The following is a 144,179-nucleotide window of genomic DNA, read 5'->3' on the forward strand; positions in this document are numbered from 1 at the left end:
TTCAGAGAAGGCCATTTGTGAACCACAAGGTATTTATGGCTTCTAGGTATAAAGGAACTCCTAGTCTAACACCTGAAGCCCAGTGGGCAGCACTGGGGAGCACAAGGAGACTTTCTTGGTCCCACCTTGGAGAGCCCTTGAGGGTAGACTTTGGGGCTGAAGAGGGTCTTACCAAATTCAAAGGCCTAATGAGGGGTGGGTGGGGAGATGGCAGTGAAGCAATAGGGTCAAAAAGATCTGCCCACCATCCTGCTGCCCACCCCTCCTCTGCCTCTCCAAAGTTCTGTCACCCATCCATAAGGTTAGACAGCGTTCTGGACCTAAAGTCAGGAAACCAGGGTAATCATGCCACATCTGCCATTTACTTGCTTTGTGACCTTGAATAAGTCACAGTTTTGTCTTCTATAAAAGAACTTGGAAGAAGGGTCCCTTCTGGCTCTCACATACTATTTATGAGCTCTGAAATCTCTAAAAGGAAAGACAATAGGAGGGAGCAGAAGAAGGCCAGCCCAGAAATCAGGGAGGAGGACATGGTGGAGAAGACTTGTAGCTCACCTGGCCCAGCCTGGTGGTCCCCCACTTCTGCCTGAGGTGCTCAGACAGAAAGGCTGAATAGATTGCTCTTCTTCAGGTTGTTTGGGGGTGGGTGGTGTTTGTGGTGGTTTTAACCACAACTGGGGAAGTGGTTTGTATGTCTGCTACCAGTTCTTTGGAAACCTGGCTCACTAAGACCTTAGGGCCTCTCTCAGCTTAATGCAAGGGCTCAGATTGGACCAGGGAAAGGGCAGATCCCCAATGTCTGTGTCTGTGGCCCCCAGAAACTCCTTTCTCATGCATTTCTCCAAGCCATTATTTCAGTCCCTATTGTGTAGAGGAGATACAAAGATAATTAAGACTTGGGTTTTACTATCAATGAAGATTCAGGCTCAGGAGGAGACAAGATATGGATAAAGGTAAATGTAAAACAAATTAGAATGTAATAAATATTACTTAGGAAAGAATTCTTAGCTGACAAGAATTTCAGGGGAAAAGATGGAAAATAATCTGGCAGAAATTCGATTTAGACTAGCATCATATCCACAATAAACTCAAAATGGATATGTGACCTAAATGTTAAAGACCATATTGATGGGACTATAATGATGGACCACTAAAAGGAAAAGATCATGTCTTTGAGAGCTTGATCCAAGATCTCTGATATTCACCTGAGGCACCTGGCCCATCCTAGTCACTAATCCTTTTAACTGCCCTTTCACTGGAAACCTCCCACCACTTAACCCTCAATTGTCTGCATCTGACCCACCCCAGGCAACTTGCCATTCCTTAATCCTATCCAGATCTTCCCAGTCTTTCTGTATAAAATATCAATCTAACCCTCATCAAATGCATAGACTCGCTAGGAGTCTGATTCACTTGTTTTGGCATCACAAATAAACCAGCAACTTGGACTGGAAGGCTTGAGTGGTCGAATTCTTTCAAGGCAGACCCACATCCTGTACCCTTGAATTTCAGGGTTCCCAGCACGCCTAGATCACAACAGTATGATTAGGGGGAAAAATTAGAAGAGAACCAGATCAGGAATGTCACAGTTATGGGAAGGGGGCAAAATCCTAAACAAACACTCAAGGCAATTACAGAGAGTCAAAACAGATCATTTCTAGTATATGAAATTGAGAAGCTTTTATATGGAATAAATTAATGCAAATAAGTTAAGGAAAGTAGTTGATTAGAAAAAAATATTTTTATCAAATATTTCTGATAAGTATCTGTTATCTAATATGTAGGTATGCATGCATGTATACATGCACACACGTATAGATAAGTAAATAGATAAAGATATATAAGCACAAAAGTTGCTCCCCAATAGGTAAGTAGCCAAAATATGAACAGTTCTCAAAAGAATATGAAAGAATGCTCCAAGTCATTCATTACTGTTCTTGCAACTGTTCTTGGGGTTAGGAAAGCATTCTCAGTGGAGGGGGCAGCATGAACAGAGGTAAGAAACACAGATTATGTAGAGTATAAGATTCTATTTTGGCATGAGGAGTAGTGTAAAACAAGATTTAAAAATTTTTATTAGTATGTTTTGTTTTTATATAGCCTGTATTTCCCAATATATTCTTTCTTCTTCCCCCTCCTAGAGAGTCACCCCTAATAACAAAACAAATTTAAAAAGAGGAAAAAAAAGAATTTAGCAAAACTAACCAACACATCATCCAGGCCAACTTTATACGTATTATGGTGCTATAGAGGAGACTTTCTGCTACTTCTTCAACATGTCCCTGCTCTCTGATCACCTCCATCCACCTAAAACTTAGACTCCACTCCTGGCTCTCCCAGTTGCAATAAGTGAGCATTTTGTCTTGTCTTGCTGGCATACAAGTCTCCACACTACTTCCTGCAGTCTCCTCTTTCCCTACCATCTCCCCACGTTTTACAGCACTCTTTTCTATGTTATACAGCATTCTACCGTTGGAATGTAAGCTCTCTGAGAGCAGGAACTGTGTTGCTTGCATCTCTCTGTGTCCCCAGCACTCAGTGTAAGGCCTAGGCTGCAGGAGGCACTTAATAAATGCTATCTTTCCATCTGTGCTTCACACATGTAGTCTCTTACCTCTGCAAGAAAGGGAGGGAGATGTAGCCTCACATCTCTTTTTTGGAGCTTTATAATTTTGGTCCTAATAACTTCACACCATTTTCTTTTGATTGTTTTGTCTTTGTTATTTCTATTTATTTATTTCTATTGATTCTGTAGTCATGTTATAACAGTGAAGTCAAACTCAAATAGAAATATTTCTTCAGGTCACAAGCTTTGTTGTTGTCGGGTCGGGTTTTTTTCAGTCACGTCTGACTCTTTGGGACCCCATTTGGGTTTTTGGTTTTTCGTTTTGGCAAAAATACGGGAGAGGTTTGCCATTTCCTTCTCCTGCTCATTTTATAAATAAGAAAACTGAGACAGTTTTAAATGACTTGCCCAGGGTCATACAAGTAGTAAATGTCTTAGTCTAGCTTTGAACTCAGGAAGATGAATTTTTCTGACTCCAGGCCCAGAACTCTATCCACTGCCACCTAGTTGCTCACATATTGACATTATCTATGTTGCATTGAATTTTTACTTATTTTGTTAAGCATTTTCCAATTATATTTTAATCTGGTTCAGGTAGCCATGTTTTCCTGGCTCTGTTTATTTCACTTTGGATAGATTTACATAAGTCTTCTCACATTTCTCTGTAGTAGTCTATTATATTTATATACTATAATCTTTTATCCATTTTCTAATCAATAGACTTTTACTTTGTTTCTAGTTCTTTGGTACTACAAAATGTGTTGCTATGAATCTTTTGGCGTCTATGGGATCCTTCTTTTTATCACTGACTTCCTTGGGAGTAAATGCCTACTGGTGGAATCTCTGTGTCAAACAAAGGGTATGGACATTTCAGTCACTTTCATAGCATAATTCCAAATTGCTTTCCAGAACAGTGGAGCCAATTCCCAGCTCCACCAACAATGCATCAGTGTGTTTATCTTTCTAGAACTGCTCCAAAATTGACCATTCCCCGTCTTTTGTCATCTTGGCCAATTAGCTGAATATAAGGTTAAAAAAACCTCAGAATTGTTTTGAAACGTATATGCCTTATCATTAGTGACTTGGAACAGTTGCTAATAGTTTGCAATTCTTTGAAGAACTATTTGTTCATGATCACTTTTGGTTCTATAGGTGTGCCTTGGTTCCTAATATATCCTGATGATCAGACCCTTATCAGAGATACAGGATGAAAAGATTGTTCCCTTCTTATCCAAGTGGCCTAAAAAATAAGGCTTTATAATCAAGTCAGAGCCAGATTATTGAAGGTCCTTTGATGCCAAACTAAGGAACCTGCATTTTATCTAATAGGTAAAAGGGAGTTGCTAAGGATTTTCGAGTACACTGTTAGATCTGCACATTTGAAAGATATCTCAGGCTGCATGAGCAGAATTGATTGGAGAAGGGGGGACTAGAGATAGTGAGAACATTTCAGAGGCTATCATAGTAGTTGACTGGTCCCCAACCTCAGAAGGTAAGACACTTTGCTCCCTCCCCTATCCCCCAGACCTGTCATCCAGCCTCAGGGTTTCTAGGATCCTTCCCTTCCTTTCTGAGGAAGAGCAGGGAAGTTCTAAAATGCCTTTCCCCCTCCTAGATGCCTTTTGAAATCCTCCCCATCCTTCTCAGTCCAGCTCAGATTTTACTTCCTCTGGGAAATACACTTTCATCCATGAACAAGCACCTCTAACTTTGACCATCCCCTCTGTGTCCTGGTTTGGTTAGAGATGCACCATGGTGCAGTGGCAAGAATACCAGATTGGGATTCAGTGGTTTTGGATTCAAAACCTGCTGCTGCCATTTAATACCTGTGTGATCTTCAGCAAGTCATTTCCCCTTCTCTGGGCCTCAGTTTGGTTTTCTTATCTGTCAAAAAAAAAGGGCTGGACCAATGAGCCACATGACTGTTCATAAACTGTGAGAAAATGTGGAACTAAATGGGAGGCACTGTGATGTAGTAGAAAGAGTTCAGGTTCTGAAGTCAGAGGAGCTGAGTTAAAATGCTGGCTTTCCCACCTGGGCAAGTCCCTTCCCTTATAGGAGCTTTAATTTCCTCACAATTAGGTGGGACTGAATGATGTCTACACTCTAATGAGTCTAGACTCTAATATAATATAGATGATGTCTAATATAAATAAAATAATACAGATGGTGTCTAAACTAAACCCTCTTGTGATTGACTCACCTGGGCCCTGGGCTGTCTGCTGCCTGTGAAGAAGGGCTACTCTCAGCTCCCCTCTGTGCCCAGACTACAACATCTGGAGCAGATGAGCCCCACAGGTAGATGGAAGCGGGGAAGCAGGTCTAACAAAAAGCCTTATTTTCTATTCCCAGCTGGGCCAGCTTTCTCTGAGGAAAGTCAAGTCACACCAACAAACATTTGTTAAGCACCTAGGATGTGCAGTCACTGTGCTAAGGAAGAAGGAAACAAGCAGAGAAGAAGTAGGAGTGTGTGCCCCACAGATTGACTGTCTGAGGGGGGGCATGCTATAGCTGAAAGAGAAAGACGTGATGCACTAACCTCTCACGTGACTGTCTGATCACTCCAGGCAGGCACATTCTCCCCATGGAGAAACCAGGCCCATGTTGGTCTCACCATCAGAAACTTTCCTGGTTTCTTATGAGAAAAGGAACTGAATCTGGCTGAGTCTGTACAAACAACCTCCCTCTGGAGAGTGCAGAGCATCTAAGAGTTCCTCCTGTTAATCCAGGCCTCTGCCATCCTCCTCCTCCTCTCTACATCCTTGTAGGTGACACATTGATGGGATGCTACCAGTGGCGTGTCGGTAAATATATAACAACCAGCTCGGGGAAGGGAGCACGGCACAGGGGGAGTTCACAGTACCACACATTAAAACTCAACTGCACCATTAACATTTTCTCTATCACTTTCTTAAGTGTAGACAATCAAGAAAACAATAAATCAAGTGTTTGATTTGTAGTGTTTGCTGATTTTCAAGATGTAAGTGCCCATACTGAAAATTTAACAATCAGCACACCAGTTGGTGCTGGCTCTAGCACATTCCTGAATGCCAACACAAGAAGTGGATGGTCAGGACAGATTTAAAAGATAGAATGAATCCAATTCAACAAATAGTCACTGGGCACTGCTGTGGAGAGTAAGCTATTGAATTCACTTTAATACAATTAAGCAAATATCTATTAAATACACACTGTGAGAAAGGCGAGGTCTGTATAAAATCCATGCATGGACCCTCCCCTCACCCTCATGATATCATTGGTCCTCTTAGAAAACAGTGTCAAGTCCTGAAATAAATCAAAGCCATGAATTGAGGAATAAATCATCTTTAATTGGATAACAGGTAGTAAATCTGCCGCCCTTGGGGATGCCCAGTAGATTTCCCAACCAAAGAGACCTGTGAAAAAGTTTTTGTAGTTTTATGGAACAAGGCAAGAACACTAGAAGCTGAGATCCAGCTTGAGCTGGGCTCCCCACCTGGCAAAATCCCTACGTGGGGGGACCTAGGGTGTGGTTCAGCTCAACCTAATCCGGAGTGTAAATATCTTAGGAGTAGGAATGTAAGGACATCACTGGAAATTTGACATGGTTGTGATCAGGTTCAGGCAGTCCATGTTACAGCTGGTATTAACAATTTTGTGTCATTACATTAACAACTATATTAACAGTTTTGTCAGAAGGACAAACAACAACCACAATCAGGGCTCTGGGTGAGGTCTTTACACAGAGAGAAGGACTTACAGAGCAGGTGATATGAGTTAAACCAGGTCACCCCTATTCCTTACACCTGTGTCTCATTACTAGTATGGTCTAAGTTTACTCCTCCCACAGATGTGTGTATTTGTGGGAAGAAGTGAATCAGGTTCTTAGAAGGTTTTGTATTAACTGTCTTTACCACATTATCTGAGAGTAGTAATTAGTTGCCCTCTGGAGACCCAACCTCTTAATTAGAACAGAAGTTGGGAAATGCTGCTATTCCTATTTTTCTTCTTCTTTCTCTCCTTTTTATTTTTTTTTTCAAAAAGCTGGGACAATTTCCTTTTGTCCTGTAGAGTTTTCATTTTGATTTCTTGAAATATAGCTCTGAAACACAAGCTTTAAAAAAAAGCCCATTGTGATTCAAATGGACTTACTTGACTAGCCTTTAAACCCAAATCATTCTGGCTTTCATTGAATGTTCATTGATAATAGGCACAAGCCAGACATGACTCATTGTTTAGGTTGTAATAGCTTAGAATGAGTGTAAATAGCAATTGTTTTCTGTTGGGGCCAGAAACTCTGAGGGTCTTCCCCTCCTAAGTGATACCTTTGAGATGGAAAATTGGGTCATCTTTTGTCTAACTTCTAGCCTCAGAAATATTGAGGCCTGGGAAAGAGCCTAATTTAGAAGTGTTGAGGTATAGATGCTAGGGATGCTGGGTCCCCAAAATCACGACATGCGGGTCCTGTCTAAATGAATTCAACCCAAGTCTTCTTTCAGCCAAAGAAAAAGGTTTATTAGAGATGAACCATAGAAGTCAGACTCTTAAGGAATCTGAACATTTCTGATGCTCATAAAGATGAGCGGGCATGAGAAAGTCTCAGCTCTTAAACGGGGACTAGGATGGATCTTATATACAACCAAGTAATTTGGGGTGACTGGAGGAGGGACTGGGATCTGGACCCCAGAAAGGAAAAACCCTGGACTTTCCCACATGGCCAAATCTCTGGCTTTTGCCTGAGGCTATAAACCCATCAACTGGCCTTTCCTTGTGGCTATACCCAATCTCCCAATTCTGTTACCCTTAACCTAGCCTGGTCTTCCTTTGTCTTACCTCCCTATGGCCCCTGGCCATTTCCTACCCTTAATCCTAGCTAAGCTCAATTCTCCCTCCCCATGAGGTCCAGGTTCCAGGAGTTCTGTTCACCCCAGTTTACTGGCCACTCCTAGGTTCTTCCCACAGTCTTTCTGTACGTAAGGTCCATCTTGTCTCCTTTAAGGTGCTCAGATTCCTAAAATCTAGCCATTGCTCTGATTCTTAGAATCTAGCCAACACCTCACAGACTCTCAGATTCCTCAAGAGGCTGGCTCATATGGTAGATCTTTAATAAACGTCATCTTTGGCTGAAAGAAGGCTTGGGTCGAATTCTTTTGGACAGAACCCATGTGTTGTGATCTCAGGGTCGCAGTACCCCTAAACCTCTAGACCTTATCAGGAAGAGTATACTGAAGCTAGGGTGACTGAGGGAGGAGTTTAGGGAGAATCCCAATGAGAATGTCTGGAAGGTTGAATGGGGTCATCTGGGAATAGACAATGGAGGGCTAGGCTTTATTTAACAAAGAACTGGAAGATTGGGAAGGTAGAGGTTGAATGGGATCTGGATAAGATCAAAGATGGGAAATATTAGGGTATCAAAAGGAGATAGGGTCTAGGTGATAAGGACAGTTGTTAGGAATAATAATCAGGAGACTGCTAGACTTCCTTGACCAGGTAAGTGAGTTCAAAGAAAGTTTAAGGGTTTTCTGGGGCCCATAGACAAATGGGACCCAAATTCTTTTTGGGGTAAGGGGCAAAGGTTTCAGCTTGGACCTGTACCCCATCAGAAAGGCCAAGATGACCACTGCATCCTGGGCCATCACCAGCATCTTGACTTTTGTCTTGCCATTAGACTTCGGATGACTCTGGAGGAAAGAGTAAGGCTTGACTTCAAGTTTGTTATGTTGTCAGTCTTCTTGGAGAAGGAAGGACCAGTTACTACAACCCACCCCTCCGGCAGCTCACAGCCCAGCAGCAGAGGCAGGGCAGCTCACATGGAGACAGAGGGAAAGAATCCAGTAGGAGATTAAATGACAAAGTGAGTGGTCCAGAAGAGGTCAGGTGAGGAGAAATTTAGGGCTGTTTGGAGTAGTCAAGGAAGGCTTCCTAGAAGGGGATGGCTTGAGCTGACCCTAAAGATGAGTAGATTTGAAGAGGTAGAAGAGGGAGAGGAGGAGGAAGTTGCCTGATTGCTACCTTTGAAAATCCCTGGTTTCCTTCAAAACTCAGCTCAAATGCAGCCTTCTTCATGAGGCTTTTCCTGATTCCCTGAGTGGCCAGTGCCTCCTCCTCTAGGTTGCCTTGCAATTATTGTGTACATATATTTTTTCTTTAAAAAAAAAATTAATTCATTTTAACTTAAATTCAAAACACAGAAAGGAAAAAAGAAACCATTTCCATGTACACAGCAGAACATGAGAGGATTCAATATAAAACAACAAATATCTATTTCACGAAAACCTATATAATAAATTCTATACATTGTTTTCAAAGCAACCCAGCTTTCCTGTGCTTCCTTCTAGGTTTTCTTTTGTTCTCTGCTGTGTGCTTTTTATTTTTTTTTCTCCCCCCTCAATCAGAGAAGGCTATAATTAAACATGAATATGTAGACATACACATATCTGTATATATACATACCTTATGAACATATACCTATAGACACATATACACATATACATGTATGTAAGACCATACTATGAATATTTCTATTTGTCAGTTCTTTCTCTGGAAGTGGATAGCATCTTCCTTCACAGATCCAAGTCTTTCCATGTTTTTCTAAATCGACCAACTCATCATTTCTTATTATCACAGCAGTATTCCATTACAATCATATCCTATCTGAGAGATTGTCTATGAAAGTCCCGCCCCCCACCAATTTTCTGCTTTCTTTCTAATCTTGGCTACATTGGTTTTATTTATACAAGAAAATTTTAATTTAAAATAATCTAAATTATATACTTTATACTTCAGAAATACTCTCATCTTATAATTTAAGGTCTGATACTGTTGAATCTCCTTCCTTTACATTTTTTCCTTTAGTTCTTTGAAATTCTTGACTTTTTGTCCTTCTGAATGAATTTTGTTATTTTTTCTAGCCCAATAAAATAATTTTTTAAGTGACTTAATTGGGATGGCATTGAGGAAATGGATTAGTTAGGTAAAACTGTCTTTTTTTATTATATTGCCTTCACCCATGAATAATGAATATTTCTCCAATTATTTAAATCTGACTTTATTTATATAAAGAATGTTTTATATTTCTGATCAAGTAGCTCCTATGTCTGTTTTGGCAGGTATACTCTCAGGTATTTTATACTGTCTAGTTATTTTAAATGGTCTAAAACAATTTTGAATAATATTGGTAACATATAGTGTAGTTTCTCTAGTTTTCTCTTTCAACAAAACCTATTTTATTGTCTACGTACTTTGTAAACATTAATGTCTCCCCTTGAGAGCAGGGAAGTGTTTCATTTTTCCACTTTTTTGAGTCCCAAGTGCATGCATATAATAGGCACTTAATAAATGCTTTTTGAATGATTGATTGAAATAAGGGTGTTGGTTAATGGGTATTGATATTGGTGTATGTATGTATGTATGTATGAGGCCAACTGGAGACTTCAGGAACTCAGAGAAAGGGGGAGACATTCTTAGTTCTGTGTCTTCTGCTACTCCCTTCATCCAGGCTCTCATCACTTCTTTACTCTTTCTGCCTCTAATTTATCCTGCACATGCTACCAGAGTCACCTTCCTAATGTGTACCTACAAACCCTAGGATCTTAGATCTGGAAGAGGCCCTGGAACAAGGAATGAAAGAGCTGAAGGAGACATTACAATGTATCTACCTCAAACTCTTCTTTTTATAGGTGAGGAAACTAAGGTGGGAGTGGGGGGAGAGACATGATTTGCACAGAATCACGTGGTGAATTAGTAGCATAGCTGAGACTAGAACCCAGGCCACCTGACTCCCATCCAGAACTCCCAGACCCAGATACTTTTCTGAGAACAAATAGGAACTATAAGGACATTAAGAGTCTGGGTGGATGAGGAGTGAGTGACAAAGGGTTGGGTGGGATGATGCTGGATAATAGAGAAGAGGAATGATCCACTCTGCATTTTGCTTTTCTTCTGTCTTTATTGTTGTTCTCTGGTTTCAGTCACGTCCAACTTTCCATGACCCTGTTTGAGGTTTTCTTGGCAAAGATGCTAGAGTGATTTGCCATTTCCTTCTCCAGCTCATTTTACACGTGAGGAAAGTGCGGCAAACTGGGAAAAGTGACTTGCCTAAGGTCACACAGCTAGTGTCTTGAGACTGAATGTGAACTCAGGTCTTCCTGACTCCAGGCCCAGTGCTCTGTCCACTGTGCCACCTAGCTGTCCTTTGCTCTATCTAGGGCAATGGTTTTTCAGATTAAATAAAGTTGAGCCAAAATTTTTATGAAGCACTTGAGCCAGGTATGGTGGCACATATCTGTATGCCTGACACTGGGGAGGATGAGGCTGGTGGGGAGCAGGGACCACAAAGCTGCCTAAGGAGGGTTGAACTTTTTCTGGTTGGAAAACAGAAGAGATCAAAGCTCTTGAAGGAAAATTGTTAATATAATGACAGAAATTATTAATACCATGTGTACTATGGACTGCCACTCCCTTAAAGGATCCTTGTAATGTCAGAATCTCAGTAGTATACTTATACTACTACTCTTAAGATATTTACTCTTGATTAGGTTGAACTGAACCACACCCTAGGTCCCCCCATTCAGAGACATTGCCTTATAGGGAGCCCAGCTCAATCTGGATCTCAGCTTCTAGCATCCTTTCCCCCTTCCATTGGGATTCATGGCATTGATGGGGTATGGGCCCAAGCAGAGACCTTTACCCCTTACCCCAAAAGAATTTGGGTCCCATTTGTTTGAGGGGGGAATGATAGGGTATGGGCCCAAGCAGAGACCCTTGCCCCTTACCCCCAAAAGAATTTGGGTCCCATTTGTCTAAAGGATTCTCCTTGAATTCTCCCACTTGATCAAGGAGGTCTCTGTCATTCCCCTGAGGCTATAGTCTCATCAACTGGCCTTTTGTTATCTCTCAATCTTCTATTACCCTTAACCTAACCTAGCCCTCCAATGTCTTACCTCCTTATGGCCTCTGGCTACTTCCTACCCTTGACCCTATCTAGACCCTATTCTCTACCTCCTAGTCACTCCCATCAAGATCCTTCTCAGATCCCTCCCACAGTCTTTCTGTATAATAAGGTCCATCAAGTCTCCATTAAGGTGCTCAGATTCCTTAAGAACCTAGCCAATAGCTCATAGATGCTCAGCTTCCTTAAGAGTCTGGCCAATATGGTGGATCCTTAATTAACTTTATCTTTGGCTGAAAGAAGGCTTGGGTCACATTCTTTTGGGCAGGACCTGTGTGTTGTGATTTTGGGGTCCCAGCACCCCTAAACCTCTAGACTTCATCAGCATGAAGGGCAAAACAGCCAGACAGAAGTGGCTTTTCTTGGCTGGATTGCCAAGGATCACTGGGGTCTCATGACCAGGCCTTGCTACTTTATATTGCCTCCTCCTACTCTCCTACTAAAGGTATAAGAAGTTGGGAAATCTATTGGGCATCCCCTATGATGTCAGGTTTTCTACCCTGTTATCTCAATTAAAGAGGCTTTATTCCTCAATTCATGCTTGAATTTATTTCAGGACTTGACACTGCCAAGCCAATCATCAGTGCTGTTTAGTCTGTAAGTGGACTCTATACTTCCAGCTTGGGTAAGATAGAAGACCCAGAGAAGAATAAGAAGGAGGAGGAAAAGGAGAAATAGAAGGAAAAGGAGGAAGTTGAGGGGGAGAAAAATAAAAAGAGAAGGAGAAGAAAAGGAAGAGAAAGAGGACAGAAGGAGAAGAGAAAAAGGAGAGGATAAGAAAAGGAGAAAAAAGAGATGAAGAAGGACCACAGCCACCACTACAACCTCAACAACCTATGACAAGATAACAACTAACTACCTACAAACCCTAGAGGGGTTAAATGATAAGGAAGAAGACGAAGGTGTTAAAGAACTGAGTTTAACTCAAGCCTTGGATATTCAACATTTTCTCCATCAGCCTCCTCTCCCCTCTGAATGGAGGATGAAGGAGGACGAAGGAGGACTAGACTCCTCCCAAAACTTTCTTTTATAAAGTGCAGAAATTGGTAACTCTGCTTGGTTTCAACTCCACAGAACAAAATTTCTGGTGTCTCTCCATTCTCCATCACCTTTTCCAGCTTCCTTTTGTACATTGTCTTCCCCCCATTAGATTGTACATTCCTTGAGGGCAAGGACTGTCTTTTATTTATTTGTATCCCTAGTGTCATAGTAGGTGTTGTGGAAATGTGAAAAATGATTATTAATAACAAATATCTTGGGGAGGTTCAGAGCTCCCCCCCCACTTCCAAAGTTCAGTTTTTCTTCTGAAGGACATTACAGATCTCATAGACTCTCCTTATCCTGGTCAAACCCCACCCAAGCTTGCAAAGAATTGAATTTAAAGTGGGGAAACCCATTCTGTTCTACTCAAGCTTGGGTACAGAGAAATTCTTTTGTCTAGATGGCCCAAGGCTGGGAGTGGTATGGTGTATAGATATTTTCTCTGTCCTGGGGTGAAATGATGATAGGGTGACACCAGCCCTTGTTGAAAGGATATAAAAACTATGCAGCCCAACCCTGAAATGAGCTCAGTTACTGACTGCAGTTCCCATGCATGCATGTCCACCCATTTTGAGAAAAATAAACATACATACATCCTAATTCTGTTTGTCTTTCTTAGACCTAACTCTGGAGGTTGACAGTGCTTAATAAATGTTTGTTGAATTGAACTGAATTGAATATCACATTTTAGATTAACAAGAACATTCCCTAGAGTTGTTACTTTTGCGTTGCCTTGCATGCTCTTTGAATAATTGCTTCAAAGAAGAGAGATGTCATGTGGTTGGAGATAGGCAAATGCTCTTCTTCCAATTTTCAAAAAGCACAAAAAGGGTTAATTCCCCAAACTTCAAGCCAGAGAGTTCCCGGAACATTTTATCATGCCAATAGTTTTACAAACACCAAGAAAGGGAAACAGTGATGAGCCAGCATAAGTTCATTAAGAACAGGCCATATGTTGTAATCAACAAATGGAGGACTAGACATTTTGTCTGATCTTCAAGACTTCTCAAAACCCTCCAGTATAAGAATTAGGCACAAGAGGTAAATTAATTGTAGTTTTCTCCACAGGCTAAGACACCAAGAACCCTAAGGAGACCTGGTGAATTAACAGCCAACCCCCACCTAGGTTAATCTTTAACCCCCAACCCGCTCATTCAACATCCCCCTGCTCTGGTAGGTTGCAGAATGGGACCCCTAGGCTTGTGCTCCGGGATCCACCCAGCAATGCTGCTGCTGCTGCTGCTGCTGCTGCTGCTGCAGCCCTGGCCAGCACAAGCCTCCAACCCTGTCCCCACCCCACCACTCTGGGGCAAAGACAATAGAACTCAACTCTGCCCCTGCCTGGAGGAGGTGGAGATATAGGAAAACCCAGTGTGCCCTGCCCAGAGCAGTGACCCTGCAGCCTTATGTTCTGTGGTACGGCTCAGCCAGAAGGAACTGGGGCTGGCCTCCAACGTGGGTGGAGCTCTACCAGACGTCTATATATTTATGGCAATGGTAATAAACATAGAGGCAGCTAGGTAGTGCTGTGGATGGAGCCCCATGCCTGGCATCAGAAAGACCTGAGTTCAAATGTGGCCTCAGACACTTCCTAGACACCTCTACGCAAGTCACTTAACCTCTATTTGCCTCAGTTTCCTCATCTATAAAATGGGGATAATAATAGCACCTACCTCCCAGGGTTGTTGTGAGAATTAAATGAGATAATAAATTGTAATGTTAGCTACTAGCTACTACATAAGGAATATGCATGGAAAAGTATACATTTAGGGAGAACACGAGGCCAGGACACACAGAAGGCCAAGGGACACCTATGGGGAGAAGGAGAGGGACGGAGAACAAGCATTTATTAGGCACATATTACATACTAGTATACTGCTGAGTACTTTACAAATATTATCTCATTGGATAGAGGTTCTTAACCTGAAGTCCATGGATAGATTTCTGAGGATTCCTGTATTTGGGTGGGAAAAAAAAATCATACTTCTATTCCAATATAATTAGTGTGTAATTTTATGTATTTTATTTTAAACATTTAAAGATATTATTCTGAGTAGGGGTCTTTACCAGACTTGCAGAGAGGCCGAGGATACAAAAAAGGTAAAAGTCCCTGCTTTACAATATTGTAACTATGATCAAAGACTTAGTTACTCTGATCAATACAATGATCCACAACAATTCCAAGGGACTTATGATGAAAGCTACCTCCCCTTCCAGAGGGGGAGAACTGATAGACCCTGAGGGCATATTGAAGCATGTGTTTTTTTTCCATTATTTTCACTTTCTTTAATTTTCTTGCCTTTTTTCTTCAACGTGGCTAATATGGAAATACGTTTTGCATGACTTCACATATATAATAGGTATCATTACTTGCCGTCTCAATGGGTAGAGGAGGGACTAGAAGGAGTTTGGAACTCAAAAATTTTTTTAATGAATTTTGAAAGTAAATCAACATTTAAAAAATAAATAATAATCCCTCACCCCTAAAAAGCCCCTGCTTTAGACTATAAGGACAAACAACAACAAGGCCTCTTAATATCCAACAGAAATCCTTAGCCCCAAACACCAGACAGAGTCCTTCTACTTAACTAATGCCTGTAGCCTAGGCTTAATCTCTTTTTTTTTTTGAACTCAACTTCCTGGTACCTGGATTTGGGGTTTCTTTAGTTGCCTTTCTTTTGCTTTATTTTGATCTATTAAGAGAGACTTTAAGCCTTGTGAAGGCTTTTTGCCCAATAATTACCAAATGGCTCTTCCCCATTTTTCCAACTGTAAGCCTCCCACATTTTCCCAGATAGATGAGTGGGTTAGTAAAGGACACAGAGGCAAAGCCCTCTGATCTGTGTTTCAGAGTTTGTTTATTTTCAATGCAACTTTATACTTAAGCAAGAGATTCACCTCTGCAACATTTAAGTTATTAACTATAAACTCTAGCACAAGACTGCTTGCCTGGAATCTGAAAGTGTCAGTCTGATTCCACATCACATTCCAAGACTGTTTTCTTTTGTTTAGGGGGTGTTAACATGCCCTTTCTCTGGGAGGGCTATTCATAGGGGGAAAGTGGTCCTACAATCCAACCAGAAAGAATACAGTTAATCCCGAATTGCAAGGGGGAAGAGGGGGTGGGGCTCAGCACCTTCAGAATCTGGAAATCTGTATAAAATTTTTTGGCCCTCCCTTCACACCAGAGAAGAAGTCTTAATTATTATGCGATTAAAAGGTAAAATATGTTGATATTATACAATACCTTACACATATTTTACGCATTTTTGAGTTTCTAAATTTTTTCTGTGATGTCTGCTGACTTTCACTTGTCATCTGTGGCTTCCACAAAACTCCCTTAAAATTCCCATTTAATTTCTTTTGCTGACCTGGGATATATCGAAATTGCAATGGGGAAAGTCATGATGTAGAAGGAATAACTACCACTTTCTACGCAGCACAACAATTCCTCTATACTTCCTTAGGCTTGTTTTTCAGTCATTTAGTTGTGTTCAACTCTTTGTGGACCCCACCACCACCACCACCACCATGTACTTTATCCGTGAGGTTTTCTTGGCAAAGATACTGGAGTGGTTTGCCATTTCCTCCTCCAGCATGTCCTCTTTTTACAGATGAGGAACTGAGGCAAATAGGGGTTAAGTGACTTGCCCAGAGTCACACACCTAATAAGTGTCTGAGGCTGGATTTGAACTCAGATCTATCCTGACTCCAGGCCCAGTGTCCTACCTACAGTACCATTTAGCTGCCCCCAGGCTTGGGTCAATTTAAACTGGCCCTGGGTCAGATCAGACTTAGCTAGATCTTCAAACTCATTACTTAGAGAAAAGTTGATATGAAGCTCCTCCATGTTGGAACAGGGCTGTTGAGGCTTGTCTTGTTGGATGTAAGATATCCTAACCGCCTGTGCTCCCTAACCTAGACTAATGTCACAGCAATGAGAAGCTGCTACTTCTTGGGTCCTAGGGCCCCTGAGTGGAACCCAGACTACTCCTACCCAAAAACCATGAGTCCTCAAGAAGAGAAAGAATTAAATCCAGCCCATTTCTTCAAAAAGAGGACACCCTAGGTAAGTAGTAGCTGCCTAAAAACCTAGGGATACAGTAAGTAGAGCATGATATTAACAGCAGCCCAAAAGAGGAACTAGAAGAAACAAAGAAGAAAGGAAGAGTGAGCATTCTGTGATGGGCATGGAGGAGGTCTGGTTAGGAGAGAGGCCTTAGGGTTACTATGCCCAGAGAAGTAGATGGAGTTGTTAATTCCTTAGTGTCCCAACTAATAGGCCCAGCCCCAGCACCTAGGAGTTGGAAACTTCATACATTCTTATGTAGCTCTGTCATCTCAAACAGGGCTCTGAGGGGGACTGATGGTCCATCTGAACTGAAGGTCTCTTAAGCATCTCAACTTCAACACATCCAAAATGAAACTTATTTTATTTGTCCTGAATACCTACTTCCCTATCAAACTTCTCTATTTATCTAAGGCATCGACAGCCTTCCAATCATCCAGGGTTACAACTGAGGCATCATTTCTTCCATTCTACTCCCATCTAGACTTAGGCAGTCATTACCCTAGCTCAGGCTTTCATCAACTCTTGCCTAAAAGGAGGAGGTAGAGGTATAGGAAAGTAGAAATAAAACTGTCCTTAGTTGTTGATGACATGATAGGTTATTTTAAAAAACCTAGGGATTTTGCTAATCCCTAATAAGCAAAAATACTAATTGAGAGGATAGCTTCAGCAAAGTTACAGGCTACCAAATAAACCCTCAAAACCCAGAATTTTTATACAATAATAACAAAATCTAAGAAGCAACATGAGAAGGAGAAATCCTACTCAAGATAACAACAAAACACGTAAAATATTTTGGGATATGTAATCCAAAGCACATAAAATACTTATGTAGATTGAATGACATAATGCTCTTCAAAGAAATAAAGGGCAACTTGAGTAGTTGAAGGAATATTCAGTGCTCGTGGCTGGGTCATTCCACATAATAAAAATCAAAATACTACCAAAATTAACTTACAGTTTTCATGTTACACTAATCCAACTATTAGAGGGACCCTTTACAGAGCTCATTAACATAATAACAATTCATTTGGAAAAACAAAAAATCTAGAATATCATGGAAAATCATGAAAAATGTGGAGAGGAAAGAAAAATAGTATTTCTAGACCTCAAACAATATTATAAAGCAGTTAACATAAAAATCAAGTGCTGATCAAAAAATAGGAAATCAGAAACAATGGAACTCAATAACTTCTTGATAAAACAGAAAACATGTGACTTAGGAAGACTGACCTATTTTCAAAAAACTGTTAGGAAAATTGAGAAGCAATCTGGCAGACTGTTTTTTGCCTTTCTTTTTATCCCTAGCACTTAACACAATGCATGGTATGTAGTAGGATCTTAATAAATTCTTGTTGATTTGATTTGACGACATAGCCTTAATTTGAAATATCATACCATAAGAAGATTAGGAGAGAAGCAGATGATGTTCTTTTCACAGCTATCACTGGGAGATTCATTCTTAACCAAACAAGGGATAAAGGCAATTACGAAAGACAAAATAGATAACTTGGATTATGTGAATTTGAAAAGCTTCTACGCAAACAAAATTAATGCATCTAGGATAAAAAGGGAAGTACTTCAAATGGAAGGAAATCTTTGTATCAAATTTCTCAGGCAAAAGTTTACTTTTACATATATATCACATATATACACATATATGTATATATGTAGATGTATACATACATACATATATATATACATATATATACATGTGTGTATGTGTATATTATGACCAAAGCCATTCTCCAATTGATAAATGGTCAAAGGATATGAACAAAGAGTTTGCAAAAGAATTGTAAACATTAACATTCATATGAAAGGATGCTCCAAATGAATAATAAAAAAAGAAATTCAAATCCAAGTAACCCTGAGGTTTCACCTTATACCATGCAAATTGGCAAAAAACTAAAACTAAAACTAAAAAACTGACAAGAATCAATGTTAGAGAGAGAAGATAGGCACATTAGTTCATTGTTGATGGAGTTGTGAATTAGTGCAATCATTTCAGAAAGCAATTGGGAATTATGCAAATAAAGTGACTAAAATGTCCACACCTTTTGGTCCAGAAATTCCACCACTAGGCTCAAACTCCAAGGCAGCCATTGATAAGAAGAAAGTCTCCACATACACCAAAATATTGATAGCAGCACTTTTTGTAGGTACAAAGAATTAAAAGCAAAGTAAATGCACATTGGTTAGGAAAAGGCCAAACAAATTGCGGTGCTGAATGTAATGAAATAAATGCTGAGCTAAAAGAAATTATGATTATGATGAATACAGAGAAGCATTTAAAGTTTTATATGCAGTATGAAATAAGCAGAGCTAAGAAAACAGTATACACAATAAATACAACAGTGTAAATGGAGAGAATAACCATAAAGCAAACATAAGTGCACGTTGCAAAATTACAAAGAACAAGCCTGGCTCCAAAGAATTGATATGAGAAGCGACACCCATCCCACTCCTTTGAAAAAGAGGGAAGTCCACCAGCATGGCACATTGCATATATTTTCAGACTCTTTTTGATATATTGTTTTAACTGATTTTTTTTTTCCATCTCGCCCTCTCTCTTTTTTTAATTTCACATTTCCAATGGCTCTCTGGGAGAGGTAAGGGAAAAGATGCTAGGAGAATTTCTGATGATGTGGAAAAAAAACCCAACATATCATTGAAATTTACTTTTAAAAAAACCAGATAATATTAGACTCTGGAAAGAGACTCTGGATAGAGGCAGCATGATATAGTAGGTCCAGAGCTGGTCTCAGAGCCAGAAAAGCCTGTGTTCCAGTCCTGAGGTTGATATCTACTGTCTGCAGTGACCCTGAACAAGTCATTTTATCTCTCATCTCTCAATGCTCTGGGCAACTTTCTAAGACTGTAAGTTGCAGAGAAGGTGCTGACCTGAATAAGTAGGAGTTTCCTCACCCGGAAAATCCTTTATAACAACTGTCATATAGATCTGGTCCCTGTCGCTATCAGACTAGGTTACGTCAGCTCTGTGACAATGTTCTCAGCTTTACCCACACTGTTCTAGGACCACAGACAATGGGAGGACAGATGATCCTGAGCCCCACCACAGGAACAGCCCATGGTGAGTCCTGTAGTGCCAACCAGGGGAAGCCGCTGCCATCTACCCCCAGCTACATTTGAAAAAAGGGAAGACAGTTCCTTTGTCTCAAATAACCTACATCCTAATAAGAGGAAACAACAAATAGAGTAGAGTGGAGGCTGGGGAGGAGTATTTATAGGACTTGGAAATTTACATCAATGGCAAGTGGAACCACAGGGCAGTAGATGGACACATCCTTTCCAGTAACAATGAACGTACTGATTTAAATATAATTGCTCTGAAACTGGAAAGGGGGCTGGGGGTAGGGGGAAAGACCCTGTGACCTGTTGTTGACCCAGTTTTCTAGTCACCAAAGGCCACATACATTGGATGGGTTGAAAATGTGTGGGACTGCATTCTACAGATAAGCTGAAGCATTCATTGCCTCAGGAATTCCATGGTATCCACAGAAAGGCAGTGCAGTTGATTGGAATGAACAGAGAACTTGGAGGTACTGGACCAATTTCCAATCCCAGCTCTGCTACTTACTTGCTGTGTGACCTTAAGCAAGCTGCTTAACTTCTCTGGACCTCTGTTCCCTCCACTATAAAATAAGTGGGTTGGTCTACACAACCTATAAGGAGGTCTATTCTATCTCTAAATCTATGATTTTATGAACCTACATCCCTTGGTAATTGGATTAGGATGTGATAGAGGCCCCTGAGAAGCAGCTGGTCTGGGAGAACAATGAACATCTCCTGCACCAGGTGATACCATTGACCACAACCTCAAAGTTAGCACCTGGGGCTATTGTCATGGCTCCCCTAGGCTCTGTCCCATCTATCCCTTCAAGCTTCCTAAGGTGCCCTGTGGTGAGGGTAGGGAGCCACCTCTGTATGAATGCTCCTCTCTAAGTGTTAGACACCACACACACACACACACACACACCCCACACTCCCTTCCCACATGCTGATTTTACAGCTCTTGACTTTGGGTGGGGGTAACCAGAGTAATCCACACACCAGCCCAATAAGACAAATCCCATGAATGCACCCCCACACAGCAAAAGAGTAAGGAAATCTGAGGTAAGTGCCTGGCACCACCATTTTTGCCCCATCTGCCAGCTTCTCCTGCTTCCTCCTGACATTCACTAAATCCTTTAATGCTCTGAGAGATGCAGCAGTGTAGGATACTGGAAGGACTGCTTGCCTGATTTGGAGTCAAAGAACTTGAGTCTGCTACTTACTGCTGGTGTGACTTGGGATTGAAGCTACTTTACCTCTCCAGGCCTCAGTTTCCTCTTCTGTAAAATGAGGGGTAGGCCCAGAGACCCTCCCAGGTCCCTTCTGGCTCTAAGCTCTGGGACCTATGACTTAAGTAATACCTAGCTCCCATAGCAAGACTTCCCCACTAATGGTCTACATCAGAGCTGTTCTTATATCCACTGCCTTTCACCATACACCAATAAGCTACTTACTGTCCAGTGCCCCTAAATGGCATCTCATTCTTCAAAACTGCAGCATCGGCTGCTGCCCTCCTCAGCTTCTGCAGCAGCCTGCAGGACCTGGGTAGAGAATCTCTTCAGAGGAATGACTGCAACACCTGCACCTGACTCTTCCTCTATTGCAGCATCTCAGTCTCTGCGCAAACAGAAGCAGAGTGTCCAGAATAAGAAAGTGAAGGGACAGTGTCATTGTTCTCTGGACTAGTAGAACCACATCTCCGGCATTATGTCCACTTCAGGGATCACATTTTAGGAAGAACATTGATAAACTGGAGCACATCCAAAAGAAGGCATCTGGGATGTGAAAGGGACTAGAAACCACATCACATGAGGATCAGTTGGAGGAACTGGGGACTACAGCATGGAGAAGAGAAGACTGGGAGACAAGATCACTGTCTTCAAGAATGACAATTGTCATAAAAAAGAGGGATTCCATTTATTCAGCTTGGCCCCACAAGGAATAACTGGGCATGATGGGTGGAAGTTGCTTACAGGAAGAATTAGGCTTGTTGAAAGGCAGGGGAGGGAGGGTAGCAGGGATAGCCATAGGAGCACAGGACAGAAGTCAATAGAAGCTCTAGCCTCCTGTTTCAGTCTTGCTAAATGAAGTGTTCCGATAATCTGCATGATTTAGTGTTAGCCTCAAGGAACTTCCTTAGACCAACCTAAATATCAGAAGAGATTGCCCCTGAAGCACAAGCAAAATTGTAAAAAATACAAATTTGAGCTAAGGGTCTTCTGCTGTGCTAGCTGGAGGTTGCTGTGGGCTTGACTAACAGAAGAGATGTAGTAGTCCTGGAACTCTGGGATATCTTATAAAAGGGCTGGAAACACTCCCCTTTGATGAAAAGGTCCCCTCAAAATTGCATTTCAGCAGAGAAACAGCATATGGTAGTAACAACTCAGCCAAGAAATTCAGATGCAGTGGAGAAAGAAGTCCAGCAGGTAAAAGTAGCTCCATGGGGAAGAAACAGGTGGCAGCTTCAGAGGCAGAAGGTTTTCCAGCTGGAATGAAACCTTAAGAGTGTGAGCTTTCTAGTCTGTATTCCCTCTCCAACTGGCAGCATGAGATAACTGGGAGAGTGTATCCCTGAGTATTTGGGGAGGGGGGAGGAGGGGAAGGTGTCATTTTTTCCTTGTAATTTGTCTTGCCACTTGCTTTAATTAAATTTCTTTGTTTTGAGTTGATGTGCCCTCTGATTTTGTATGATCAAAAGAAGCATCTGATAGGAGCTCATGAGCTGTAGTTTTGAATAGGTGCTTACCCAAAGAGTTTCTTGAACCTGGGCGTAACTTTTATTGAGAGCAAGGTGGGGGACTGGACTATACTAATAATTAGAGCTATTCAACAGTAGATATTTTGTTGTTATTGGTTAGTCGTCTGTTAATCATGTCTGACTCTTCACGATGCTATTTGGGGTTTTCTTGGCAAAGATACCAGAGTGGTTTGCCATCTCCTTCTCCAGCTCATTTTACAGATGAGGAACTGAGGCAAAGAGGATTAAGTGACTTGCCCAGGGTCACAGAGCTAGTAAATGTCTGAGGCAGGATTTGAACTCAGGTTTTCCTGACTCCAGGCCTGGCACACTATCCACTGTGCCACTGAGGTGCTCCTAACAGTAGAATGGATTGCCTCAAAAGGTCAAGTCAAGAAGCATTTATTAGGCATTTGCTATACGTCAAATATGTGCTAAGAGCAGAGGATACAAATACAACAATAACAAAAAAAACACCCTTTAGCTTCAAGGAGCCTTCATTCCAATAAGGGAAGACAATGCCTAAAAAAGAATTTGAAAGGGAAGGCTGAAAGAGGAGATATGGAACTGACACAGGGCCCTGTCCAGAAGAGTCAGAAGCAGAGGCAGGACAGCAGATGAAGGATGGGCCCTTCTGATGAGAATGGGATCTGGAGCCCAGAAAGGAAAAACCCTGGGCTTTCTCACAAGGCCAAATCCCTGGCCTTTGCCTGAGGTTATAATCCCAATCAACTGGCCTTTCATTGTGGCTACACTCAATCTTCCAATTCTCTGTTACCCTTAACCTAGCCTAGTCCTCCATTGTCTTACCTCCCTATGCCCCCCCCACTTCCCACCCTTAATCCTAGCCAGGCTCCTTTCTGCCTTGGCCAACGCATTCTATTACCTCACAGTCCCAGCAGACTGCTTGACCACTTCTAGGTCCCTCCCACTGTCTTTCTGTATATAAAGTCCATCTTGTCTCCATTAAGGTACTCAGATTCTTAAAATCTAGCCACTGCTCAGATTCCTTAAGAGCCTGACCAATATGACGAATGTTCTAATACATCTTGTTTTTGTCTGAAAGAAGGCTTGGGTCGAATTCTTTCAGGCAGGGCCTGCTTGTGATTTTGGGGTCCCAGCACCCCTAAACCTCAACATTTCCACAAAATGGAGGTTCTGGGAAGAGCTCACCAATAGGAGAAGAGGGCTGCAGAGTGAAAGGGTGTTCCAAGGTGAAAAGGCACAAGAGACACAAAGACGTCTTGGGATGAGAAGGCCATGGGAATTGAGGAAACTTCCAGTATGGGAGGGCAGTTTAGGCATGGTAGTCAAGTATAGAAAATCAGAAGCAAAGGCAGGAGAGGAAATGAAGGGTGGCTAATTGCATGAGGTCTCAAAGCAGAATAAGTATAAATTATTGGGTGATATTGCTGAGGGGAATTCTGTTCTAGCAAAGGCTGGACTAGGTTCTAAATGAATCTGTGTGGGTTCCTAGGAAGGAACATAAATCTATAAATCATGTTAAGAAACAAAAAGGGATTAAATTAGTGGCTCCTCCCCCTCCAGCCTTCTGGGCAAAAGCCTCTTTTATTTCCCCATTAGTGTTAAAAGGTTGAGCCCTTTGAGACCAGCTCTTTTATCTCTCACTGAGACTGGGCAAAAGCAGTTTTTTATCTAGGTCCCCCTACACTACACAGGCCATATGCCCTGTGATTGTCATATTTTTGTCCTGAGCCTGTAATGAGCCTAGATTTTTTATTCCAATCCCTGTTTTTCCTCATGGACCCAGCCTGGGGACACTCTATCTCTGAAAGAACCCAGTGGGAAATTTCCAGCATAAATGAAAACATCACAAGAGGCAAAACCAGTACTAGAACCTGGATCTCATGACTGAGAGGTTAGAAGTCAATTTATGCCTGATCTCAGCTCTAACCAATAAGTCATATTAATTCCACTTCTGATGTTACCTTTGAGACCTTGGGCAAGTTACTTACTTCCCTAGGTCTCAGTTTTCCTATTTGTAAAATGGGAAATTAGATTAGATGGCCCCTGAGGTCTCAGCTATAGGGTCTATGAGTCTATGGTCATAACTTTGACATTCTCTGAGCCTCAGTTTCTTCATCTGTAAAACAAAGGCTATAGATTATATGATTTTTAAAGTCTCTTTTAGTTCAAACCCTGATTCTGCCAATGAAATCTATCTACTTCCCAATTTTCCCTAAGATGATCCCAATTCTTAAGGAAATCCTCCTGAAGGTTTTTATAGGTGGAATGTTGGAGCTGGAAGGAATCTGAGAACAGAGATGATAGAATAGTTAGAGCTTGGGGGAACTTTGGAAAGCAGCTAATCCAAACCCTTCAAGTGTGCAGAAAGATTAAGTGATTAGCCAGTCAGCTTTGTGGGAAGGAGAGAAAATGGAAGAACTTATCCCTTATCACCTGGGGGTCATGAAACCCTGAGCAGGGAAAGAGGGAAGTGACCTGGTGAGTCATTGGAAACTTAGCCTCCTGACATAGTGCCAAGGGGCTATCTCCTCCCTCCTGGAGATAACAACACTTAAAAGGGTTAATGTGAAGTTCAGCTCTTTCCCACTTCCTTTTCCTGTTTCTACGGAGCTTGTAGTTTCAAACAAGAAGGGAGAATCACAGCATGTTTTCTCTGAGTTTCTGGGCTTCAGCTCTGCTGACTGTACTGAACTGCTGGTCCTGGGTTGGTGAGTCCTGGGGGGCTAAACTGTGGCAGAGGCCAGGATCGGGCTGAAGTTCAGAAGGAGAAAGGGAAAGAAAGACGTGAGGAGGAGATGGGGCGGGGCCTGACTTCTCTCTTGGGCTGGGTCTGGCCAATTTACGTTTAATCCTTGAAAGCACTGAATAAAGAAATTAACTTAGGTAAAATTGTCATTATTATTACATTAGCTCAGCCTACCCATGAGCAATTGATATTTTTCCGATTGTTTAGATCTGACTTTATTTGTGTGTTTTGTAATTATATTCATATAGTTCCTGGGTTTCTCTTGGCTGATAGACTCCCAAATATTTTATATTGTCTACAGTTATTATTTTTTGGAGGAATATTTCTATTTAGTATTGTATTTTCCCCCCAGTTACATGTAAAAACAATTTTTAACATTCATTTTTAAAACTTTGAGTCCAAAATTCTTTTCCTTCCTTCCCCCACTTCCCCTCACTGAGAAGACAAGCAAGAAGACAATATAGGTTATACATGTGTAGTCATGCAAAAATGTTTCCGTATTAGTCATGTTGTAAAAGAAAAGAAACCAGAAAAAAAAACCCTCAAGAAAAATAAAGTAAAAAAGTATGCTTCAAACTGTATTCAGATACCATCAGTTCTTTCTCTGGGGATGATAGCATTTTTCATCATTAATCCTTCAGAGTTATCTTGGATTATTGTATTGCTGAGAATAGTTAAATCATTCACAGCTGATCATCTTACAATATTGCTGTTAGTTTGTACACAGTACATTTCATTTTGCGTCAACTCTGTAAGTTTTTCCAGGTTTTTCTGAGAGCATCGTGCTCATTATTTTTAATGCATCATAATCACACACTACAATTTGTTCAGCCATTCCCCAGTTGGTGGGGAATCCCCTCAATTTCTAATTCTTTGCCACCAGAAAAGAGCTGCTATAAATATTTTAAATTAATTAATTTATTTTTAGTTTTCAACATTCACTTCCATAAGATTTTGAGTTTTAAATTTTCTCCCCTTTTCTCCCCTTCCCTCTCCCCAATTTGGTATGCAGTCTGATATAGGCTCTACATATACATTCATATTAAACGTATTTTCACATTAGTCATGTTGTAAAGTAGAATTAGAACCAATGGGAGGAACCACCAGAAAGAAGAAATAAAACAACAACAACAACAACAACAAAAGAGAGTAAATAGTATGCTTCCATCTGCATTCAGACTCCAAAGTTCTTCGTCTGGATGTGGACAGTATTTTCCATCACAAGTCTTTTGGAGTTGTCTTAGATCCTTGCATTGCTGAGAAGAGCTAAGTCTATGAAAATTAGTCATTGTACAATGTGGCTGTTACTGTGTACAATGTTCTTCTGGTTCTGCTCACTTCATTCAGCATCAGTTCATATAAGTCTTTCCAGGTTTTTCTGAAGTCTGTCTACTCATCATTTCTTATAGCACAATAATATTCATTACATTAATATACCACAACTTGTTCATCCACATTCCCCAATTGATGGGCATCCCCTTAATTTCCAATTCTTTGCCACCACAAAAAGAGCTGCTATATTTTTGTACACATAGGTCCTTTTCCTTTTTGGGTTTTTTTTTTTATCTCTTTTGGAATACAGACCTTATAGTGGTATTGCTAGGTCAAAGAGTATGCATGTTTGTTTGTTTGTTTTTTATAGTCCTTTGGGCATAGTTCCAAATTGCTCTGCAGAACAGTTGAATCAGTTCACAACTCCACCAACAGTGCATTAATGTCTCATTTTTCCCACATCCTCTCCAACATTTGTCTTTTTCTTTTTCTGTCCTAGTAGCCAATCTAATACTATGAGGTAGCACCTCAGAATTATTTTAAATTGCATTTCTCCAATCAATGGTGAGTTAGAGAATTTTTTCATATGCCTATAGATGGCTTTACTTCCTCTGAAAACTGTTCACATCTTTTGATCATTTATCAGTTGGAGAATGGCTCTTATTTTTATAAATTTGACTCAGTTCTCTACATGTTTGAGAAATGAGGCCTTTATCAGAGAAACTTGTTTCATTTTTTTTCACAGTTACTACTGCTAACTGTATTTCCCTCCATCCTGTCCCCCCAACCCATTTATTCTATTCTCTCTCCTCTTTCACCCTGTCTCTCCTCAAGTGATTTGCTTCTGACTGCCCCCTCCCCCAATCTGCCCTCCCTTCTATCCCCCCCCCACCTCCTTCTCTTATCCCCTTCCCCTTCTACTTTCCTGTAGGGTAAGATAGATTTCTATACCCATTTCAGTGTATGTTTTATTCTCTCTTTGAGACAATTCTGATAAGAGTAAGGTTCACTCACTCCCCCTCACTTCCCTCCTCTTCCCCTCCACTGTAAAAGCTTTTTCTTGCCTCTTTTATGTGAGATAATTTATCCTATTCTATCTTCCCCTTCTCTCTTTTATGCCTTAATTTTCTTTTTTTAGATATCATCCCTTCATATTTAATTAACAACTATGCCCTCTGTTTATATATTCTCCTTCTAACTGCCCTAATAATGAGAAAGTTATGAGTTACAAGTATCATCTTCCCATGTAGGAATAAACAGTCTAAGCTTATTAAGACCCTTATGATTTCACTTTCCTCTTTACCTTTTTATGCCTCTCTTGAGTCTTGTATTTGAAAGTCAAATTTTCTATTCAGCTCTGGCCCTTTCATCAAGAATGCTTTCAAGTCCTCTATTTCATTGAATTTCTTTTTTTCCCCCTGAAGGCTTATACTCAGTTTTGCTGGGTAGGTGATTCTTGGTTGTAATCCTAACTCCTTTGCCCTCTGGAATATCATGTTCCAACCCTTCCTCCTTTAATGTAGAAGCTGCTAAATCTTGTGTTATCCTGACTGTGGTTCCACAATACTTGAATTGTTTCTTTTTGGCTGCCTGCAATATTTTCTCCTTGACCTGGGAGCTCTGGAATTTGGCTATAATATTCCTGGGAGTTTTCATTTTGGAATCTCTTTCAGGAGGTGATCAGTAGATTCTTTCAATTTCTATTTTACCTCTGTTTCTAGAATATCAAGGCAGTTTTCCTTGATAATTTCTTGAAAGATGATGTCTTTTTTGGATCATGGCTTTCAGAAAGTCCAATAATTTTAAAATTATCTTTCCTGGATCTATTTTCCAGGTCAGTTGTTTTTCCAATGAGATATTTCACATTGTCTTATATTTTTTCATTCCTTTGGTTTTGTTTTATTGTTTGTTGATTTCTTATAAAGTCATTAGCTTCCATTTGCTCAATTCTAATTTTTTAGGAATTATTTTCTTCAATGAGCTTTTGTACCTCCTTTTCCATTTGGACAATTTTACTTTTCAAGGAGTTTTTTTTTTCTTCAGTGGATTTTTCTGCCTCTTTTTCCATTTGGCCAATTCTGCTTTTTAAGGAATTCTTCTCCTCATTGGCTTTTTGTACTTCTTTTACCATTTGGCCTAGTCTGGTTTTTAAGGTGTTATTTTTTTCAGTATTTTGGGGGGGTCTCCTTTAGCAAGCTGTTGACTTGTTTTTCATGATTTTCTTGCATCACTCTCATTTTTCTTCCCAGTTTTTCCTCTATTTCTCTTACTTGCTTCTCAAAATCCTTTTTGGCCTGAGACCAATTCATATTTTTCCTTGGAGGCTTTGGATGTAGGAATTTTGACTTTGTTATCTTCTTCTGAGTGTGTATTTTGATCTTCCTTGTCACCATAGTAACTTTCTATGGTCAGAATTTTTTTCTGTTCTTCGCTCATTTTCCCAGCCTATTTCTTGACTTTTAACTCCTTGTTAAAGTAGGGCTGTGTTTCCAGGGTGAAGGGCACACTGTCCCAAGCTTCAGGGGTTTTGTGCAGCTGTTTTCAGAGATACCTCTAGGGACCTGTAAGTTTTTAGTTCTTCCAAGGTGGTGTGATCTAAGGAGAGGTGTGTTTACTATGCTCCTGACCTGTGCTCTGGTCTGTGAGTGACCACAAGCACTCTTTTCTGTCCTGGAACTGTGAGGAAGGTCCCCACTTCACTGCAGCCACAAGCTCTGATGTGCTAGTACTCCTTCTTGCCCTGACACTGCCACCCAGGACTGTGGCCCAGATCTGAGCATGGGCAAAGCAGCAGAGTACTGCCTCAGTGCTAGCAGAGACCCCTGTAATCTCCTTCTGACCAGTTGTTTGACCTCCTGTCTGTGGGATGAGAGCTCAGGAAGCAGTTGCTACCACTGCTGATTCAGTGACTCCCAAGATCTTCTCCTGGATTGCTGGGGTTGGGTCAGCGCTGATGTGGCCTATGCTGAACTGTGTTCCACTCTCACCCAGGTATGACAGACCTTTCCTGCTTACCTTCTAAGTTGTCTTTGGCTGGAAAGTTATTTCATCCTGTGCTTTTGTGGGTTCTGCTGCTCCAGGAATTGTTTTATGGCCTTATTTAAAGGCCATTTAAAGGCCAGAGAGGTTTTGGGGAGAGCTTAGCTAAGTCACTGCCTTTTCTCTGTCATCTTCTGTCTACAGTTATTTTTAATGGAATTAATTTCTCTTCCTGTTTTTTTCTAGGTTTTGTTGGTAATATACAGAAATGCTGATGATTATATCCTGCAAACTTGCTAAAGTTGTTAATTATTTCAAGTAGGTTTTTAGTTAACTTTCTAGGATTCTCTAACTATAACATCATATCATCTGCAAAGAGTGATAATTTTGTTTCCTCATTGCCTATTCTAATTCCTTCAATTTCTTTTTTTTCCTCTTATTGCTATAGCTGACATTTCTATTATAATATTGTATAATAGTGGCGATAATAAGCATCCTTGTTTCCCCCCGATCTTATTAGGAAAACTTCTAGCTTATCCCCATTGCATATAATACTTGCTGATGGTTTTAGATAGATATTACTTATCATTTTAAGGAAAATATCATTTATTCCTATGATCTCTAGTACTTTTAATAGGAATGGGTGCTGTATTTTGTCAAAAGCTTTTTCTGTATCTACTTAGATAATCATTTGATTTGTGTTAGTTTCATTGTTGATATGGTCAATTATGATGGTTGCTTTCCTAATATTGAACTAGCCCTGCATTCTTGGTATAAATCCCACCTGGTTATAGCGTATTTTCCTCATGATGAACTTCTATAATCTCTTTTCTAATATTTTATTTAAAATTTTGCATCAGAGGAAATTGATCTATAAGTTTTCTTTCTCTGTTTTTGCTCTTCCTGGTTTAAGTATCAGCACCATATTTGTGTCATAAAAGGAATTTGATAGAACTACTTCATTGTCTGTTCTTCCAAATAGTTTAGATAGTATTAGAATTAATTGTTCTTTAAATGTTTGGTAGAATTCACTTGTGAAATCATCTATCTGGTCATGGCGATTTTTTCTTAGCTCATCGATGGCTTGTTTGATTTCTTTTTCTAAGACAAGGTTTTGTTTAAGTATTCTATTTCCTCTTCTGTTAACCTGGAAAATTTATATTTTTGTAAATATTCATCCATTTTATTTAGATTGTTAAATTTAGTGGTATGTAATTGAACAAAATAGCTCCTAATAATTTCTTTAATTTCATCTTCATTAGTGGTGAGAGTTCTAAGTCTTTCAAAGTTGTTTTTCTTCACAATGTTGTGGTACATAAATTGTTCTCTGGATTCTGATTACTTGCATCAATTCATGCAAGTCTTCTCAGGGTACTCTGAATCTGTCCCTTTGGTCATTTCTTATATGCAATAATAGTCCATTACATTCACATACCAAGATTTATTCAGCCATTCTTCATCTGACAGGCACTCTCTTTGTTTCTAGTTCTTTGCTGCAATAAAAACTGCTATCTTTTCACTCTGTCTTTGATCTCTTTGGGGATATGTGCCTAGCAATCCTCTCTATGGGTCAAAAGGCATGTACAGCTTAGTGACTTTTGGGGAATAGTTCCAAATTGTTTTCCAGAATGATCAAACCATTTCACAGCTCCACCAACAGTGCATTAGTGTGCTTGTCCTCCCATAGCCCATCTAAAAATTGTCATTGTTAACCTGATGAGTGTGAGTTAGAATCTCAGTGATATTTTGGTGTGCATTTCTTTTATTATTAGTGATTGGTAATTTTGTATATGGTTGTTGATAGCTTAGATTTCTTCCCTAGAGAACTTCCTGTTCCTATCTATTGGGGAATGACTATTGTCCTTATATATTTATGCTACTTCCCTACACATCTTGAATATCAAACCATCATCAGAAAAATTTTCTGTAAAATCCTGTTACCACCCTCACAATTCTCCCTAAATTAATTTACTTACTCAGTTCTGTTTATGCAGAAAAAAATAACAAAAGTCATTTGGAGGAACATAAGATCAAGAAATAGCAATTTTTTAATAAGGTGGCCTAGCAGTACCATATCTCAAACTGTATTACAAAGTGAAAATCCTCAAAATAATCTGGTACTAAGAAATAGAGTGGTGGATCAGTGGAATAGATCAGATACCCAATATAAAGTAGTAAATGACCATAGTAATCTAGTATTTGACAAACCCAAAGATCCAAGCTTCGGGGGCAAGAACTCACTATTTGACAAAAACTGCTGAGAAAAGTGGAAAAGTTTAGCAGAAACTAGGCATCGACCATCATCTGACACCATATACCAAGTTAAAGTCAATATGAGTATATGATTTAGACATAAAGGGTGATACCATAAGCATATTAGAGGACCATGGAAAAATCTATGGATAAGAGAAGAGTTTATGACCAAAAAAGAGACAGAGATGATCATAGGACATAAAATGTATAATTTTGATTACATAAAATTGAAAAGTTTTTGCACAAAGAAAACCAATACAGCCAAAGTTAGAAGGAAAGCAGGAAACTGGGGAGAAATTTTTCACAGCAGGTTTTTTTTTTCTGATAAAGGGCTCATTTCTCAAATATATAGGGAATTGAGCCAAATTTATAAAAATAAGGACCATTTCCCAATTGATAAATGGTCAAAGGATATGAACAGATAGTTTTCAGATAGAGAAATCAAAGCTATCTATCATCATATGAAAAAAATGCTCTAAATCACTATTGATTAGAGAAATGGAACTTTCCAGTGCTACCTCACATATATCAGATCAGCTAATATTTCAGAAAAGGAAAATGATAAATGTTGGAGGGGATGTGGGAAAATTGGGACATTAATGCATTGTTGTTGGAGTTCTGAACTGATCCAATCATTCTGGGGAATAATTTGAAACTATGCCCAAAGGACTATAAAACGGTGTATATATTAAATATACCCTTTGATCCAGCAATAGGTTTGCATCCCAAAGAGATAACAAACAAAAAGGAAAAGAACTTATACGTACAAAAAAAAATTTTATAGTAGCTCTTTTAGTGGTGGTGAAGAATTAGAAATTGAGGGGATGACCATCACCTGGGGAATGGCATATAATTGTGATGGAACTCTATTGTGCTATAAAAAATGACAAGAAGGGTGGTTTCAGAAAAACCTGAGATTTACATGCAACTGATGCAGAAACTGATGGAGTGTCAGAACCAGAAGAACATTGTACACAGTAACAGCAATATTTTAACAATGATTAACTATGAAAGATCCAAGACAATTCCAAAAGACTCAGGATGAAAAATGCTATCCACCTCCAGAGAAAGAATTGATGAATTCTGAGTACAGATTGAAACATATTTTCTTTCACTTTCTTTTTCTTGTTTTTTTTTCCAGCATGGCTAATATGGAAGTATGGTTTTGCATGACTCCACATGTACAATGAGTATCATATAGCTTGCTTTCTCAATGAGTGGGGGAGAGGAAGGAGGAAGAGAATTTGAAACTCAAAATTTTTTAAAACGAAAGTTAAAAATAAAAAAAACTTGCTTACTTCCTTTTTTCATTTTATTATGATTTCAGTAATTGATTATAAGATAGTCTGGAGAATTACCTGGGAGCCATTCTAGGCCAACCTCTGATCCACCATTCAGCACAATGTCTGGCACATAGGCACTTAATAAATACTGATTGATTGGTTAATCCTTCTAGCTATAGTGTTCATGGATGAGTCACTTCCCTTCCCTGGGGCTTAGTTTTCTCATCTGTAAAGTGAAGATAAAAATAAACTCCCTACCTCATGCAACTGATGAGAGGAAAGCCCTTTGGTTTTTTTTGTTTGTTTGTTTTTCTTTTTCTTTTTTGGTGAGGCCATCAGGGTTAAGTGACTTGTCCAGGGTCACACAGCTAGTTAAGTGTCAAGTGTCTGGGGACGAATTTGAACTCAAGTCCTCCAGACTCCAAGGCCGGAGCTCTATCCACTGTGCCACCTAGCTGCCCCTAGAGAAAAGCCTTTTGTAAACTTGAAAGCAACACAGGAATGTGAGTTATAAATGTGAGCTAATTCCTACTCCTTATAAGCAATTTAGTGTAGTGAATAGAGCCTGCCTCTGATACTTATTAACACTGCAAACCAATGCTGGTTACTCTATCTTTGTGTGTTTCGGGCAATTCCTTAGAATTTATTAGATTACTAAGTAATAGTCTACTAAGTTGTAGGCTGATTGCTAGAAGGAGTTTACCTACAAGGAGTGCCTTATCCTGACACAGATTCTTCCTGTATTTTTGTTAGGAACCTTACAGTTACAAAATTCTATGCCTCCACGATGTTCTGTGCTATTAATGGAAGAAGTACTGGTTTGTAGGTGGAGAGGTCTAGTAGGAGTCTAGTCCAGCAGTTAACTCTATGTGACCTTGAGCAAGTCACTTTCTCTGTGGGCTTCAGTGGATTCCCTCCTCTGTAAAGTAAGGGAGTCAGATCTGTCTAGTGTCTTCCAGTTCTAACGTTATATTCTTGAGGAACTTGCAGGCCTGTTATTCCATTTCCTAAGGCCTCTTCCAGGCCAATGTTCCATATTCTAAGGCCTTATCCAGCTCTGATATTCTGTTCTAAGGCTCCTCCTCACTCTGACATTCTGTGTTCTATGGCCTCTTTCAGGCCTGACATTCTGTATTCTAAGGAACCTCCAAATCTCTGACATTCTGTGGCTTGAGTATTTTACCATTGTGAAGGATTAGTAAGTACCCTTAGTTTACTTAGCAGTGACTTGAGTTTCTAGACCATCAGAAGGCATCTTAGAAACCATATGGTCCAACTATAGAAAGAGACAGAAAAAAGGAGAAGCCAAGGGCTAGGCTGCCAGAGGTCATCCTAGTTTAAAGTTTAAAAAAATCATCTCTGTGGAAATCATTTCTCTCCTGCAGCTGCTCTATCTACAGACACAAATCAGGGCAAGTTTTTCAACTTTTCCTTGTTCGTCATAGCAGGGGAGCTTATGACCACCTCAGAGGCAGGTCCAAACCCAAGCCTCAAAGAATCACCAAATCCGTCTCTCCTTAAGGGGTTTAATATTAATAAAAATCTCTGAGACAGAATTGATAAGTCGGATGGGCCTGCCACAGAAGCATAGAATCTTAGGTTCATCTTAGGCTCTCAGAATTACTGTTATAACTAGAAAGCACATTGGAGTATAGAATGCCAGAGCTGGAAGGAACATTGGAACACAGGACACAGAAGGTCAGAGCTAGACAGGAACTTAAAGTGGTCTAATCCCAATGAATCCATTCTATAGATGAAAAAACAGAAGTCTAGAGAGGGTACTTCCCCAAAACATGAGAGCATAGATTTAGAGCTGGGAGGGACCTTAGAGCTCATCTGGTCCAATTCCCTCATTTTTGCAAATAAGGAAGATGGCCTAGAGGCCTAAATAGGTATTATGACTTGCCCCAGGTGACCCTGATAGTAAATAGCTGAGCCAAGACTTGAACCAGGGTCCTCTCACTTTAAAAATCCAATCCCCTTTCCACTGTGCCATACTGCTGCCCTGGTCAGTGGTAGTAGACCCAGAATCTATCCCAAGTCTTATGATTCCTCAGCCAAAGCTCTTGTCAATACACTAGAGCCACCTCTAAAATGGAATGGAAAATCTTGCCCCTCTTCTTCCCCTCCCTCTGCTCCCCAAGCTAATCTCTCTTGGATTATTTTCTTTCTCAGATAGTCAAGACGTGTCCGTAGAGCAGCCCTCAAGACAAGTGACAGCAACCATTGGAGGTTCAGCAATACTGCAATGCAGATCGAAAACCAACCTCATTGCTGGGCCAGTGAGATGGTATAAGGGAACTGAGCCTAACAGGGAGCTCATCTACAGTGACAAAGAGTCGTGCCCCCGGGTCCAACGGGTGGAGAACACAAATCGTGTCTTTGACATCCGCATAATCAACATCACCAGCCAGGATGAAGGAGTCTACTACTGTATCAAGTTCCAGAAGAACCCTGAAGATGAAGTCAGCTCTGGGGGTGGCACCCACCTCATTTGTAAGTACAAACCAAAGGAACGCAAAGGAGTACAGGAGAAAGAGCACCAGATTTGGACTAGGAGAGCCAACATCCCAAACCTAGCTCTGCTATTTCCTACCTGTATGACCTCAGGAAAGGAGGGACAAATATCTAAGAAGGGCCTACTCTATGCCAGACAATGTGCTAAGTGCTTTATAAATATGATCTCGTTTGATTCTCACAACAACCCTGGGAGATAGGTACTATCATTACCTTCATTTTAGAGATGAGGAAACTGAGGCAGACAAAGACTAAGAGACTTGCCCAGAGTCACACAGCTAGTAAGTAAATCTCAGACTGGATTTGAATTTAGGTCCTCTTGACTCCAGGCCCAACACTTTATCCAATGTGCCACCTAGCTGATGTAGTGGATAGAGAGTGTTACAGACGGAATCAAGAAGAGCTGAATTCATGATTGCATGTATATAACCTATAATCATATTGCTTAATGTCTTAGGGAGGGAGGAGGCGAGAGAGGAAGGGAGAAAATTTGGAACTCAAAATTTTTAAAAATGGAATGTTAAAAATTAACTTGACATGTTATTGGGGAAAAAATAAAATATTATTTTTTAAAAAGTGGATGCAAACTCAGGTTCCTGGCTCCACTGAGTCATGGACTTGAAAAGGAAAGACCAAACTTCAAATTCTTCCTCCAACCTTTATTAGCTGTTTAACTTTGGGCAAGTTACCTTTTTGAGTCTCAGTTTCCCCATCTGTAAAGTGAGTAGGACTTTAGGTGCCAAGACGGGAGAGTGAGGAAGGAACCCTCTAAAGCCCTTCCAAATTCCCCTCCAAACAACTTAAAAACCGCCTCAGAACAGATTTAGAAGCAGGGAAGCATCTTACCAGCCTAGCAGGAAAGCTCTGTCTTACTGGGGTGGGAGCAGAGCAAGGTCCTATACAGCAGCCAACCTCACAGCAGGGGGCCTACAGCAAGGCTCCAAGCCTGGAGCAATCCACCAGCAAGGCCCCCCACCCTCATCACAGGCCACCAGCAAGGCCTCGCCCCCACTGTTGACCAGTAGGGAGGCCCCACCTCTGGGGTCAGGCAGCAGCAAAATCCCTCCTTCAAGGCCAGCCAGCAGAGAGGCCCTATTTTTATGACAACCCAGCAGCAAGGCCCTGCCCCTGGGGTGGATAGCAGCAAAACCTTACAACTGGGGAAGGCCAACAAAGAGGCTTCCCCTACAGTGCAAGCCAGCAACTAGGCCCTGAGGCCCAGTGAAAGCCAGTATCAAGATCCTGAGCTCCAGAACAAGAAGCCTGGGACAGTGCAGGAACAGAGCCCAATTCTCACATAAAAATTTGAAGTCGCAAAATAGGCAGGAAAATGAGCAAAAAAAAATTTAAAAAGAGAACTCGACTACAGAAAGTTACTATGGTGACAGGGAGGATTGAGGCACAAACTTAGAATAGGACAAGTGTCCAAATGGCTACATGTGAAGCCTCAAAGCAAAATGTAATTTGGTCTCAGGCCCAAAAAGATTCCTGGAAGAGCTTGAAAAGGATCTTTAAAAGCAAATTAGAGAAGAATAAGAAAAATTGAGAAATGAATAGTGCAAGAGAATCATGAAAAAAAGTCAACAGCATGGGAAAAGATATACAAAAATTCACTGAAGAAAATAACTCCTTAAAAATAGAATTGGCCAAATGGAAAAGGAGGTACAAAAGCTCACCGAAGAAAATAATTCCTTAAAAATTAGAATTGGACAAGTGGAAATTAATGACTCCATGAGACATCAAGATATGATAAAACAAAATCAAAAGAATAAAAAAAAATAGGAGAAAAGTGAAAGTTCTCATTGGAAAAACAAGTGCCCTGGAAAATATATCCAGAAGAGATAATTTAAGAATTATTGGACTACCTGAAAGCCATGATAAAGGAGGAAAAAAATCCTAGACAACATCTTCCAAGAAATTATCAAGGAAAATTGCCCTGAAACAGAGGCAAAATAGAAATTAAAAGAATTCATTGATCACCTGAATTCAGATTCATCTGAAAGAGATCCCAGAATGAAAACTACTAGGAACATCATAGCCAAATTCTAGAGCTCCCAGGTCAAGGAGAAAGTACTGCAGCCAAAAAGAAACAATTCAAATATCATGGAGCTACAGTCAGGATTACACAGGATTTGGCAACTTTCACATTAAAGAAATGGAGGGCTTTGACTGTGATATTCCAGAAGGCAAAGGATTTAGGATTACAACCAAGAATCACATACCTAACAAAACTGAATATAATCCTTCAGGGGAAAAAATGGATAGTTAATGAAATAGAGGACTTTCTTTTTTTTTTTCTTACGATAGCCATTTATTTAAATCAAATAAATTTGTAACACACAGTTACAAATGGTTAGATAACCTTTGCACAATCATACTTATTAAAAAATATTTTGAAGACTTAACATATTGATAGATTCTTTTGACATGATTACTTCTTATCCCATTTTTCTCTCTCTTTTCTTTCATGTATAACCTCCTTCAGATATGGTTGAAGGTATAATTTGTCCTCTTCATATTTTGTCTACTGGTTTGTAGGCAAAATCTGCTGCCTCATGGTCAGGTCCAGAGCTCTCTTCATACAAAACATTCAATCATTATACAGATTCTCTGGAAGCCTCCTCATGGCCTCTTCATCTTCATAAAGTATGTCATCATGCATTAACCCAAGTTTGTTGAATTCTGCAGCATTGTAATAGCATTTTCAAAGACTCCGAAGCCATCAACTTGATGCTACAGTTACCCATATCGCCATCTTGATCTCAAAACAGAGGACTTTCTCAAGCATTACAGACCTGACTATTCCAGACCAGAGCTGAATAAAAAAAAAATTAATCTTCAAATACAAGAATCAAGGGAAACACAAAAAAGAAACAAGAAAGAGAAAGCAAAGAGATTCAATAAAATTAAACTGTTTGTATTCCTACATGGCAAGATATCTGTAACTCTTAAGAACTTTATTACTATAAAAGCAATCAGAAGGAGTAAATGTAGAGAGAGGGTATGGATATGAGGTGACTTTGATGGGATGACACCCAAAAAAGCAAAATAAAGAAGTGAGAAAGAAGATTGCACTGGAAGAAGAAGGAGGGGGAAGATAGAATGGGATAAATTATCTCACAAAAAAAGAGGAATGAAAGAGTTATTATAATGGAGGGTAAGATGGGGGAGGTAAAGCTTGAACCTTACTCTCATTAGAATTGGCTCAAAGAGGCAATAATATATACTCAGTTGGACAGAGAAATCTCTTACCTGATAAGGAAGTAAAAAGGGATGGGAATAAGAGGTTGAGGGAAAATTGATAAAAAAGGAGGGAGGATTGGGGGAGACAGTGATCAGAAGTAAAACACTTGTGAAGATGGACAGGGTGAAGGTAAGTGAGGGAAGAATAAACAAGGGGAAAATAGAATGGAGGGAAATAAAATGGAAGTGGATAGCAGAATGGATTAAAACCCAGAATCATATAATATGTTATTTATAAGAAACATATTTGAAGCACAGAAACACACCCAGAGTAAAGATAAGGAGCTGGAGCAGAATCTATTATGCTTCAGCTAAAGCAAAAAAAAAAAAAAAAGCAGGGGTAGCGATCATTATCTCAAACAAAGCAAAAACAAAAAATAGATCTAATTAAAAGAAATAAGGGAGAAAACTGAATCTTGCTGAAAGGTACCATGGACAATGAAGTAATAACAATACTAAACATATATGTACCAAATGGTATAACATCTAAATTATTGAAGGAGAAATTGAATGAGTTACAGGAGGAAATAGACAATAAGACTATACTAGTGGGGGACCTCAATTTTTCCCTCTCAGAACTAAATAAATCTAACCAAAAAAATAAATAAATAAACAAGAAAGAAGTTAAAGGGGTGAATAGAATTCTGGAAAAGATAGCTCTCTGGAAGAAATTGAATGGGAATAGAAAGGACTATGCCTTTTCTCAACAGTGCATGGCACCTACACAAAAATTAACCAGGTATTAGGCTCTAAAAACCTCACAAACAAATGCAGAAAAGCAGAAATAGTAAATGTATCCTTTTCAGATCTAAATGCAATAAAAATTATGTTCAATAATGGCAATGGAAAGATAGGTTAAAAATTTAATTGGAAACTAAATAATCTGATCCTAAAAAAATAAGTGGGTCAAAGAACAAATCATAGAAACAATCTATAATTTCATTAGAGAAAATGACAACAATGAGACAACATACCAAATTTTATGGAGTGAAGCCAAAGTGATACTTAGTGGGAAATTTATATCTTTAATTGCTTACATCAATAAAATAGAGAAACAGCAGATCAATAAATTGGGCATACACCCTAAAAAAACCTAGAAAAAGAACAAATTAAAAATCCCCAATTAAACACCAAATTGGAACCTGAAAATCAAAGGAGAGATTCATAAAACTGATAACAAGAAAAACATTGAACTAAAAAATAAAACGAAGCTGGTTTTATGAAAAAAAGACCCCAATAACAATAAAACAAACCATTGGTTAATTTGATTTTAAAAAAGGAAAGAAGAAAACCAAATTACCAGTATCAAAAATGAAAGAAGTGAATTCACCACCAATGAAGAGGAAATTAAAACAATTATTAGGAGCTATTTTGCCAAATTAAATGCCAACGAATTTGACAATTTAAATGAAATGGATGAATATCTACAAAAATATAAATTACCCAGATTAACAAAAGAAAAAATAGAACACTTAAATAAACCGATCTTAGAAAAAGAAATCTAACAAGTCATCAATAAATTTCCTAAGGAAAAAATCCCCAGGGCCAGATGGATTCACAAACAAATTAGACCAAACATTTGTAAAACAATTAATCCCAATATTACATAAACAATTTGGAAAAATAGCTGAAGAAGGAGTTCTACCAAAATCCTTTTATGAGACAGTTATGGAGCAAAAACAGAGAAAGAAAATTATAGGCCAATTTCCCTAATGAATATTAATGCAAAGATTTTAAATAAAATACTAGCAAGGAGATTACAGCAATATATAACAAGGATCATACACTATAGCCAGGTGGCATTTATACCAAGAATGCAGGGCTGGTTCGATATTAGGAAAGCTGTTGGCATAATTGACCATATCGGTAACAAAACCAACAGAAATCATATGATTATTTCAACAGTTGCAGAAAAAGGCTTTGACAAAATACAATACCCATTCCTATTAAAAACACTAGAAAGCATAGGAATAAATGGAGTTTACCTTAAAATGATAAGTAATATTTATCTAAAACCATCAACATGCACTATCTGTAATGGGGATAAGCTAGAAACCTTCCCAATACAATTAGGGGTGAAGCAAGGATGCCCATTATAACCACTATTATACAATATTGTACCGGAAATGTTAGCATTAGCTAATTGAAGAAATTAGAATAGATAATGAGGAAACAAAACTATCACTCTTTACAGATGATATGATGATACATTTAGAGAATCCTAAAGAATCAACTAAAAAACTAGTAGAAATAATTAACAACTTTAGCAAAGTTACAGGATACAAAATAAACCCATAAATCATCAGCATTTCTATATACTAACAACAAAGCCCAGCAGCAAGCGATAGAAAAAGAAATTCCATTTAAAATAACTGTAGACAATATAAAATGCTTGAGAGTCTACCTGCCAAGACAAACCCAGGAACCATATGAACACAATTACGAAGCACTTCTTACAAAAATAAAATATCTAAACAATTGGAAAAAGATTAATTGCTCATGGACAGGGTATGCCAATATAATAAAAAATACAGTTCTAGTTAACTAAACTACTTATTCAGTGCCATACCAATCAAATTACCCAAAAAAAAATTATTTTATACAGTTAGAAAAAATAATAACATTATTCATCTGAAAGAACAAAAGGTCAAGGATATCCACAGAATCAATGAAAAAAACAAATGTGAAGGAAGGTGGCGTAGCCATACCAGATCTCAAACTGTATTATGAAGTAGTAATTATCAAAACAAGCTGGTACTGACTAAGAAGTAGAATAGTTCTGGTGGATCAGTGGAATAGATTACATACATAATGCATTATAGTAAATAACCATAGTGATCTAGTGTATGATAAAACCAAAGAGCCAAACTTTTGGAACAAAAGTTCATTATTTGATTAAAAAAAAAACTTCTGGGAAAACTAGAAAATAGTATGGCAGAAACTAAGTGTAGACCAGCATCTCACACCATATGCCAACATAACATCAAAATGGGTACATGATTTACACATAAGGGGTGCTATTGTAAGCAAATTAGGAGAGCATGGAATAGTTTATCAGTCAGTTCTATGGATAAGGGAAGAATTTAGGACCAAATAAGACATAAAGAGCATTACAAAATGTAAAATAGATGATTTTGGTTGTTGAAAACTAAAAAGTGTTTGCACAAACAAAACCAGTGCAACCAAAAAAGAAAACTGGGGGGGGAAGGGGGTGGTTTGGAACAAGTATCTTTGATAAAGGCCTCATTTCTCAATATATAGAGAACTGAGTCAATTTTATAAGAGTATAAATCATTGGGGCAGCTAGGTGGCACAGTGGATAGAGCTCTGGTTTTGGAGTCAGGAGGACCTGAGTTCAAATCTGGTCTCAGACACATAGCACTCACTAGCTGTGTTACTCTGACCAAGTCACTTAACCCCAGTTGCCTTACAAAAAAAGAAGAAGAAGAAGAAGAAGAAGAAGAAGAAGAAGAAGAAGAAGAAGAATACAAATCATTCCCCAATTGATAAATGGTCAAAAGATATGAACAGGCAGTTTTCAGACAAAGAAACTAAAGCTATCTATAGTCATATGAAAAAAATGCTCTAAATCACTATTGATGAGAGAAATGCAAATTAAAACAACTCTGCCTCATGCCTATCAGATTGGCTAATATGACAAAAAATGAAAATGATAAATGTTGGGGGGGATGTGGGAAAACTGGGACACTACTGCATTGCTGATGGAATTGTAAACTGATCCAACCATTCTGGAGAATAATTTGGAACTATGTCCAAAGGGCTATAAAACTGTGCATCCCTTTGATCTAGCAATGTTACTGCTAGTTCTGTACCCCAAACATTTTTTAAAAGGGCAAGGGAAGGACCTATTTGTACAAAAACATTTATGGCAGCTATTTTTTGTGGTAGCTAAGAAGTGGAAGTTGAGGGGATGTCTATCAATTGAGGAATGGCTGAACAAACTGTGGTATATGATTGTGATGGAATATTGTTGTGCTATAAGAAATGACAAACAGGATGATTTTAGAAAAACCTGGAAAGACTTACATGAAGTGATGCAAAGTTAAGTGAGAAGAACCAGGAGAACACTGTACACAGTAACAGCAATGTTGTAAAATGATCAACTGTGAATGACTTAGCTATCCTCAGCAATACAATGATCTAAGACAATCCAAAAGACTCCTAATGAAACATGCTATTCACCTCCAGAGAAAAAACTGATGTTGTCTGAATACAGACAACCTTTTCACTCTTTTTTTTTGAGTCTTCTTGTACAAAATGAATAATATGGTAATGTTTTACATGATCGCACATGTATAATCTATGTCAGATTGCTTCCTATCCTGGTGGGGGGCAGGAAGGAAAGGAAGGATAGGATTTGGAACTCAAAACTTTTCGAAAATTGTTTAAAATTGTTTTAACATGTAATTTGGGAAAAAATAAAATGTCATTTTGTTTTAATGAAGGGGTTAAGACTTAATGGCCTTTTCAGCTCTAGATCTATGATCCCATTGTTCAGAAGTTATTCCTTATGTTTAGCGTTAGCCCAAATCTACCCCAAACTTGTTTCCATTGGTCCTAATCCTCCCTTTTATTTATTTATTTTTTTAGGCAATTGGGGTTAAGTGACTTGCCCAGGGTTACACAGCTAATAAGTATCGAGTGTTTGGTCTGAGGCGGGATTTGAACTCAGGTCCTCCTGACTTCAGGGCCAGTGGTCTATCTACTGCACCACCTAGCTGCCACCTACCTGCCCCCCCCACTTCTTTTATCAAATAGAATAAATCTGTTCCTTCTGTGCCATGACAGCTCTTCAGACATCTAAAAATAATGATATTGTCTCCTCCCCCATCTCAGTCTCCTTTTCTTAAAGTTAAACACCTTCTCTCTCTCTCTCTCTCTCTCTCTCTCTCTCTCTCTCTCTTCTCTCTCTCTCTCTCTCTCTCTCTCTCCCTCTCTCTCTCTCTCTTTTTAACCTAATCTTCATATAGTATGGTCTTGAGGCTTTTCAGAAGCCTGTAGTTCGCCTTCTCTGCAGATGTCCCAGCTTATGAATCTTCTTCCTAAAATGTGGTGCCCACAATTAAAGACAGAACCTCAGATCCGTTCTGAGTGGGACTGTTAGCTCCCTAGTCCTAGATACCAGACTATTCAAACAGCCTGACCTGATGATTTTCCCCCATTTATGACTTTCCATCTCTTACTTCTGGATCTTCGTATAGGCTGTTCCCTCCTTCCCTCCACTTCACGGAATCCACAGCTTCTTTCAAAGCTCAATTCAAGGGCCGCCTCTTCCAGGAAGCATGTTCTGAACTTTCTAGTTGCTACTGTCCTCCCCCTGAAATGCTTGAAATATATTCTGCACTTAATGGTCCATGTAAATGTTGTTGCCTCCTCTAATAGAATTTAGGCTTTTTGAAGGTAGGAACTGTTTTGGTTTTAATCTTTGAATTCTGAGGTAAGTGCCTGACAAAGGGTAGGCATTTATTAAATAAATGGATGAATGGATTCATGCAGCCTAAAATGGAATTTGGGCTGGGTTTCCAGAAGTACCCATAGTACACAACAGTTTATTTCATTTCACTTCTACCAGGCTGCATCAGGACTTACTGCACACAACACACACACACACACACACACACACACACACGGGCTTCTCAGCTTCCTTTTAAGCGTGATCTTCACTCACTAGAATGTAATCGCCTATCTTTCTCTTTTGCTTGTACTGGCATCCACAGTGCTTACTACAGTGCTGGACACGTAATCGGCACTTAATGAATGCTTGGTGACTGACTGTTTCCTGCCTCCCATTTCAGTACAAAGCCAAAGATCGTCGGGCGTCCTCATAGCTGCTACGGCCGGATCCGTGTTCCTCATCCTCGTCCTCTTAGTCCTCTGCTGCTACTTCAAGAGGCAGAAAGGTGACCACTGATTTTTCTGGGGTCCCAGAAGGTTCGATGTTGGGGATGAAACATTGTGAGTCGCGGTATAGATGAGGGGGAGAGCACAGCGCTGTTGGCGATAGAGGGACTCCTCTCACCTGGGCAGATCCCCTGTCTTTTGGGGGTGGAGGGATCAAACTTGCGGTTCTGTCCATGTAGGGAGCTCTGAGGCGGGGCTTTCTACTACCAACGCCCAGCGGCACCTTCTCTGCAATTTACAGCCCTGGGGCCCGATTTACCTGCCCAGGCTCACACCGGCAGGACGTGACAGAGGCAGGACGCCAACCCAGGCCTCCTAACACCCCGGGCAACTCTCTATCCACTACCTACCTGGACACATATCGTCTCATTGTTGTGCAGGAAAAGATGCCAGATTTGGAGTCAAAAGTCACGCGTTAGGAGGGGCGGAGAAAATTTTGCAATTCAAAAATCTTGTAAAAATGAACGCTAAAAATTACTTTTACACATAATTGGGGAGAGGGGAATATTATTTAGAATAAAAAAAAGACAACGGTACAAAGCGCAGCTCTGCCACTTGTCACTATGTGACCTTGAACAAATCTCTTAACCTATGTCTCCATAGCCTCATCTGTAAAATGAGAGGGTTGAGGTAAACAACCTTAAAGGTCCCTTCCAGCTCTAAAGCTATGATCTCATTTGACCTTCACAGTAGCAGAAGCTCACTCACAACACCTGTGAGATGAGAGTTGGGCAAGGATTATTATGCCCATTTTACAGATGAGAAAAGTGAGGCCCCTTGACAGGTTACCTTGACCATGATCTACTAGATAGTAAGTGTCCAAAATGGGATCTGAACCCAGGTCTTTTTGACTCCCAAGTGGCCAGCATTCTGTCTACTCTGCCATACTGTGTCTAGATAAAGAACAAAAGATTACCTAGAGCATAGAATGTCAACTTGCAAGGACACATAGAACACAAAATGGAAGAACTAGAAGCATTCTTATAGATCACTCAGTCAAACTTCCTCATTTTAAGAAAAAAAAAAGGGGGGGGAGCAAAGGCCCCACTAACAACCCTAAAACCTAACCCCAGTTCCTTTGATTCCCATCTATAGGGCTCTTTCTTTTCTCCTAATTGTCTCTCTAAAGGAAGGCAAGTGTCTATGAGGCAGCTAGGTGGTGTAGTGGATAGACCTCTGAATTTGGAGTCAGGAAGACCTGAGTGCAAATTCAGCATCAGACACTTGCTAGCTGTGTGACCCTGGGCAGGCCACTTAACACCTCTGGGCCTCAGTTTCCTCATCTGTAAAATGAGGATTATAAAATCACCTACTTGCCAGTCTATGTTGTGAGAATCAAAAGACATAATACTTGTAAAGTGCTTTGAGTCTTAAGATGCTATTATCCCATCAGTGTTGGGGGAAAATCCCATTGTGTGTTCTTCCTTAGTCTCCCTCCCCCGGGGTGTATCAGCATCCAAAAGTAGTTCTGAAGTGGAAAAGCAATTATGGAGAGTAGTATGGCCTCGGATGGGTGGGAAGGATGTATGAACACAGCCTTGTGTGGTGTAAAGAAACCAGTGAGTCTTTATCATAGTCAGAGAACTGGCCCTAGTCCTAGCTGTGGGGGATTACTAGGTGAATTGGGGTACATTTGGCTTTTTTTTTTAGTGCCAGCTGGGGGTGCGCATCTGCAGCCTCCCAGGGTCCCTGCCCAAGATTCTCTTTAGCAGTACCTAGAGCTGGGAGTGCTCCAGAGCATGGGCCCAGCAGCTACCATCACACTTTGCCATTCCCTAGAAGGGTTCTAAAGCCATTGGGACACTGGCCTGGGCCGAAAGCTAACATTGCCTATTTTCTTTTCCTCCATCTAGGTCCAAGACGATGTTTGGCCAGGTTTGTATGTCTCGGGTGCTGGGGTACCCCACCCTAACAAGGAGTTTGCTTTTTCCTTAACATGCCTGCCTTCTTCCCAGGAAAAAGTTTCTACCACTGGGCCCAATACATTTCCCAAAATCCTTGACCCAAGGCCTCAACACCCTAGCCTGGACACATGCTTCTCCAGGCTCCATCCTCAGGAGGCCCACCCCTGTCTGACAAAGGTGGAGAGGGAGAATTAACACCTTGTCACTGCACCTCCCCACTCTCAAGAAAAGAGAGCAAGATTTTACCTTTTACTTCAAACCATGGAGGGAGGTCATCTGCCCCTGGAAACAAAAGAACAAAGACAAAAAACTTTAAAATATGCAATATTCTGAGATGAAAGGAAATGACAAGTAGTACTCAAAGAATTATACTGGGTGTTATAAAGTATGTATTCTAACCAGTCACTGGCTGGTTGTGTGACCCCCTGAGCCTCGGTTTCTTCCTCTGTAAAATTAGAGTACTGTCCCAGATGGGGACATGCCCCATGTCTAAAGTTCTTTACAACTTTGACAGCCTATATCTACTTTCTAACCTTTTGTGTAGTGATGATTATGCCCCTATTATAGAGGAAGAAACTGTGATCTAGCAAAATTAAGTGACATGTCCAAGACACCAGAACAATTCAGTGTCAGAATTGGGATGAGACCCAGGTCTCTTGACTCTGAGGCTCTTGTCACTGTACTTTACTGCTTCACATACCCTAAGCTGGTGCAATACTCTTCCCTGGCACCCCCTCAAGTGTGGCAGGTCAGAAAAATAAAATAAATTTTATTTTGAACTTGACTGCATCTTCTTTCTTTTCTTCTTTAGGCCAGAAGCCTCAAAGAAGAACCAGTCACAGAGAGAGGTAAGGGCTTGATTGCTATTTCCCATGAAAGGCATGGGTGGAATCGGTCACTAAGCAACTATAGAGCACCTGCTTTGAACACAGCCTTGTGCTAAGTATTCTTAGGAGAGAGGATAGAGAGGAACTCGGAGACTTAGTCTCACCCCTCAGAGAGTTCCAAGTCTAATCAGGAAGAAAAAGAGGAACTTATATGCATACCCATCCGGTAAAGTTGAGAATATTTATTAAGCGACAGGCTCCAGAAGTTATGGAGTTTAACTCAAAAGGAAACTAGAGGTAGATAAAATGTAATCTGGGAAATCTTCCTGGAGGAGGCAGGATATCAGAGAAGAAAAATACAATTAGCCTGAAGAAACATGTTCTTGAGTCTACTATGAAGAAGAATGTATCATAGACCAATATGTCATAGACTAGTCTAAAATGTCATAGACTAGAATGTCACTCCTGGGAGGGACCTTAGTGATCACTTATTCCAACAATCTCATTTTTCAGATTAGAGAACTAAGTCCCAGAAAGAACTGATTTGCCCAAGGCCCCACCGCCAACTAGATGACCTCTATATATAGTCCCTTCTAGCCCTGTTTCTATGAGTCTAGGATATTACGTGGATACCCAATGAATTCATACATACATACATGTATAATGTATGTGTGTCTGTATCTCCTTCCCCACTTTTCTACCCACAAGTCTGTCTCCTGATCCATCCATATCCTTCCCCTCAAAAGCTCAATGCCTCCAGAAAATCTTCCCTGAAAATAATAATAGCTCACATTTAAGAACTAATTGATTCTGATCAAGTCTTGAGCACCCAGTTGCTCAAATGCATCTGACTATTTAGTAACTTCTCATTGTATACAGTGGCTGTCGATCCTACTGGAAATTCTGAGCACTGGATCGGGAGAAATCTGGGTTCTGCCACTGACTCCCTGTATGACTTTAGTTCAGTCCCTTTCCCTCTCTGGACATCCATTCACCTTTCTTCCTTCTTCCTCCCTGTTTCCTTGGGTAATTTGTTTGAGTACTCCTTGTATCCTCACTAGGCTCCCTTCAGGGCAGAGTCCACACAGAAATAGAGCCAACCTCAGTGACCCCAGTTGCTTCCATGACCCCAGTTAACACCCAGTAGGAATCCACAGGGATCTAATGTTTACCTTGCCATGAAAGCCCTACACAGCAGGACTGATGAGTAAATGCAGCCCAAGGCCAAACGTATTGGACTAGATGGTCCCTAAGGTTCCTTCCAGATATGGTATTCTATACGTTTCGGCCCTACGTGCTGTAATCCTATAAGACAGTAGCAGCTACTGGAGGATTCACAACAGGGCAGTCACTCCCTTTCCCATGCTCAGCCCATTGACTAGGATGGGACTGTTCCTCCCAACTGCTTTACCATCTTCAGAGATGGTAGGGGGAGGGTGACGCAATGCTCCCGGGAGGATAGAAGGGAATGGGGGAGGGGGAGTAGCAGCTTTGTCGGTAAGTGCCTTCCCCATCTCTTCCTCTGGACTGAAGGTACCATGGTGACGGGTGCCATGGAAACTGGCAAGCTGGAGGGAGGCCAGGGCATCCCACAGTGACAATCAGCATCAGCCCACGTGCAATGGTGCTGACCTCCCAGGGGTCCTGCCCAGAGCCCTTGGGCCTGCTCAGGGGCCAGACTGGTCACTATTGCTATAGACCTTGCCTAACAGGGGTCCTTTGACAACTGATCACATTTATTTCTCACTGGTCAGACTCCGCCATGAATGAAGCAAAGGGAAGAATCTTCCCCAGGGGGCTTACTGAGTTGGGAGCTAGAAGATTAGAGGTGGGAGGGCCCTGACAGCAAAGACTATCAGAGCCAGTGGTAACCTTGTTGTCTTGTCCATTGGTCCCATCAGACTCTCCGTGACCCCATTTGGGGTTTTCTTGGCAAAGATACTAGAGTGGTTTGCCATTTCCTTCTCCAGCTCATTTAACAGATGAGGAAACTGAGGCAAACAGAATCAAGTGACTTGCCCAGGGTCACATAGATAGTAAGTATCTGAGGTCACATTTGAACTCAGGTCTGGCACTCTATCCACTGTGCCGCCTAGCTGCCCTTAGAGGTGACTTTAAAGACCTTCTAGTCTAACTCTCCCTTTCATCTATTTATTTATTCATTCATTTATTTGTCTATTTATCTATCTATCCATAGATTAATTAATTTATTTTTACAGGTGAGGAAATTAGGTCCTAGAGAGGGAAAGTAACTGCCTAAATTCACTCTGCAGAGGCAGGACTGAAATCCAGATCTCCAGACTACCAATCCACATTTTATTGTACCTTGCCAAGGGCCCCAACTTCCCTTCTCCTACCCAATATGTCCCTTTCTCTCTTTCTTCCTCCTTCCTCCCTGTTTCCTTGGGTAACTTGTTTGAGTACTCCTTGTATCCCCACTAGGCTCCCTTCGGGGCAGAGTCCACACAGCAATAGAGCCAACATCAGTGACCCCAGTTGCAACACTCAATAGGAATCCACAGGAATCTAATGTTTACCTCGCCATGAGAGCCCTACACAGCAGGACTGTTGAGTAAATGCAGCCCAAAGGCCTAAAAAGTCACCCATCCTGGCCTCTGTAGCAATATAACTCATGGATTATTCCCTGATCTCTGATTCAGTGCCAGGATACCACGCCTGGCTGCAGAGAAATCTGGCTCCTTCCATTGAAATGGAGGCTTTCATGTTGTTTTCAGTGATATCCTCCAGTAACCTCAACAGGAGCTTCTAATAGTCTTCTGGGGAGCTTCGTGATTGGGAACGGCTTTTACACAGTCACTAGCATTTTACACAGTCACTAGAAAGCCTGGAGCATGATAGGTAGGTCATAAGATTTAGAACTGGAAGGGACCTTAGATCACCTAATTTCACTATCTCATTTTCCAAAGGAAGAAATTGAAGCTGGGAAAGAAGAAATTACTTTCTCAAGGTCATACGGGTGGTGGGTGAGCTTGTACAATCTTTAACAACCTGGCCCCTACTTAACCTTTTGGTCTCCTTAGAAGTGACTCTCTGTAGTTCTACATTCCACGGGCCAGCCAAACTGGCCTTCTTGCAGCTTGTCACATGCAGTGCTCCATCTGTCTTCATGCCCCTGCACTGACCATCCCACAGGGCTGGGGTGCACTGTCTCGTCATCCTCTAGTTTGTAGAAACTCTTCCTAGCTTTAAGAGATTCTGCTCAAGCACCATCTTCTACACTAAGCTTTTCTTGATCCCCTATGCCCTCCCTCCCTAGTTATCTTGAATTTATTTTGCATTTATCATGTATATGTGAGGGTGCCATGATACATTTCAGGTTGTTTTCCTTAATAGAATGTAAGCTCCTTGAGCGCAAGGACTACTTCCTTTTACTCTTTATATTCCCAACACCTAGCCTGCAGCTTGGCACAAAGCAAGCCCTTAACAATGGCTTGTTGATTCATTATATGGTGCCTCAAAGAATGAAGAGTAATTAATTCATCCTTGGAAGGGGAGCATGAGCCCTACCACGTCCTTTATTCCACAGAATGAGAGCCTAGAGAAGCTGTCACTTGGGACCTTGGGCAAAACAATCTACCTCCATGGGCCTCAATTTCTTCATCTGTAAGAAAAGGGGGTTGGACTATATGACTTTTAAGGCCCTTCCACTCTAATTCTTATGACCTGTGATCTTAGGTGATGACTAAGTCACACAAAAAGGCAGAGTCAGGGTCCTGGCCCTAGCTTTCCTAAGGACCAGACAGGAACCCGTCCTAATGTTTAATGCTTTGACATTGCCTGAAGGGGTCCACAGTAGTCTGTGTCTTCTAGTTAGAAATAGAAAAGCCTGGCTCCCCGATAGTGATAGGATAAGGGAGGGGGACGAAGGAGAGCAGCAAAGATGAAGAAGAAGCGGTCAAGAAGGAAAAGTTACAAGAGGAAGACGTGATTTGGCAAAAGGAATGGAGGAGATTCAAGGGATTTCCCATTTATCTGTGATCCCCCTCTGGCTGGCAGGGATATGGGCTGAGAGGCTATACAGAGCTTTATAACCATCCTTGTGTGAATGCAGATGGTGGAACAAAGAGTCAGGGAATTGAAGCAGTTTTCTTTTGTGATTCTTCTGAAACTGGGAATTCTTTGGCTCTTCCTTCCACCCTGGCCCACAGACTTATAGGACATAAAACCTAGAATGCCTAGAGCTAGAAGAGATCTAACAGAGTGGCAAAGAACACTGACTTTGGAGTCAATGGACCTGAGTTCAAAGCCTACCTTTGACATTCAATGTCTATGTGATCTTGGACAAGTCTTCTAAACTCCCTAGGTTGAGACCATCTCTTCCAATGCCCAAAGTCATCTAATGAGGCAGGCCTGAGAGGAAGGAATCATGTTTTGTTTTGGTTTTTTTTTAATATACACTTACATACCTTATCCATATAGATTTTGGCTTCACCAATAAGATGTTCCCAATTCCTCCTCCCCTCCCCCAAACCTCCTAACCAAGGCCTTTTTTCTTTATCTTTCCAGACAACCAGGAACAATGAGATTGTATATGCTGATCTCCAACCCATTGGGAAAAATCCTCAGTCCAAGAAACCAGCGGAGGAGAAGGGTCTCCATTCTGAGTATGCCACTATTCATGTCCAGTAATCGGGACTCTGCAGAAGTAGCTCCAATGAGAATAGAAGGACCACTTTCCAGGGAATCCTGAGGATTCTGCAGTTCCAGTCAGGAAGAGGAAAGTTGAAGATTCTTTCAGGGACCTGAAAATAGAGCCATGGCGATCAATGAGCAGTAGAACCTGTGCAGGAGGCCGAGGGCTGCCAGTTACTAGGCTATGTAGTATTAGGCAAATCCCTTCCCTTCTCTGGTCCTAATTTCTTCATCTGTAAAATGGGGATAACACCCTCTCAACTTCTTGTCTCATAAAGCTCAAATGAGATAGCAGAAGTAAAGCTCTTTGTAACTATAAAAGCCTATATCAATATTGCCTCTCCCTTTTGGAAAGAAAAATGTTATTAATGCTGACCTGGGAGCAGCTCCTCACCTTCCAGCAGGCTTTGAATCTATGCACCCCTAATTCTTTTGGAGTGCCAGGTCTCCTCAGATCTTTTGGCCTTGCCTAGAACACTAATTCCATACGTAAGGATCCCTGCTGGCTGCATATTGACTTAGTTTTAAAATGTAATGTTATCTTTGTTTTGTTGTACTTTTTATTTATTTTGTCAAATATTTCACAATTACATTTTTCATCTGGTTCAGGCCACACTTGGGAGGTGACACCTGTGGCCTGAGACCCTAAAACGACACAAAAAACTCTCTAGAGCTTATTCTAGGAAGAGAAGTACTTGATGGAGATCATCAGAATAGAGACGGACAGGGGAATTCTTAGCTCAATAATAAATTGGCCAGTCTAGCACCAGGTGAACTATTGAGCACAAGTGATCCATGCATGGGCCAACAGGGGAATTCCTAGACAACATACAAAACTATCAATAACAAATTCTACACGGTAACAATTGAGTCCTTAACAACAATCATAAATATATAAAACACACCAGAAGCAGCCTGGTATAGTGGATAGAGAGCTGGCTTCAAGTCCCATCTCCACCACATACCGGATGTGTGTCCCTGAGCAATTCGCCTAACCTCTGAGTGGCAATGGGCATTTCTCTAAAACTATTATCAGCTTTATTTATCACTATTATTTTCATCTGCTTTGTTCAAGGGAGTTCCTCACAGGAACAAAATCATATGGCTTGGTTAAAAAAGTAAATAAAGCACACAAGGAATCCTATAGACTGACACTGGGTAACCTTTCTTAGGCCCAGGTGGGCATTTCTAGGTGGCATCCACAGGGAATGTGAGGAGTGCAGGGAAGGAGTGCCAAGCCAGGTCTTGGCTATTCAGGACACTACCTGATCAGAGCAGCTATAGGTCAGCAAGCAAGGCCAGGAGGGCATCCCGAAGTGCCCTTGGGAAGGAAAAAATGTAGGAGTAGACTCATTCGGCCCCTTCTCCCTTCCCAGCTGCAAGGTCAAAGAAAAGCAATAGGAGGGAAGGCCAAACTTCAGCACAGCTGCCTGCTGCTTCCTGTTACACTAGGTTTCATCACTTTGGTCCATTGTCTTAGATGATATATAGTGCCATTGAAAGTTCTTCCAGCAGTCATCAGATCAGAAGGGAGAGGGACCCCATTAAATTAACAGAGCCATCTACCTCCTCATGGACCCCTGAGGTATCCATGGATAGATTCCAGGAGACCTGTGAACTTAGATAAGAAAAACAAAACAAAACAAAACAAGAGAACCCTACATCTTTATTTCAATATAACGGGTTTCCTTTGTAACCCTACATATTTTATTTCATATATTTTAAAACCATTATTCTAAGGAATCCTACATGCCTAAAATAAAATACATTAGGATTACAAAGCGAACCAGTATTCTGAGGAGTCCATAGGCTTCACCAGACTGTGCACAGTGTCTATAACACAAAAAAGATTAAGAATCCCAGGGCTACAGTCTTGAATCAAAATAATCCTGCCCTGTGTCTCTGCTAGAAAGGCATTCCCTGAATCTGTGACCCATGGAGAAATATTCCTGTGCTAACTAGGTAGGAGAGAGACAGGCTCTTTACTGCCACCCTGCCCATATACACAGCCAGATAGGATTTGCTGTTAATTATGACACTGTAAGGGATAGGGGAGCCATGGACTCCTGAGAACACTTTCCCCATTCATGAGTCATTGCTATTCATCATCATGCCCACCGTGTTACCAAGGACGAAAGGAACTGGGGCCACCCAGTAATACATGTGCCCTTACCCCAAGGGCAGGAACCTTCCCTGGAAGGGGAAGAGAGTAGCTGTGTTTCCCTCCCAAGGAAAGTGCTGTTTGAGAGAACTCAAGAAGAAGGCAATGAGGACTTCAAAGGAATCACTTAATAATAGTGCAATGAAGCACAGTAAAAATATAACTGATTTGGAGTCAAAAGACCTGGGTTCAAATCCCACTTCTGACACTACTTGAGTGACCTTGGGAAAATGATTCTCTGGACCTCAGTTTCTTCAACTGTAAAATGTGGTTCTGGTAGACTAGTTCTATGACCCTATAAGTTTTAGGCCCTGAAGCTTCAGTTCACCTTCCACGAAGGGCAAGAGACTTTGGGTGTTAAACATTTTTCTTTCCCCACTCATAGGCTATCTCAAAGAAGGGTTTAATTATTAGGTAACAATCTAATAGAAAGAAAAAGCCTTATTTTGATCTTCCCAGGATCTAGGCACACTTTTCACCAAAGGGTAATTTGCCAATACATGTGATTAATTTTTTTTTTTTTGCTCCAGATCTTTGATTTCATTAGCATGAGGAACTACTGGTATGAAAACTCCGTCTACTCATGTAAATCAGTTAATTAATAAACATTAGTTTTTGTGCCAGGCACTACTATGTGCAAGGCATTGTGCTAAGTGCTGGGGATACAAAAAGAGGCAAAAGACAGTCCCTGCCCCCAAGGAGCTTACAGTCTAACGGGGGAGACAACAGGCAAACAACTCTGTACAAACAAATAGAAAATAATTAAAAGAGAGAAGGCACTGGAATTAAGAGGGTTAGGAAAGACTTCCTGGAAAAGATGGGATTTTAGTTGGGACTTAAAGGGAGCCAGGGAGGTCAGCAGGACTTTGTTTTGGTCACAAGAAAGGCTGCGGATGACCCAAAACCCCCTGTTCCTACTAACTAAAAAACTGCACCTCCAAGTGCACATCTTACGAAGGTGGTGGGTCAGAAGCCCCATCCTAATTCTCTGCGGAAAACAGAATCGCTAACCGATCAATAAATCAGCATTTATCGAGTGCTTATTGTGGGTTCAGTCCTGTAGGGGATACAGAAAAGAAAAAGACGTGGGTTTTGCCCTCAAGAAGTTCACAGTCTAGCTGGGGAAATAATATCTCCACACTTGAACCAAAGATCAGAGAGAAAGACTGAATTGAAAGTCAAGCCTGTCCTGAACTTGACCTTGGAGTCCTTTCTCTTCTCTTGACCTTAAAAATCATCATCTATAAAAATGGAAGGGTTAGAATAAATGGCTCCTTCCAGCTCTAACAGGGAGACAATGTTGTGTAATGAAAAGAGCATAACCTAGTCCTAGAATTATAAGGGCCTAAGATAGAGTAACAGCTCTGACATGTACTAAATACAACTCTGGGCAAATCAACCTCCCTGAGTCTTGGTTTTTTCATCTGTAGAACAAGGAGTGAGAATTCCTGTATTCCCTGTCTCGAGGGGTTGTTACAAGGAAAACATTTTAGAAAAACCTTAATCAATCATTCAGTCCACCAGTAGTTATTAAGACCTACTGCGTGCCAGGCACTGTGCTAGACGCTAGGAATACAACTACAAAGAATGAAGTAATCCCCACTCAAAGTGAGCTCACATTCATAAGATGCTAAAGAAATGTGAGCTATGATGACGAAGATGATGATGATGATAGTGCGCTCGAGACGCCACAGTGAAAAGTGGCCCAGCCGAGACTAAAGTACAGGCTCCTTCCATTACATCTTATCCCCTCCCTTCCGAGGTTATCTACGTATGACCTTATCCATCCTTTTCACAATGGCCTTGCGGAGACAATAACTCCCAGAGGAATAATGCTTTTCAAAAAAATTTCACCAACATGTATTAAACACCTGCTGTGTGCAGAGCCCTGTATTGGGAATTAGAGGACATTCAGAGTTTAGGTAAGACACCAGTCTGGCCCGCATGGAGCTCATAACCTAGTAGGAGGGTACCATCGAAGATAACTATCATATATAGCATTATATGCTAACAACACCGAAGTGGTGCAAGAGAAATGCTCTGTGAGGTCTGATGAGGAAAGTCATCACTGAAATCGGGGTGGGGGGAGCAGTAACTCCAGTGGTGAGAGTTACAAAATAGGCCACAGGGGCCGATGTTCCTCAAATCACGCCATTTATCATGCTAAGCTTTTCTTCCATGCACAGAACCAGCCTTGCTAGGGAATAGCAATCTTGAGGGGGAGGAGGGGAGGGGAGGAAATCATTCCCGTTTCTCTAAAACTTTAAGTTGACCAAAGCACTTTACCCACAACAGATCTATGAGGCTGGTAGAAAAAGCATTATCCCCATTTTACAGATGAAATTACTGAGGCCAAGTGAATCTGAATGACTTGGTCAAGGGTATCAGATCAAAGGTTTGCTCCCAAGGCTCCTGTTTTCAAATTCATTGCTCTTTTCCTACCATATTTGATCAAACTCACTTTGCAGGGACACCGATGCCTAGAGAAAGCTAAGTGGCTAACTACTTAGCCAGTTGCAGCAGAGCTGAGATTATAATTTGTGGCCTCAGATTTAGTCCGGGTTACACAGAGAATGAGCCAAGTATGGAATCCAGGTGGCACAGTGGATAGAAGACTCATCTTCCTGAGTTCAAATCCAGACTCAGACACTTACTAGCTCTATGACTCTGAGCAAGTCACTTCAGCCTGTTTGCCTCAGTTTCCTCATCTGTAAAATGAGCTAGAGAAGGAAATGGCAAACCACTCTAGTATCTCTGCCAAGAAAACCCCAAATGGGCTCAGGAAGAGTCAGACATGACTGAACAGCATACTGGCTCCAGTATGACAATGACCTGGAGTGAAAGCCCCCAGCTATGTCTGCCCAACTTCTTCTAAGTCTCCTCCATATCAAAGCTCTCTATCTGACTACATCTGTGACACTAAGGCTGGGTCAGCACATCCTGGAGGAGGCAGAGTTTCCCTGAGTCTGCCTCCCTAAGCCCAGTCTAGGACTGGCCAAAAGCAGAAGTCTGGGCTGTCTCCTTTCTCCCTCCCACCCCCACCCCAGAGACAAGGCCTCCTTCCTGAGAGACATCCTTCCTGAAGGTCAGAGGAAAGGGACAGGTTGTCTCTCTGATGCATGAAGGATGGGAGGACCGGCTTCCTCCCTTGAAAAATCCCTTCCAGTTTCCATCAGGGCCCTTCCCAAGCCACTAAGCGGCGGTTGCCAGGTAAAGACTTCCCTAGAACAGATTGATTTCCAAGAGCAGCTGAGAAAAGTCGTATTAAATGTGCAAATTGCTGTAGCAGCCCCCTTGATGAGCCCACGTGAGGCAGCCTCCTGCTCAGTGAAGATGAAACACATCTATGTGCTCCCTGACAAAGAGAAAGCCGCTGGTTCTGAAGATGTCTGGGATGACCAGCCCAGAACTGCGCTCCATGGTCTGAGCATTCTCGGTGCCTCGGGAGTCCAGTCCACCGGTGGCACTCTCTGTTGGCTGCAGCAGAGCTGACTCCCCTTCCTCTTCCAGGATGTGGAAGCTCACTCCACCCCCACCACCCACCAAAACAGTTCCCTACCCCCCCACTACTCTTTTCCTCTTGCTGAAGCATTGCCTTCTCTAGTTCCTCTTCTAAACGACCAACCTTTCCAGGAAGCCCATGAAGTTCCTGATGCCTCAGAGTGGATCCCTTGCCCCCAGACAGTTCCCCAGAAAAGCTTCTCTATTTCTATTTGTCCCCCTACTTTTCTCCTTACTCCTCTTCCCCTATGCTACTACCCAGCAAATAAATTGGGAATGGAAGAATAAAAGCAGATGCCCTCTCCTGGTCTCCCAACTCATCCCTTAGCCATGTGACACTGACCAAGTCACTTCCCTGGTTTTATAAAATGCTCTAAATCTGTAGTTACTAAGTTTCCTTCACTGGTAGATGAGAGGGTTCCACAGGCTGTCTTCTGAGGCCCCTTCCAACTCTATGCTATGATCCTGTTTCCTCATCTGTGAAATGGGTGTAATCATTCTTGTACTACTTACCTTACAGGACTATCAGGAGGAAATGGATCACTTTGTAAGGAAGTGTGCTACGTGAGAATCAACTATTATGATTATTGATATTGCTGTGTCGCTACCTACCCTCAGCCTCCATTTTGGGAAGGTATCCATCCCTTGAGGACTAACAGATCTCGTAAAAGGGACAATAACACTAAGTCTCTGGACCTTCAACCCTATATCCGTTCCCCCAAAATGTCCCACTCCAGATCTACCTGCCTCTTTCACTGTGCTCTTTGGAATGCCAGCTCCATAATTAACAAATTCATTTTCATCTTACACCTTTTCTTTTCTCATACCTTCCATCTTTCAGAACTCATTGAGATCTGGTTATCTCAGAATGGTACCATATGTCTGGCCACCACCCCTTCCAGGACTGGTTACATGTTTACTCCTATCCACTGGTTCACTGGTCCTAGTGGAAGAGTTGGAATACTCCTTGCCACCCTATCATCGCCTCCAGACTTTTTCTCTATGACAATTACCCAGCAATTTTTCCTCCTTTGGCATTCACACTATTCAAATTTATCAACCAATACAGGTCCTACTGAGCATTATCTATTTTTTTAATTGTCTTTTTTTTTTTTTGGTGAGGCAATTGGGGTTAAGTGACTTGCCCAGGGTCACACAGCTACTAAGCGTCAAGTGTCTGGTCTGAGACCAAATTTGAACTCAGGTCCTCCTGACTCCAAAGCCGATACTCTATCCACTGCACCACCTAGCTGCCCCCTGAGCATTATCTATTGACCCCCCCAGACATTTTTTTTCTTTTCTTAATGAGTACGGTGCCTTGCTCACAGTCTTTCTTTCCACCAAAATTCCTACCTTTATATTAAGAGATTTGAACATATATACCTATATGTATGTGTGTATGCATATACTCCTTCAGATACCCTAACTTCTCAGTTCCCCAATTTATTCAATTTCCCTTAACCCTTCCTACATGCTGCTAGATCATTGTAACTTTGATCTTGTCATCCTCCATAAGTATTCCACTTCCACATTCATGAATTCTGAAATGCCTTTATCTGATCATAAGCTTTTTTAAAATTCCTCCTCTCCCTCTGCCTTACAACCTTTAACCTTATTCTTTCTCTTCACCATGACCACCAATCCTTCTATACCTAAGCTCTTTCCAAGGATGCTGTCACCCCTGCACTGTCTATATTCCCCTCTTTTCCCTATCTTTACTCTTTTGTGAACCAGTTCAGCTCTACACTTTTTTCCACACTTGAATCCTTTGCCTGATCAAGCCTTGCCAATCACCTCCTTGGATTATTCCCACCATCTTCACTCCTATTCTAATTAGCTTGTAAACTCTGTGAAGGAAGGCACTTTTTTCCTTTTCTTTTTTTTAAGTCTCTAGTATTTAGCACAGTGACAGGCACATAGTAGGTGCTTAATAAATGCTTGTTGACTTGGCTTATTAAATTGACTATTCACATGCTGAATGGTCACAAAATTGTTCTGACTTTGTCTATTGAAAATTTATATTACATAATCTTAACTGTCTTTCACTACAGCAAGGCAATCCTTTTATTTCTCCCTAATTAATTACCTATCCCCTCACCACAGTGGCTATTACAAACTTTTTCTTCCTTCTTCAATCCTCCCATGGAATCCTTTTTCCAATACTTTTGGCCAAGGACCTCACCTAATGCCTCAATGAAAAAAATTGAAGCCATTCACCAAGATTTCCTTCTTCTTTCCTCCTCATCTCATATCACTCAGATTTCTTCCCTTAATACCTCCTTCGATCCTGTTTCTTATGAAGAGGTAGCTCTTCTCCTTGCCAAAGCTAACCCTCTACATGAATCCTTGATCTCAAGCAATTCTGTCCTCTCCAACATATTCTCTTCCTATAACCCCCACTCTCCCTGTAATTGTCAATCTCTCCTTAATTCCTGGCTCTTTCTCTACTGCTATAAACATGCTCATGTCTCCTCCATCCTTAAAAAAAAAAATTTAAAACCTCACTTATTCTTACCATCCCTTCCTGCTTTCATCTTGTCTCCTCCCTGTCTCGACTAAGGTACTTGAGAAAGTCATCTACACTTCTTCTGTACACTTCTCCTTTCTAAACACGCCACAATCTGTCAGTCAGGTAGTCAACCAGAAAGAGACTACTATGTTCCAGTCACCATGCTAAATGCTGGCAATGAAAGCAAAAAATAATCTTGGCTGTCAAGGAGCTCACAGTCTAATGAGGAAGACAATGTACAAACAAGTACATACAAATAAGCTCTATACAGGAGAAATGAGAGATAATCAACACAGGGAAAGCACTAAGATTAGTACTGGGAAAGGCTTCTTGTAGAAGGTGGGATTTTAGCTGAGACTTGAAAAAACCCAGGGAGGCCATTCCTTCTGCTGGCTGCCATTGGGCTACAGTAGCGCCACAGTCATGGCCGTCTAATGCCCCATGGCCATAGGCCTCAACAAGGGCCACAAAGTTACCAAAGACATTTTGAAGCCCCGACACTGCCGCTGCCATGGGCGATTGACCAAACACACCAAGTTTGTAAGAGATATGATCAGTGAGGTATGTGGATTTGCCCCCTGTAAGAGGTGGGCCGTGGAATTGTTAAAGGTCTCCAAGGATAAGGGAGCCCTTAAGTTCATCAAAAAAAGGGTGGGAACTCACATCCCCGGCCAAGAGGAAGAGAGAGGAGCTCAGCAACATCCTAGCTGCCACGAAGAAGGCTGCTGCCAAGAAAGACTAAGCCGGACCCTACCAACCTGCCCCACTTACCCAATAAAGATTTGACAAAGGAAAAAAAAAAAGGAAAAAGCCAAGGAAGCCAGGAGTTAGAGATGAAGAGGGAAAGAATTCCAGGTATGAGGGATAACTGGTGAAAATGCTTCGAGTTGGGAGACTAAGTGTTGTGTTCAAGGAATAATAAGGAGACCAGTGTTCCTGGATTGGGGAATACATGGCTGGGAATAAAGTCTAAGATGACTGGCAAGGACAGAAGGAGACAGGGTATGCAGGGCTTTAAAAGCCAAAAAAGAAAAACTTATATTTGACCCTGGAGGCAACAGGGAGCTATTGGAGTTTACTGAATAGGGGAGTGAAATGGTCAGACTTTAGGTCAGACTCTATCACGTCCAACAGACATTCCATATTAGGAATATCAGTTTAACAACTAATGGATTAGAGTGGAGAAAGATTTGAGGCAGGGAGACCAGGTTATTTCAATACTCTAAGTCAGGCCCACACAACATAAGGCCCACAGGCCGCTTGTGGCAGGCCAAAGGATTTCAGGCGGCCTGCAAAAAATGTAGAGAATGTAAAAGAAAGTAAAGATATAATGAGCACTTTGTCCGTGTTACATGGCAAGTGACATGATGGACAGGCACACTAGTAACTAGTGGAAGGCCACTAATGGTGGATTTCCACTGCGCACTCTCTCCTGTTTGCCATGTGACCTGTGGCAACCAACCATAGTCAGTTTGTCTCTAGTCTGTGAGGAGTGAGAGTCGCATCTTTTCACTGTGTTTTCTGTCATTATTGGCACAGAACAGGGTACAGCCATGCGCTAACGCAGCTGATGCCTGCTATGCAATGAGCAGCAACAATGCAAGGGCTTCTTCCCTTCCCTCACTGCGTGGCTGCCCTCCAAGTTACAAGAGTGTCTGGCGCCCTCTCCAAGGTCAGACGTTCAGTTCAGTATTTCTTTGTATGTCAGCAGCTGTTGTTGAGGTTTTTTGGTTCTAACATTAAAGTTTTTGGGATGACTTTGCAAAATGAGTAATAAAAAGAAATGGAAGATCAATCAGAACCACACTGGACAAATAGATACTTGTTTACTTACACAAGAGACAAAATATTGTGCCTTGTTTGCAGAGAAGTAATAGCTGTTCTAAAGGAATACAATCTTCGTCACTGTTTTGCATCAAAACATCTTGACTTAAGCAAATTGGACACCAATGAAAAACAAATGGAATCATCAAATTGGTGAAAAATCTCAGTGGGGAATAATGGTTTTTCAAGGAAGTAAACTCTACTAAGGTTAGTTTTCAAATTTCTAAATAGATCAATTTTAAACATGATTCTGGAGTACGATAAACTGCTAACAAGAAATGTAATATGCCCCATTAACTAAATGTAAATTAAGAAAACCTGGGAAATGTATTAAAACTTGTTACTGCTTAGCAAAGTAATTTTTTTAATATTAATGTGATTTCATAATAAATAAAAGCTTAAGTAATAATTAATTGATACTAATTGAAATTTCTTTTTAAAAACATTTATTTGCAAAATAATTTAATAATTAATTATACCTTTACTTGGAAAGTAAGCTGCTAAAAACCTATCTGCACCTTGAAAACGTTTAGCTTATTTTAATTTATTTAGCCTACTGCCAAGTTGTTCAGGTCTGGTCTAAGTGTAAGATAATGAGGACCTGCATCAGTGTAGCAGCAATTATGGAGGAGAGAAGAAGGTATATACCAGAAATATTGGATAGGCAGAAAAGATCAGAGTTGACAGCTGATTGGCTACAGGGATTGAGAACTGAGGGAGGACTCAAGGATGACACCTAGGTTGGGAGCCATGGGGTGGGACCCTTGACAGTAATAGAGAAGTGAGGAAGAGGGGAGGGCTTGAAGGGAAAGATAATGAGTTCATCTTGGGATATGTTGAGTTTAAGACGTCTGTAGGATGTCTAGTCAGAGATAGCTAATAGAAAGTTGGAGATGAAAGACTGGGAGTCCTGAGAGAGGTTAGGATTGGACAAGTAGATCTGACTAGTGAGCTGATGAGATCAAGTAAAAGAGAGGAAGAAAAGATGGTGGACGAGGATAGAGCCTTGAGGTTACACCCATGGTTAGTGGGTGTGACCTGGATGAAATTCTAGCAGAGGAAACTGAGAATAAAGTAAGAAGAAAACCAAGAGAGAACAGGGTCATGAAAACTTAGAGAAATGAGAATATCAAAGAGGGTGTTTTACAGTTCTAAGAAGTCAAGACAGATGAGGATTAAAGAATGGCCATTGGATTTGAGAATTAAGAGATCATCAGCAACTTTGGAGAGAGCAGTTTCGATGGAATGATAAAATCAGAATCCAGACTGCAAAGAGTCAAGAAGAGAGTGAGAGGAAGAGAAGTGGAGGCCCCAGGTGTAGCCAGCCTTCTCAAGGAGTTTAGCCATAAAAGAGAGGAGAGATATAGGGATGAGCACTAGAAGGGAATGAACAGATCAAGCGGGCGTCTTTTGAGAATGGGGGAGATGTCACCATGTTTGTAGGCAGTAGAGTAGCAGCCAGTAGACAGAGACAATCTTCTGAAAGACAAGATGAAATGGGATCATTCATCCCACCTCTCTCTGTCTCCTTTGCTGGATCCCACCTTTCTGCAATCTGGCATCATCCACTGCCTTTTGGATATCTCAAACTGGTTGTCCCTTAAGCATATCAAACTCATCACGTCCAAAAAAGAACTCTTAACTTTCTCCCAAGCCCTCCTTTCTTCCAAATTTTCTTATTATTGTCAAAGACACCACCATCCTCCCAGTCACTTATGCTTACAACCTAGGTGTGATCCTAGAGTTGGTCATACTCACACCATATAGTCAATCTGCTGTCAGATCTTGTCATTTATACCTTCACAACATCGCTTGTATTCATTCCCTTCTCTATGCTCACATAGTCATGATGATGCTGGTGTAGGCTCTCGTCAACTCATGCCTAAGTTTGCAATAACTTTTAGTTGGTCTCCCTGCGTCCGATCCATTCTCCAATTCGAGACTGATGTGATTTTCCTAAAGTGCGGGTCTGATCATGTCATTCTTCCTACTCCATAAACTCTGGTGGCTCCCTCTTCCTCCAAGATCAAATAGAAATGCTCAGTATGATATTTAAAGCCTCTAACAACCTGGCCCTCTCCTCCCTTCCAGTCTTCTTACACTTCCCTCTATATACTGTACCTACCATCCAGAGTCACTGGACTTCTTGCTATTTGTTATAACACAATACTCCATCTTCCAGCTTTGTATCATTTCCGACTGTCCCCTATACTTGGAATGCTATCCCTTTCCACTTCTGTCTCCTGGCTTCCCAGCTTTCTTCAAGTCCCAGCTAATATCCTGCCTTCTACTATAAAATGGTATTTTATATTTTATATTTTATATTACCTTTCTTCCTACCTTATATCTACTTTTATATTACCAGTCATCTTAATGTGTATCTAGTCACTGGACCCAGATGGCTCCAGAGGAGAAAGTGAGGCTGGTAACTTTACACAGCCCTCCCTCACTTAAATCCAATTCACTTGCATGCTAAGGTATCACCTTCCTGGTGTCATAGTCCTCTTTGAGAACGAAGGACAAACAACAATCTTTCTTTTATGCTGTTTCTATCTTTTATGTGTGAGTTCATTTTTATGGAGAACTCACACAGGACAAGCACTTACATGGTGGTCAGAAGAAGCGATACAATGACACTCTCAAGGTTTCTCTTAAGAACTTTGGAATTGATTGTGTGACATCGGAGGCACTGGCACAGGCCTGCTCAGCATGGCGTGCCCACATCAGAAAAGGTGCTGCGCTCTAGGAGCAAAGCAGAACTGAAGTAGTTCAAAAGAAACTCGAGAAGTACAAATTTAGAGAATCCATGCCAAATACTCACAGGGACTACATGTGCCTGACCTATGGTAGAACATTCTGAGCTTGTATTGGTCAGATCAGCCACGGTCAAACACCCTGTACCCTGATCTAGCATAGTGATGTCATTTTGGTCCTCTTTGAGAATGAGGACAACAACCACATCTTTTATGCACATAATTGTTTGCATGTTTTCTTCCCCATTAGAATGTAAGCTCTTTGCAGGTAGATATTATGTATTTACCTTTCTTTGTATTCCCTGCACTTAGCACAGAGCCTGGAACATAAGAAGTGCTTAATAAATGCTTGCTGACCAAATAACTGACCAGATGAAATCACCTAAGGAAAGAAGACGATGCTAAAAGGCAGGCACTGGATCACAGCATAGCAAAGAAGGAGCATCATGGGACCTTAGGACTCTCAAGTCATGTAATCACCCACCCAGAATGTCAGCATCTTAGATTCACAAAATCGCAGGATATTAGAATCAAAGAATGTTAGAATGTTGGCACCATCCCTTTGAGACTATTTCCATTTGATCCTGTACATACCTTGTTTGTACATAGTTGTTTTCATGTTGGGTCCTCCACTAAATTGTGGCTCCATTCATTAGAAAGTGAGTTCCTTGAAGGCAAGAACTGTTTTTGACTTTCTTTGTGTCCCTAGCACTTAGCTTAGTACCCAGCATATAGTAGGCACTTAATAAGTGCTTGCTGGCTTGATGACTCATAGAATCATAGGATATTTGAATCCTAAAATCAAAGAATCACAGAATGTCAGAATCATGGAATCACAAAATCTGAGAAACACAAAAATCACAAAATCACAGAATTTAGAAACATAAAATCACAGAATGTTATACGAAAGATGTGCCCAGGAGGCAACCAGTTAACATTAAAGGATAAGGCCTTTGTTTTAGCATTGAAGATTTCTTCCCAAGGTGTGAACACTCCCTTTAATGTGACATTTGCAGAGGACTGTTTGAGTCACGGAGAATCATACCCCTGAGCTATGGGGTATATATGAGCTATACCCTTGAACTTGGCCTTTAAAAGGAAGAACAGAGGCAGACAGGCATGGAATAAACCTCAGTCAAGAGGGCCAGAGAAAAGCCAGTTGGACAATCAGCCTCTGGTTCCCTGGAGAGAAACTCATTCGGCCTAAAAGCTCCTCAACAGAATCACGGAGCCTCAGGAGAGAAGAGAATCGTATGGCCCAATATGTGGAGGGATTAGTGAAAGATTAAGGAGTTCCTGAGCCAAACTGGAAGCTACAGAGTCAACAGCTAGAGGCCATGGTGAACGAGGGATGGAGGAGTTTCCTAAAGAAACAGAGGGATTCTATGACCAAGTCTCCAGGATACAGCCAAGTCCCTGGACCAAGCATCTCAGGAAGATGAGACGTTGCCAGACAATGCTGAATTCCTGGACCAAGGGAAGGAGCTACAGGATCAGGCAGGAGCCCTGGCCAAGGAGCAGCAAGAGAGGGAACCACAACACGGAGGAACAAACCCAGACCGAGCCTTCATCAGCTCTGTGAGTTCTATGGACTGGGCTGAGGAAAAAGAAGTCGACTCTCTAGACGCTCTGAATGACCTTACTAGCACTCATTGCCATGGGAGGGGTGAGGACAAGGGGGAGCAAGAAAAGGGACAAGGAGGCAGGAGCCTCAAACAACGTCTGCAGGTGATAGTATAGGTCTCTGAGTGGAGAGGGACTCACCAGAGGAAAAGGGGTTGATTCTCAAGCAGCCAGGAGGGTTTGCCACTTGTTGGGGCACTCTCCCCTACAATAATATACTATAAGTCTAGAGAACTGTTTAGGTTCAAGGCTAGCAATGCCCACAGGAATAAGGTGGTTGCTTTGCTCTCTAGCAACACAAAGGGTTTTCCATTTGCCAGGGAATCTCAACCCTAGGGGAGAGTTGTAAGTCTGGAGGAGTACATGGGTCTCTAGGAGAGGTGAAGAAGAAAGAATAGTTTTGACTGTTCATGGGCATGGGTGTGAGTCCTTTCTGTTCAGCATGGAGGTAGGGGGGAGGGGAGAGGTAGGGTATAAATGAAGCCCATCCTTGAGGTTAAGGTATCCTTAGCCTGAGTACTTTTGTCATATAGACCTACACACAGACTCATGTTATTGGGAGAAACCCTGGACTGGAACATTTAGACCCACCTGATATTCCCAAGGGAGACCAAGGGTTGGGGTATGAGCCAGAGAGAGGGCAATTTGTGACAAATCTCCAAGACTGACCTTGGTCCAATGTAAGCCCAAGTCTATGTTTCTGGGCTACAGGTTACTGCTAGCCACAGACCATCTGAATCATAAAACCATAGAATTATCTCAGCATTAGAAGAGGTCTTAGAGGCCGTCGAGTCCAGCCTAAGCCTGAACAAGAAACCCTTCTACAGAATATCAGACAAGTGGTCAGCCAGCCTTTGCCCAAAGGCCTTCAGTGAGGAGGAGCCTTCTACTTCCCAAGGTAATCCTATCCACTTTTGAATAGCTCAGATTATGAGAATGTATTTCCTCACCTAAAGCCTGGATTTGCTTTGCAAATTTCACTCATCGCCCCTAGCCCTGAGCTCTGGGGTCAGGGGTCAGGAAGAACAAATTGTGACCAAGGCCTTCCAATACATGAATGCAATCGTCTCTCCTTGCTCCCACCCCACCCCCACATACACTTTTTGTTTCATCAGTTTCTTCAAGTGACTCTCATATGGCATGAAGTTGAGGCTCCTGACCATCTTAATTGTCCACCACTGGATAGTTTCCATCATATCAATGTGCTTCCTAAAGTGTGATTCCCAGAACTAAACACGACCAGGGCACAGGATAGCGCCACTGTCATCTCCCTGGCCCTATACATTATGCCACTCAGCACAGCCTACGATCACTTGAGATCGTGAGCTCCTTGGGAGCAAGGACTACCTTTTGTACTCAGCACAGTGCCTGGCACACAGTGAGTGCTTTATAAATGCTTTTTGACTTGATATTAGGTTCAAATGCTATGGCCCACTATCAACTCATTATGCTTGCTCACAGCCCATTTAAACCCCTAGACCTTTTTTCGGACAAATTCCATCTAACTAGGCCTTAATCATCTTATACTTGTAAAGCTGATGTTTTGAACCCAAGCAAAAAGCTTTACATTTATTCTCACCTATTCTCAATTTTGTGCATTTTCATGGGCTGTCTCCCATGCCTGGAATTCTTTACCTCTTCATACCTGTCTCCTGGCTGCCTTGACTTTCTTTAATTCACAGTTAAAATCTCACTTCCTATCCTTTTCCAATCCCTCCCAGTCCTAGTGCCTTCTCTCTAAGATGATCTCTGACTGATCCTATATGTATCTTGTTTGTACATAATTGCTCTCATGTTTTCTGCCCCCTTGACTGGGGACTCTTTGAGGGCAGGAACTATCTTCAGCCTCTCAGCACTCCCTAGCACTTAGCATAGTGGCTAGCACATAGTAAATGCTTAATAAATGCTTGTTGACTTGACTTAAAGTACATTTTATTAGATTCAGTCCAATGGTCAAATCTGTCAAGATGTTTTGGAATCATGACTCTATCGTCCTGTAATTTAACTATCCCTCCTGGTTTCATGTCATCTAAAAATTTGAAGTCATTCGTAAAATTCTTAAACATTATAGGGCCAAGCACAGAAACCTGAGACACTCCACTGGAGACTTCTTTTCAAGCTTTCCTCAAGCCATTGATGACTATTCTTTGATTCTGGCCATTCAGTAATTCCGAATCCATTTTATGCACTACTATTTGTCTAGTCCACATCCTTCCATCTTTTTCATAAGCACAGCCTGAGATTCCATCAAATGCTTTCTTAGCATCTTGATAAATGGGGCAGCTAGGTGGCTCAGTGGGCAGAGCTCCAGTCCTGGAGTCAGGTTCAGATTTGAACCTGAGTTCAAATCTAGTCTCAAATACTTACTAGTTGTGTGGCTCTGGGCAAGTCACTTAACCCTGATTACCTCCAAAAAAAAAAATCTCAATAGATTATGTCTCTAGGATTTCCTTGAGTAATTTTACCAAGAAAAGGAAATAGAATTAGTCTGGCAAGACTTGCTCTTGATAACATCATGCTAGCTTTTTGTGAGTGCTGCTTCCTTTTCTAAAAATCTACTAACTGTCTTTTTATGAAATGTTCTGGAATTTAGCCAAGGACCCAAATCAAGCTCACAGATCTATGGTTTCCAGATTCCATTCTTTTCCAGCTTTGGACAACTGGAGCACCATCGGCCCTCCTCCAGTCTTGCTGTATTGTTTCCATCCTCCACATCCTCCACATTGCAAATATCTTTGACAGTGGTCCATTAACCACATTAGCCAATTCTTTCAGGCCCCCAGATATTTAGTTCACCTAGGCCAGCCACATTAGTTAATTAAACTCATCAAAGGCAGCTAGCTAGAAGCTCTCTTACTATCCCCTTACTTATTTCCAATTCAATTTAAAAAGCACCTATTAAGCAGCTACCATATACAAAAAACACGTATTAAGCAGCTATTATATATAAAGCAAGATGCAGTTTGGAGTTCTGGACTTGGTATCAGGAAGAATTAGTTACCATATATATATATATATATATATATATATATATATATATATATATATATATATATATATATATATATATATACATATACACACAAAAATATTTGTAGCTGCCTATTTTATGGTTCCAAAGAACTGAAAACAAGAGATGCTCCCATCAATTGGCAATTGACTAAACAAAATTTGGTACTTGAATGTAATGAAATATTACCATACTATAAGAAACAATGAATATGCAGAATTCAAAGAAGCATGAGAAGGCACAAATTGTTGAAGAATGAAATAAGTAGAACTAGGAAAAAAGAATATACAATGACTATAACAATGAACGACAACCCCACCCCACTCCCTAAAACGAATGCTGAGTAATAATAATGACTAAGCTTCTCTCCAAAGAAGAGAAAATATCAGGAAATTCACCTGCCTCTCGTTTTCAAAGAGAAGGGGCACTATGGATGTGTAACAGTTCATATACTGTCAAAGTCCAATGCTGTATTAACCAGTTTTGCTGAACTGCTTTTTAAATATTCTCTTTATTTTTTCTTTGATTTTTGTTATACAGATAACTCATTGGGAAAGGGGAGGGATATATTCAAAAAATGAAAGAGATGTAAAAACAAAAGATATCAATAAAAATTAAATTTATTTTTAATTTAAAAGAAAATGTGGCCAGGCATGGTAGTACACACCTTTAATAATCCCTGCTGCTGGAGGAGCTGAGGTTGATGGATTGCTTGAACTTAAGAGTTCTGAGCTATAATATGGTTAAAACCAATTTGGGGCCTGTTCTAAGTGAGGCACCAATATGGTGAACCTCTGGGAGTGAGGGACTATGAGGATGCCTAAGGAATAGGGAACACAGCAAGTCAAAGCTTCCATGCTGTCAATGATGAGGTTGGTTCTCTGATAACCATTGCATTTCTAGCTTGGGCAAAATAGGGAGACCCAGTCTCAAAAAGAAAAAAAAAAGAGTTACCATGGCCAAGTCACTTCCCTACACCTCAGGCAAGTCTATAAGACTTTATAAATGGGTCGCAATATACATCAGTACACTGGTGAAATCCTTAATGTATTTCATATTAAGGAATTGTACTAAACACCAAGGATAAAAAGACAAAACAAAAACGATGCTTGCTTCCAAAGACTGCATTCTCCTGGGGAAGATACAACACTTATACAGATGAGTAAATATAAGACATTTTAATGAGGGAGAGAACATTAATAACTAAAGGGCTCAGGAAAGCCTTTCTGTACAAAGTGACAGGTGACTTGAGTCTTGAGTGAAACTAAGGATTCTAAGTGGAGATGAGTAGGGAATATGGTCTAGGCACAGAAGAGAACATATGTGCAGCACCTGGTGCAGTCTTTACCATTAAGCCCCTAGAAAAGGTATTCTAAGTTCAAGGCATTCCATGGGTCAGCACTCAATCAAAATTTTAACTCACAAGCCCCCACCAATGTATTTATGTTTACTAGTCCACCAGAGGACACAATTCAAAGCATAAGACATTTAATCAAACTATATAATAAATTAAGTGACAATAAAGATCACTCACATGTGATACATTCTTTCACAGTTTATCGTACCACCAGTGGGGAAAGGTTTAAATACAGGAAGGAAGGAAGGAAGGAAGGAAGGAAGGAAGGAAGGAAGGAAGGAAGGAATCTGCTTCTTCAAGAAGCCCATTAAACTTAACATTCAGGGATTTTTCATCTTTTTTCTGTCAAGGATCATTTGGACAGTTTGGTGAAGACCCTTTCTTGGAATGATGATTTTAAAGCACAGAATGAATGAGATTAAAAGGGGAACCAATTATGTTGAAAGTTACTAAAATATTAATAAACCAAGTTCATACACAAGCCTCCAAAGAGTAGGAGGCCACAGCTAGGTGGCATAGTGGATAGAGCACCAGCCGGGGAGTTAGGAGGACCTGAGTTCAAATTCAGCCTCAGACACTTACTAGCTGGCGTGGTCTTGCACAAGTCACTTTATCCCAATTGCCTCCAAAAATAAAAAATAAAATAAAAGGAAGGAAGGAAGGAATAAGCATTTATTTAGGGAATGCACTTTTATAAGCACTTTACAAATATTATCTCACGTGCTCCTCACAACAACTCTGGGAGGTAGGTGCTATTATTATCTTACAAAGGAAACTGAGGCAGACAGAGGTTAAGTGACTTGCCCAGGGTCAAACAGCTAGTAAGTGTCCGAGTCTGGATTTGAACTCAGGACTTCCTGACTCCAGGCTCAATGCTCTATCCACTGTGTCACTTAGCTGCCTCAATATATGTACAACTTACATGCGTGATGTAATGAGGGCAGACAAGTAAGGAGCAGAGGTGTCCAGGAAACATTATGGAGGATACACATGTAGGGACATATGTGGCTAGTACTCACATGTGGCAAAGACAACTCACTTCTCATTATATGAAACTACTGATATCCTCTGGATATATCACTGGGCTTCTCTCTGCTAAGTGTCTTCCAATGTCTGCTCCCCACTAGATATCCACATCCTCCTTTCTAGGGGTTACATCTTTCCTCTCCATTACATAGTTTCTATTAGCTGTGTCCATTGATTACAAAAATGCTTTTTCATACTATCTGCAGGTCTTCAGCTTTTTAGGATAGTCACTATTCTCTACTCTCTTCTACTAAGATACAGCGCTGGAAAATCTCACCCTAACAAAAGAAGGCAGATTCTTTTTCTTGATGTTTAGTCATTTTTTCAGTTGTGTCCAACTCTCCATGACCCCATTTGGGGTTTTCTTGGCAAAGATACCAGAGTGGTTTGCCATTGCTTTTCTTAAGGTAAGGAAACTGAGGCAAACAGGGTAAAGTGACTTGCCCAGGGTTACACAGCTATTAAGTGCCTGAGGCCACATCTAACCTCAGGAAGATGAGACTTCCCGATTCCAGGCCCAACACTCTTATCTACTTCACCACCAAGCTGCCTAGATTCTTTTTTACTGGATGAGAAAGGCTATGAGACACCACAACTAATCAGGAATCTAACAAGAGCCAGTAAAATACCCCCAGCCTAAGATTACATCTCCATTTTTGTCCCCTCCTGTCTGATACTGAATTGGGGGACATGGTCTCTCTTGGGGTTAGAAAATTCTTTATAATTCTCATTATGTTTCTGATTGTGAGTCTGTGTTCCCCACCCATTTCACGGACTCTGGTTTCCTCTTTCTCAAAACAACAACAACAACCACAGGAGCCACATGAAGGCCTCTGACACCCCCAAATCCTCTTGATAAGCATGCAAATGAAGCTGCGAACAGAACACAAACTACTTGAGAAAGGCAAGGCCAGCTATCATTTTGCATATCCCCACCCCCCAACTAGTCCATATCTCTACCCTCATTAGGTACTGTATTTTCACTAGCGACAAAACCTTGCTGTTCTCCCTCTGCGTGCACACAGTCAGTGGATTTCTGATTTTAAGCGACATCAAGTAAACCAGTTTGGCTGAAGCAAAGAGTGTATGCAGGGGATTAATGTGAAATAATCCTGCAGAAGTAGACTGGATGTAAACTACGAAGGTCTTTAAATGCCAAGATGAGGAATTTATTCTATCCTAGCTACTAAGGGTTGTGGAACTGAGAAGCAAAATGGTCAAAACTGTTTTAACAGCTGCATGGAAGTTAAATTGAAGGGGTAAGAAATTAGAATCTGCGAGTCAAACTAGGAGGCTGCTCCAACATTCCAAGCAAGCAACAAGGACCTGAACTGGTTTGGTGGCCATGTGAGATATATGAGACATAGTGGAGGTAGAATTAATAAGACCTGGCAAACAACTGGATACTATAGGGGTGGGGGGATGGGAAAGCAAAGGAGAGGAACAAGTCAAGGATGACTTTGAAGGTAAAAACCTACAATGCCTTCAATAGAAATGGGTGTTGAAAGGAAAATTCCCCTTTTGGGCTTTCACCTTGATTAATAAGGCAAAACTCAGGGCAAAGAGAAGTGAAAGGAGTTTATTATAAGTACGTCAAGGTAGCAAAACATGGGTTGATCACTAAAGATCAGCAATGACTTCAAGGTGGGGCCAACTTTTCATAATGAGATAAACAATTCAGATAGGACACTTGAATCTCAGTTCCTTCCCAAGGTAGGAAGAAAGTGACAATTTACAGGAAGGGGTACAAAGGTCACAGGTAGGAGCTGATTTAGCCATGGAACAAATACCAGGGGACTGAGTGACACCTCACCCAATACTGATTTTTTGAACCATAAAATATCAGCTACTGATATTTCAGTAACTTTCAACAGTCAGAACATTGATTGTTCTGATCAACACTGATTGACAAAGAGGGCTGCAATCAATGGGCCATTGAGTCAACATAATTTTCAATGAAGGGAAATTTGTATTATAAATCCAAATTTATAGTAGAATATTAATTCTGGTTTGGACATGTTGGGTTTGAGATCTCTAAGGTAGAGATGTCTAACAAGCATTTGATGAGGTTGGATTAGGGTTCAAGAGAGAGATTAAGGCTAGATGTATATATTTTCGAGTCACTTGCATAGAGATGATAATGGAAGCTGAGGAAGCTGATGAGAGCACCAAAGAAGGAGAGAAAGAGAGAGAAAAGGAAAGGACTCAGAAGAGATCTTGGGATGACAGACTCATGCTAAGGGGGATAAAGATAGATAATAATCCAATAAAGAAAACAGAGAAGGAGCAGTCAGTTACAGATAGAAAAAGAATCAGGAAAAACAAGAGTCATAAAAGCTGAGAGAAGATGAAATATTCAAGAGGAGGGGCTGTTGGAGAGTGTTAAATGCTGCCTAGAAGTCAGGAAGCTGAAGGCTAAAAAAAGGACTGAGAGATCATTGATAACTTTAGAAAAAGCAGTTTCAGTCACATAATGGAGTCATAAACTATATTGCATAGGAATGAGCATTGTACTGAGGAGAAAAAATGAACGTAGAGTGCAGACAGCTTTTTCAGGGAATTTGGGAAGAGAGACAGATATAGGATGAGAGGATGGCCAGGTCAAGTAAAGATTTTTTAAGGAAAGGGGGAAGATTGGTATTTAGCATGGAAGGAGCCAAGAGAAAAGGAGAGACTGGACAGATAGACAGGCAAACAGACACATAGAAAGAGAAAGACAGAAAGACAGAGAGGGAAACACAGGGACAGAGACAGAAGCATATAGACTGAGACAGAGAGACAAAGAGAGCATGGCAGAGAAACGTTCTTGGAGGATTCAGAAAGGGGAAAGTTCAAGGGCACAAGTTAAGTATTTGGGTAAAGAAGGGGGCGGTGTCAAGTGGTTTTGAGGTATAGAAATGGGGAGAAAATGGAGCTCGTGACTAATGGTATCTATTTTCTCAATAAAGTAGGAATGGAGATCTGCTGAGAGGGAAGAGGGAGAGGGTAGTGTAGGAGGCTTAAGGAAAGAAGAAAAGATTTGGAATAGTCACTGTGGGAACTGCAGTAGTCACTCATGAAGAATAAAAGAATTGCCATGAGCCATGAGAGCAGGGTTGAGATTGGATAACATAAACGTGTAATGGACTCACTTGGCACAGTTGCGTGACTTCCTCCAGAGACATTAAATAGTACCCAGATAGATGGGGAAAAAGCAAATGGTAGGGGTAACCCAGGGTCAGAGCTTGGCAAGGCATGAGCAGTGATAGGATAGGGTTGGGGGTGAGGGAAAAAGGGGAGGGATTCCAGGTAGAAGACAGCATATAATGAACTGATTAACTATAGGCTCCTGATTGCAAAGGCAAGAAAGTGAGGAAAAATAGTTGTGATGCACCAGGAAAGTTGAGGCAGCTCAGAGGGACTGAAGGTTAGGGTGATAACAACAGACAGATTTAGGAAGAATGAGAAAAAAAAGGAGAGGGGGAGGACAGGAGATTGTGATCAGAGGGGGAAATTCAGGGTTCAAAATCATGGACACAGCTCTATTATGAATAACAGTGAGATCAGGGATACAACCATTCCTAGCATGGCCAAAGGGAACTGAAAAATTACAGATCATTGGGAACTAAGGAGGTTGATGAATTGAAAGGCCAGGGTATGTGAGGAGTCATCAAGATATACTGAAGTCTGGGGCAGCTAAGTGGTGCCTTAGATAGAGTACTGGCCCTGGAGTCAGGAGGACCTGAGTTCATATCCAGCCTCAGACATTTGACACTAGCTGTGTGACCCTGGGCAAGTCACTCAACCCCATTGCCTAGCCAAAAAGAAAAAAAAGATACACTGAAGTCTTCATGCTTGAGAGCAGGTGTTGGGGTGAAGAGGAAGGCAATGACTTGGGGACCAGTAGATAGCAGAAACTAGAATCTCTATATCTCTTGATTTGCTCCAACTCCCTTTTCTGTTCTGGTCTTTCCAGTCCAAAAGATGATATCTTTGGCAACAAAGAGAGGAGGCAAAGTGATACTTGAGCAGCCTTGCTGTGCTTTTAAGGAGGCAAAGTGATATGTGCTTCTATGATCTTTCCAGCCACCCTAGGCAGGGACTCTATTTTTCCTTTGATCCTCTTTGTCTCCCACTATAACTAAACAAACAAATAAAAATGGATTATCCTTAGCTACCCTTGCCAGCCGCAGCTCATTCTGAACCTTCGAACACCCAAGCCTATTTTTTTACAGGATGATACCAAGATTTTTTTAGTTCCTCTTCCACTACTTGCTTTTCCTTTCATTTTTGGTATAAAACTCTTAATTAACTAAGTTGCCTGGAGAGCTCCCTATGCCTCCACATCAGTTTCTTCAGACAACTATCATTTTTCTTCCTTATCAGAGTTGTTTCCCTTTGTGTTTTACAATTTTCATTCTCGAAAATTTCCTTTCCCTCCTGGGTTGATTTCTCCTGTAGAATTTTGGGACACGGAATCCTACCTATCTGTCCTCTAAACCCTTTGAAATCTGCTTTCATAAAATCTAGGGGGCATGTCAGACTATTACCAGCTTTTTTCTACTTCTCTATCATGAATATAATGTGATCACTTTCCCCCAAGGTTCCCACCATGTCTACCTCAGCAAACAGTGGTATCCTTTTTGGTGAAAATGAGACTCGGAATGGAATTTCCCCTTGTGACTTCTCAACCTTTTGAGAGATGAAAGTATCATTAAGGAAAGTTGAAAAATCACTAGCTATTCTTCTTTTGGCAGAACTCTAACAGTAAGGTAAAGTCCCCCAACACTACTATAGATAACCTTTAAGCCAAACTTGGGATCTGTTTCCTGAACTCTTCATCTACTTCCTGTTTCTGTCCAGGGGATCTGCAACATACTGTTAAAGCAGAATGCTGGAGGTGAATGCCCAATGGTGGGTGGAAATTCCCAGAGTTCTTCCATCCCCTGGGGAGCTTTTCTGATCCAGTGACTGACTGGGGCCTGACTTTGGCTAATAAGCTTTTTTCAGTCAAAATTTTCAGATATGTCTGACTCTTCATAACCCCATTTGGGGTTTTCTTGGCAAAGATACTGGAGTGGTTTGCCATTTCCTTCTCCAGTTCATTTTACAGATGAGGAAACTGAGGCCAACAGGGTTAAATGATTTGCCCAGGGTCACATAGCTAGTAAGTGTTTGAGGCCAGACTTGAACTCAGAAAGACGAGTCTTCCTGACTCCAGGCCCAGCACTCTATCCACTGTGCCACCTAGCTGCCACTCTGTCTCTAGTTAAATGAAGATAGGACAGAAGGTCTGGGGAAAGCTAGCTCTTCTTAGACAACTACCATGTCCTTAGCACTTTGCGGAAGGATGCTCAGATCTCCAAAATACTCTCCTAGTAAAACCCAATAGGTTTAGATTCTCTAAGTTAGGATCTCATGAGCTAGTCTTGCTGATCTCCACTTACAGTTTCCCCAACCTTCCACCATGTATCCAGGATCAAAACCCTAACCATAAGGTTGTGGTATTTGGAGCTAGAAGGGACCTCAGAGATCAGTTAATCCAACTATCTCATTCTTTCTCCTCCTTCATCAACTACAACCTTATCAGTCACTAAGCCATGTCCAGCCTCCCTTCCCTGGATCCCTTTTTCTACATTATCACTGTCATTCCCTACCAGAAGTCCTCATTATCTCCTGCCCAGATCCTTGCAAATGACTGCTCGGCCTCCTTCTCTGCCTCCAATCATTCCTGCACATACGGCTCCAATCTTCTTTCTAAAGTCTCACCCTTTGCAAGAACCAGGTTACCGCCCCCCCTTCCCCTCCACAAGCTTAAAGAATGTTAGGGCTGGAAGGGACCCCTTAGATACTATCTAGTCCAACTCCCTCATTTTATAGAGGAGAAAACTCAGACTCACAGTGGGAAGTGACTTACCCAAGGTCATACAGTTGATAAGGGTCAGAGTCAAGACTAGAACAAAAGTCTTCTAATTCCAAGACCCTTTCCACTATATTACCCTGCCTGTCCAATCTGAAGCACCTAATCAATCAATCAGCATCCATTTATTAAACACCTACTATATGCTAGGTACTATGCTGGGTGATGATAATAGCTATCATTCATACAGCTCTTTATGGTTTGCAAAGCACTTTACATATATTAATGTCATTTGGTCCTCACAAAACTCTATAAGATAGGTGCTATTCTTATACCCATTTTCATAAGAGTAAACAAATCTGAGAAAAGTACAGTGATTTGCCTAGGGTCCCATAGCTTATAAGTGCAGAGTTTGAGCTCAGGTCTTTCTGACTACAGGTCCGATGCTCTATCCATTATGATGCCTAGCTTTGATGATGCAAAGACAAAATATTAAACTGTCCCCAGCCATCAAAGAGTTTACATTCTATTAGAGGAAATGACAGGTACACGTGTAAAATAAATACTGGAGACTAGCCAAGATCGTAGAGTAGAAGGAAGTAGTATAGCCAAGCTCTTCCTATATTTAATCCACAAAGATTTGGAAAATAAACCAGATCAAATTTTGATTGGAAAATCTAAGGGAAAAAAGCATAGTCATCATTTTTCCAGCTTAATTCAGCCTAGGAAGGCAGAAAGGTTGACAGACACTCTGTGTCTGTCTATTTAGGAACAGCTATCCAGAGCATTCCAGCACAGGGACTGAATGAGAGCCTGCCTTTGGCTGTGCATCAAGGCCAGAAGAGGTCCCAGGTTCAGCACATAGGAGCCTGACCTTACGCAGAGAGCAGGAACAAAGGCCAACTGGCAGCTCTGTCACTCACCAATGAAGATTGAGGAAAGGACCTGCACCTGGGGCAGTGGTCCAGGGCAAGGAATGGTCATGGGACGTTGGCTGAATACTGAGTGAAGAACAGCTGTGTCTCTGGCCCTGGGAGTGGAGCATGGTCTCAGATCCAGCTCCCAGATTATATGAAGCCTACAGCAGAAGAACCAGGACAGGAAGTCCAGACTGAAAAGGGGATCTGCAATTCTGTTACGCTGAACTGGCAGAGCTTTCCAGACTACTGAAAATGATTGAGTCCAGCAACAGTCTACTGGAGTTCCAGTCAGGGGCAAGCCCACAGTTGTATTTCTCAAACCCAAACCCAAGTCAGGAACTTGTTGAACTTAGACCAAGAGGTCAGTGATCAGACTGTGCCCTGGATCAGAATGTTTTTGATGTACCAAAAGCTTGCAAGGTCCTCAGTCTGATCAGTCCCTGAGATCCTGGAGTAACACAACACTTAACATCCCAAGAAAAAGGCAGCAGGACCCAAGAGAATACAAAATAGAAATGAGCATGGCCCAGTTATTCCCTCTAGAAGTGCGTGAAGCCTGGATCTAAGACAAAGTCTCAGGTCAGGAAGCAAGGCTAGGAAGAATGAGCTAATAACAGCAATAGTAACAATCCTACCACATGGTAACAGGGATGTTTAAGACACAACTCCATAAGAAAAGAATGACTCCAAAACATCTACAAGGAAAGCCTCAAAGAAAAAAAAAAAGGCTTGGGTATAAATTGTTTTAGCATTCCAGGAAGAGATGAAATAAGAGTTAAGAAAAAAAAAATAAGGCGAGGAGAGTAAAGGATGCACTAGTAGATGGAAGATGAGAGGAAACGTGTGGAAAATTCTCTGGCAGTTGGAGTACATAAGTAGAAGACTACAAATAAAGAGAAAGGAATGGGGAGAGAAGGTAATTCTGACCTCATTTTCACGTAAACTCATCAAAGGAAGGAAGAATGTACACAAATACACACCAAGTTGGGGAAGAAGACAAAGAGGGAGATTAGATTAAGGGAGATATTAGTCCTAAACAAACAACTCTAAGCATAGTGTGTGTGCTTTGAGAAGAAAGGGAAAGAAAGAAAGAAAGAAAGAAAGAAAGAAAGAAAGAAAGAAAGAAAGAAAGAAAGAAAGAAAGAAAGAAAGAAAGAAAGAAAGAAAGAATAAGAACCTGTGATTAAGCTCTGGGCTAGGGAAAGAGAAGAGGGACAAGGGAGCAGAAGCAAGTCATATCGAACCTTTAACACTGGTACTGGTCATATTCCCTCTCTCTCACTACCCTATTCTTCTTCATAAAGAAGAGGTGGGAAACTAATCACCAAAATCAGTCACAATTCCAGAGGACTCATGAATAAACATGCTACTCATCTCCTGACAGAGAGGTGATGGACTCAAGAGGCAGATGGAGACATATATGTGTGTGTATACACACACACGTGTTATATACATATTTATGCACACAATATACATATACACACACACATACATATATGGGCATGGCCAATGCAGGAATTTATTTGGCTTGCCTACATATTTGTTAGAAGGGGTCTGTTTTTCTTTCTTGTTCAAGAGGGGGAGGGAGATAGAAAAGAGAGAAGGTGGATTTTCATCAATTCAGGAAATAATTTTTTTTTTTACAAAAAAGAGAGTGTAGATTGAATTAATCTAAGATTAGAAGGAAATAGTTAACTGCGGAAAAATCTTTAGCAAGTTTCTTTCATGAAGGTCTCATTTCCAATATGGAAGGAACTGTTTCTAATTTATAAGAATAAGAGCTATTCCCTAAATGATAGATGGTCAATGGAGATGTATAGGCAGTTTTCAAAGGAAGAAATCCAAGCTATCAATGATGAAAAAATGATCCAAATCACTAATAATTAGTGAAATGCAAACTGAAACAACTCTGAGGTTCTACCTCAGACCCTTTAGATGGACAAAATGAACGAGAATGGAAAATAATAAAAGTGGGGGGGGGAACAGGCACACTAATACATCATTGATGGATCTGTGATTGGTCCAATCATTCTGGAAAACAATTTGAGACTGTGCCTCAAAAGTTACTAAACTATGCTTGCACTTTGACACAGTGATATCACAACCAGATCTAAACCTCAAAGAGATCAAGAAAAGAGGAAAATGATCCATTTGTACCAAAATATTTAGAGCAGCTCCATTTGTAGCTGCAAAGAACTGGACATTGAAGGGGTGCACGTCAAAGGGGGAGCAGCTGAACAAATTGTCATATGAACAATGGAACATCATTGAACCATAAGAAATGATGAAAGGGAAAGCTTCAGAGGAACTTAGGAAGATGTGTATGATACAGAGGTAAGCAAATGGCACTAGGAGGACAATTTATACAACAGCAACAACATTGTAAAGACCAACAACTTTGAAAGATTTAAGAATTCTGACCAGTGTAATGGACAACAATGATTCCAGAAGACTCATGATGAAGCATGCTGCCCATCTCCTGACAGAAAGATCAGACTCAAGACTCAGACTGTGACATACATTTTCACACAGCCAGTGTGGGAATTTGTTTTGCTTGACTATGAAAATTTCTTCCAAAGATTTTGTTTTTTTCTTTTTCAATGAGGACGAAAGGTGAGGGGAAAAAATGAAATGCTTAAGTGAAAAAAAAAATTGAATTCCAAATAAGGCAGTGGGGCACTAGAAGCTAGGGGAATATAAAATGGCCTTATGTGAGGAGATGGAACTTGAGCTGGGCTTTGAAGGAAGCTAGAGATCGGAAGAGGCAAAGGTGAGAAGGAAATGCATTGCAGACATTGAGTGGGGTCCGGTAGCAGGGTAAATCGGGGGTATCTATACAAAGTCAGAGATGATTGCTATATATGACGTACGTCAAGAAAGTCAGTTTGGCTGGACTGTGGAATGTGTGAAGAGGTGCAATGGTTAATAAGCCTGGAAAGTCAGGTTGTGAAATGCCACCCAGAGTTTTATTTTACCCTAGAGGAAACAGGGAGCCATTAGAGCTTCTTAAGCAGGGACATAACAGTCTCCAACATGTGCTTTAGAAATATCACTTTGGTAGCTATTGGAGGATAGATTGGGAAAGAGAGAGGCAGAGATCAATTAGGGGTTATAGGAATAGGCCAAAGAAGAGGTGATGAGAGTTTGAGCTAAGATGGTAGGGGTGGAGGTAGAAAAAAAGGGAATAGATGTGAGAGATGCTGTGGAGGTAAAGTCAATAAGATTTGGCAACTGATTGCCAGAGTGAAAAGAATGAGGACAGCAGCAGAGGGAAGAGGCTGAGCTGGTCAGGTACCAATTCAATGAAGATTCACTGAATAATTAAAAAATGCTTTTGCTTACAGATCATTAAAGATTGAGTGAAATAGAGGGCAGAAAGAAAAAAAGATGGAACCTGTTGGGGATGGCTGGCACATAACAGGTACTTAAAATTAGACTCACAGAATGTAAGTATGGGACCATTAAAAACTGTCTTCTCTAAGCTCCTTGTCCTACAGATGGGGAAACTGAAATCCAGAGAGGACACACTCAAAGTCTCATAGCAAAATAACAGAAAAAGAATCCCTGTTCCTCACTTGTTGGTTCACATCTACCATTGCAGATCCATCAGGAATGATGAAGGATCTCTCTGAAATGATTGTATAAATCAAGAGGAAAATATCGAATTTACTTGACCAGAGTCACAGCTTCCTAGAACTTCACTGAACACACAAATCAAGGCTCAAATCTACTTTGTTTCCAATAGACTTCAGATGGCCATACTGATAGATGAGGCAGGGGTTGTGGCATCCAAGAATGCTATTGCTCCAATGCTCAGTGTGTAACCTCAGGCATTAGAACTTATAGGTGCTCTCTTTCCCAGCTCTAGCAATCTAGGATTAGAAAAAACTGAGATTCTAACTTTGAGATTCTAAAATTCTGTAGTTCTGTGGTGCTAAAATTTTAACATTCTATAGCTCGATAATCCTAAGTTCCCAGCATTCCAAGATTCTGAGACTCTAACATCCTGTGAGTCTAGAATTCTAGGAATCTGAGATTCTACAAACCATCTTTTTCTATGAAACAGACCAGAATTCATTGTGTTCCCCACCCCCCACCCCCCACCCCCTACCGCCTCTAGGAAATGGAGCCTAAAATAGAAACAGCCAAAACAACAAGCCAAACGGCTCTGAGTGCCATAGCAAACAAATGGTCCAACAGTTGTCTGAGTGTTTAATTGTCGCCATTACAGCCAGTCCTACTTCCCAAGGAGTTTCACACAGCGGAGTGATGGCGGGCAGCTGGAATTAACACAGGCATGCAACTGGCCCCCAGGTGGTGCTGGGTGGGGAGTCCTGGGAAAGGGCTTCAGCCCAGGTCTAGACAGTGAGCGTCACACCTGGCCCAGCCACTGAACAGGTTGTATATGGGCAACCAGGCATCCTGAAGCCTAGTGTCTCCCTATGGGAGTTACTACTCCCAATCAAAGTAATTGAATTAGGTAGCACCACTGTCACTCAGCCCACTGCCTCTTTCCCAATGCAGCTGTTCAGCAGATGTTGCCTTCCACCCCAGATGGAGCTGCATTTCAGTGGCAGACAAAGCATTTATAGGATGCCTAATTTGTGAGAGGCTTTGGTGAGGAAAGGATCCATAGAAATACTAGGCTTTGTCGTTATTATTTAATAACCATCATTAATTTCACATCATCCACAGCAAACACTGCGATTGGCTTTGGATCTGAGTCAGTGGCTGGCAGGTTGGGAAACTTCATTGGCTAAGCTTCAGGCAAAACAGCAAGAATCAGAAACAGAAATCCTACAACCACCAGACTGCCACAGGGCTACAGACAATGAGAAGAATGGCATCATCCCATTCTAGATAGGGCAATGATAAGCAGGACACCCCTCTCACTCTCAGTGTCATATTTTCTTGGGATATCCTCTTCCTCTCCATATTACCCTTAGAACCACAGGAAATTAGAGCAGGAAGGGCCTTTAGAAGACAGAATGTCAGAGCTGGAAGGAACCTTAAAATGTCCGATTTCAGAGCTGGAAGGAAAACATACAATATAGGGTGTCAAAGCTGGTAAGAACTTTAAAATTTGGGATGTCAGAGCTGAAAGAGACCTTAGAACATAGAACAAAGAATATAAGAGTAGAAAGGTATCTTAGAACATTGAACACAGACAACTGAAGTGAAAAGGAACTAAGGACAGAGAAATTTAGAGCCAGAGGGGACTTTAGAACATAGAATGTCAAAGCCCGGAGGAGTCTTAAGATATGGTATATAGATAGAATTTTAGAACATAGAATGTCAGAACAGTAATGGACCTTAGCAATCACCAAGGTCAACCTCCTCCCTTTACCAAGGGGGAAACTGAGGTTCAGAAAATGAGCATGATTTGCCCAGGGTCAGAGATATCTGAAAACCCTTATTAGAGAGACCCTTTGACCCCATCTTCAGAGCCTGCCACCCAAGCACATCCCTTCTGCCTGGACTGAGGGAGGCCTTTGCTGATGTTAACCACCAAGCTCCCCCTTCTTCGTAGGGAAGGCTTGTTAAAAGTTGGAACAGCCCCAAGCTGGCTCTTTTTACAGAGAAAAGCTATTGCCTTTCTTCTCTCTGCCAGGCTGCCACAGAGAAGCAGGGCTTGAAAGGAACAAAGGTTTTGCTCGACCTCTGTCAGATCAAGGGCTTGGCTTGCAAGGGAACCAGCCTGGGCTTTGTGGCAGAGGCTTTTAGAATTGAGAGGCCCTATCCCTGCCATAGACTTGGGGAGAGCCCAGCTTTCCCCTCCCTTCTGAGGCAGCTTAGCCTTGGAACATGAGATTCGATTACCTCACTTAATGAGGCTCTCTCCCAACCCCTTTCCCCTACAAGGGTACACCCTCTCTGTCAGGTGTCTCTGAAATACAAAGTCCCTACTGCCAATGGCTGGGGAAGACATTGAGAGGTTGTCTTGTGTCAGAGACCCCCAACCAAAGATACTGTATGGGTTCCCGGTCTCCCTGGATTCCCATTTCAAATTGGATCATTGGATCCAGAGCCAGGAGGAAACTTAGATGGCATGGAGTCCAACCAACCTCCTTATTTTAACAGAGGAAGGAATGAGGCCCAGAGAGAAGTCAATCACTTAAAACCAGGCAATAAGTAACAGTCATAAAATGAACCCAGGTCCCATGACTCCAAATCTACCATGAGATACGTTTTTATGTATACTCAAGTCTCCAACGCTCAAGCAGCCATTGAGTTTCTCAAAGCCAGAAGAAGGGATTACTAAACACAGGGAAGTTTTAAAAGTGTGAGTCTAGTGGGGTTTGCAAAGTCACACAATATTCCCGTAGGGAAGGCCTGGGGAAGGCAGAAGAACCTTAGGGTGAAAAGTTTCCCTATTGGTTACAGCGAGAAAGTGGTCATTAAGAGATCATAATAATAATAGATAGCATTTGTATATCACTTTAAGTTTTGCAAAACTGATTTTATCCTCACAATAACCCTGGGAGGTAGGTCCTATTCATATTCTTATTTTTTGCCAAGTTGTCCTTCAGTCCTCCGACTGTGACCCTATTTGGAGTTTTCTTGGTAAAGATACTGGAGCCATTTGCCACTTCCTTCTCCAGCTCATTTTATGTGTTAGGAAACTGAAACAAACAGGGTTAGGTGACTTTTCCAGAGTCACACAGCTGAAGCCCTGAAGCCTGAATGCCTGACGCCGGATTTGAACTCAGGAAGAAGAGTCTTCCTGACCCCAGGCCCAGCATTCTATCCACTGTGACACACAGCTACCCTATCCTTATTTTACACCTGAGGAAATTGAGGTTGAGAGAGGTTAAGTGAGTTGCCCAGACACGCAGCTAGGAAGTTAAATGTCTAAGACAAGATTTGAACTCAAGTCTTCCTGACTGTAAGTCTGGCACTTTATCCACTCTGGCCACTAACATAGAGAGGGATCGGCCTGGTGCTTTATTTTCCTAGGAAAGTATAGTTCCCTAGCCCCTCCTATCAGTTGGCCCTCACGAAAATCCCCTGTGGAGTGGAGGGGGAAGTTGTATGGGGCTGGGGCGGGGGGGGGGGATCTAGCTCTGGCACAAGTTTCCCATCATGGGGAACTGGGGAGTTGCGTCTTTGGGAGGAGCCCACACAAACATGGGCTAGTCATTTTCCATCATCTTCCTTGCTTAGTTTAGGCTCAGAGTTCTGGGCTTGGAGTCAGGAAGACCTGAGTTCAAAGCCAGCCTCATAAATGTCCTAGCTGTGTGACTCTGGGCAAGCCACTTAACCTCTATTTGCCATTGGAAAAGGAAATAGCAAACCACTCCAGTATCTTTGCCAAGAAAACTCCATGGACAGAGGTCCAAGGAGTCACAAGTCAGACACAAGTGAAACCTGAAACAATGGAATTAAAAACGTCATGGCTCCACTAGGATAAGCTCATCACCTGAGAACTCATTCTCATCATGGAGCTTGATTTAGCTTTGATATTCAGCACCTCCTTAGTACCTTTAGTTGCCTCTCCTCTCTGGCTGAAGAGTAAAACAATAAACTCCTCCTCAAATCTCCCTTTATAGTATTTTCCAGAATTTTCCAGCTATCTTTATTTTCAGAGCTGGAGGAAACTCCACTTAGTTTTGACTTGAACAACACCATGCCCCGGTCCTCTCAGTTTCCTTCAGTGTATTGTGCTAGGTGGCTCAGTGGATAGAGCATCAGTGAGTTCAATTCTGGCCTCAGACATTAGCTGTGTAAAACCTGGGCAAGTCACATAACCCCTCTGGCCTCAGTTTCCTCATCTGTAAAATGAGCTGAAGAAGGAAATGGCAAACTACTCCATTATCTCTGCCAAGAAAACCCCAAATGGGAGTCACCAAGAGTCAGACACAAGTGAAAAGCTCCTTGAGAGCAAAAGCTGTCTTTTTCTTATTTGTATTCTCAGTGCTTAGCACAGCACCTGGAATACAGTCAATGCTTAATAAATGTTTGTTGACTATTGACTTCCGAGTCAGTAGACTCGGGTTTGGATCTTGGCTCTGCCACCTACTGCCTTTGTGGCCTTGGGCAAGTCACAATCTCTCTGGACCTCAGACTTCCTCCGCTTCCTTCACAGGGTTATTGTGAGAGTCAATCAAATAATCAATCAACAAACATTTATTATATTCATACCATTTGACAGGCAATGGTGGAGTGATGGGGTCAGATCTGAACTTTAGGAAAACAAATTTGATAGCTGTGTGGAGGAGTGAAAATAGAGAATAATTAGGAGGTTATTGCAATAGGCCGGGTAAGAGAGTATAAGAATCTTTACTAAGGTGGTGGTTGAAGGAGTAAAAAAATGTGAAGAGATGCAGGCAATGTTGCTGTCGCTCAGTTGTTTCAGTAGCGTCTGATTCTTCATGATGCCATTTGGGGCTTTCTTGGCAAAGACACTGGAGTGGTTTGCCATTTCCTTCTCCAGCTCATTTGACAGTTGAGGAAACTGTGGCAAACAGGGTTAAGTGACTTGCCCAGGGCCATATAGCTAGCAAGTGCCTGAGGCTGGATTTGAACTCAGGTCTTCCTAACTCCTGGCCCAACACTCTAGCCGTTGTGCCACCTAGCTGCCCAAGAAATAACAAGATTTGGCAACTGATTAGATAGGTGGGATGATAAAGAGTGAGAAGTAGAGGATAACTCTGATGTGACCCTGGATGACTGGGAAGCTGGTGGTACCCTCGGCAAAATTTGGGAACATCTGGGAGAGGTGTGGGTTTGAGAGGCATGGGGGTAAATTAGTGAGTTCTGTCTGGGACATGTTAAGCTTAAGAGGCTTACAGGTTGGTCTGTTCAAAATGTCTAATAGGCAGTTGATGATCTGGTACTAGAACTCAGGGGAGAGACTAGGGCTGAGTGTATACAGAACTGAGAGTTATCTCTGTAGAGATGATTGTTAAACCTGTAGAAAATGACGAAAAGAAAGAGAAGAATAGAGAAAGAAAGAGAATATAGAGAAAGAACAAAAGAGGGCCCCGGCCAGAACCTAGGGGCCAGTTACTCACTGTTAGAATGATAGGAATGATGATCCAGCAAAGGAGACAGAGAAGGAAAGGTCAGACAGATAGAAGAGCCAAGAGAGCAGTGCTGGGAAAACCCAGAGAAGTTGGACTAGAAGGAGGGGGTAAAATCACAAGTTCTGTTTTAGAAATGTTGAGTCTGAGATGTCCCCGAGACATCCAATTTCAAATATCCAACAATTGGTGATGTAGGACTGAAACTCAGGGGAGAGACTGGGGCTGGGTCTGTAAGTCACATACATAGAAATGATCACTAAATCCATGGGAACTGGGCTTGTACTGAGAGAGGGTATAGAGACAGAGCCTGCTGAACAACCCCAGCTATGTGAGAGTTATATGAGTTATAGCTCATCCTATAGAGGATGAGCAAGCAAAGCGGAGTGAGGAAGAAGTCAGACAGATAGGAGAGCCCCGAGAGAGCAGGGTCACAAAAACCCAGAGAGGAGAGGAGAGGGCATGCAGAAAGTGGTGGCAGAGTGGTGGATGCTTCAGAGGGGACAAGAAAGATGACCTTTGAGGAAAGGCCCTCAGCTTTGGAGATTAGGAGATCGTGGGAACTTTGGATAGCGCCCTTCCAGGGGAGTAATGAGGCTAAAAGCCAGAATGCACAAGATTGAGATGTGAGGGAAAGGAAAGCCATGAGAGCATTTGTTTGTCATTGTTGTTGTTTTCTAGGAGTTTGGTTGTGAAAAGGAGTGATATAGGACAATAACTGGAGAGGATGGTAGAATCAAGGGATGGCTCTTTTAAGAACAGAAGAGATTAGGGCTTGTGCTGTAGGCCGCAGTAGATAAGGAAGGATTAAAGATTAAAGGGAGGGGAAATGAATACGGAAACAATCTTTTAGACTTTTAGACCAGAGGGACAGTATCCAGGGTACAAGCAGAGAGACTGGCTTGTAAGGAAGGGTCATGTCCTTATAAAAAACTAGAGGAAAAGAGGAAAGAGTTGGGTGGCACATCAAGTATTTTAAGATAAAAAGAAAAGAAGAGGAAATTCACCACAAATGGCCTCCGTCTTCTCAATAAAGTATGAAGCAAGGTTGACAGCTATGAGAGTGAAGGGATGGAGTGCGGGGGGCTTTGAGAAGAGAAAGTTTAGAAGGGTCCCCGTGAGCAGTGGCATAGAGAATCCATTTGGGAGGAGTAAAAGGATTGCCTCGCTGCTGTGAGAGTCCAGTCCAGATTAGATAACATAAATTTGTAACAGTTCAGTTGTGTGACCTCCCCACCTCCACTCAGCAGCCAGTGGCTAGGATGGGAGTAATCCAGCGCTGGGATTTAGCAAGGCACGGGTGGGGATAGGACCGAGGGCTAGGGGATAGAAAATAAAGGGCAGCACAGTGAGACATTGAGTAACAGTGAGATGGCGCGATAGTGGCAGTCAAATGTGAAGATATACAAAAGGCACTTAAATTAATGAGCTTTATTATTATCCCCGCCCTCACCCCCCAACACACGCCACCAGCCTACCCTGTTCACCAGACCAGCAATATCTCTGCTTCCTTTGACTGCCACCCGCCATCACAGCTGGGGCTACCAAACCCCGCACCTGCAGCCTCACGCTGCCCTACTGCAGAGCTGAACAAGAAGCACTAACAAGCTGCAGGCATCTTTCCTGTCTGGTGCTAGGTCTATGGCTCACTGAACCTGTAACTGCTTTCCACCTTCCTCGGGTTCCCTCTCACTATCACACCTCTGCCACTGTCACTTATGACTTCCTATCTCAGCCCCTGAAGGTGGAGGTAGGAGAAAAAAGGGAGAGAAGAAGAAGACCCCATGTCTCAGCTCCCCCCTGTAATCACCGTAAGCCCACCAGGCATAGTAATGGCCACCCAGTGCAGGCTGCTATGCCCCAAGCCTGGAGTCCCTTTTCTTGCCACAAAGTGAAAAATTATATCAGGAAAAAGTCATCTCAAAAATAAATCTGAAACCTGTCATTGGAATGCCTCTTATACTTCACTGGACAGTGTGTGACTTGAGGCCCATAGACAAGGAGAAGCACCCAATCCATTCTTTCATGGGGTACAACTTTGGCAGGGAGCCCTGAGGCCAAGTGAGACCACCTTTCTCCCCCTCACTCTGTCCCTGCCTCTGTTTTACCCCATTCCCTCCATCTTTTACCCCTTTCTTCCTCTTCTCTTCTTCCTCTGTCTTCCCTCCCCTTTCTACTCTATCTGGCCTTCACCTTCTGTTCCCCCTCCCTTTTCCTCTTTCCATTCTTCTTTTCTGAATGACTGAATGAATAAATGAAAAAGCATTTTTAAAGTGCTTGTTACATACCAAGCACTGTGCTTACAAATAGAAAAGAGATAGTCCCTGCTCTCAAGTATTTCACACTTTAATGGAAGAAAACCCTGCAGCAGACTGGATAGCAAGACCCAGGGGTCCTTAGAATGCACTAGCAGGTCAGACAGCAATGATACCAAGTTCTACAGGGTATAGTGGTAGGATAGATGTTAAGACCTGATGGTCTGGGGCAGCTAGGTGGCTCAGTGGATAGAGCACAAGCCCTGAAGCCAGGAGGACCTGAGTTCAAATCCAGCCTCAGACCAACACTTGACACTTACTAGTTGTGTGACCCTGGGCAAGTCACTTAACCCCAATTGCCAAAAAAAAAAAAAAAGACCTGATGATCTTCCATCCTGTCAGAACAAATTGGTGACTCCCCGCTCAACCAAGTGGTGTGAATGACTGTTCCCAAGGGTGGGAAATGGGGCATGGATCTTAAGATCCAAGCAGAGAAGGGCACCCCCATCATTTGTTCCACTGGGCCCTCAGGTGGCCAGATGTGGGGGAGGTAGTCTGGGAGGCCCAGGTGGAGAAAGTGAGAAAGATTCCTCCACCCCCACCTGCTCCTGCTGACATCCTGTACTGTCTCTGCTTCTCCCCCTCCCTCTCTCACCTCTCTTCCCCTTCCCTCCACTTTATAATAGTTGGTGTTATTGTTGTTATTAATGACATATTTAAACAGACTCTAAGATTTACAATGAAATTTTTGTAGGACTCACCTTCCCACCTTCTTCCCTCTCCCTTCCTGTTTCTCTCCTTGTGTGGAGGGTAATCAGGCTGAGTTTGTGACTGAGACTAAAGAATGTTTCCTCTTTCCCAGCTTCTGAGGCTCCCAGTCTAATTCAACAGAGTTCTCTTTGGGGTAAGTCCACTGATGAAGATTCTTCCACCATCCATCACCGAAGGGAGGGAAGGAGCTTCCTCAGGAGGAAGAAATTCTATACAATTGAGGACCAGAAGGTGCAAGAGGCCAGCAAAGAAGATGACAAAATGATGAAAAGCTGAACTTCTGGACCACAGCTATACCATAAGACCTCCTGGGTGCACTCCTGACTTACCCAGAGAGGGAGGACTATAGGGATTCCCAAGAAAGAGAATAGAAAAACCAGAACCTTAAGATTCTCCAGGGGAGAGGAAAAGGCAGGCTGGGGCAGAAGCAGGAGATCACTGTGTAATCATAGGTGAGAAACCTGCCCTCTTTCGGCCTCGGTTTCCCCATCTGTTAACAAGGTTCTTAGACTAGACAAGGATTCTTAACCTGGGGTCCATAGACCCCTAAAGTGTCCATGGATATATTTCAGGGGGTCTGTAAGCTTGGCATTTTTAATATTTTGATAATTCTATTTTAATATAATTGGTTTCCTACGTAAGCTTCTGTATTTTTTTAGGCATTTAAAAACATCATTCCAAACAGGGCTCTGTAGGCTTTTGCAAGCTGCCAGAGGGGTCCAGAATACAAAAATGGTTGAGAATCCCTGACAGAGATGATCTCAGAACTACCTTCCAGTCCTGAATCTGTGGGTCTATAGTGTATTAACTAACTAATCTATTATCCTGCAGGATAACAATGTTTAAGTGCGCATGGCTCAGAGAGGTCTTTAAAAGAACAGAGGGCCTTGTGGTACCTGAGATAAATGGTACTGTGCATAATTCATAGAATTGTCAGAGCTAGAAGGAAGCTAAGACATAGAATGGTGGAACTGGAAGGAACCTTTACAAATAATTCAGCCCAATCCTCCCATTTCGCAGATAAGGAACCTGAAGCCCATTGTGATCCAAAAACAGAGTCAGTGGGAAAGCCAGCATTAGCATCGTAGTCTCCTAATTTCCAGTCCATGGCTCTTTCCAATATATCAAATATATTTATCTGAGGACCCTGGCACCCAGTTTGAAATATTCCCTCCCCCCAAGTTATTTACATGTCTATGTGCTGAGAACTCTTTCTGGGGCTCTATTGATACAAAACTCTTGGAAACAGCCCTACTCCTCCCCATGGTCTGCATATACACCTCCTCTTTTCTTTGTGAACAAGAATCACTGTAAGTCTGTTATGAGTAAATGAAGGTATATGTAAATGCTCATTTTTGACAGGCAAATCTTCAGAATGGGGTGGGGGGGAGGGAGGCTGGTTGACTGGGAAGCAGCTGAACAATGCTTGAAAAAGCAAGGTTGAATCCCAGCAGAAGAGTGAGTGGCAAGAGAAATGAAGCTGGAAGAAAAGGATGAGTCAGAAGGACAACTATAGAATGGAAGTGTGAAGCATCAGTTTGAGGTTAAGTGGCTAGAAGCCTGGGGAGAATCATGGACTCATATGACATGTCAGTTTGAAAAGACCTTCAAATATAGATTATAGGATGCCAGCTCAGAAAGAAACCTAAGAACCTAGAACACAGAATCTTAGAACTGGAAGAAACCTTAGGATGTGAGATATTCGACTATCAGAAGTTTGGAGGAACCTCAGAACATAGAATGTCAGACTGGAAAACAACCTTAGAAATTATCTAGTCCAACTCCCTAGGTTGATGGATGTGGAAACTGAGGGGCAGAAAAGGGAAGTTACCTACTTAGCTCAAGGAGTGAGTCAGTGACAGAGTTTAAACTAATTCCTTGGTCTTTTACCTCCCAAGATAGGGAATCTTTCTACATGATGGACTTAGAAAACCTAGGATGTCCTTCTATTCCTCAAGTCTAGCCCCTTCTCTCCCACTTCTGTTTTCCTCTCCTCCTCTCCTCTTCTTCATCCTCTCTTCCCCACTCAATCAAACAGTGAGTATTTATTAAGTGTCTACTATGTTCCAGGCACTGTTCAGAACATACATGCAGGAGGAGGGTGACCAGGGTTGATGTAAAACTACCAAGTTATTACACCCAAAGGGTCATAAAACTGCACGTATCCTTTGACCCAGCAATACCGCATCTAGGGCCGAATCCCAAAGAGATCATAAAAATGGGGAAAGGACCCACATGTACAAAAATATTTATAGCAGCTCTTTCTGCGGTGGCAAAGAATTGGAAATTCAGGGGATGCCCATCAATTGGGAAATGGCTGAACAAATTGTGGTGTATGAATGTAATGGAATACTATTGTGCTATAAGAAATGATGAGCAGATGGACTTCAGAAAAACATGGAAAGACTTGTATGGAGTGATGCTGACTGAAGTGAGCAGAACAAGGAGAACATTGTACACAGTAACAGCCACATTGTGCAATGATTAACTTTGATAGACTTAGCTCTTCTCAGCAATGCAAGGATCTAAGACATCTCCAAAAGTCTCATGATGGAAAATGCTATCCACTCCAGAGAAAGAACTATGGAGTTTGAATGCAGATCGAAGCATACTGTTTGCTATTTTTTTCCTTCTGTTCTGTTTTGTTTCTTTTTTCTTGTGTTTCCTCCTATGGGTTCTAATTCTTCTTTATAACACGACTAATGTGAAAATATGTTTAATAGAAATGTATATAGAGAGCCTTTATCAGATTACATGTCATCTTGGGGAGGGAAGTGGGGAGGGAGGGGGAGAAAATTTAGAACTCAAAAGCTTACGGAAGTGAATGTTGAAAACTAAAAACAAATTAATTTTTTTAAAAAAAAGAAATGACAAGGAGAGGATAGTTTCAGAAAAACCTAGAAAGACTTACATGAACTGAAGCAGTGAAGTGAGCAGAACCAGAACATTGTACATATTAACAGCAATATGGTATGATGATCAACTCTGAATGACCTAGCTATTCTCAGCAATACAATGATCTATGACAAATCCAAAAGAGTCATGATAAAAAAAAATGCTACCTACCTCCAGAAAAGGAACTGATGGAGTCTGAATGCGGATCAAAGCATACCATTTTTCACTTTCTTTATTTTTTTGTGTTTGTTTAATTTTTGGTCTGTGTCTTCTTTCACAAAATGACTAATATGGAAATAAGTTTTGCATGACAGCACATGTATAACATATATCAATTTGCTTATTGTATCAGGGATAGGAGAGGGGATAGAAGGAGAAAGAATTTGGAACTCAAGTTTTTAAAAAATGAATGCTCAAAAATTGTTTTTTACATATAGTTGGGAAAAAACAAAATGTTATTAAAAAAAAAAACCCTATCAAGTTCTTATCAAACTCTGCCAGTCCTTTCTTCCTCCCCTTGAAAATTGTCTCCTCTGGGCCACTCCCCAGGGGCTGGAAGAGGCCAAAGCCAAGGGAAGACTGTGGGTGCTGAGCAATTTCTTATACCATGAAGTCGTAGGCAGTTTTGAGCTGTAGCCAGTTACAATATTTGAAGAGCAGGAGGCAGTGTATGACATGGCCTGGATAGCAGCCAAGAATTGCCCTAGTGGGTTGAGCCCAGCTAAGCTAGGGAATCAGCAGAGACTTGGCTAGAAATTTTGGCACCTAGGGTAAGCAACACAAAATGTAGTAGGGTGGTTCCCTTTTTGAATTATTATCCTTTATGATTTATTGATCACTAGGTTCTAAACTCAGTTGTTTCTATGCTCTTGAAAGAATAAAAATGCTGTCAGGGCCCTGGAAATTTTGGTGCCCTTGGACAAAGCCTCAAACACTTTACCCTAGTTACAACTCTGGAAATCAGGAGGTCTACAACAAAGGTTAGTAACTGGAGGACAGGAGCTCCACGACTGGATGGAAAAAAAATAAATACAACTTTGTTTTTTCCAGCCTTTGGTTTTCTTTGTAATCCTATGTATTTTACTCTGTACATTTAAAACTATTATTCTAAGATGGGGTCCAAAGGTTTCATTAGATTGTCAAAGATGTCCATGACATTAAAAAAAGGTTAAGGGCCCCTGGTCTAGGGCCTCTTCCTATTTTGCTGTGTGAACTCAACCCCTGAGGGTGGTTGGATGAGAACTCAGAGGCCTAGTGGTAGGGAAGAAATAACCTACTCTCTGGGCCTTTTCATAGGAGGGTGGAAACAGAAGTAATATGAGCCCCTGAGACGATACCATAGGTTGGCCTCCTAGCAATCTCTCTGAACGGTAGTCACCTGTTTCTTTCACCTGAGAAGATCGAAATAAAATACACCAGACCAAACCACACAAAAGAGGAAGCACAACCCTCCCTTGTGTAGTAAGCTCACCCTCATAGTTAGTTAGCCATCCTTATTTCCTGATGAGGAAGTCAGAGGGGTTGAGGTGTACAAAAGGCAGTGCTAAAGATAGATCTGAAACCCAGGGCTTTGGATCTTGGCCCTAATCAAGTAAAGGCTATGCTCCCTTTTCACCAACTGGTTTTTTTTTTCTTTAGCAGTTATTCTTAAAGGATTTTACTGATGCTTTTTGTCTTTATATCAGTTATTTCTGGAGGGAAAATCCTGCTCTTCCCCTCTAGACTAAATCTTCCTTTGTGACAAATAAAAACAATTAAGGAAAACATTTAGGTATGAAGACTCCAACTTTCTGTCCTAATAGGACTCCTCTCCCAGCCCCACTCTACCATCTCTGTTATATTATCTATGTATGTTATATTATCTGTTTTCCGGGGTCTTTACTGGTTTCTCAGTTACTTAGAGCTCCATTTCCCTTTAGTGATCTTTCCATTTACATGGATATAGCCATTGTGTGTACTGTATACTGCTTTATGCATAGTGAGCCCTTAATAAAGGCTTTTTTGTCATCTCTTTGTCCTGTTCATTTCATTCTGCATCATTTGGTACAAGGAAGAGATGGAGGTGAAAAGGAAATGTATTCCAGGCACTGGGGACAGCCTGTGGAAGAGTGTGGAGATGGGAGATGGAAAACCCTGTGTGAAGCCAGCTTGGCTGAATCCTAGAATATAGGACAGAGTCAATGAGTCACAGTCAGTTTGTCAGTCAGCTGGTCAGAGAATCAGACAGCCGGTCAGTCAATATGAGGTGGCCAGTCGCTTTGTCAAAGTTAGGTAGATTTTCGGCAAGCTAGTCAGTTAAAACGAATGAATGAATGAAAACATTATTAAGCACTTAACTATGTGCTATAAGCATTGAGAAGCCAGACAGTCCCTATGCTCAAGAAACCCACATTCTAATGGGGGGGAAACAACACATATAGGAGGTTTTAGCTTGAGTCACATGGAAAGACTCCTTAGGGTGCAATGGCAATGCAGATGGTAATGCATTTTTTTTAATGCCATTTCCATTGATGCAACTCTATCTGTTTTCCGATATTAAACTATTTGACAGTGCCAAAGATTTTAGTGGTAAGAACTTTCTTTTTTCTTCAGTAACTGTGGCTCCTGGGGTGGGAGGTGGGGGGAGGCAGGGAGGGCTATGGTACCTATGGAAGCAATTGCCAGGTCACATCCCTGGACAGTAGTTGCAGGGGCTGAGCTAGAAGCAGGGCTTATGTTCTGGGGGACTGGAGGGGGCAGTTATGCTATTCCTGAGGCTCTTGGGCAAAGGGTTCTGGGCTTTTTCCATGAGAATCGTAGGGGAGATGGTGGTGGAGGGGAGGTTGATCAGCCTGGCACATACTTCCTCCTGTCTTGTCCTCAGGGCACCTTGCTGCTGTGGCAGTTGGCATTGGTGGTGGCAGGAATGGCAATCCCCTTCTTCATGAGGGTTGTTTCCCTGGGTGATGGTTATAAGGACAGTGTTAACACAAGAAAACTGTCATTCCATGGTTCTTGGGCTTACTAGTATGACGGTGGCAGTTTGTGGTGGTTGTGCTGGTGGTGGTGGTGGTGGTGGTGGCAGCCAGAATGGTGGGAGTCAGTCAGTCTGTATAAATAAGAAAGACATGAGTCAGTCAGGCAGGATCAGTCACTTTCATCAGATCAAAGATCTCAAGTCTGAAAGGACCTCAGAGGTCATCTAGTCCAACCGCCTCCTCTTAGAGATGTCTCTCCTCTCTACTCACATGACCACTGCTCTGATTCAGGCCCTCCTCACCCACCCCTCTCTCCATTGTAATGGCCTCCTAATGTGTTTCCTTGCCTCGTGTCTCTTTTTTCTTCAACTCCTCCTCCAACTAGATGCAAAAGGAATATTCCTAAAGCACAGGTTTGATCATGTTATTTCCCTGCTTGATAAATTTCACTGCTCCCTGTCACCACCAGCATCAAGTATGAACCCTTGTCATTTGGCATTTAAAGCTCTTCATACTCTGGCTCCAGCCCACCTTCCCAACGTTAGTACACATTACTCATCATCTCACACTCTCTACTGTCCTTGGACATGATGTTCCATCTCCTATGTCCACACCTCAGAACAGGCTCTCCCCCGTCCCAGCAATGCTCTCCTTCTTTCACTCCACCTTCTAGAATCCCTGTTGTTGTTGTTATTGTTTGGTCATTCAGTCATGTCTGACTCTTCATGACCCCATGTACCAGGCTGTCCATGGGGTTTTCTTAGCAAAGATACTGGAGTGGTTTGCTATTTCCTTCTCCAGTGTATTAAGGCAAACAAAGGTTAAATGACTTGTCCAGGGTCACACAGCTAGTGTCTGAGGTCAGATTTGAACTCAGGTATTCCTGACTCCAGGTTCAATGCTCCATCTACTAAGCCACCTAGATGCCTCCAAGCTACCTAGCTGCCTTAGAGTCCCTAGCTTTCTTCTAAACCCAGTTCCCAATGTCTTCCTGCCCCAAGGCACTAGTGCCTTTTCCAAAAAAAGTGTCTTCAATTCACTTTTTATATACCAATATGTGTGCATATTATTTTTCCCCATAGAATGCAAGCTCTTCTCATCAAGTATAGGGAGGACATCAAATGCCTTGAGCAATGCCTGGCACAAGGTGAGTGTTCCCAGCCTCCTACAACAATCTCATGGTTGCCCTGGCTTCCTGGGAAGATCTTAGCCTCCCTGAGCGAGACACTCCATTCCCCTCCTGCCTTCGCTATAACTACACATTGAATGCCTTACCCCAATGTGAGTACTATCCCCCACCTCTTTCCAGTCACACACCACGGCCCGACACCCCAGGAACACGGTGTTCTGGGAGTATGATACACTTGGAAGCTGAGGGATGATGATAATCACCTACCTGAACTCAATCCTCATTGATTAATGTACTTCCACCCCGTCATACCTTCCCCATCCCAGTGATTCTGACCCTTTAGCCGCCAATATTCAAGCCCCTTTCCCCATTACTACTGCCCACACCCCTAATTTAATCCCCTTCAACTCCCCACCAACATCCCACTGTAAAGCTACCCACCCCTTCCACTGTGTTCTCTAGGATGCCTGTTTTGTAGGTAACAAGCTAGCTTTCATCTTAAACTTTTGCCTTTCTCAATCCTTCTGTCCTCTGACTCTCATTGAGACCTGGCTCCAGCAGTGTGCTGAAGCTTGATCAATCCTACACTGGAGAGTCAATTGTTAAATTTTCAGCACAAGCGTTGATACCTCAGAGATCAGCAAACAAAAATCGGGGCTAGGTTTATTGTTTTGTTGATTGTCTAGAGATAAGAAAGTGATGGAGAACATGTTAACAATGCCAATTAAACTTAAAAGTGTATTATGGGTACATTTTTTTGAGAACCTGTTGTTAAACATTTAGCAGCATGCCCCTCCCTGCTAGCCTGCCTGCCTGCGTGCCTTGCCTCTGATGACACAGCTTCTCCAACACTGGTTGTACTTTCATTTCTTCCTTCCAACTCACATGGTCATGGTGGGGAAGTGGAATAATCCTTGCTCCCTGTTGCCACTTCCAGGTTCTTCCTCCATCACCATGACTCAGTAACCTCTCCTCCTCTGAGATTCATTCAATCTGTATCTATCACTCAATCAAGATTCTGGTAGCTATTGGCTCCAGGATACTCTCCTTTCCTAAGTAAGTTCAGTGTGTGGCTCACAGCATTTCTCTCCTCCCTATTTTGTACCCTCATAAGAAGAAACAGACACACTGATACTCCTTCCAATACCTTAATCTCCCAGGGCCTCAACTTACTCATTTTCTATGACCTACTCCTCCCCTCCACTTCAGCCACACATAGAAATCATAGCCTTGATCTTGCCATAAACCTTAAGCATTGCACTTTCATGTTCCTGAGTTCTGAAATTCCCTTATCTGATCACAAACTCTTCTCTTTACACCTCTCCATCTGCCTTGCAACTCTCAATCCTGTTCTTCATCCTCACTGTGACCTCCAATCCCTCCACCTCTTAATTATTTCACAGGACATAAGCCTTGTGCTGGCTTCACTTCTTACCTTTCTTGGTGAAGAAATTCAGCTCTACACTGTCCTCTTGTCTTGAGTTTCTAGTCACCCTTATCCTATTGAAGAAAACTGTCCCTGGCCAGGCCTCAGCCTTGGATTACTCCTGCCATCTTCTACCTTTGCTCCTACTCAAATGCTGATGAATGAAGTGGAGAAAATAATGAAACTGTACTGGTTGGTTCCACTACAAATTTGTATTACATGATCTCAACTGGACTGTCACTGTGGCAAAGCAATGCTTTCATGCCTCTCTAATTGATTCCACTCACCACAATAGCTTTTTCCAAATCCTTCCATTCCTCTTCAGATTTCCTGTGGCTCCTCTACCCCTCTGTCTCAGCTGAGAACCTTGCTTCATATTTCACTGAAAAAAAGGAGACCATCCCCCAAGAGCCCTGTCTTCTCCCCTCCTCACATCATATAACTCAGATGCCTTCTGCCACTACATCTTCCTTCACCCATCTCACGTAATTAGGCGGCCCTTCTCCTTGCCATGGCCAACCACTCTCTGTGCTCGAGTGATCTAATCCTACCCTGTCTTCTCCAGCAAATTACTCCCTCTAACATCCACACTCTCTCACTAATCTTCAATCATTCCCTATCTACTGGTTGCTTCTCTTACTGCCTACAAACACCCCCATGTCTCCTCTATCCTCAAAAACCCCTCAGTCGATCCATCCATCCCCACTGGTATCCCCCTATATCCTTCCTACCTCATGTGGCTAAACTTCTTGAGAAGGCTGTGTACCAGTTCTGCCTTGACTTCCCTTCCTCTCACCCTCATCTTAACTTTCTGCAGTCTGGCTTTCAGCCTCATCATTGGACTGAAACTGCTCTGTCCAGTTACCAAATCTTTTTCTCAACCTTCATCCTCCTTCACTTCTATGCAGCCTCCGACCCTATAGATCACCTTCTTTTTTCTTGATATTCTCTTCTTCTCTCTAGTTTTTGTGACACTGGTTCCCCTCCCACCTTTCTGACCACTCCGTCTTGGTCTCATTTGGTGGATTTTCATCCAATTCATGCCTGCTAATGGTAGCTATGTCCAAATCTCTGTTCCAGGTCTCCAATCTCTTCTCCCTCCGTACTATTCACTGGGTGATCTCATCAGCTCCCATGGATTCAATTATCATCTTTATGCAGATAATTCTCAGATCTCTTTATCTAGGACTAACTTCTTTCCTGGACTCTAGTCCAGCATTTCTAGCTTCCTCTCGCACATCTCAAGCTAGATGTACCGCAGACATCTCAAGCTCAACATTTACAAAATGGAACTCATTATCATTCCCTCCCAACCCTGCCTTCTTGCTATCTTCCTTATTACTATTAAGGACATCACCATCCTCACAGTCACTCAGGCTCATAGCCTAGGTATCATTCTTGACTCCTCATTTTCTCTCACTGTCCCACACCCCATATCCAACCTATTGCCAAGGCCTGTCAATTCTACTTTCATAATATTTCTCATCTATGCCCCCTTCCCTCCTCTGACCTGATGCACATCACCTCATGCCTTGACTATTTGTGATAGCCTGCTGGTTGGCCTCCCTGCTTTAAGTTTCTCCTCACTCCAGTCCATCTTCCATTTAACTATCAAATGATCTTTTTTGGGGAGGGGCAATTAAGGTTAAGTGACTTGCCCAGGATCACACAGCTAGCGTCAAGTGTCTGAGGCCATATTTGAATTCAGGTCTTCCTGACTCCAAGGCTGATGCTCTATCTACTGCTTCGCAAATTCATCTTCCTAACACACAGGTCTAACTATGTATCCCCTCTTATTCAATAAATTCCGATGGCTCCCTATTACCTCCAGAATCAAATACAAAATCATCTTTTAAAGCCTTTTAAAGCCCTTCATAAGCTGACCCCCTCCTACCTTTCCAGTCTTCTTCCACTCTTCCTCACTTCCCCCTCCTCAAACTCATGCTTCCACCCAGTGACACTGACCTCCTTGCTGTTCCTTGAACGAGGCCCTCAATCTCCTGATTCTGGGCATTTCACCAGCTGTTGCCCATCCTTGGAAAGCCCCCCTCTTTCATCTCCATCTACTGACTTCCCTGACTTCCTGAAGCTCCCAGCGAAAATCCTACTTTCAGCCAGAAGCCTTCCCCCATCCCCCTTAATCTTAGTGCCTTCCCACTAAGGGTACTTCCAATTTTTCCAGTCTGTATTTTGTTTGTACAGTTGTTTACATGTCACCTCCCCCACTAGACTGTGAGCTCTTTGAGGGCAGGGACTATTTTTAGCCTTTCTTTGTATAGTGCTTGGCACATAGTAGGTGTTTAATAAATTCTTATTCACTGACCAGTAGATTGAGGTGTTGTGAGTTACCCAAGGTCATTTTGACAGAGTTGATGACTGGGGCGAGGGATGGGGCAGAGAGAGAGGGGGAAGGGAACTACCAATCAGTACATTAATACGTGAGTCAGTCAATATGTTAGAGTTAGTCAGCCTGTCAAACAATCAGTCACTTAGTCAAAGTCAATCATTCAGAGCCAGAGCCAGTCAATCAAGGTCTGGGTGTCAGTCGATGATCAGTCGGAGAGTCAATCAGTGTCAGTCAGTGTCAGTCTACCGTAGAATCCATCAAAGTCTGTTCCAGCCATTCAGAGAGCCTGGCAGTCACAGCCAGTCGGCCAGCCGGCACTCTGCCCATACCACACGACCACTGTGCAGAGCCTGGGAGGACACAGAACCTACTGCAGCTTTCTAGTGGTTAAGCTGGAGGACTAATAGCCACTCCCCTGGGTCAGTGTTAATTGAGCTCCCTCAGGGTGCAGAGCTCCTCAAGGCTAGTTGAGCAAATTCAGTGAAGCCAGCAGTTTGGCGTGGGGGGTCCTTAGGGAATGCCAGGCTGGAAAACCTGCCTGCCCAGGGTTGGGGGCTGGCACTGGCAGAATGCCTCTCCCTTTCTGGGTTGACTTTCACATCTCCCAGACACTCTCAGACAGCATCTCTGGGGAGATAATCACAATAATAGCTCCATTTTCTCTAGTGATTCATCATTTACCAACCCCTCTTCTCACAACAGTCTCAAAAGAAACATTATCCCCATATCACAGCTGAGGAAACTAAGCCCCAGAATAGTAAAAAAAAAAAATGACTTAGGTCTTATAGTTAATAAGCAGCAGAGTAAAATTTGAACTCAGACCTGGCTCCTAGTCCAAGGTTCTTTCCACTACTAATGCCTCCAGTCTAAAAGGGAGGAAACCGAGGCCTAACAGAGATGAAGCGACTTGGTCCAAGGTCACGGGGTGAGATGGCGGTGGAGGCCAGGCCTCCCAATTCCTAGAAGCCTCACAGAGGAAAAAGAAAGCTAGGGTCTCTACAAGATGGAGGCACTTCTAGGTACAGGAGACAGCCTGGGCAAGGGCACAGAAATGCAATGTCACTTTGTTGTTGTTGTTGTCTTTCATTCTTGAAGAGGATCAAGACACCAGGGAGATGATGCCATGACATGCAAGTGAACTGGATTTAAGTGAGGGAGAGCTGTGCAAAATCACCAGCCTCACTTTCTCCTCCAGAGCCATCTGGGACCAGCCACCAGATACAGATCAGGATGACTACAGGTGGCCAGGAATGTAGTGGGAGACCTTGGCCTTTTTAGTAATTTTTTTTTTTAGTGAGGCAATTGGAGTTAAGTGAGTTGCCCAGAGTCACACAGCTAGGAAGTATTATGTGTCTGAGGCCGGATTTGAACTCAGGTCCTCCTGACTCCAGGGCCGATGCTGTATCCACTGTGCCACCTAGCTGCCCCTGACCTTGGCCTTTTTAAGCTAAGGTTTTTAACATGTCTCAGTTTGACTGAGTCAGCGTCCTTCAGTGATTAAGGCTAGGAGAGAAACGAATGAGCAGTTAAAAGGATGTGGGTGGCTCAGAGTAGACCCCATTTCCACAGATGTCACTAAGAGTACAAGATTCTATTGGCTCATCTTTTTATGCTGTAAGTATATATCCAGAAATGCAATCCTGGCATTTAATGAATATATATACATATGAAACACACATACATACATATATATATATACACACATATATGTGTATGTGTATGTATGTGTATATATACACACACACACATATATATACACACACATGCATTCAAGAGATTTGGGTTCAGATCCTGACTCCTACTTACTGTGTGACTTTGGACAAGTCCCTTAGCTTCTCTGAACTTCTCATCTGCAAAATGGGAATGCTGCTACTTGCATTTCCTAGCTCAAAGGATTGTTAAAAGCAATGTTTTGTAAACCTTAGAGCCTTAAAGAAATGGGAATCATCATGATGATGAAAATTATAGTTACGAGTGTGTTGTAGATATTCAATCTCATTCTGTGCCAGAAATGAAGATTTGTGATGTCTTGACTTGTGAGTGAATTGGATTTAAGTGAGGCAGGGCTGTGTAGTCATCAGCCTCACTCTCTCCCTCAGGGCCTTCTGAGTCCAGTGACAAGACAAAAGACAAAGCAATGGTCGGGTATGCAGCGGATGACATTGGCATCTTTGAGGTCTGACTGGGCTCTAAGCTCTGCCTTCATGGCCATTGAGAACAAATTGTTCTCATCCACCCATTCTTTCAGGGAAAGTCTTCATATGCTTGGGGTAAACATCCCCCCTAACTCACCAACAGCTTTGAGACCTGTCTGCCAAAAGAGTTTACGTGGATGTGACTACTGCTTCTTGGAGCCACAGGTGAGAGTTGGCTGAGAGGAGGCCACCAAAGGTGGATGAGCAGCCCTGAAAAAGGCTCTGCAGCCCTCACTCCAAGGGCGCTAGTCCTCTTGAACACCCCACATGGATGGATAGAGAGAAAAGGAAGGGCAAACAGAGATAGAGAGAGAACATTTATTAAGTGCTTATTATGTGCCAGGCACTGTGCTGAGCACTCATGATACAAACACAAGAAGGCAAGAGAGTTCCTGACCTCAAGGAGCTTACACTCTAAGGGGGGAAGATAACACATAAAGGGGAAATAGAAAGGCAGGGGAGGGGTAAGGCAGCAGGGATGGAAGAAGGCTCCAGCACATTTTCTTTTCTTTTTTTTTTTATTTTTAGGCAATTGGGGTTAAGTGACTTGCCCAGGGTCACACAGTTAGTAAGTCTCAAGTGTTTGGTCTGAGGTCGAATTTGAACTCAGGTCCTCCTGACTTCAGGGCCGGTGCTCGATCCACTGCGCCACTTAGCTGCCCCACCAGCATGGTTTCTAAGGGGCTAGAAAGGAAGGGAGAGACATGGAACTGGGCAAGAGGAGGCAGAAGCTCACCTTTCAGATCCCAGGATGACTTCAGAGACAGAGTCTGAGGTTCTGGAATGTCGGAGGGAGGGACGATGGCCAGATGGCATCATTTGGAAATGGCCAAGAAATGAGACAGTTCTCATAGAGATGGCATCGTTGGCCTCCTGGAAACGTCCTTGAACCAGGCTGGATCAAGAAGGATCACCCAAGTATTCCCCCTCTCAACTTTTGTCTACTATGTTCACCCATATGAATATTTTTTTATTGTTAATAATAAAAATTGACACAGCACTTTCAGATCTACAGAGCCTTTTGCGTGCATTATCTCATTCATCTTCACAAAGACAGCCCTGTGAGGTAGATTCTGTAGATATTATTATTTCTGCTTTATAGATGAAGAAACTGAGGCTCAGAGTAGTTGTGACTTGCCCATTAATATAGGATTCAAATTCAGGCCTCTCCTGACTCCAAAACACACTGCTTTTGTTTCCTCTCCTCTCAGCCCAGTAGAACCCAGGCCATTCCATTGCCTCTTAGAAGTACAGTATAATGGAAACAGAAGTCAGAAGCCAGAAGACTTGAGTTCAAGACTTAGTTCTGCTGTTGGCTTGCCATGCAAGCTTGGACAAGTAGCTCCCCCTATGCCTCAGTTTCCCCATCTATAAAATGAAGGCATCTCTAGGGTCCATTCCATCCCTGACAGTCTATGAGTCTATGGTTTCCATGGAACAATTGGTGTCTGAGACCCCTAGAGCTTACATTGACCCACTGTCTAAAACTGCTCCCTTCCCCCTGGGGCAAATGGGAAGAGGGTTAAAAGCAGAGAGAAACATGGCTTATATTGGAGGCCTTGGGACGTGGAGGGGACAGGGAGGCACTGACCCGGACTCCCTGCTCAGTAGCTATATCCAGACTCAGCCTGGCGTCTCTCTGATCAGTGAAGCCAAGGCTCGCTCTCAACACACACAGCTTTCCGGCTGCTGCTGGGTCAGACAAAGACACTCTTTCCTGACGTTAGTTCTCTGGTCCCAAGGGGATACCTGCCTAAAGGCATGGAATCAGGCTCTGGGGCCTCAGAAGCTATCTTTCCTCCTGAGAATTTGCACTTCTCGAGCGAGCCCTTGGCATCTGTGATCCCAGGGGTAGAAGAGGAAGGAACGGCAAGATTGTGCTCCCTCCTTAATCATGGTGTGGACAGCAAGTCTAATATTTGGACAAGCTTTTCTGCACTGCCTGCCATCCAGGTTACCAAGGACTTAGACAGATGGGCCTGCTCATGCCAGAGAGGAAGGAATGCATTGGTGACCTGGGGCAGAAGAGTATTAACTCTTTCAGTACTGCAGGGGACCAAGGATCAAAAATATCAGAATTAGAAAAGCCCTTAGAACAGAATGAGGAAACATCAGAGCTGGAAGGGACCTTAGAATATAGAATATTACAACTGCAAAGGACCTTAAAATATTCTGTTGGTCAGCCAATTTTTAGCCATGTCTTCATGACCCCATTTGGGGTTTTCTTGGCAAAGATACTGGAATAGTTTGCCATTTCCTTCTCCAGCTCATTTTACAGATGAGGAAACTGAGGCCAACATGGTTAAATGACTTGCCCAGGGTCACACAGCTAGTAAGTATCTGAGGTCACATTTGAACCCAGAAAGATGAGTCTTTCCTTAGCACATAGAATGTGAGAGATGGAAGGGGACTTTAGAACAGAGAATATCAGTGATAGGTGGGACCTTAGAACATAGAATACAAGAGCTGGGAGGGACCTTACAACACAGAATGTCAGAGGTAGAAGAAAAAAAAACCCTTCAAACATAGGTCACTTTCATATCCAGAACACAGGTCCCTTCCAGTTCTATACTGCGACTTAGATGCCTAACAACTCCAATGGTGCTTGCTAGCCGAGGATCCTGGACACTGGGTTCAGCAACATGTGTTTCTGGCCAATGCCTCCTCTTCCTCCGCCTCCCCCTCCCACCACTTTCCCAGGATAAATCAACCAAGTCAGTCAACATACTTTAACAAAAAAGAAACAAGTTCGTCTTTTGACACTACAGAGTGGGTCTCTCCAGAGGCACCAGGAGCAGATCGGAGGGGAGCAAAGGGAATAGGGGCTGCTGGTTCCTGAACAAACACCCTTTTGTTCGATTGGACAAAAGATCATATGTCCAGACAAGATGGGACCCTGTGCCTTTCAAAGCAGCCCTGAGAGGCAGGATTGGTTGGCAGGCAATCAAAACCACCCCGTGACTGTAGCTGCCCAGTGGAGGCTGACACAGCCCAAGGGACTTGCTCACCCTGTCTTCGTCTGGCAGGCAAACAGGACAGGCCTTGAGGAACCTGCCAGCCAGAGAGTTGGAGTGGTCTCAGAACGCCCACCAGGTCACCCCAGACACCAACTCCTCTCCCTTCCCAAACCAGTCTCCTGCACCTGGTGCTTCAGAGGGGCCAGGGATCTGACCTGGGGCAAAACAATCCCTGATTGAAGGAAAGAACACAGTGTAAAGAGAAAGCAGATCCCAGAAATGAAAGGGGTGACTGAAAATGAACAAATACAGTAGCTCCTAATTTGGAACAAGGGTGGTGAGGAGGTCTAGGGCTAGAGCAAGCTGCATTCAGGTCCGGATTCTGATATTTTCTTGTGACCTTGAGCAAATCATTGCACTCGTCTTAGTCTCAGTTCCTTCATCTGTAAAATGGGGATGATTATAGCAACTCAATCACGGAGTTGTCGAGAATCAAGATAACATAACTAAAGCATTTTGCAAACTTTACATATGTATGTGCATGAGCTAGTCTCATTCAAATTACCATCATTCCCTAGGTTTCAGTTTTCTCATCTATAAAATGGGGATAACACCAAACTGCCAGGGTTACTGTGAAGATTAAATAAGATGACGATGCATGTGAAGCCCTTTGTAAACCTTAAAGCATTCTACATAAAAATACCATGACAACAACAATAGCATTCTCTGTGTCTCAGGTTTCTCATTTGTAAAATGAGCAGTAGGTCTTTTCTTCTCTCTGGGCTTCAGCTGCCTCTTCTGTAAAAAGGAGTGGGGGTGGGGAGGAAGACAGGGAGAAGGAAAGCATTTAGACTCAGTGATTTTTTTTGTCCTTTTTTAAAATTAATTTATCAATGATCACTTCCATAAACTTCTAAGTTTTAAAAGTTTCTCTCCCTCCCTCCCTGCCCCTCTCCTCAAGACAACGCACAACCTGATATACATATACATTCCCATTAAACATATTTTCACATTAGTGATGTTGTAAGGAAGAATTAGAACTAATAGGAGGAACCACCAGAAAGAGAAAACAAAACAAAACAGAAGAAAAAAAATAGCAAAGAGTATGCTTCTATCTGAGTTCAAACTCCATAGTTCTTTCTTTGGATGTGGTTAGCATTTTCCATCGTGAGACTTTCAGACATGTCTTAGATGGGACTCAGTGATCTTAAAGATGCCTTCCAGTTCTAAATATCATGATTCTTTGATGTGTCCCCTCCTTCCTCCTTCCACAAGGATAGAAAGGGAGGTGTTCCTTCTAGCCATCCTCACCTGCCCCCCCCAACACGAGGGCACAGGGGTACAAGCAAGAACACACATATGCACGCGCGCACACACACACACACACACACACACACACACACACCCTCCTGCTTTTCTGCCCTCCAAGCACAAGGAAATACCCCATCCAAACTCTCCTAGGAACCACCAAGAATCCCTCTTGGCCACTTTTCAGTAGGGCTAAGTCCAGCACAGATAAGTAGGTAGAGGTAGATTTTGTACAATCTTGCAGTCCGGTTAAAGCTGCTGTGAGCAGGCAGGAAGTGGGACAGATATTCCCAGATCCCTGGGACTTGCCTGAAGGCAGGAACAGGCTGGTGCCTTGCCATCCCCCACATGAGGGTAGAGAGCAGACCGCAAGATCCCCTTCACATCATCTTCCTAGTTCAAGGATTGGCACACAGTTGGTGAGTGTAATTTGTTGACTGATTGGCCAGATTCCTTGTCTGGCTGACTGACCGATTGACTGGCTAGTTGGCTGCCTGACTCACTCACCAATTGTGTAACTGAATGGCTGACAGAACTGTACGGTGAACTGGATAACTCAGCAGATCGATGGATGGATGGATGGATGGATGGATGGATGGATGGATGGAAGGATGGATGGATGGATGGATGGATGGATGGATGGATGGATGGATGGATGGATGGATGGATGGAGAGATTCACGGAGGGAGGGATGGATGGATGAAGGGAGGGAGGGATGGATTCATGGATGCGTGTATAAATGGATACATGAATGGATGCATGGATAGATAGCTGAATAACTGAATATTTACATACCTGATAACTAGCTAGCTGATTGGGTCCAGAGGTTCCCTACACTTTGCTCCAGACCTTTCCCTTCTCATATCAAAACCTATTTGTCTTTCATTTGAAGATGGTTAATACAATACTCAGTATGGATGGGGGAAGGGGTGGCAACTTGAAGAGGGGAACTTTTGGGGAAAGGTTGGCTAAGAGGTGAGAAAAGCACCGTGAGAAGAAGGTGAGGGTAGGCCACAGGAGAGGGACTGGGTAGAAAACAGAAGAATTGGTACCAGATCCTGAAGTCATTCCAGCTTTTTTGGGAAGAAGAAGTTGGCCTTGGACACACAGATGTGGAGGAAATGCAAAAACAGCCCCAAGAAGGTCACTGAAAACAATTACCATTCCAGGGCAAAGACATCCTGTGAGGATACAAGATCACTAAACTTCATTCTATTAGAATAAGGAATGCTAACCAGAGATCTACAGACAGATTTCAGGGGCTTCATGAACTTAGATAGAAAAAAAATTTACATCTTTATTTTCACTAACCTCTAACTTAACTTTAACATTTCCTTTGATTCTGAATTTTTTAGAATGACATTATTCTGAGACGGTGTTCATAAACAGTACCAGATAGTCAAAGGCCCCATAATACAAACAAAAGGTTAAGAACCCCTATATTAAAAGATGAAGAAAGTTGCTGACATGAACTTGTCTACAGGGTTTGGGGGAGGAGGTACATTTAGGGGGGAAAGGGCTTAGAGTTTGAGTCAAAAGACCTGGGTTTTAATCTCAGCTCAGCCATTTATTGGTCATGTGACCTTGGGCAAGTCATTGTTCTCTGATCCTTACATTCTTCATCTAACAAGGAATGGGGGTTGGAGAGAGAGAGAGAGAGAGAAGGAGGAATGATAATATTTGTACTTCATGGTGTTGTAATATTGAAAGAATAATGAATGGAAAAGTACATTATGACCTACAAATTGATGTATACAAGTAAAAGATATATAACTCCCTACCACACAATTTAATCTTCACCCAAACTGGTCTCCACCCCCATCCCAAAATATCTCTCCCACCTCCATGTCCTTCCTCAAGTTACTCCTGATGCCCCCTCCCCCTCTTCACTTGTTGAATTCTTACCCTTTCTTTCTTTTTTCTTCTTTTTTTCTTTCTTTTTTTTTTTTTTTGGCTAGGCAATCAAGGTTAAGTGACTTGCCTAGGGTCACAGAGCTAGTAAGTGTCAAGTGTCTGAGGCTGGACTTGAACTCCAGTCCTCCTGACTCCAGGGCCGGTGCTCTATCCACTACACCAACTAGCTGCCCCTACCCTTTCTTTCTTTAAGGCCAAATGCTGCCTGAAAGCCCACCCTGGACCCCACTGGCTGGTGACAGCTTTCCACCTTAGACCTTCCTTTGTTCGTCACTCTTTAATATACTTTGTGTAATGTTGCATTATGTGGTTATCTGTGTTTGTGTCTAAACCCCCTGCTTGACTGTAAGTTTCCTGAGAGCAGGGAATTGTGCCTTATTTAGAACTTATCTCTCCCTCGTGGCCCTATAACCGTGTTTTGCACACATTCAGCTCTTGAGAAATGTTTGTTGTTAAAGAGATTAATCCAAAGTACATGATGTGGTTATAGAGTTTGAGAGGAAGATGCAGCTGTCATTTGGGGCTTGCTTACTCACTCTCCCAGGGAGACAGCAAGTGAGGGTGAGTCAGAAGAGTGTCCCTATCTAAGCTAGACATCCCCGGAGATCCATGTGGCACCAAACACCAGGGAATGATGGGGAAGGGGGAGCCCAGAGAGCTAAGGACCAGGGGTGAGAGCTCAGTGAGAGAAATAGAACATTCAGTGTGGGGGATGGGGAGTTCACTGATGCGGGATGAGATACTCAATGAGGGAGGGCACTTGGGAGGATAGGGGCTCAATGAGAGGATGGGTGCATAGGGTAAGGGAAGCTTAATGAGGGATATGGAGGTACAATGAGGAGATGGGGGTGAGTAAAGGGGATGGACTGGGGGATATAAATGAAAATGGAGAATCATGAGGCAAATAAGGATCAATAAAGAAAAGAGGTTTAAGGAAAATAGGAAATGAGGGGGATGGAATGGTTAGTAAGAAGATGGGAGGGAGCTCGTTGAGAGGAATGGGGCTAAGTGAAGGGGAATCGAGGCTAAATGAGGAGTTAGAATGCTGCCAGTGGAAACAGGAGCCTTAATAAGGGAAGGCAGGAGGCTCAGTGAGGGAGATACAGGATCAGTGAGGAAGATGGGAGCTCACTGAGGGTGATTAGGGCTCCGTGAGGGGGCAGGGGTTCATTAAGGAGGGTTGGCAAGTTAGTGAGGGAAAGGAGACTTGAGGGGGGTGATGGAAGCTCAGTGACAGGGTACAGGCTCAGTGTGGAGAAAAGAACTCAGTGAGGGGAGAAATGACACATTAGGAACACTGTGGTGGGGAAGGGTAGATGCCAGGGACCGCTCTGACATAAAGTAAAGCCCTGGATCACATTCTCTTTTCCAAGACGGGGGAGGGAGCCCTGAGGCCTTCCTGGGTCCCATTTCACACCTACAGTTCCCAGTCTGGGCTTCATTTTGCTCAGGAAATGTAAGTGAGGTGAGCTTCCCACCTTCTGGGGCTGGGAACTTGGGGGAGGTACTGTTGGGTGGAGGGGGCAGAGAAAGGGAGAGTTTCTCTGGAACCTCAGCTTCTTGCCAATGTTTCACTCTGGGAGCAGAGCTCTCTCTCTCTCTCTCTCTCTCTCTCTCTCTCTCTCTCTCTCTCTCTCTCTCTCTCTCTCTCTCTCTCTCTCTCTCTTTCTCTCTCTCTCCCTCCCTCCCCAAGAACCCCCACTCCTTCCCAAAGCACCTGGCACAGATCGGAGAGCGCACCCTCCGAGGCATTAGTCAGCTCTTCGCTCATCCCTGGTTATTAAAAGAAACCGTCGGTGGCACTTGTGAGAAACACGTTGCCAAGCTGCCACCCTGATGTGCAGCCGCCCTCCTCCTCCTCTATTCCCCAGGAACAGCTGAGCCCGGAGCCTGGTCCTGGGAGCTGGAGAGAAGAAGCAGGGGAGCAGTAGGCAGGATCTCTGCAGCCACATACGCCCTTGTGGGCCTCAGTTTCCCCATCTGTAAAATGAGTGGCCTGATCACTAAAGTCCTATATATTCTATGGTATATGCAAAGCCCCTCCCCTTCCTTTCCTCCCTCAGCACTACAAAGACCCTTCAGCACACATTTTTAGATCTCTTCCAGCTCTGATATTCCTTCAGTCTTCTGTTCCTTTTGGCCCCAGAAGGTAGAACCCACAAGCAATGGATGGAAATTTCCAGGAGGCTAATTTAAGCTCGATGGCAGGAAAAAAACTCCTGACAATTACAGCTGTCCTACCCTGGACTGGGCTGCCTCTGGAGATGGTAGGTTTCCCCTGGGGTCTCCAAGCTGAGCCAGATAACCACTTGTCATGTATGTTACAGTGGAGATTCCTTTCCTGTACAGGTTGGCTTAGACTCAAGGTGCTATAATTCTGTGATTTTAAGCCTGGGGCTAGATCATGGTTCACCTAGCAACCCACCTGCTTCTATTCACCTGTGAACTTTCACTGATGGAAAAATGGAAAACCACGAGACGGTCCCCTGTCCTATAGGAAGGCTCCCCCAACCTCTGCCACTCTAGCCTTTGTTTAGCCCAGATCCCCTATCAGCAGCATAGGGACCAGTTACTTGGGGCTTGAGAAAGTTTGATCAATAACCCTCTTGGGGGCTGTTTGTGTTTGTTCTGTCTTGTTATTGGCAGCTCGTGGTCCCACTGAGCAAATGCCGCATCTTTGGCTCTGCTGCTCTTGGTTATTCTTAAGGACAAAGTAATTTTCAGGGATTATCGCTATTTGATGAGAGCAGGGCTGCCACTCCAGAGGTCTCTCTTATCAGCATCACTGTCAGAGGCCAAATAACAGATCAAAGGCAGAAGCCAGAGAGGGAGGGGGAGAGTGTCACGTTGTCCAGAAAGTCAGAGCTAGAAGGAGCCTTAGAACATAGAATGTCACAACTGGGGAACTTTAGAACATAGACTATCAGAGCTGGAAGAGCCTTAAGAACGCAGAGCTAAAAGGGGCCTTTGAACACAGAACCCTAATTGGCAGAGCTGAAAGACAGCTCAGAACACAGGATATCTAATCTGGAATGAATCTGAGAACAAAGAACTTACAATGTCAGAGCTGGAAGGACCACAGGACATAGAATATTAGAGCTGGAAGGGGCAATAGAATGTAGTATAGAAGTCAAGATTTAAAGCTGGAAAAGATATTAAAGGTCAATTACACCTACTGTCTGCCAACCACTCTGCTAAGCAATGGGGATACAAAGAAAGGTAAAAAACAAACCAGTCCCTGCTCTCAGGGAGCTCACAGTCTACTAGGAAAGATAACATGCAAACAATTAGGTGCAAAAAAATAGAGACCAGATAAATTGGAGATAATCTTAGGAAGAAAGTTCTAGCATTAAGGGGGATGAGGAAAGTCTTCTTGCAGAAGATAGGACTTTAGTAGAGACTTGAAGGAAGCTGGGGAAGCCAGAAGGTAGAGATGAGGAGGGAGGGCATTCCAAGCATAGGGGACAGCCAGATGGAACATCCTGTTCAAGGAACAGCCAAGGAAGCCAGTGTCACATTAGGTAGGATACACAGATGGGAGAAAAGTGTAAGAAAACTGGAAAAGTAGGAAGGGTCCAGGTTATATAGAGCTTTAAAAGCCAAACAGAGGAACTGTGCCTCCAAACTATTAAACTATGCATACCCTTTGACCCAGTAATATCATTATTAGGGCTATACCCCAAAGTGATCAAGAAAGAGGAAAAGGACCCATTGGTACAAAAATGTTTATAAAAGCTTTTCTTGTGGTGGCAAAGAATTGTAAACTAAGGGGATACCCATCACTTGGGGAATGGCTAAACAAGTTATGGTGTATAATTATGATGGAATACTATTGTTTTTCAAGAAAGGATGAAGGGGTTGGTTTCAGAAAAAACCCAGGAAGATTTGAATGAACTGATGCAAAGTGATGTGAGCAGAAGCAGGAGAACAATTTACACAATAAACAATATTGGAAAAATAATGAACTTTTGAAAGATTTAGGAAATCTGATCGACACAATGAGCAACCACATTTCTTAATGATTCACGACAAAACATGCTATCCACCTCCAGATGGAAGGCTAATGGACTCAAGAGTGCAAATTGAAGCATATTTTCTTTCCTTTGCTTTTCTTTCTTTTGTGTGGTTTTTTTTGGGGGGAGGGGCAGGCAAGAGGGAGACATGGCTAATGTGGGAATTTGTTGTGTTTCACTATTCGTAAAGGGGTTTTATTTTTCTTGACTATTCAGTGTGAGGTGGGGAAGAGAATTCAGAACCAAAAAATGAAAGAAAATTGAATTTAAAAAAAGAAAAGAAAAAAATCAGAGGATTTTATTTGATCCTAGAGGCAGTAGGGAACCCCTCAAGTTTATTGAATGGAGGTTGGGGTAGGTTTTTGTGACATGATCAAACCTTCATTATAGGAAGATTAACTTGACAGCTGAATGAAGGGTACATTGAAACAGAGAGAGACTTGGGACAGGCAGACCAACCAGCAAGCTATTGCAACAGACCAGTTATGAGGTGCTGAGACCTGCACCAGGTGGTAGAAGTGTCACAGGAGAGAATGGGTAGAATTGACAGGCCTTAGCAACAGATTGGATGGTGGTGGGGGCCAGTAAGAAAAAGTGAAGAGTCAAGGGTGACACTTAGGTTTCGATTCTGGGTGACTGGGAAGATGCTGTGCCCTGAACAGTAAAATAGGAATTAGGAAGAGGAGAGCATAATAATGAGTTCAGTTTTAGATATATTGAATTTAAGATGTCTACGAGACACCCACTTCAACATGAATAATAGGCAGTTGGAGATGTGAGCCTGGAGGTCAGCAAAGAAGTTAAGGCTGGACAAGTAGGCCATCTAGTCTGACCCCTCATTTTGTAGGTGAGGAAACTGAAGCCCAGAAATGTGGTTATTAGCTCAGGACAATTTTTATATAATGTTTTAAGATTTGCATAAATTAAATAAAGTGCTTTGCATAATCTCCTTTGATCCTCAAAATGATCTTATGAGACAAATATTGCAGCTATCTCTATCTTATGGATGAGAAAACTGAGTCTCAAAAGTTCAAGTGATGTGCCCACACCGTAAGCACCAGAGGTGAGATTTGAATCCAGCCCCCCTTTGACTCTAAGTCCAACATGCTTCCGGCTACACAGTACTGCAAAGCCAGGATTCCAAATGTGAGCTCTTTCTAGGTCATTTTGCTGGGATCTTAGAACTGAGAATGGCAGAACTGGAAAGTACCTTAGAGATCATCTTCTAATTGACAGCACTGATTTTTAAGATAAAGGCACCACAGCCCAGAGAGGGCAGATTACTTGCTTTATATCACCCAGCAAATTAGCAGCAATGTTAAGCCTAGAATCAGAGATTTCCATCTCAGTCCAATATGGCTCACAAGATGGCTAAGAGCACACTGTCTGAGAGGCATCACACATCTGCCTGCTCCTCTTGACACCCCACCCCTTCAGCAAAGATGTTCTGGGGCCCAGGGGAGACACCTGACAGAGCCCAGACTCCCAGGGGCCCCATCTCCATCCTGACGAAACAAGGCATCAGGCAGGGATGCCAGGAAAACACATTGGCTGAGCCTCCTGATCTCCCTCAGGTCCATTTGTTTTACATCTTTCTCCTCATCCCCGTGCTTTATTATCCATTTTATGAAAGCCGCTCAACGGGGCTTTGCGTTTGGGGGTTGTCATAGGAACCGTCTCAACTTGGGCACCCAGCCGATCATTTACCCATATTTGCGATTGAGTGGTAGAATTCAATTCTGCAGAGCACAATGGAGGGGCCCTTCCAAAGTGAGGCCCAGTCTCACTAACGACTAACACATGTTTAGGAGAGGAGCTGATTTTACCCTGCAGATGGTCCGATGCTGTAATTACTTTGTGCTTTGCAGACAGGCCTAGCGACCCGGTCCTTGTAAAAACCCCAAACCACAATTCCACAAGGAAGTGATGTGCCATCTCCTCCATTTCCCTCCCTCCCCTTAGCAAGACCGTCTGGTGTCCAATCAGAAGCAGGGATGGAGCCCAGACCTTCCCAGGAAGCTGAGAACTAAATATGCTATTATATTCCATCTGAGGACCGATTACAGCTGCATCAGTACACACATATGCATACACACACACATGCCCACCCAGGGAAGTGAGGAGCTTTGCTTATCATCAGCCTGGAACCATGGGCTTGGCTCCCTGTCACGTTCTGGGCTTTTTCTCTTTTTCCTCCTTTTCTGTAAATGAAGTGCAGGCTGAAGAATGTAAATGCATTATATTGTCAAAAGTTCCATCATATTTGCCATCAAGTCCTAACTGGCAAAGCAGGGTTTACCTGTCCTATTTGAAAGATAATGGAAACTGAGGCCAAGAAAAAGGAAGGAACTTGCCCAAGGTCATGAAACATGGTAGGATTCAAGGATTATTAGGCCATAGAATATAGGCTGCCGGAACTGGAAGGCCCTCAGAACAAGGAGCACAGGACAGAGAATATCTCCCAATCATCTCATTCGTTTTATTCGCCTTTCCTTGGACGGTTCTCTAGCTCCATTATATCTTGCCTGAGGCGTGCCAGTTTACAGTGACAGTCAGATGCTTTTCCTGGGCAGTAAAAGATAGCTCAGAACCATCAGGCTATATACAATGTTTGTTTAGTGGTCTGAGCTGGAATATAATGAGATAGGCCGTGTGAGCAAGGGTCAAACCCCAGCTAGGTCACTTCTGCAAGCCTCTCTGGACCTCAGTTTTCTCTGCTGTGAAATTAAAGAGTTGGACCAGATGATCTCTGAGGTAGGTCCCTTCTGGGTCTGAATCTATGATCCTGACATTCAGCATTAAAGCTGGAAGACGTCTTAGAACATAGAATATTAATGCTGGAAGGAAAGTTATAGCACAGATCACAAAATGTTAAAATTAGACCTTAGACCCTAGAACATAGGACGTCAGCACTGGAAGTGACTTTAGGATGGAATGTGGAAATGAAGGGCCATTAAGGGCTGGAAGGGACCTTAGGACATAGAATATCAGGAAGGGAAGGAAGGAAAGAGGGAAGGAAGGAAAGAAGGAAGGAAGGAAGGAAGGAAGGAAGGAGGAAGGAAGGAAGGAAGGAAGGAAGGAAGGAAGGAAGGAAGGAAGGAAAGAAGAAAAAGAAGGGAGGGAGAGAGGAAAAGAGGGATGGAGGGAGGGGAGAAGGAAGTAAAGACTTTGTGGAAGCAGCCTGGTACAGTGGGAAAAGCATTAGACTGAATGTTTATAGACCTGACTGACTTGCTGTGTGACTCTGGGCAAGTCACAATCCATCTCTGGACCTTAGCTGCGAAATTGGAAGGGGGTGAGGGGGACGGAAGGAGGAGGGAGAGAGGAAGATTGGATTAGAGAATCTGTAAGGTCCCATCCTGCTCTGGCATTATTTAAATCAGCCCTGAAAAAATAAACCATTTCTTCTCACTTCAGCTATTATAATAGCTTCCTAACAAGGCCTGGCCTCCAGTATATCCCTTGCAATTCAATTCAATTCAACAAGCATTTAATTAGGGTTTACTCTCAAACTCAGCACATCCGAAACAGAACTCATTATCTTTTCCCCACACCCTCCTATTACAGTTGAGGGCACTGCCATCCTACCAGTCACTCAGGCTCACCCCAGTGGCATCCTCAACTCTCTCATTTGCCCCACATGTGCAGTCTTGGTGGTTGGTTTAAAAAAAAAATCTTTAAACCTCTTTCCTATATACTTTCTTCTCTCCACTCACTCAGTCCTCATTCCCTTTAGCCTACACTATTTCAATAGCCTTTAGATTGGTCTCCCAGCCTTAAATCTCTCCTTATTGCATTCGCTGCCAGCTCCTCACTCGATTTCTCTAATGCACAGATCTGACCATTTCCCCCTACCTGCCCCACCTTTCCGTTGCTCAGTGGACTCCAGTGACTCCCTATTAACCCCAGGATCCAATATAAAGCCTCCCTTTGGCATTTGAAGCTCTTCATAATCCAACCTCTTCCTGCCTTTCCAGTTGTCTCCTTTCTTTTGAACGCTATGGTCCAGCCACGTTGACCTTAGGATATTCCACTTCCCAACCCTGCTTTTGCACAACCTGTCCATCATGCCTGGAGCTGGCCATCCCCTCACTTCTGTCCAGCTTGTGGTTTCCTTAGCTTCTACTTCCACCTTCTGCAGGAGGTCAGCCTCCCATTCCTGCCTGCTAGCGCCTTCCCTGCTCAGATCACCTTCCTTTTATTCTCTGTGTATCTTGTATGTACCCATTTATCTACATGTTGTCTTCCCCCCTGGAATGGAAGTTCCTGGAGGGTGAAGATTGGGTTTGGTTTTTTTTTTCCCTTTCTTTGTATCCCCAGCACTTAGCACCAAGCCTGACAGTAGTAGGTAGTTAAACACTTGCTAACTGGCAATGTGTCAAGCACTGTTCTTAGCCCCTGGAGATCGAAAGACAAAAAGGAAACAATTCTGGATTCTTTAATCATCCTCCCCCCTGCTACCCCAATGGATTGCTCTAATCACGTCACTCCTCCACTCACTGGCCTTTTAGATGTCCCTCAGTGAAGAGGAACATTTCATCTCCCACCTCCTTGTCTTTGCACAGGCTGGTCTCCTGCCTGGGATGCTCTCCCTCCTCACCTCTGCCTCTTAGAGTCTCTAGCTTAAGTTGCCACCTCTTACATGAAGCCTTGCCAGATCCCTCTTCACCTCCCAAGCTGCTAGTCCTTCCTTTAACATTACCTTGGACTTTGAATATATTTTTACATCATCGTATGTGTACATGTTATTTTCCCTGATAGAACATAAGCTCCTCAAGTGCAAGAACTATTTTATCTTTGTGCCCCCACTACCTAATGCAGTACTAGGCACACTGTTGGTTGTTGTCTCTCGTGCTTGAAGAGGACCAAAATGACATCACTATGTTTGGGGTCAAGGTACAGCATGTCCAGCTATGGCTGATCAGAGCAATAGGAGCTTGGAAGGCTCTACACATGTTGGACACAAATAGTCCATATGAACACTGGGAGTGGAGACGTCTCTAAATTTATGCATCTCGCGTTTCTTTCAAGTTACTGCAATTCTGCTTTGCTCATAGAGCATGGCGCCTTCTTTGATACCAGCTCACCATGGTAGGAGGTCTTGTACTAGCATCTCCCATGACTCACAATCGATACCAACATTCTTCAGAGAGACCTTGAGAGTGTCCTTGTATTGCTTCTTCTTGCCTCTGTGTGAGAGCCTGCCTTGTGTGAGTTCTCCATAAAATAGTCATTTAGGCAAATATACTTTTGGCATTTGAACAACGTGGCCAGCCCATCAGAGTTGCACTCTCCACAGAGGAGATTGAATGAGGACCAGAGTGTCTAGTGATCATCAGATCTTCCTAAGACAATTCAGATGAAAGTAATTCAGTTTCCTGGCATGTTGCTGGTATACTGTCCAGGTTTTACAGGAAAAAACAACAATTAGGTCAGCACAAGGGCTCTGTACACCTTCAGTTTGGTAAAAAGTTTAATACCTCTTCTCCCCCATGCTTTCCCTTGGACCTTCCCAAACACTGAGCTAGCTCTGGCAATGCATACATCAACCTCGTCATCTATGCTGACATCCCTGGGAAGTATTCTACCAAGATAAGTGAACTTATCCACAGCATTCAAAATTTCTCCATTTGCTGTAACTGATGGTTCCACATATGGATGATGTAGTGCTGGCTGGTGGAGAACCTATGTTTTCTTGGCATTAATTGTAAGGTCAAAATTAGCACAAGTGGCAAAGAATCAATCCCTACTCTATTGCATCTCAGCTTCAGAGGTTGCATTGAGTGCACAATCATCTGCGAACAAAAAGTCACATATCAATTCTCCTTTGGCTTTAGTCTTGGCTTATGGCCTTTTCAAGTTAAATAACTTACCGTTAACATCATAGCTGACCTTGATGCCATTTTCATCCTCGATGAAGGCTTCTGACATCACTGAAAACATCATGCTAAAAAGCACTGGAGAAAGCACATGGTCCTGCTTACTCCATTCATGACTGGGAAAGCACATTATCTAGAACGTGCACAAATGCTAGGAACTGAAGTACAATACTGATGAACTTCAGGCAAACACATTTTGCCATGATCTTCCACAAGCCCTCACAACTGATGGTATCAAAGGCCTTGGTCAGACTGATAAATGTTGTGTACAGACCTCTGTTCTGTTCCTGGCATTTCTCCTGGAGTCATTGGGTAGCAAGCACCGTATCTACTGTTCCTTAGTCCTTTCCGATGCCACACTGGCTCTTGGCAGATGACCATCTTAAGGGTGAAGGATCAGCCTATTAAAGAGGACTCAGGCAAGAATCTTGCTGGCAATGACTAAGACAGATACCCCCTCCCCCAGTCCTTGTCACAGGCAACCTATTTCCTTTTCCTGGGCACACAGTAGGCACTTGATAATTGTTTGTTGATTGATTACTCACAACCTCCAATAATTCCACGCCTACTTAGCAAAGTACAAATTCCTGACTCTAGAATTCAAGTACATGCACAATATGGTACCAAATGAACTTTGCAGACATTTGTCTCCCATCACACAACATCCCTTCATTTGCTCTATATCCAACTAATCTAGATTATTCCCCTTTCCCTATCTTCAACCTGTTCTCCCATCTCCAAGCCTTTGCTGACATCATCTTCCAAGTGAGTAATAGCCCCCCACCACCCATCTCCCATATCTATCTTTTGAAGTTCCTCTCTTCCTTCAAAGCCCAACTCAGATGCCACATCCACTGAGAAGCCTTCCCAGACTATCCCCAAGTGACAGTGATCTCTCTGTCCTTAAACTTCTCATAGCACATTGCCCAGACCCCTCCTTTGTACCTATGTCTCTCTTCTTGGAACCTATAGTACGTTTGTCCTTACTCCAGTAGATTGTAAGTTCCTTGCGCATAGGGTCTATTTCCTTTACCATTAAGGGAAAAGATAGCTTTTAATCAGAGACAGATGGATTGAATTGAACTGACTTCATCTCTTTGCTATTGTCCTGGCTGGGCCCTGGCCTCATCAGACTGAGCCTGCCCCTTCCTTGACATCCTCCCCCAAGAAGCCAAGGACACAGGGCTCAAACCCCTTCCCAGGTACTTTCCCTCTGAGTAATGCTGATGAGAAGAAAAACAACCACCATGGAAGAGGATGAGAAAAGAGGAAGAATAAGTTCCAGAAAGAGAAGTGATCTAAAAAGTTTTCTCAGGCGAAGTCACTTACACAATAGATCACATGAAGTTTTTGTAGTAACAATGAGACCTAATTTCCAGTGGGACTGGCATTTCTATGAACTATCTCCGGTGTTCATCTCCAACTCTCCTCACTATAAGTGAGTGATTGAATGCTAGGATGTCAGAGCTGGAAAGGCCCTTAGAACAAAGACTGTCAGAGCTTAAAAGGAACTTTAGACTATAGCATATGAGAGCTAGAAGAGACCCCAGAACACAGTTTTACACATAAAATATGAGACTGGGAAGGATCCTTAGAACATAGGATGCCAAAGCTAAAAAGGACCTTAGAATAATAAGGTCAGAGCTGAAATGGGCCTTAGAACATAAATGATCAGAGCTGGAAGGGACCTTAGGAAATAGAGTATCACAGCTGTAAAAGATCACTTACTCTAATCCCCTGTTTTTACAGTAGAAGAACCTGAGGCTTAAGAAGAGAAGTGAAGTCATGCATCTAGTCAGTGGCAAAGTTGGGGCTAGAACCCAGGTTTCATGAAGCAGTCTGGAGCACATCTTCACAGAGATGGATACACCTCTCCTGGCTAGCTCCCACTTACTCCAGGGAAAGTCAGTCATTGGCCCTCCCCACCCAATTCTGCCTGCACAGCTGGCCTCTGAAGCCAAAAATGCCTTCTCATCAGCCTTCTGCAGCCCTTCCTGAGCCTGGAGGTCAGGAAAGGTGAGATACGCCCCAAAGCCAGAAATCAAAATTGGTTTCCTGCACAGCTGTTTATAATCACAGTGCTCTGAATCATAGCCTATCCAGGCCCCCCAGGACTTATACCCTAGAGCTCAGCAGAGCCCGTGCCTGAGGATGGCTTCCAGTTGAATTTGATTATCAACTCATTATAGACGATGAAGACTCAGGTCTCTCTCTGGCATAAACTGAACATCTTCACATAATCCTGGCTCAGTATAATAAGTGAAGTGGTGGTGATGAGAGAGGTGTGGAGAAAAGAATAGAGAGGGGGGACTTGAGTGGAGATACAGAACTCAGATTCCCAGAAACATCTTCAGGGCAGGAAAATAAAGTAGAAAGAGCAATGAATAGCTCATTTCAAGTCTCCGGGCTCTGACTCACTATGTGACCCTAAATTTGTCAGTTTCTTTCTTTTCTCTCTCTCTCTCTCTCTCTCTCTCTCTCTCTCTCTCTCTCCTCTCTCTCTCTCTCTCTCTCTCTCTCTCTCTCTCTCTCTCTCTCTCTCCCTCTCTCTACCACACACACACTTTCCTCATTCTTAAAATGCATGGATATGGATGAACAAGCTCCAAGGTCCCTGGCAAATCTAAATCTATGATACTCTGACCCCTTCTAGCTCTGACATTATGGGAGCACAGAGCTGCACACAGTAGGCACTCAATAAATGAGGGAGTTTCTGAGTAAACAAGATCATTATGGGTTGAAGTGGGATGTCAATTGATTGACAAACACGCTAAGTGACTACTCTGGTTGGATTCTTCTGCTGAGTTCTGTGGGGGAGAAATAGATGAATGGGGAAATCCTGCCCCATCTACTTCCCTCTGGGGAAAGTGGCCCATTTCCCCTCACACCTCAAGACTGAGCAAGAAACACCCACCCCCTCCTTCCCTGCCAAGAGCTATCCGAGTGACAGCCTGACAAACTCTTATTGAGCCTAATAGAAATCACTCGCAGAACATTCCCATCGGGTGCCTGAGTTTCCTCCTGCTTTACCCCGGGTGTCCTGGGCAGCTGATGCCTGTGTGTGAGGGCCATCTGAGCGTCTTCTCTTCCTCTGGGGCCCCTGTTAGGAGAAGGAGGAAGTAAGCCTGGCTGGGGGTAGAGGTCCCCCCTCCCCCCACACACTTGGCCAATGCTCCGGCTGGGTCATCTGGGCTTGTTACAGCCCAATGCCTTTGGAACACAATTTTCAAAGCAGCTGCTCTTCCCAGGGACTCAAGCAACCTGTGTCTCCTCAGAGGAGCTGGCTTAGAGCAGGGCTCTAACGAGGCCAAGGTCATAAGGGCCTTGAATGCCAGGCAGAGAAACTTACAAAGAGTAACTGGAGCAGGGCGTGGGATTTAGAGCTGGAAGCAACATTCAAGATTATTGAGGCTGACTCCTCTCATTTTACAGAGGAAGAAACTCAGACAGGGAAAGTGATTACACCAGGTTACACAAGAGACAGAGCCATAATTCAAACCCAGAACCTCTCACTTTAACACTTGTACTCTAGACCACTAAGGACTCTGTAATAGATCTTTATTCTCATCAACTGTTGATTTCTTGTCTGTTGTATTTTATGTATTTAAAAACTTTCTGAGAAGGGGTCTATAGGCTTCACCAGACTTCCAAAGGGGTTCGTCACATACTCACACACACACACACACACACACACACACACACACACACACACAAATATTAAGAGCTCCTGAACGAAATGATGCCCCCCAGCTTCCACATTCTCTGTACTTCCTTCCAGCTCTAACACTCTAATGTTATTTCCAATTCTGCTGTTCTGTGGTCTCTGGGCTCCTCTTCCAGCTCCAAATCCCCTGACCCTCTGTCTGCCCTTGAGCCAGCCCTTTCTGTAGCCCAGACGCCACATTGCCCTGAAGGAGGCCCATGTGATGGCATGTCACCAGCAAACAGCTTCACATTGCCAGCATCAATTGGTCCTTGGAGATTGGAGATCTCACACAGCTGTGGGCCACCTGGAGCTTGCTCTGCTCCCCCCAGGCACCCTGATCCCAAGGGCTTCCACCTTTGCCAGGACTCAAGTGCTTTGTTACTTACTCAGAGTAAAATTGGCAACCGGGCTGAGCCGAGAGAATAGGGCAAACACAGGAGCCCCTCAGCTCTGGGCAGCCTCACCTTGTTCTGCTCCTGCCCCTGGATGGGGGCTTAGGAAGCAGCTGGGAAGACTGTTGAGTCATCACCATCTGCTCTGAAATACTGCCCCATCACTAGAAAGGCAGCAAAACAGGAAGATAAAAGAGCTGGCTTTAAAAGTGGAGGGCTTGAGTTCAAATCATGATTCTGCTACTTACTAGCTGCGTGATGTTGGTCAGGCCACTTCATCCTGTGAGCCTCAGTTTCCTCATCTGTAAGATGAAAGGGCTGGACTGGATGATCTCTAAGGCTCTTTCTAACTATAAATCCTAGACTCCTATGAGTCCTGGTATGAGATAGGATCACTGAAAGGCCTTCTTACACCCCAAACCTCTCCCCCATAATCCTCTTTCATCATATCAAATTTAGTATGATGACATGGCAAAAACCTTGTACTGAAAATCAGAGGACTTGAGTCGGATTCCACTACTCCACTACTCACTAACTTTGTGACTTTGGGCAAGTGATTTCACCTCTCTTAGTCTCAGTTGTCTCCTCTGTAAAATGGAGATAACATTATTTGCAATAAATGGCATAGTGGATGTGGAGTGCTAGAGAAATATGAATTATTTATTATTCTGCCTCCTCCTAGGGATTTCTTCACACACCTGAGGGGGCAGACTGTCCTCTTCATGCCACCCACCATCTAGCTCCAAACCAAATTTGCCCAAGGTGCCTGAATGCCTTGTTATGGCCCTTATAAATACAAATATCTTAAATATCACAAGCTAACTGGCTTTGGACACAGGTTCTGTGTCCAAGATAGTCAGAGATATAGGAACCCAGAAGCAGGAGAGAATCCTAAGACTGAGATGGTCAAGGGAGGCTTCCTGGAAGAGGGGGTTTGAGAATGACAAGAATACAGAGGAAGGAACAACAGACAGCTGAGTCCTTGGACACTCTAACTGGCCCGCTGAGGACACCTAGTAAATTTGGGGCCATTTGTTTTATCCTCTTCTTCCCAGAATGTCCGAGCTGAGAACACAGAAATGGAAGGAGTCTTGGAGACCTATTCTAACTTCCTCATTTTAGGGAGGAGGAGATTGAGGCCCAGAGAGGAAGGCGCCTGCGCGAGGTCACAGGGCTCACAAAGACAGGAGCCAGGATGCATGCATGGTCCAGCACTGCTTCCACCGTTCTGGGCTTCCCCAGGGAGAGAGCTTTTTTCCCCCCACAACACTTTGTTGTAAACACAGCTAACACTTAGGCAGCGTTGTTGGCCTAATTTCAGGGCCTTTGATTCTGACCATCTCTGGGAGGGCTGGACGTCGGATGTGTTGGAGAGAGTTCAGAGGGGTTTGGTGCAAGCGACTGAGGAACTGTGGGGATATATTATTAATTATCATGTAACATTTATTAAGAGCGCCTGGTGCACTGGGAGCTCCATAGAGTGGAGGAAGCACATGAAGCCTGCCTGAGGAGAAGATGATTAGCAACATTTGGAAAGAAATATTCATCACATAGCAGAAAGAAGAGAAAACACCTCGGGGGCATGTGGGATCTCCCTCTCCAGGGATCTTTCAGAGCAGTTGGCAACAATCTGGAATGGTTCAGAGTGGGAAACAGAATGGAGGCTGAGGAATGGGCAACGTGACTTCATTCTCTTTCTTCCAGCTCTAAATTCATTCATTCATTCACTCATTCATTCATTCATCCAGCAGGCATTTATTAAATGCCTACTGAGTGCCAGGCACTATGCTTGTACTAATATGGGATCCCTCTGACCCCACATTATCATCAGGCGGCCTCCCCATAGTAGAGCAAGAGTCCCAGACCTGGATTCGGAAGAGCCAACTCAGCCCCTCTCTAGCTGTGTGACTCTGTGCAAGTCATCAGTCCCCTCTGGGCCTTGGTCTCCTCTCTAAAATGAGATACCTAGACTAGATGATATTACAGATACCGTTTAGCTATGAATCTATGAGTGGAATGCATCCAGTAATATTAATTAATATTGGCTCCTATCTCTCTAGCCCATTGCAGTTTGTAATGAAAGCAATATGGCATAATGGATAGAGATCTGGCCTCAAACTCAATCACTCAATAAACATTTATTAAGTGCCTACTATGTGACAGGCACTGAGCTAAGTGCTGGGGTTAAAAGTTGAAAAAAAAAACCAGTGCCTGCCCTCAAGGAGCTTACAGTCTAATGGGGGAGATAACGTGCAAACAACTACCTACACACGAACAAGCTATGAAAAGGGTAAATTGGATACACTCAATAGAGGGAAGGGACTAGACTTAAGGAAGACCAGGGCCCTGCCCGACATACATTGGCTGTGTGACCCCTGGCAAACCACTTAATCTCTCTGTGCTCTAGGCAATTCTCTAAGACTCTTGGTTGGGTGAAAGGGAAGCTCTGCCTTAGTGGAGGGAATTTCCTCACCCAGGAGTGAGGAATTCCCATGAAATCACAGATGCAGTATCCATCCCTACCACAATTTATAAGGCATATTCATCCCAGTAGATTCTGTGGTATGGCGAACAGCACAAATATTATTATCCTTACTTTGTAGATGGGGAAAATTGAAGTTCAGAAAAGGGAAATAACTTGAGCTTTATGATTTTTGAAGTACTTTACATGTGTTGCCCCACTGAATTCTCATGACAGCCCTATGAAATAGGTGTATTATCCCCATTTTACAGATGAGGAAACTGAGGCCTAGAGGTAGGTATTTAATAAACGATCACACAGCTCCTAAGCTGGAACTTCTCTGGGCCTCAGTTTCCTCTTCTATAAAATGGAGGATCAGGGCTAGATGATCCCTTAAATCCCTCTGGCTCTAAATCTTTGATCCTGTGATTCTGCTGGAGTCTATTCTTGGACCCAGGTCTCCTCACTCTTAAGATCCTTCTATCCCTAAGCCCATGATCATTAAGCCCTGGCAGTCCAGGGCTCTTCCCACTATGTAACCCTACCTCTTCATAGAAGACAGATGCTGCTGCTGATCAGCCCTTGGAGCCGCTGTCCCATATGGGGGTGCCAGGTCAAGCTAGAAGTCCCTCCTCTCTCCCGCACATCCATTAGTTTACATATTCATGTTGGACCTGGAGTCCAACTCAGGTGTGAGTTCAAACCCTGCATTAGAGACTTAACTAGCTGTGTGATCCTAATTAGGCAAGTCACTTAAGCTTGGTATGCCAAAGTTTCCTCATCTGTAAAACAGGGATAATAATAGCACCCACCTCCCAGGGCTGTTGTGAAGATCAATTAGGATAATAGCGGTAAAGTGCTTTGCAAACCTTAAAGTATAGTATAATGCTAGTTACCGTTATTAATTGCCAGTCCTGTTTCTGGGACCTGGACTGGTAAAAAGCTGTTGCCAACGGCTCTAAAGAGACCTACTCTGAGATATCTTTTTCACAAAGCCTCCTGTTCCCTAGAGGATCCCCCCTTGTTACAGAGTGGGGTGCACCACAGTGACTTACTACCCTCAGCCATGTTTGGTCCCCAGTCTGGACACCTTGTCAAACTCTGAACCAAGGGTGGGGAACCTGCAGCCTGAAGGCCACATGTGGCCCTCTAGGTCCTTGGGTTCGGCCTTTTGACTGAGTCCAAGTTTTACAGAACCAATCCTTTTACTAAGGGGATTTTCTACCCTTTCCATCCTTTTCCATCTCCCTATCTTTGCTCCCTCCATTTCCTCCACTGGAATGCCCTTTTCCTTCCTCTAATCCATCCTTCAAAGTCCAGTTCAAATGACACCCCTTTCCCAGAAGTGTCCCCTAATTCTAGAGCTAGAAATAACTTCTCCCTCCTAAAATGAGATCATATTTGTAAGGCACTTAGCCCAGTGCATGAAACGCAGTAGGTGCTTAATAAATGCTTGTCCCCTACCCCTCCTTCATCCAATTTCATGGCACTTCATGTACCTCTTGTGCATTTACATGCTAATTGATAACCTTTTGATTTGTATGTATCTTACTCTACTCTCCTCTCTTCCCACTAGTTTGTAATAGTCCAAACTATGTCTTGTTCATCTTAGTGTTGCCCCCAGTGTCTGACATAGGCTAAGCTCTCAGTAAAGATGTGTTGTGTGTCCTGGGGACGATAGTCATTTCACCCATTTACAGTACAGCTAACTTGTCTCTGACCCTGGAAGTGTCTTTTAACCCCCCAGAGCCTCAGTTTCCTCATCTATAAAATGAGGATAATAATACTTTCACTTCCCACTTCACAAGAGTATGAGCTATTTTCTGGAGCTAGAGTTTCCTCTGTGATGAAACTTGCTAACTCAGGCTCACACCCTTCATAAGGTCCTGGGGCGAGCCCCATGCTCTGAATTCACACAGAGCTAACCAGCCTAGGTCTCTATGAGAGAAGGGAAAGACCCTCTCCTCAGAGGTAAACAGTCTGGACCAGGGATGGGGAATCCGTAGGCCTCAAGGCCACATGTGGCCCTCTGACTGAATTTGTGATTTCACAAATCTGTGAAATTTGGATTTGGTCAAAGGGCCACACTTGAGGACCTAGAGGGACCAGGATACACATGTCACTTAGATTGAGACACAAGGAATAGCTTCTTTTCCCAAGAAATAGGTTTGTGTTTTGAGCCCTCAATACTTCAGAAACTCATAGACTTTTAGAACAAGAAGGAGCCTTTGAGAGTATAGAATGTCAAAGATGGAAGTGACTTTGAGGTGAGTATTCTGTGACATCCTGTCCGAACTAGAAAAGACCTGAGAACATAGAAGGTCAGGCCTAGAAAAGACCTTCAAGACCGTCTACTTCAAACACCTCATTTTACAGAGGAAGAAAATGAGGCTGAGAGAGGAGGCGTCACTCACCCAAGGTCACACAGTAAGTCCACAGCAGAACCAGGATTAAAACTTCTTGACTCCCAACCCAGTGCTATTTCTACCCCAGAAACAACTAGTATTGAGTGAGTATCTACTCTGTATCCCTCCAGGCACTCAGCAGCTATGCCATAATGAACACAAAGAAGTGGATTTGGTCTCTGCCCTCCAGAAGCTCACAATCTCTCTGGGGAGCCAAGACTCACATGCAGGAAACAATTAGAGAATAATACAAGACCGTTTTGCATATAATTGTGTTAAGTTGTAGGTTGCAGGATAAATAGTTTAGGAGTTTAAAGGAAAGGAGAAGTTAGGGTGAGCTGGAATAGTCTGGGAAACCTTCCTGGAGGAGCCAGAATTTGAGCCAGACCTTCACGCATGAGCACCTGGATTGGAAGAGATGGGGAGGGAAAGTGATTCTAGACATTTCCATCTGTGAAAATTGGCTGAGTGAACTATTATGATAAGTAGTGGGAAGTATGTAGAGGGCATAGGTTCATGAAGTTAACAAGAACCTTACAGATCATTGAGTTCAAATCCCCCCCCCCCACCTTCCAGATGGGGAAGTAACCAGAGACAGGAAATGACCAGTTCAATATCACATAGTTACTCATGAGAGGAGTCAGGATTTGAACCCATGTTTTTTTGGATTCCATCATTCACATACCCATCATTCAAAGGAAACTGTTCAAAGATAACCATTGATGGCAAAGAATTGGACATTGAGGGGATGTCCATCAATTGGGGAATAGCTGAACAAGTTGTGGTACATGATTGTGATGGAATACTACTATTGTGCTATACAAAATGGTGAAGGGGATGGTTTCTTTTTTTAATATTGTAAAGTTTTAAAATTTATTTTAAACTTAGATACAAAATAAGAAAACAAAAAAATATTGCCACGTACACAGCAGAACACAAGAGGATTCAATATAAAGTAATAAATTTCCATTTCGAGAAAACCTATGTAATAAATACTACACAGTATTTTCAAAGCTGTCCAGATTTTCTTTGCTTCTAAGTTTTCTTTTGTTCTCTGCTGTGCACTTTTTACTTTGTTTTTCCCCTCCCTCCCCCCTCTCAAAGAAAGCTACAATTGAGATTAAGCTCATATATATGTATATATACACATATATATGCATACATATGCATATACGCACATACATATATATATATATATAGATATCTTTAAATATACATATATACACATGTACACTCATACACATATATGAAAGACCGTACCATACTTGTTTCCACCTGTTAGCTGTTTCTCTGAAGGTGGATATCATCTTCTTTTGTAAGTCCAATTCTTTCTTTGTTTTTCTGAATCAACCAGCTCATCACTTCCTACACCACAGAAATATTCCAACCCAATCACATTCTCTCTGAAAGAATGTCTATGAAGGTTTTTTCCCAGTTTTCTGCATTCCTTCTATGCTTGGCTACATAGGTTTTATTTATACAAGTAGATTTTAATTTAAAATAAATCAAAATTATCCATTTTATGCTTCAATGATGTTCTCACCTTATAATATGGTTTAAAGTCTGATACTACTGAATCTGCTTCTTTTACATCTTTTTTTCCCTGGTTTCTTTGAAGTTCCTGATCTTTTGTTCTTCTAAATGAACTCTGTTATTATTCTTTTCTAAGTCAGTAAGATAATTTTTGGTAGTTTAATTGGGATGGCAATACATAAATAGTTTAGTTAGGTAAAATTGTCATTTTTTATTACATTGTCTTCATCTACTCATCAACAGTAAATATTATTTCAATTATCTAGATCTAACTTTATTTGTGTACAAAGTGTTTTATATTTATATTCGTATAATTCCTGTGTTTCTTTTGGCAGGTATACTTTCAGGTATTTTATGCTGTCCAGTTATTTTAAATGGTCTAAAACAATACTGAATAAAATGAGTAACACTTAGTGTAGTTTACCTATTTTTTCTCTTTTGATTAAATCTATTTTAGCTTTAACTTTGTCTGAAATCATGATTACTACTCCTGCTTTTTTATATAATGAATTCTACTCCTGACCTTTATTTTATGTTTGTGTGTATCTCTCATTTTTATAGCATTTCCTGAAGGCAACATATTGTTGAATTCAAATTTTTAATCTGCTATCAGTTTCCATTTTGTGAGTAAATTCATCCCATTCACATTCTAAGCTATAATTACTTGTTGTATATTTTCAACCTTCCTATTTTTCCTCAGTATCATTCTCACCCTATTCCTATTCCTCCTCACTCCTCTGCTTTAATTCTACCAGCTACCTTGCCCTCCTATTCCTTAACCTACTCACCCCTCCAAGAATCCCTCCTTTATCTTCTCCCCCAGCCTATCCCCTTGCCCTCTTCTTTCTTTCTGAATTTAGAAGAGTTTATAGCCTTCTAGATATATATATATGTTGTTCCCTCTTTAATCCATTCCCAATGAGAGTAAGGTTTTAGCACTACCTTCCTTCCCCCCTACTAGTTTCTTCTGTAGCAACTTTTCTTTTCTTTTGCCTCATTTGTATGAAATAATTGCTCCTTTTTATCTTTCCTTACATAGTTTTTTTTTTTTTAATTTTTGGACATCCCACCACATTCAGCTCAGTCCAAGCCTTTCTTTCAAACTACCCAAATACAAATGGCAGTCATAAAAAGCCTGATATTTTTATATATAAGAAGTAAATGACTTAACCTTATTGTGTCCCTTATAACTGGTCCTTAATGTTTACTTTGTATTTCTCCTGAATGTTATATGTCAAAATTTCCCTTAAGTTCTGCTGTTTTGTTTTTTTATCATAAATACCTGAAAGTCTTTGAGTTCATTAAACATCCTTTTTTTAATTCAGGATTTTACTTAGCTTTTTCGAGTAAGTTACCCTTAGTCATAACCCCAGCTCTTTTGCTCTATGAAATATAGCATTCCAAGACCTACAGTCCTTCAACATAGTAGTTTCTTGCGTAATCCTTATTGTAGCTCCAAAAATATTTAAATTTTTTTTCTTGTTGCTTCCAATATTTTCTCCTTAACCTGAGAGCTTTGAAACTTGGCTATGATATTCCTGTAAGTTTTCCTACTGGGATCTCTTTCAGGTGGTGACTGGTGGATTTTTTTTCTATTTTTGCTTTGCCTTCTTGTTCTGGAACTTTAGGGCAATTTTCCTCAATAATTTCTTGTAATATTGTACCAAGATTCTTTTTTTTTTCATAATTTCCAGGCAGTCTGACTATTCTTATATTATTTCTCCTTGATCTGTTCTCCAGATCAGTTTTTTTTATGAGATGTTTCACATGCCCTTGTATTTTTTCATTCTTTTGATTTTGTTTTATTATTTCTTTGTGTCTTAGAATGTCATTAGCTTCCCTTTGCCCAATTCTAGTTTCCAAGGAATTATTTTCTTCCTTGAGTTTTTGGTTCTCTCTTTCAAGTTGGTTGAGTTTCTTTTCACAATTTTCTTGATTTTCTTGGATTGCTCTTATTTTTTTTCCCTAATTTTTCCTTGATCTCTCATTTCATTTTTAAAGTCCTTTATTAAGGTCTAAGAAATCTCGTTGTGCTTGGGACCATTTAACATTTCTCACTGAAAAAAGGATTTTTTTTAGCTCCATTCTGTTCCCCTGAACATGAATCCAGATCTTCTCTATCCCCACAGCAGCTACCTATGATTTGCTTGTTCATTTTTATTTCTTTTTTATTTTATTTTATTTTTAGCAGTTATTAGTGTGATCAGTTTCTAGTCCTGAGGTATGGGGAACAATGTTCCAAGCCTCTGGTCCTTCTTACTGTTATTTTCTGAGGTCTATCCTGGGGCTTAACCTTGGGCTCTCCTCTCCACTCCAAAGCCATGGGTAGGGTCCCCAGACACACGGTCCAGCAAATGATCTTGTTCCCTGCTATCCCCCAGGGAGCTGAAAACCACAGCTGCCCTCTCTGCTCCAGAACTGAAACCAGGGACTTTGCTCTCCTACAAGTGCCCACAGCCAGCAGGGTCCCTGCCCCCTCCTACTGCACTCACCAGATGCGTGCTTGCTTTCTTCTTCCCAGCAGCAACAACCCAGGCCGGACTGTCTAGTCAGTAGAGCTTTGCTTGGGGTCTCTCAACAGTAGAAGGTCCTTCAAGTCTTTTCCTTCTCAGCCATCAGACCCCTATACTGTCCATGAGATTAAAGTTTCTAAGACTGAGGCTGCCTGCCAACCCCTCCCCATCCCCCACCCCAGGGCCTGCTGTTTGTTGATTCTGAAGAGTTGACCCAGAGTTGTTTGCACTTCATTCAGGCTGAACCTTTGCCCCTGGAGGTTGGGTCTTTCCTGGGGTCTTCTTAGGTTGTCTTGGAAGAACAACTGCTTTACCCTGATTTTTGTGGATTTCCATTGCTCTACATTCCTCCTGAGGCTCTATTCTATTGTTTTCTGTGGAGGAAATTTGGAGAGCCAAAAGTTTTCTGACCTACTTGGCCATCTTCCCAGAATCCTCTCCAAGGGCATGATTTCAGAAAAACCTGGGAAGACGTATATGAACTGATAACAAAGTGAAGCGAACAGAACCAGGAGACTATTGTAGACGGTAAGAGCAATATTGTAATGATACTTAACTGTGGAAGACTTAGTTACTCCAATCAATATAATCATGCGTGACAATTCCAAAGGCCTCATGATGAAAAATGCTTTCCACCTCCAGACAGAGAACTGATGGACTCTGAGTCCAAATTGAAATGTACTTTTTCTCATTGTTTTTATTTCTTGCTTTTTTATGCAATATACCTAATAAAAGAATATATTTACATGACTTCACATGTATAATAGGTATCATATTACTTTCCTTCTCAATGGATAAGGGTGGTGCTGGAGGAAGGGAAAGAATTTGGAACTCAAAATTTTTTTAAATGAATGTTAAAAATTAATAATTTCAAAAATATATAATAAACAAAGTTACCATTGATCTCTAAATGAAGATGGTCTTTTCTTAGTCCTCATCCTTCTTGACCTCCTGGCAGCATTTGACAATGCTGACCACCTTCCTTTCCAGGATACTCCATCCTCTGTGGGAACCACTTTCTTGGTTTTCCTAATGCTTTTCTGACCCTCTCTTCAGTATCCTTTGCCGGAATCATTATCTACATCCCCAATAGTCAGTAGCGCACCCCAAGGCTTTGTCCTGAGGCCTCTTCTCATCCCTTTCTATACTCTCTTTCGATGACTTCATCAACTCCCATGGCCTCAATCTCTATGCAGATGACTCCCAGAACTGCAAATCCAGCCCTAGTCTCTATCCTGAACTCCATCCCCAGATGCCCAACTATTTTAGCTATTTCCCAGCCAATGTCTCATAGGCACATCAAATGCAACATGACCAAAGCAGAGCCCAGTAGCTCTCCCTACAACCCACCTGTCTTCCAAATGTGCCTATTTCCATCAAGAACAAGACCAGCCTTCTAATCATCCAGGTTCCAAACCTCAAAGTTATCCTTAAATCCTCCTTCTTCCTATCCCTCATATCTTATCAGTTGGCAAGTCTTATTAATTTACCTTCCCAGCAGCCATTTCTTCTGTGCTCACATGGCCATTTGTACTATTTCAATAGCCTTCTAATTGGCCTTAAGTATCTCCTCTCTCCATTATTTTCCACAGAGTGATATTCTTACAGCATAGATTTGGCCACATCACTCCCCTGCTCAAAAATCTGCAATGGCTCCCTATTGACAAGGACTAAAAACATACTCCTCTGTTTTCATTCAAAGTCCTTCAGGGCCTGATTCCAACCTTCTTTTATAGTCTCATTATGTAGTTTTCATCTTCATGCACTTTCCAGTCCAGTCAAACTGGCATCCTTGCTATTCTTTGAACATAATGTTGCATCTGCCATCTCTGTGCCATTGCACAGTATGTCACCCATGCCTAGCACACTGTTGTTGTTTGTCCTTCATTCTCAGAGAGGACTATGGCATCAGGAAGGTGATGCTATGACTGGCAAGTGGGGCTTGGGCTGGGACCTACGGTTGGCCAATCAATGAGAGCCAGAGTGATTTGGGTTTAAGGCATGGTCCTTAAGCAAGAAATCTTGCATGTGAACCCCAAGATATCTTTTGAGGTTTCAGTGATCAAAGTTTACATTCCTTTGGGCAGAGCACCCAAAGGAAGGGTAAGATGGCCTATGTGGACAGAGGGAGAGGAAGGAAGGGAAGGGAAAGGAAGGAAAGAGAAGGAAAGGAGGAGCGTCATTGCCTAGCTGGAAGTAGCCAGTTGGGTCCCCAGTGGGGCAGCTTGTCCTACTCATTGGTTGTTGTTTGTCCTTCATTCTGGAAGAGGACCATGGCATCAGGAAGGTGATGCCATGACTTGCAGGTGGATTGGATTTAAGTGAGGGAGGCTGTGCAAAATCACCAGCCTCACTTTCTCCTCCAGAGACATCTGGGCCCAATGGCAACATATAGATCAGAAGGACCGGAGATGGCCCCAGATGCAATGGGAGACCTAGGCCTTTTTAAGCTAAAGTCTTTCCCAGGTCTCCCTGGCACATAGTAGGCACTTAAGAAATGGCTGTTGATTGATTGGATTGATTGATTAATCATTTGGCACACTGATCATTAACATGAAATTGTGTTTAATTAAGAGGTAGAAAAACTATCTCTTTAGGGAAAGACTGGAAGGCTTGTTGTTTAAAGAACAAAGACATTCTGGGTATCCGGGTTATAGATGGAAGGAGATGGATAGAGGGAAGCCTTGGACACACTGTACTCTGCAATGAGCCTTCCATTCTGTGATTTAGTATAACTATTACCTATAATTTTAATCTTTTTTCTACTCTAAGTTTGTACCAGTGATTCAGTTTCATACTAGTAATTTGTATCAGCACTTCATTGTTCTTCCCATTCCCACTCACTAGACTGTAAGCTCCTGGAGGCTAGGCACTATATCTTCTCTAAACTTGGTGCTATCTTCAGCACCAACCCAATACACGGCTTGCAATAGAGCAACTGTTCAATGAAGGTTTGCTTAGTTGAATAAACTCTGTATGGACCCTACATGCTGTCACCATTGAGTTAAAGAGACACAGATAGATCAAAATGGACAAAATGAGACAGAGGCAGAGACAAAGAGACAGAGACAGATAAAAATAGACTGAGATAAGAAACAAAGGACCAGAGACAGAGAAACAGAGAAAGGGAAAAGATGGGGAAAGACCAAAACAGGCATGGACAAAGAAACTAAGACAAAAGCTGACTGACTGACTGACTGAATGAATGAATGAATGAAAAATTAATTGTTTACTGTGTGCCAATATAGTGCTAAGCATGGATGATACAAAAAGCAAAGGTAGTCTCTTCCTTAGGAAATCTACAGTCTGTGTGTATACCCTTTGACCCAGCAATACCACTTCTAGTCTGTATCCCAAAGAGGTCATAAAAATGAGAAAAGGACCCACATGTACAAAAATATTTATGGCTGCTCTTTTTGTGGTGGCCAAGAATTAGAAATTGAGGGGATGCCCATCAATTGGGGAATGGCTGGACAAGTTGAGGTATATGAATACAATGGAATACTATTGTTCCATAAGAAATGATGAACAGCTAGATGGCACAGTGGATAGAGCACCGGCCCTGAAGTCAGGAGCTCAAATCCGCCCTCAGACCAAACACCTGACACTAGTAGCTGCGTGACCCTGGGCAAGTCACTTAACCCCAATTGCCTAAGGCGGGGGTGGGGGGAAGAAATGGTGAACAGGCAGATTTCAGTAAAACCTGGAAAGACTTACATGCACTGATGCTGAGTGAAATGAGCAGAACGAGGAGAACATTGTACACAGTAACAGCCACATTATGCAATGACCAACTTTGATAGACTTAGCTCTTCTCAGCAATACAATGACCTAAAACAATTCCAAAAGACTCATGAAGGAAAATGCTATCCCACATCCAGAAAAAGAACAACAGAGTCTGAATGCAGATGGAAGCATACTATTTGCTCTCTTTTTTTGTTTTGTTTTGTTTCTTCTTTCTCGTGGTTCTTCCCATTGGTTCTAATTCTTCTTTACAACATGACCAATGTGAAAATAGGTTTAATTTGAATGTATGTGTATATCAGACTGAATGCCATCTTGGGGAGGGGGCAAGGGAGGAAGCAGGAGAAAATTTAGAACTCAAAATCTTACGGAAGTAAATGCTGAAAACTAAAAATAATTTTTTTTAAATAGAGAAAAAAGAAATCTATAGCCTAATAGGGGAGAAAATACACAAATGGGAGAGGTGGCCAGCAGCATTTGGGGCCAGAGGGCTACAAGGATGGTATATGAGACTCCAAGGGACTAAAGTAACACTCCCATTCAGGATCAATGACAGAGTTGATTTGATAATGATTCATGTTTCCAGAAGGTCCCCATTTGGAACGTAGTGATTGAGGCTATGGAGGAGATGGCTAAATAATTGGGACTGAAATGAACTGTGGTTGGAGCTTTTCCTGAAATCCAAGAAAAAGTGCAGGAGAAGCAATCACCAATCAGGAAAAATGACTTAAGGTTCACAAAGGGCATCATCTGCCCCTTTGTGGGGTCACTGCAGGTCCAAATAAACCCAATTTTATTGATTACTTTCTCCCCTCTTCCCCTCTACTACAGGGTAAATTTAGACCTAGAGGCCTAAATTCCCATAACCCAAATTCACCAGAGACTGAGACCGACTGATGAACATAATGTGTTCACTTATATTGTGATGGGGAGCAGGGGGTGTTGCTGGGGGACCAGACATTCAGCAACCAGACATCTACTTTTGCTCTCCAGGTCCCCATTCGAGGAAAGGGATGCCGTCAACAATATACAGGAGCCAGTTCACACCAGCTCGAAAGAGCCAATGGTTACATTTTCAGTGTGAGCACTTACATCCCCAAACTTGGCAAATGTTACAAATCAGGGCTTGATCTATTGTTTTGCTGATTGTCTAACTTAAAAGAGTGATGGAGAAAATGTTAGTAATGCAAATTAAACTTAAAAGTGTGTCGTGTGTGTATACATATTTTTTCTTTTTTTCTTTTTCCCGAAGAGCTAGTTGAATGTTTGCCAGACTATCTCTGGTTACCATCATCAGAAAGTCACTTGGTGAGCCCAGCCTGAGAGCGAAAGAAATTGGCTGCTCTTCAGGGGCAGTGCCTACAGCTGGTGCAGAAGCTGGGGAACTGTGCCTGCATCTTCCCTGCTAAAGAGCTCACTTTTCCATGATGATGATAACTCTGATTTCTAAAGGACTTTAAGATTTACGTAGCATTTCCTTCACAACACCCTTGGGAGGGAGGGGAGGAATGGATGAAGTGCGAATTCTCATTTCCCCATTTTATAGATGAAGAAACTAAGGTTCAGAATGGGGAACCAATTTCCCTAGTGCCACACAGCTAATTAATCATTTGCTCTATGATCCTCAATAAAGCATCTTGCTTCTCTTGTGCCTCAATTGCCTAATCTTTTAAATAGTGAAGTTGGAAGAGCTGCCCCATTCTAGCTCTAGATACTCACACTCTAGAGTTTGTCAAAACTGGTGTATGAGGCATGTGATGTAGTGGAAAGAGTACTGGGTCTGGACTCTGGTAACTCACTTTGAATCTTGGCTCTGCCACTCATTTGCTCTATGACCCTCAATAAACACTCTGTCACCCTCATCTTGCTGCTCTGTGCCTCAACTGCCTAATCTTTTAAATACTGAGATTAGAAGAGATACCCCAGGAGCAGCTAGGTGGAGCAGTGGATAGAGCACTGGCCCTGAAGTCAGGAGGACCTGAGTTCAAATCTGGCCTCAGGCCAAACACTTAACACTTACTAGCTGTGTGACCCTGGGCAAGTCACTTAACCCCAACTGTCTAAAAAAAAAAAGAAGAGATGCCACCTTTTTAGCTCTAGACCCTCAAAACTCTAACCTTATTAAGAGTCACAGCCAAGATTCAAACTCAGGTCTTCTACCTCTAAGACCAGCATTCTTTCCATTACATCACACTGACTTTCTTCTTTCTAAGCTTTCCCTTATATTAATGTGACCATGGACGTTTTAAACAAATCAGAGATACATTACTATGAAAATTGGGGAGGTGGGGGAATGGGGAACAAGGGAGCTGATTTTGCCCTGGGTAGAGCAGAGTTGACCTTATGTATAGACAAAATAGGTGGTCACCTATACAGTATGACTTTAGGAACCACTTCTCCAGACAACAAGGCGCCTCCTTAAGACTCTCCCATGCTTGGCCATGTGCCCCAGGAAGTTGGCAGAGCCAAGTAGGCATCCCCAGCTCCCCTTGGCCAGGATGCCAAGAAAGGAAATAATGTTTAGAAAAGGGAAAACAGCATTAGGGCCAAGAAAGCACGTGGACAGGGGTCACCCAGGACAGGCTGATGGGGGCAGCTCAGCCTCCATTGGAGTCCCAATGCCTAGGGCATGGCCAGGGAGGCTGGCACCAGACCTGATCACCAGGGACAAATGGCTGCCTGAGAAGGAATCAGCAAAACTGAGAAGTCTGTTGCCAGGTCCCAAGTCTTCTCCATTTCTGAATTTTTCTTCCTTGTGATACCCATTCCCACTACCTTATCCTTGATCAAGGAAGGCACAGAACTGTATTAGCACTGTGAGGCATCAACAACATAAGTTTCAATGGTCATCTGAGTCAGGGAAAATTCACTGAACATAGAACACAGAACTTGGAATTGGGAGACATTAGCAAGTCAAATGCCTTCATTTTACTCATGAGGAATCTGTGGCCCTTCAGGCAGGGACCAAGATGTTCAAAGCCACACAGGAAGTAAATAACAGAGTCAGGATTCAAACACAGATCCCTTGCGCAGTAAAGTTTAAAGGCTAAGGAGGCAAAATACTGAAAATTCAATGCTCTTTCCACCACATGAGGGGTTAACTTCGGGTTAAGTATCCACATAATGATACTGGCCTACTCCATGTCCCAACTCAGGGACATTTTCCCTGGCTGTTCCCCAGTCCTGGAATGTTCCCCCTCCTCCTGCCCACCTCCTGGCTTTCTTCAAGTCCCAGCTAACATCCCACCTTCTATAGGAAGCCTTTGCTGATTCTGCCTAATTCTAGCGCCTTCCCTCTGTTGATTATTTTCTATTTATCTCATATGTAGCTGCTCTGTATGGCGTGTTGTCTCTCCCATTAGACTGTGAGGTCCTTGAGAGAAAGGATTGTCTTTTACCATTCTTTGTATCCCAAGTGCTTAGCACAATGCCTGGGGCACAGTACACTCTGAAAAAATATTAATTGACTAACTGGGATTCATGAACCCCAAGAGTCTATGGATAGATTTTGGATGGGGAAAAAATTTCATCTTTATTTTCAAAAATCTCTAACAGAAACTTAGCATTTCTTTCAATAATTTAAAAATATTTTTCTTGAAAAGATTTCCACACCAGACTGCCAAAAGGGTCAACCACACCCACCCACACACACACACACACACACACACACACACACACACACACACATTCACACAGATTAAGAACCTTTGCACGACACCATGTAGGAAGTGAAGTGGCACAGTGATAGAGTCGAGAAGACCCGAATTCAAATCCGGCCTCAGACACTTACTAGTTATGCAACCCTGGGCAAGTCACTTAACCCCATTGGCCTGAGTTTCCTCATCTGTAAAATGAGCTGGAGAAGGGAATGGCGAGTATCTTTGCCAAGAAAAGCCCAAACAGGGTCACAAAGAGTTGGTCACCACTGAAACGACGAAACAGCAACAATGAAGCACAACACCATGTTGGACTGGACACAGAATATCAGAACAGGAAAGGACCTTCCAACACAAAACAGAGATTATTATAATGAGAGAGGATCTCAGAAATCATCATAGTTTACAGATGAGGAAACTCAGGCCCAAGAGGGAAATGACTTACCTAAGATCACACTGCTAGTCAATGGCAAAGCAGAAACTCAAACTCAGGTCTTCTGACTCCAAGTCTAGTGTCTAATGACCAAGTCAAATAAATAACTAGACCACCCACTCTAATTCTTGACAATCCAGCAGGAAACAACCTATTCCACCTGAAAATTCAGAGGCAAACTGGGACCTTGTAGGGATAGCATCTGAGACCAATTCCCAAAGCTGTTTAAAAACCAAGCAAAACTGAGTTCCTTAATTATTCATTGTCTCCAGACGAGCCAAACCAGTTCCTACTTTTTCTGGACAGTACCCATGAGGGGGCTGGGATAATTAGCCCAGTTCTGCTGACAGAGGCTCTTCCACTCCCAGCCCACAGACCATTCCTAGGTCTTCTGTTCCCCAGCTCCTCCCACACTAATCCATGTCAGAGTATAGGGTAATGCCTCCCAGGCACAGGACTTCAAACAAATGCCAGTCGACAAAATCTCACAGCCTGGCTTCCTCTCAGCCTACCCTGATGGCTTTTAGACCCTGAGCCAAGAGCCTGCCCTGGAGGACAGTGACTGGAAGTCCCCATGCTGCTGATGGCTGTCCTGGGAGTCCGGGAGGCAGTAGGAGGAAGAAGCCGACTCAGTAACAGGAACTGCCACGTCTCTAGGGTTTTTAACCTTTACAAAGTTCTTACAACCTAGCCTTGGTGTAGTGGAAAGCACACTGGATTCGGCTTGGGGGAGGGGAGTAGAGAGGGAATCAGCATTTATTAAACTTCTAAGCTGCTGAGAGCTTAATAATAATAGGTAACATTTAAATAGCATCTACTATGTGCTAGGCACTGTGTTAAACACTTCGCAAATATCATTTCATTTGATCCTCACAACAATACTGGGAGGTAGGTGCTAGTATTATCCCCATTTTATGGATGAGGAAACAGACAGGTTAAGTGACTTGCCCAAAATCACATAGCTAGTGAATGTTTAAAGCCACATTTGAACTCGGGTCTTCCTGACTTCAGGCTCAGCACTCTACCCACTGCGCCACCTACTTGCTTCTCTGAGGGCCCGGGTTCAAATCTCCCCCCTACTTCTTGCTACCTTTGTGATCTTGAGTGATGACTTTACTTCTCTGGGCCTCAGTTTCCTCAAATGGAAGATAACAGTTTTGTGCTGAATGATCTGTAAGAAGTCTTCTGGCACCAAATCCCACCATCCTAAGTAGGTAGTCTGGATACTATCATCCCTATTTTAGAAAGAAGCTATTCATTTAAAAGAGGAGCAAACAAATACTAGCTATCATGAAGTTCAGAAAAGTTAAATGACTTATTCACGGTCATTTGACATCGCATAGCCAAGGTGTGTCAGTCAGGGCTCCTCTCACAAGACCACACTGACTCTTTTGCTGGCAGCTGGTGCTAAAGTTGAGATAACATACATAAATTGGTCTTCCCCCCATCCCCAAGGCAGAGAGGAGGCCTCCCATGCCCCCTGTGGCTACTCTGCTCTAACCTTACTTCCCTTTCTTACTTGTTCCAGGACATTTCATTGTAACTGGCTTTTACCTGGATAACATAGTTGGGGACAGGGAGATGGGTAAGTTATCTGACCTCCCCTCCCTCCTCATCCTCCTCTAACGGACAAGTGTCAGATCTGCAAAGAGCCAGAGAACAGACAATGTCAGAGAAGGAGTGATCTTAGGACACAGAGTATCAGAGCTGGAAGAACTGAAGGAACCTTAAAGAACACCTAGTGTGACCTCCTCATTTTATAGAAAAGTGAGGCCCAGAGAGGGGAAGGTACTTGTCCGAGGTCACACAGCTACTCAGCAGAAGTGAGACAAGAACCCAGAGTTTCCTGACTCCCTAGCCAAGAGCCCTTCCCAACATGATGCTTCTCTACTTGTTGGATGATTCATGAATGAATAAACAAGTACTAAAGGCCAAGAGAGGGGAAGGGACTCACCCAGGGTCATGCAGCCCCTGAGCAGAAAGGCTGAGACAGAGTTTTCAACCCTTTCTTATCCCCTTCCTATCCACCCCTGCCTCCCAGGCATGCTGCTCCTAGAATTCAGATAATCATAGGAAGTGAGACAGAGGTCTCAACCCTGGCCCTGCATTTTGGGAACCATAGTTACGCTATCTTGTGATTGGCAGGCGGTCTGGCATAGATTAAAGTAACCTCCTTATTCCTAGAGGTCACATTGGAAGTCAGACTGAGGGGCCAGGGTGAAGACAAGCTGGGAAAAGCCTATAGGCTCTGGGATAACAAGAGCCTGACCTCCAATCCCCAAAGACTTCAACCAGGCGCCTTTCACCACCGAGAAATCCTTTTTAAAGCACCGAATTAAAAATAAATTTGCAAGCACATAACCAGATGTTACATAGGGAAAAGATAAATAACTCGGCCTGTCAAGGAACTGCCTCATCTCAGTCAACCCTCTCTCTTTCACAAGGTTTTAATTTTTAATTTCACAGTGGTAGCTATAGCAACCTGCAGAAATAATATATTCCATAGCAAAACAACTTTTCTTGGCTGGGGTTTGGTGTTTCCTCGCTCCTGCCATAGTTCTCTCTCCCAACTTGACTCAGGTCAACCTCTGTCTTCCTCAGCCCTGCCAGGCTCTCTGAGATCCTCCCTTGAGATGTGGGACTACCAGATGGTACCCGAGCCACTGGCGCCAAGGCAGGGCCATGGCAAAGCTCTGAACTGATTTCTGTTCTCATTAACTTGAAAGATGGCAAGAAGGGGTAGAGCATTAGAATGGGGATCTGGAAACCTGACCTCAACCCTGGATCTGCTGATGGCTATGCATCACTTCCCTTTCTGGGTCCTTCAATCCTCATTCGTTGGATTGCTCGTTCGTTCTTTCACTCAATAAGGGATAAGGCAGCATGGGACAGTGGGAAGAACAGAAGGCTTGGAGTCAATAGACCTATGCTCCAGGCCCAGGCTGTGCCAAGGGACTTCACCTCCCCCTCAGGGCCTGTTTCTCAATATGTAAAATGAAAAGGTAAGACCAAGGAAAGAAGGAAGGAAAGGAGGAAAAGAGGGACAAAGGAAAGAAGGAAGAAAAGAAACAATCATAAAAGAAAGACTGTTCCTTCCCTAAAGTAGCTTACATTGTGATCAGAGAAGACAACACACCAAAGGATATGGAAAAGTAGGGGGGCAGTAGGGAAAATGAAGATATACAGCACTTCTGAAATCCAAAAGTTAGGAACAGGATCAGAAGGCAAAGGAAGGCTAACTTGGGCTCCTCCACAAAATGGAGGCCTCAGAAGAGACTCACTCATGGGAGAAAAGGGCAGACCTTGAAGAGAAAGATTCTAGGTTGAGGAAATCACAGGGGTGGTTGGAGCATTCAGGGTGAGGAGGACCCATGTTCTTTTTTTGTTTGTTGGTTTTTTGTTTTTGTAATTTTTATTTATTTGGTGCATTTCTTATTTTGAGGTAGTGAGACTGAGACTTAGACTAAGACATAATTTCTTACTTCAGCATCTTGATGGTGAAGTCCCTCACAAACTCTTTCGCAAAGCTGATTCTGCATCTTAATTACACCTTTTGCAAATGTTATTCTTTTTTTTTGTGATTCATTTTTAAAAATTTATTTATTTTTAGTTTCCAACATTTACTTCCACAAGATTTTGAGTTCCAAATTTTTACCCCATCTTGCCCTTCCCCCCACCCCAAGATGGCATGTTCTTTTTGTTTTGTTTTTGGGGTGAGGCAATTGGGGTTAAGGAACTTG

At 42.4% G+C, this 144,179-nt stretch overlaps 1 protein-coding gene, 1 long non-coding RNA gene and 2 pseudogenes across 3 annotated transcripts; 2 read left to right on the forward strand and 2 right to left on the reverse strand.

Annotated features, from left to right (window-relative positions):
• The first annotated feature begins 24,974 nt into the window (after positions 1–24,974).
• LOC110193728 (tyrosine-protein phosphatase non-receptor type substrate 1-like) lies at positions 24,975–52,550 on the forward strand. 2 transcript variants are annotated; one of them, XM_020965718.2, is made up of 6 exons: positions 24,975–25,113; positions 35,114–35,434; positions 44,515–44,619; positions 46,474–46,495; positions 47,336–47,372; positions 51,879–52,550. In XM_020965718.2, the coding sequence occupies exons 1-6, from the start codon at positions 25,050–25,052 to the stop codon at positions 51,999–52,001; spliced, it is 672 nt and encodes a 223-aa protein (XP_020821377.1). In that variant the 5' UTR covers positions 24,975–25,049; the 3' UTR covers positions 52,002–52,550. The 2 variants fall into 2 exon arrangements, with proteins under 2 accessions (XP_020821377.1, XP_020821378.1); XM_020965719.2 differs by lacking the exon at positions 44,515–44,619.
• Positions 37,878–38,280, reverse strand: LOC144455901 (cytochrome b-c1 complex subunit 7 pseudogene; annotated as a pseudogene).
• Positions 52,551–60,598: 8,048 nt separating the features above from the next.
• LOC110193730 (large ribosomal subunit protein eL36 pseudogene) lies at positions 60,599–60,917 on the forward strand (annotated as a pseudogene).
• A 32,754-nt stretch (positions 60,918–93,671) lies between these two features.
• Positions 93,672–97,081, reverse strand: LOC144455902 (uncharacterized). Its single transcript, XR_013484738.1, has 2 exons — positions 96,996–97,081; positions 93,672–96,559 (listed from the first exon to the last, which is right to left on the reverse strand). It is a non-coding gene; the product is annotated as an uncharacterized LOC144455902 (long non-coding RNA).
• Between the last annotated feature and the right edge of the window lie 47,098 nt (positions 97,082–144,179).

The sequence above is a fragment of the Phascolarctos cinereus genome, unplaced genomic scaffold (assembly GCF_003287225.1).
Source record: "Phascolarctos cinereus isolate Bilbo 61053 unplaced genomic scaffold, phaCin_HiC Scaffold_2;HRSCAF=192, whole genome shotgun sequence".
NCBI classification, from domain to species: Eukaryota; Metazoa; Chordata; class Mammalia; order Diprotodontia; family Phascolarctidae; genus Phascolarctos; species Phascolarctos cinereus.

Bases quoted from the DNA above. Each gene is read 5' to 3' on its own strand.
- LOC110193728 (XM_020965718.2), top strand. From the start codon at position 25,050: ATGTTTTCTCTGAGTTTCTGGGCTTCAGCTCTGCTGACTGTACTGAAC. The intron at 25,114-35,113 runs GTGAGTCCTGGG...TTTCTTTCTCAG, and splicing joins GAACTGCTGGTCCTGGGTTG to ATAGTCAAGACGTGTCCGTA. The intron at 44,620-46,473 runs GTGACCACTGAT...TCCTCCATCTAG, and splicing joins CTACTTCAAGAGGCAGAAAG to GTCCAAGACGATGTTTGGCC.